This window comes from Ciconia boyciana, chromosome 25, assembly GCF_034638445.1.
Source record: "Ciconia boyciana chromosome 25, ASM3463844v1, whole genome shotgun sequence".
Lineage (NCBI taxonomy): Eukaryota > Metazoa > Chordata > Aves > Ciconiiformes > Ciconiidae > Ciconia > Ciconia boyciana.
The window spans coordinates 5,328,015-5,449,910 of NC_132958.1; the positions used below are offsets into that span (position 1 = coordinate 5,328,015).

At 57.5% G+C, this 121,896-nt stretch overlaps 6 protein-coding genes across 10 annotated transcripts; 4 read left to right on the forward strand and 2 right to left on the reverse strand.

Annotated features, from left to right (window-relative positions):
* The first annotated feature begins 35,232 nt into the window (after positions 1–35,232).
* ZNF703 (zinc finger protein 703) lies at positions 35,233–37,624 on the forward strand. Its single transcript, XM_072846307.1, is given in 3 exon segments — positions 35,233–35,314; positions 35,317–35,444; positions 35,853–37,624. Coding segments are annotated over 3 exon segments (1,590 nt in total). The 3' UTR covers positions 37,233–37,624.
* A 14,750-nt stretch (positions 37,625–52,374) lies between these two features.
* Positions 52,375–65,480, forward strand: ERLIN2 (ER lipid raft associated 2). Its single transcript, XM_072845971.1, has 11 exons — positions 52,375–52,561; positions 52,666–52,747; positions 53,165–53,211; positions 53,717–53,778; positions 54,666–54,791; positions 56,745–56,818; positions 57,242–57,300; positions 58,567–58,658; positions 59,005–59,094; positions 61,371–61,450; positions 62,544–65,480. The coding sequence occupies exons 1-11, from the start codon at positions 52,455–52,457 to the stop codon at positions 62,751–62,753; spliced, it is 1,029 nt and encodes a 342-aa protein (XP_072702072.1). The 5' UTR covers positions 52,375–52,454; the 3' UTR covers positions 62,754–65,480.
* Positions 65,481–67,122: 1,642 nt separating this feature from the next.
* Positions 67,123–72,178, forward strand: PLPBP (pyridoxal phosphate binding protein). Of its 2 annotated transcripts, XM_072845972.1 has the most exons (8): positions 67,123–67,256; positions 67,719–67,826; positions 68,055–68,090; positions 68,683–68,758; positions 68,937–69,071; positions 69,260–69,402; positions 70,056–70,154; positions 70,478–72,178. In XM_072845972.1, the coding sequence occupies exons 1-8, from the start codon at positions 67,161–67,163 to the stop codon at positions 70,613–70,615; spliced, it is 831 nt and encodes a 276-aa protein (XP_072702073.1). In that variant the 5' UTR covers positions 67,123–67,160; the 3' UTR covers positions 70,616–72,178. The 2 variants fall into 2 exon arrangements, with proteins under 2 accessions (XP_072702073.1, XP_072702074.1); XM_072845973.1 differs by lacking the exon at positions 67,719–67,826 and having other exon boundaries at positions 67,124–67,256.
* A 5,611-nt stretch (positions 72,179–77,789) lies between these two features.
* ADGRA2 (adhesion G protein-coupled receptor A2) lies at positions 77,790–101,851 on the forward strand. The gene is made up of 19 exons (XM_072846114.1): positions 77,790–78,100; positions 86,524–86,595; positions 90,913–90,984; positions 91,088–91,159; positions 91,321–91,392; positions 91,505–91,668; positions 91,745–91,958; positions 92,740–92,904; positions 93,528–93,729; positions 93,820–93,969; positions 94,096–94,257; positions 94,694–94,903; positions 94,975–95,176; positions 95,428–95,636; positions 95,777–95,904; positions 97,511–97,634; positions 97,821–97,966; positions 98,148–98,237; positions 98,552–101,851. The coding sequence occupies exons 1-19, from the start codon at positions 77,880–77,882 to the stop codon at positions 99,762–99,764; spliced, it is 3,888 nt and encodes a 1,295-aa protein (XP_072702215.1). The 5' UTR covers positions 77,790–77,879; the 3' UTR covers positions 99,765–101,851.
* Positions 101,852–102,236: 385 nt separating this feature from the next.
* On the reverse strand, positions 102,237–105,598 carry BRF2 (BRF2 general transcription factor IIIB subunit). Its single transcript, XM_072846115.1, has 4 exons — positions 105,391–105,598; positions 104,711–104,770; positions 104,037–104,358; positions 102,237–103,310 (listed from the first exon to the last, which is right to left on the reverse strand). The coding sequence occupies exons 1-4, from the start codon at positions 105,542–105,544 to the stop codon at positions 102,599–102,601; spliced, it is 1,248 nt and encodes a 415-aa protein (XP_072702216.1). The 5' UTR covers positions 105,545–105,598; the 3' UTR covers positions 102,237–102,598.
* Positions 105,599–106,400: 802 nt separating this feature from the next.
* Positions 106,401–121,655, reverse strand: RAB11FIP1 (RAB11 family interacting protein 1). Of its 4 annotated transcripts, XR_012039659.1 has the most exons (7): positions 121,216–121,655; positions 117,501–117,943; positions 116,239–117,034; positions 112,930–115,257; positions 111,632–111,737; positions 111,218–111,411; positions 109,514–109,645 (listed from the first exon to the last, which is right to left on the reverse strand). XR_012039659.1 is itself a non-coding variant. In XM_072846062.1 (6 exons), exons 1-6 carry the CDS (start codon positions 121,560–121,562, stop codon positions 109,427–109,429), a joined length of 4,236 nt encoding a protein of 1,411 aa, XP_072702163.1. In that variant the 5' UTR covers positions 121,563–121,655; the 3' UTR covers positions 106,401–109,426. The 4 variants fall into 4 exon arrangements, 3 of the variants coding, with proteins under 3 accessions (XP_072702163.1, XP_072702162.1, XP_072702164.1); XM_072846062.1 differs by lacking the exon at positions 111,218–111,411 and having other exon boundaries at positions 106,401–109,645; positions 116,239–117,031; XM_072846061.1 differs by lacking the exon at positions 111,218–111,411 and having other exon boundaries at positions 106,401–109,645.
* Between the last annotated feature and the right edge of the window lie 241 nt (positions 121,656–121,896).

Consider the following 121,896-nt stretch of genomic DNA (forward strand, 5'->3'; position numbering starts at 1 on the left):
GGGCCAAACGCCTGTGCTGGCTCCGGGCTGAGGCTGCCGCCCGCACCAGCGTCTCCCCGCCACGCGCAGGGGGGCCGTGCGCCGGCGCTGCCGGGTCACGGGGATGCCAGGCGGCTGGGGCACTTCTCTCTGCCCGCCAAACCCCGGGCGGGTCCCCGGTGGGTGCCGGCACAGCAAGGTGTCTGGGAGCGGGAGGCCTGTGCTGGCCAGCGCTGGCTTTCCCGGGGTGGCTTCGGCGCCCAGCTGAGCGACGCGAGGGGGATCTGCAGGGACGTGCTCGTTTCTTCCCGCATCTCTCCAGGTTGGCAAATGCCTCTGGTGCCTGCGCTTCCCTGCCTCCGTCCCCTGTCCGTCCTGCTCCCCTGTCCGTCCTGGTCTCAGGGGTCTTGGAAGGCAGGACAGCTTTGACCTGGATGCGAGTGAGCAAATGGGCAGCGTTTTCCACAGGCACCCCTGAGCTTTGGGGTGTGCGAAGCCCGGACAAGGCTTTCAACAACCGACTCCTGCTCCCACCTCTTCCCAGCCGAGCCCAAAGCAAGCAAGCTGCTGCCGCTGGAGCAGAGCTCCTGCCCTCTTAGCAGAGCTCCTGCCCTCTTAGCAGAGCAGCTTTTGCTGTCTCAAGGTTTTCCAGGGGCTCTCAAGGCTTTCCTTTTCTTTTTTTTTTTCTTTTGGTGTTTGAGGTTAAGAAGTATGCTACAGTATTCAATAAATCGCTTGGCATGGCGTACGACAAAACAAGAAAATGTAATTCAGATTAAAGTCACCCTCTGGCTAAAATGATAGTTTATTAAATAAACTGCAGTGCTGCCAATCAACTCTGCTGGCAAGCAATCCTTTGACATTAATCTTTTTTGATGTGATTTAGGGTACACCTGGGCCTTTGTAGAGTATCTCCCATAATTTCTTTCCCATCTCTCTGGATCAAGCTGCTGTGCTTGGCTCCGTTGACAAATTCCCCAAGTAATCCCTCAAAAGATTGGAGAAATGCTCCAAACGCTCCATTAAATTTATTTTCCGTGCTTTAAGAGCCCCAAAACTATGTCCAATAAATAAGTGTTCACTGTGATTTATTGAAATGCTGCTCTGATTTAGAGTTATAGGCGGGGGAAATATGTCACCCCTGGGAGCTGGAAGACCAGCCTCGCAAGCGAGACCAGATGTGCCGGCGTGGGGCGGGGGGAGCGCGGCCAGGCTGGAGGGGGGCTCTGCAGCCCGGGGCCTGGACCCCGCTCCCAAACCCCGGCACAAAAGGTCCCCGGTCGAGCTTTCTTGCCTGAAAAATTTATTGTGGTTGTAGTTATTGGGGGAACCATCAAAAGAGTAATTCTGGCCCTTGTTTTTGCACAGGCCTTTTGATAAATATGATACTTAGAAATATGCCTCCCACAAGACAGGAAAGCCATAGAGTTAAAATGAAGTAATCTGTCAGTAAACTTGCTGGAACCGAGGCCAAAATGAAACCTGTGAAAGCAAGAGGGGGAGAAAGGGAGCCTGTGCTCAACAACCGGGGGGCCGGCAGATGAGGGGCTGCCTTCCTGCGGGGGTTTTTGTCGTTGCAGTAGAAGTGAGGAGCTATTTTCAAAGGGGCTCTGGTCACCCCTGGCAGGGGCGCGGGGCTGCTCTGGCTGCGGCAAGGGCTCCCTGCTCCGCGCCCTGTGCCGGAGCACCGTGCCACCGGCACCCCGTCCCCCCCGGCTGCATCCGCAGGGCTCTGCACCTCTCCCCCTGCTCTGTGCACCCTCTCCTCGGGCAGCCGTAGGCAGCAACGTCTGCCTGTGCCAGCCTCCGGGACGTCCCGGCCGGGTTCCCGTGCCCACCCCATGCTCGGGGTCTGCAAACCCCACCCGAACCCTGGGGAGCAGAGAGGCAGGGGCCGGATCCTCTTCCCCTCGTGCCGGCACGGTGCATGGCTCCTGCCGGCCTGGACGCAGTTAAAAGTGAGGTGTGTTGCACCACCTGTGTTTACACTGCACGATCTGCAGTTTACTGTAATAAAATCATTTAATACAGTCATAATTTTTTTGGCAAGGGCCGTGCTGGTGGGGAGGAGCTGGCTGACAGCAGCTCGATGGACCTGATAACTCCTGAGCAGGGCTGCTCCGAGCAGGAGGCAACACGAAAATCCAGTCTGGAGCTCACGCTCCAGCGTTGCGGCGTGGCCGTGCTCGCTGAGGAGGCAGAAGGCTCCTCTGATCCGCGGCCAAGCTCTCCGGGCGGGGAGAGCGCGGGGAAGCAAGCTTCCTCCTGCAGCTCGAGTGCTCACCGGCTCCCACCAGGTAATGAACCCCCGCCAGGAAAGCCTGCGGCTGCGCTATCGAGGGCCGGGATCAGGGAAGTGGGAGCCGGCTCTCCTGGGTTTGATCCTGACGCTGCCCGGGACCGCTGGTGCGGAGCGGGGCGAGGTCTGTGCCCACCTGCAGCCCCTGGTGCTCAACGGGCTCGGCAGCACGGTGGGGTACCCGTGCCCCAAAATCGGCGTCGCACCTGGCGCGAAGGAGCTCCTGGGGAAAGCCCTGCTGTCGGTCCGCGATTCGATTAGCCAAACCAAGACGATATCCAAGGCCGGTGAGGCTGCAGATGCAGAGGGTGACCTGACCCCAGGCCGGCACCCAAAACACCTCTCTACACCCCCCGTTAGCTCCGTCTGACAAAGCAGAGGACGGGCGGGTGCTCTCGGGCAGCCCGACCTCGCAGAGCACCACAGCAAGGAGGAGAAGGATTTTTTACAGGTCTGCAAGATTGCCGCTGCCGCGCAGCTCCCGCGATGCTGCAGAGCGGGGCCGCCGGCGCGCGGGTGTCGGAGAGGGCAGGGAGAGGGATGGAGGGTTTGTGGGGGCGGTGGGACCCTCTCTGGGGTCTGGATCGGACCCTGGGGTGGGGACGGGGAAGGCAAACAGAGGGGGCGAGCAGGGGGAAGGAGGGGAAGGAAAAGAGCGAGGAGGCATGTGTGTGTGTGTGACTGTTAAGAGAAACAGGATTCATGGTAATTTCCTGCCAGATGCCTGAGCTCCTCCAGCACGCAGACGTTTCACATGCGAAATATCAAAGCGTTCCCAGTAACAAATGTACTTCCTGCAGCTCCTCAGATCTGCCTCCGTGCCAGCCGGGGAGCGCGGGGACAGCAGCAAGAGCAGCGCTCTTGCCACTGAACAGGGTCCAGACCCCGGCCCGGGGGGCTGCGGGCATCGCCCTGCTCTCGCGCCGCGACGCGGGCGCTCCCCGGCTCGCCGTGCGGGCTCTGCGGAACGTTAGCCTCGTTTTTTGGGAAGCACTGCCTGCGCCTCCCTCGGCGCTTGTACGCGTATTGGTCCTGACAGCTTGAATTAATACGTCAGGGTGTATGATCCGCGCTGGCGACGGGCCTTTGACCCTATCAGCACAGTGCTTCCCCGGCTGAACGTCTCCTGGCCTCAAATTGATTTGGAGTTTTATAAACATCCTGACGGCAGGGCTGGGAAGGGAGAAAGGGGAAAAAAAAAAACAAACCCTCACACCAAGAAGCGGCTGCGCTGCACACGAAGCGGCGATGGGACGGCGACGGGACAGCAATGGGCTCCGTCCCACCGCCACGAAGGCTCCCCCGGCCCCTCCGCATCCCAGCAAAGCTGCTCCTGGAGCCACGGATGCCGCTTGCTGGTCCCCAGCAGCCCGGCCTCAAAATGTCGTCTCTGTTCCTACTTTCTGGTTTGCTTTTTTTTTGTCCCCCCCAGAAAAGGCAGTGCATCTCACCGGGTTTCACAATTTTCTTTGCAATTCTTTTTAATGCCTTACAAAGTTGGTTCAAAAATCCCAGTATATATAAAATCCCCCCCCACCTGTGAACTTGATTCGATGCTGTTTTTCAAGCTCTTTCTAAATGCCGTGCTCGTGGGGAAGCGGTGAAGTTCATTTGATTTAACATTTTTAGCATGTTTTAAGAGCTGCAAGATGATCCCAGCGCTCTCCAAGCGGTGAGAGGGCCCTGCCAGGTACTGCTGTAACTCGTTCCTCGCACCCTTTCCAAGGCATTTTGAACCTTGCAGCAAATCTCTCTCGCTCCTATTCCCGTCTCTCGGTGCTAATGAATGCGCGAGCCTCGCGGGCGCAGAGCCGCTTTGCCTGTGAGAAACTCATGCAAAAGGCCCAAATAATCATAAATCAATATTAACTGTGCATTGCTTATTATTTTCTATTTATTGTCTATTGGCCTGAGAAGTTAATATTGACTCAGTCGGAACAAAATGTCAATAACCGCAGACCTTGAAGGTCGGGGAAGATTGATACTGATTAAAACCCCCGGGCCGGTGGGTGGGCTGGGGCAGAGCTGGCACCGCAGCGGGACGGAGGCGGCTCCCTGATGGGAGAGGGTGCAGGCGGGAGGCCCTGGTCAGGTTTTGGCCGCCGGCTGCAGCACTTGCCACGCCAGAGCCTGGGCATCCTCCTCGGCCGCGGGAAAACGCCGCTCTTGGCCCTCTTTGCCTGTTTCGAGGGAAGCAGAAGCCCTTCCCCCGGCGATGCAGCAGCATGAGCTGTTTCTGCCCCTCTCCTCCGCCAGCCCTGCGTGAAGCCACGCGGGACAAGGACGTCACCCATCGCCCCCCTCCCTGGGAGGGCGTCCCCAAGCTTGCAGCCATCCCACGGAGACCTTGGCAGGCAACGGGCCATCAAAGGGGTGGAATCGAGGGTGAAAACTTCACTTCTTCCTTCGGCACATCGACCTGCTCCTTCCCCGCTCGCCCCTCCTCGTCGCCCTGCTTTCGGTGCGTCTGTGCACCAGCACCACCCAGGCACCAATTATCCCCCTGCCAGATTTCCACCGGCTCTCGCGGTAATGGGATCACAGCAAAGCAAGGCGACTTCAAACGCGTCCCAGCCTGTTTCCTATTCAGCCCGTCACGTACAGCTCCATACGGGAGCTGGCAGGGGAGGCATCGCCGCGCTCGCCGTCGCACCCCGCTCGCCGCGATGGTTGGGGGGCAAAGCAACCCAGGGACGAGCAAACCCCCCGGGTTTTTACAGACTGCAGGGAAGGCATTGGAGCCAAATTTGGCTGCTTGGTGCTGTCCCCCCACTGTGCCTTTATTTTAGCTCTCCGGGCCAAGCTTTTCAGAGGGCTCTGCGGTACCCGGCGCTCAGCGGGGTGGAGGAGGGCTGGGTTTTGGGTAGGGATGCTCGGCAGTCCCCACCCATTTTGTGCCCCTTGGAGGTTTCTCGGGCAGGAGCCCCCAGCCGTTCGCCACCATGGGAAGCCTTGGCTTGGCTGTGGGCGGGTTTCCTGGCTTCAGCCCCAGTTCGAAGCTCTGATGAGAAAAGCAGGCGGCTCCCTGCAGGCTCGGGTCCACTGAGGCTGGACGGGGCCACGGCCCCGGTCCCCAAGCCAGTCCCGTCAGCCTGGCACAGAGCAGAGGCAGAGCAGTGGTCCCAGCAAAGCCTCGGCCAGGCGGAGGACGGAGCTGGCGCTGAGCCGCCCTGGGAAGGGGAGGACCTGTCCTCGGGGACCGCGGTGTTGCTCCTGGAGCCAGCCCACTCCCTGTCACGTCTGTCACTTCTCGTTAGCGCCCGTCAGCCGGGTAACGTGACTTGACTGATGTAATCGGGGCCGACACACCGGCAAGAAGGGATCTCCGGAAACTTTACACCACGCGGTTTCCCAGCCCGGGCTCGTGCTGGCTCTTTCCTGGAAGCTGTGTTTGGAGGCAATGCTTTGCCCGGCAGACAGGAAGACGCAGGTCGAGGCACTGTGGTGCTGCACGCTGGTCGGTGAGCCCCGGGCTCCCCTCCGAAAACGGGCGTCTCAGGCCACCCAAGAGCTTCTCAATGGGGCCAGGCTGGGCTGGACTCAGCCAAATCCCCTGCTGACTTGGAGGGAAATAAAGGTGCAGGCAGAGCCCCGGGGATGCCCGTCTGGCAACGCCAACCCTGCTGCCAGGGCGGCGGGCACCGGCAGCGCGCTGCGTGCTCTTTGAAGCGCCCGGCTGCCAGGTACCCTCCGGCCGCAGCTCACGCTGTGCGCACGCCCGCAGCTGTTTGGCCCCGGGAGCGCCTGACGCACCGTCTGCACCGCACCGTCTGCACCGCACCGTCTGCACCGCCCCGGCCCCGCGGTGGGTGCACGGGGCTGCCAGCACATCTGCCGGCGGTGCGGGCAGGGGCAGAGCCGGAGAGGCAGATGCAGGAGGAGATTTGGGGCATTTCCAGCTGCGAGCCTGGCTGGCAAAAGAGGGGGTGGCAAGGCGGGGAACGTGCCCATCCCTCGCACCCCTTCTGCAACCCCGTGCTGTGCCACAGCGCCGGGTCGGACAACTCGGAAACGTCTTCAGCAGGAGTTTGCTGGAATGAGGAATAAAGGTGCTGGGGTCTGGGCTGGGGTCGCACGTGCAGCAAAGGGAGGTGGGGGAAACCCTCTCCAGCCGTGCCGGGCGCCGTGGCCGGGGGGCTTCCCACCGCCATCGGGGAGCTCCTGGCCGGCCACGGTTGGAGCCGTGCACCGGTGCAGAGGGATGGGCTGGGGGCCGGCACAGGCTGTGGGAACGGACCTGGGGGGCAGGAGAAGAAGGAAAAAAGGGGGTTTGAGTCACCTGAGAGTTTCCGCGGCGTGGGGAACGGCGGCGCTGAGGTCTCACCACTCTCCTCCTCCCTGCCATGGGGTCTGGCAACCGCGCTCGCCTCCAGCCACAACAAACCCCAGCACATCCAATCCCACATAAACCAACATTGTCCCAGTTATTCCGAGGAAATTCCCCCCTGCGTGGGGAATCACGAGTTAAGGTCTCTTTCCCCACCCCGGCAGAGGGAGGGGGCCGGTGCTGGGGGGTGCAGGGTGGCCAGCACCCCGGACGAGGGTGGCACAGACAGGGGTGGTCCCCGCCTGCCCCCCATCACTCGGTGCAGCGGGCGCGTGAGGGCGAAGGGCCAAAAGCCCCGATAGCAGCGAGGGTGGGGTGGCGGGGACAGCACTGCCACCAGCCCCCAGCCTTCCTGGATCAATTTACGTGGCGGGTTTTGGTGGGTTTTTTGCCGAAAATACTTTCTCACTGCAAGTGTTGTACGTAACGAGCAAGCACATCCGGCACTTCGGGGAGATCAATATCTCTGCAGTTGTAAATATCCCAGGAAATCGATGTGGGATGTAAAATGTATTTTGTCCATTTTCACTTTTAATATCTCGTTGTAATAAAAATGCTATTTTAATAAATGAAAATGGGGAGATTCACTGCTGGGTCATGGGGGGTTTCTGCGGTGCTGGATTTTTGTCATCCCCACCACTGTTCCCTGAGCTCTGCGGGTGCAAACCACCCTGACGAGGCCAAACCACGTCACTTCATCCCTCTTGCACTGAGCCCAAGGGATCCCATCACCCCGTCCCCAGCCCAGCCGGAGCCCTGGGCCCCGGCCGGGAGTGCTGGCTCACCCCGCTGGCGCTGGGGCAGCTCCCGATGCGAACTCGTGGGTGCAATTCTCCCTGTGCAAAGCCTCTGCGTTACCAAACTGCCTCTTAATCCCTTGAAACTGGTACTTAACACCATGCACAGACGTGTAATTGTCGGGCCCATGGCACAGGGTGTGGTTTATTCTCTCCATGTACCCCCGGCTTTCCCTTCCCTTCCCTTCCCTTCCCTTCCCTTCCCTTCCCTTCCCTTCCCTTCCCTTCCCTTCCCTTCCCTTCCCTTCCCTTCCCTTCCCTTCCCTTCCCTTCCCTTCCCTTCCCTTCCCTTCCCTTCCCTTCCCTTCCCTTCCCTTCCCTTCCCTTCCCTTCCCTTCCCTTCCCTTCCCTTCCCTTCCCTTCCCTTCCCTTCCCTTCCCTTCCCTTCCCTTCCCTTCCCTCCTGACCCCATGGACGAGGCACCTTAGGGGGATGGCCCTACACAAACTGCTTGCCTGTGAAAAAAGCCCCTCGCTGTACCTCAGGCCGCTCTGGAAATTGAATCTCAACCTATTTGTAATTACTGTGCAATAGCCACTTGTTAATTACAACATAGAACCTCTCACCATAGGAGAGGTGGATTTATGGATGAAATCCCCTGATCAACATTCACGGCAGCACCAGGAAGAAATGTGTGGGGTAGCAGGGAATATTTTTTAATTTTTTTGGTAATTATTTGTTTTAATCTTGGCTGACCTTGGAGTATGTTAAGGAAGACTTAACGCTTGTTTCCAGAGGAGTCTTTCCCGACGGGCGCTGGCCGCAGGGACCTGCCAATTGAGACGCTGGTTGCCCACGCAGGAGCGAGCCACCAAAACTCCCTTGCAGCACCATCAAACCTCTTATTTCCCAAGCAGATGAGGCTGTGGGGGAGCAGCCGGTGCGGGGCAGCTCCGGGCTCTGGGGGCAGCACCCGGCTGCAGCCGGCGCTGCCCCGTTCCCTCTGCCAGGGAAGGAGAGCGAGGGCTCCGCTGCAGAAGCGAGGCCGGATTTCGGAGAAGAGGTCAGGATGAAATAATCCCTGGGGGGCAGCCAGCCCGCTGGCATTTGCCGCAATGGATTTTGCATCTTCCCTCGAAGCCCCGCAGGCATTTTGCTGCCGGGCTGAGGAGCGGATGCCGCCTGGTCTGAGCCGGCCTGGCAGTTCCTGCGGTCCGGCTCCTGTTTGCCCAGATAACAGTCAGTTATTGGGCAGTTTCAAATGTTTAACCTGTTATAAAACGTTTGTTAACCAGATTTATCTGGGCGGCTTGCTGTTAGCAGAGCACCAGCAAACTGCTGGTTTGGATGGGAGGAGAGGAGGGATGGAGGTCGGAGCTTCCCCACTTTGCCTGGGAAGACGGTGCTGCCGTCCGCCGGTGCCTGCAGAGCCTCGCCCTCCCCGGGACAGGGCACGGACGTGTCCGGGCAGGGTCCCAGACATTCCTGGGAGACTTGCACCTGAGTTCTGGGAGTTCCCAAGGCAATTAGCATCTCTGTGCTAACAGTGGTTTTCTCCTCTGTCTAGGCAACTCCTTCATCAAGGTGTGGATCTGCTTTTGTCTCCGCACTAGCAGTGCATCTCAGGGAGCTTAATTAGAAGCTTGGCATGGCATGCGCAGTTACAACAGAACTGCTTTTATGGGCGATCACCACCAGCTAGGTCAGTAACCCCGTGCTGCCCCAGGTGCTTCCTCCCCTGCGATAAAAGATCCCGCTCTTGGGATACCTTCAGCATGTGCGTTTTTCCCCGCTCCGGCTGCTATCGCGGCGAGGTTTCGCTGGCGTTACCGCCGCGTTCGGGGCGCTTGGTGCTGGGACAGGGTCGGCTGCAGCCCCAGGACACGCCACCTCTCCAAGCACCGTCCCAGCCCCTCTCCGGGCCCTGGCCGAGCGATGCGGCAGCTCGGTCCCTGTCACTGGCGGGCTGGTGGCAGCTGGCAGAGACCCCTTTCATGTCTCTCTGAGAGCAGAGTGGAAGTCAGCACACAGATAATTACAAGGCACTGCATCTCTGTGCCCTGTGACTAAGGCAGTATGTAGAGCAAAGGCAGGAACAAACCACCAGAAAAGCAAATAAATAAAGAAGAGAGCTTTAATAATGGGGTAATTACCTAGCTTAAGTACACAATCATCTAGCATTTTGCTAAACTTTATGACACATGATGACAAGTTAATAAATGAGATGTCTTACCAGCAGTAAAACAGCTGTTACCAGCCACCTTGTGTGTCTGGGTAGCCCAGAGCAAAAAAACCCACCAAGCCAAATGAAAAGAAACTGGTTATTTCTGTTTGTCGAAATAGCCCGGGTAATAAATCACCATTAATGATGCTGTCATTTATCAAAGGGAAAGCTCTTGTTGCAAAAGCCTTTGAAGTCATGGCACCTATAATTTCCTACCTATAAAAAGGTACCTTTGTGTATGTGTCATACCTGGAACCGGCGGCAGCCAGCAGGTACCGGGAGTTCATTGCCGCCCCACACCCCATCGCACAAGCGCGGCGCTAACGAAGCGTGGGCTGGCCTGGGCTGCAGGCTGGGCTGGACAGGCCATCACGGAGCCCTAGATCTGGCAGGGATCGATTTGTGATGGTTTAAAGGTGGTTTTCCTCTCCTCCCTATACCTAATAGCTTGTTTACCCAGGAATGTTTAGGTGGTTAATTCATGTTAATTAACAGGGATCTAACGTGGTTAAAATAATCAACTTGACATTTGCAATGGCAGGACCAGCCAGGAGCAGGACTCTGAATTACTGGCGTAGCAAAGCCCCTCTCGCTGCTACAGCTGAGCGGGCAGAGTTCGGCCCTCGCTGAGCCTCGCCAGAAGAGCCTGGGTCTCCCTGCTCTCCCGTCCTCGCTGGGCCAGCACACGCGTTACTAATGCTGATGCAATTATCGCGTTATTGCGAGAATCTTCATCTACCGTCATGTCCTGGAGAAACGCGCAGCAGCATCTGCTGGGCTCCGGCGCCGCTCTCTTTCCTGCCCCGGTCCCTTGCTGCGCATCCACAGTGCAACAGGAACAAGTCGGGGCGACGGTTACAAATGCGGGCCCTGAAGACGAGCAGCCTGGCTGTCATCGGAGATTAAGTCCTCTGTCACCAGAGAGCAGGAGGTACCAGGCACTTGAGCTAAAGGAACATCTCCTGTTAGATGTGAGAAAGCAGCAGGCTCGCGTAGCCGCTGGGGAAAGCGGTAACAGGAGACACAACCACGTGCATTAAACACACGCGCGTGCTCGGGAGCGCTGCGGAGTCGGCAGCCATGGGGACCCGATGGACAGAGCGGGGCTCTGCCCAGCCCCTGCCCGGCTCCGGGCGTGCGGAGAAGTCACGCGGAGCGGAGCAGCCCCGCTCCTTCCCGCCCCGATGGCCCTTGCAGAAGGGGATACACGTTTCAGGCGAGAGGTCTCACCCGACCTCGCAGCAGCCGTAAGCTGAGCTGGTGGGAGCCCGAGGCTGCGCTCGCCCCGGCCGTGCACGGCAGCAGAGCTTTGCAGGGCGGCGGCGCGTGCGACAGCCTCCGGCCGAGTCCCGACTCGCCTGCAGAGACCACCCAACAGAGGGTGGGATACGTCTGTATTTTTGGATGCTTCGGTGTTTTTTGGCATTGCCAAGGCCAGCCGAGCGAAGCAGGGCGAGCCCCCGGGGCGGGGAGCGGGCTCAGCGTGGCGGCTCCGGCTCTGCCTTGGCCGTAATACCCCCAGCACGTCCCCCAGACGAAGGGCTCCGCGTGCAAAGGGAGGCATCTGCTCCCCAGGGCACCCATCTGTTTAGGAGGAATGTGTTTCTTTTCTGGAGACCTAAGGAAGGTTGGTTTTTTTCCCTTCTTCTTGACTATTAAATGAGGCAGCTCCTATGTAGCTTTGTCATTTTTCTCCTGCTGAAGACACTTTTTCTTTTCTTCTCATCTGAGTGGCAGGCACCTCACCAGCCTCATAAGCATCTGCTACAAGAAGTCTTCACCTGTCACCTCTTCCCAACTGACTTGAGAAAACAGGATAGGAAAGCTATAAATAATTAAGACCCATCCAACACAGGTGCAGTGACTAAATATCAAACCTGCCTGAGCATCACCAACACTCCCTTGATAGCCAAGGGGAATCTAACCTAGTTTGGAAGGAAGATGAGAAAGAAGACAGGAAACGTGCTAAAATTGTGGCCAAACTGGTTTCAGCTCCCGTCGAGGACTCCTGACCAGGGAATAACCCACTCGCACGGGTGCAGCGTGCTGCACCCGGATGAAGGTTTGTGTCATCCCAAAAGACCTGGACGGGGCACCCCAAGAGAGTAAGAGAGTGGCCGTAGCGCCCAGGGCACGCAGCCTGCACTCACCCCCTGGTATTTCGGGGGAGAGAGGAACCTCTTGCATTTCTATTCCTTCTCCCTATTAACATGCATGATTTACTGATCAAATCCTACAGCCGTCTCGGAGCTTGTAAGAAGTTAACATCAAAGCCCTGGAAGGGAGGGAATGGCAAGTGCTGGAGAGAGATGTCACATTAGTGTCTGGCTCTCCGAGAGCTTCTGCATTTTAAACCTTGTTCGTCAAGGCTTCAACTTCAGTGCCCTGCTTCGCGGGGAGGGAAAAGATGGCACATACAAAGAACTTGCCTCCCGCTTGGGAGAGGCTTCGGCGGCCAGGGCAACCCGGGGACGGCAGGGACGGTCCCGCCCGGAGAGAGCTGCAGCCGAAGGCAGGACCACTCCGGCCGGGGCACCTGGCCGTGTCGAAGGATGTAAATCCTGCTGTCGTCAGGGCATAACGAGGCTGATGAGGGTGAGATAGAAACTTCCCCTTTGGGCACTTCTGTAATTGTTCGTAAGGGCGTCAGTTCAGCAGAGCATGATTAAATTCCCAAGGGAGCAACCAGGGAGATAATTAACTTTTGGAACAACTTACCTGTGAGACAGAGTATCCATCACTCAAGGTCTTTACGGAGCAAGCGATACCCTGCTGAAAGCTCCTGGAGGTGACCCTGCAGCCCAACTGGTGGGAAATATCCTCCTGGGATTGGAAAACGCTGATTTACCTGAATCTAAATGATCTGCAGGAATACTCCTGGCTCCAACTCGCAACAAAAGATAGGCAAGCTGCATAATGTGCTGTCAGCCTGCCTGGGCCTGGGGACGACAGGGTCACCCCAAGCCGCGTGGCCGGGTGTGCTCCGGCTCCCAGCTCGCCTTCCCGGGGCTGCCGGCTGCTGCTCCAGCATCAAGCCGCCTGGGAAGTGGCATTTCAGCTCTCCCACCGTTCAAACTTTCTGCAGCGCTTTCTCCACCCACCCACACGCACGCCTTTTTTAAAGTTCGATTTTGCCCCAGTTGGGGATGAAATAATGACCATTTTTGCAAGCCCTGTCACTGGGGCAGGGAGTGCTGGGACGAGCTGGGATGTCTCCTGCCACCTCCGAATGCCGGGAGCCTGGAGGCAGCCTGGACGGGCAGGATCTGTCTCCCCATATATGCCCAGCAAAGAACCAAAAAAGCTTTGCCCCGGGACGAGGTGCCCATGTTCACTGGTGTCTCGGCGTGAGAGGGGAGGCAGAGGGGCAGGAGGATGGCGAGCGCCCGGAAAGCGTTTCCAAGGTTTCCTGCAAACCCTGCGCCAAGGAACGAGCTCGGGGCTCTTCCCGCGCTGAGCAGAGCAAAAGCCTTCACCGGCCGCCCCGTGCTGGGCTCTGCTGGGGGGCTGGCCCCAGCCCGAACCCCCCTGCCCTTCCCGTGGGGGGCCGGGGCGGCAGGACCCTCTCTGGACACCCATTAGCCCAGGGAGCTGCTTTTATTTGGGCTCCATGGCACAGTCCCCAGGAGATTTATGGCCTGAGTGCCTTTGATGTGGGCCCCTGATAAGCATCAGGAATATTTTCGTTTCATGACAATGTCAGCCAGTGCACTCTGACTGAAGGGGGTTTATGGGCAGCGATGTTTCCTGCAGCTATTGAGCCGGCTGCCACATTCCTAGGGAAGGCCAGCCATTAAAATAAAATCGTAAAACCCTCTCTGGAAGGCTTTATAAACAGAGGGAAGCTTCTCCTTTAAGGGAGAGGATTGGGGAGTATTTCCATTTCGATCAGGGACATCTCTGGAACAAGACCACAGCCAGGGCTGCACAGAATTTGTCAGGGGATTAGCTCAGGAAAAGAGCGAGTGCAGGATTTTTTCCCCTTCGCACTCACTCGGCTGTTATTCCAAATTAGGCTGTTCGCGTTCGGCTCGGAGGAGCGTAATGAAAACCAGAAGGGAGCCACAGCCAGAGCCTGGCTGGGGGCAGGGGACGGGGACGGGGCGCTGGAGGAGTCCCGGCGTGCACAGGGCAGGCCAGGCACCCCGGTCCTCGAGCAGAGGGCGGCAGCCCCCGTGCCGGCTTGGCCCCAGCGTGCAGGGGATACACGGCGCTGCATGGTGCTTCGTGGTGCTACGTGGTCCTGCACGGCGCTGCACGGTGCTGCACAGTGCCGCACAGTGCCGCTCGGCGCTGCATGGTCCTGCATGGTCCTGCACGGTGCTGCACGGTGCTGCACGGTGCTGCACGGCACTGCATGGTCCTGCATGGTCCTGCATGGTGCTGCACGGTGCTGCACGGCACTGCATGGTCCTGCATGGTGCTGCACGGTGCTGCACGGTGCTGCATGGTCCTGCATGGTGCTGCACGGTGCTGCACGGCGCTGCATGGTCCTGCATGGTGCTGCACGGTGCTGCACGGCGCTGCATGGTCCTGCATGGTGCTGCATGGTGCTGCACGGCGCTGCATGGTCCTGCATGGTCCTGCATGGTCCTGCATGGTGCTGCACGGCGCTGCATGGTCCTGCATGGTCCTGCATGGTCCTGCATGGTGCTGCACGGCGCTGCATGGTCCTGCATGGTGCTGCACGGTGCTGCATGGTGCTGCACGGCGCTGCATGGTCCTGCATGGTCCTGCACGGTCCTGCATGGTCCTGCACGGTGCTGCACGGCGCTACATGGTGCTGCTCCTCTCCTCCCACCAGTGCTCCACTGGGAGCAAACCCGACAGCAGGAGAAACCTCCGCCTCAGGCGTATGCACCACCTCATGCAGCACAACAGGCAGGGGGTCCTGCGTTGCTCCTGCTGATGGGGGTCCCGGCTGCGGAAAAGCCGCTGTGGCCTGGCTTTCCCACCGTGGCAGCCTCTGCTCACTGTCAACTGGTTCCCGCCTGATTTATTTGAGGTTTACGCTCCGATCTGTAATGCAAAGCCACCGAGCGCATTTCTTTCTCCTTGTAATTAAAGCCCCCACCGCTGACGCGCACACCTGGTATAAACAACTATAAAAAATACACATGTGCAGCGCCAGTGCTGTTTTTAGGTGCTGGGAACGCAGCCCGGCACCGGGTGCCCGTCCAAGAGGCGGGCGAAAGCGGCTGTCCCGTTCCGAGAGCGGGGACTGGCTGGATCAGGCCTTATGCAGCCACCGAGGCCGAGTTGCAATTTTCCCAGGTTTTTTGAATGCATTTTTGGGCAGGAATAGGTGTCCCTTCCTTACCCATCCTGCCCGGATGTCCTGGGGAGCTCTTCTCCTCGAAGGGCATAACTCCAGGGCTGAGCTCCGGGCTTTAAAGACAAATGATTAATGTCCGGCAGGTTTGAACTGCCCAGTGGTTGGGAGGTTTATATAGCAATGGTTTTCCTGAACTTTACTGAAATACCATGGGCTGAAGCCAGCGTGAATACTAAAGCACGCCGTCATTTGGAGGCAGCGAGAGCCCCTCACCCAGGAGCCTCGATGGGGACGGGGGAAGCGCCCGGGGCTGGCAAAAGCCCTTCGGTCGGGTAGTCGGAGAGAAGGAGAGCAGCAGCTCCGGGGGCGGAGGTCACCCTCATTTCGGGTCCCAACTCCTCCCTGTCCTGGCTGGGAAAAGGGAAGCGGTTTCCGTGTACTGACCAAGAGCATTTATCTCTGCCAGTGAAGGCACGGGAAGCAAGACCCAAGGGCTGCTTCTGGCTTTGAGCAACGTGCCCGGCTGAAAAACAGAGCCTCTAACTCAGGCGAAATGCTGCTGGAAGAGCCGTGCCACTGCTCTTCATGGCAGATGTCCCCCCGACCGCCCCGGCCCTGGGCACAGCCTCAGCGCGGGGCTCCCGGCTCAGGGAGCAGCACCACCACGGCCCGTCCAGAAAGGGACCAGGCTCCGTCCGGGAAGCGCTGGTGGCTCCGTGCCGCTGTCCCCCTGCTCAGGAGACTCTTCCAGAACCTCACTCCCCTGATGATTTTAGGCTTTCTTCTCGTTTCCAGCCTGTCTTTTTCATGGCTAATTTATCCCCTTTGTCCTTGTGCCAACATTGTCCTTTAACTTAAACAACTCATCCCCCTGCCTGGTGTTTACCCCCCGTGTGTTTATAAAGAGCAATCATTTCCCTGCGCAGCCTCCGGGCTCACGGATAAACAAGCTGAACTCGGCTGGTTTTTAGTTGCTTTTTCCCCCGCGCTGGCAGCCGCCGTCCTGTTGCCCCGGCCCCGCTGGCCCCGGCCCCGCTGGCCAGCCTGGCGCAGGACGAGACCCCATCCCCGCGTCCCCCGGGAGCACCGGCCCCAATCCCTGCGGCTACCACAGCGAGGAGGGAGAGGTTTGGGGTGGGAAGCGTGCCTGGGGAGGGCTGCGTGCCGATTCCTACCGCACCGGAGCGAGCACCAGCGCAAAGACTGGAACGAGATGGAGATGGGACGCCCTGTGCGCAGAGCATGGGAAGTTTCCCGGCCTCCCCGGCAAGCAGCACAGCAGGACAAACAGGTTTGGTGGGTGGCATGGAAAAGAAACAGGGAAGGTCGGCCCCGGCATACCCTGCCGGCATAAGAAAGTCCCAACCCAGCGCTGCTCCTCCTGCGAAGAAGCGGGCGCTGGGGCGATCGCCAGCCCTCCCTTTGCTGTTTCCCCAGAGGGGATGTCCCCACCGACATCGCTTTCTGCGGGGTGGTTTTGCAGGGCTTCCCGTGACCCCCCAGCTGCAGGAGCAGGACGAGGCGGGGGCAGAGCTCCCAGCCCAGCCTCTCTCTGCCTCGGTCCATATTTCACAGGAGAGCAGATACCCATCGGCCGTGTCACGGCGGAAAACCAAGAACTCAAAGCAATTTTAAATGAACTTTCAAAATGATGAACAAAGAGCCCTTGTCCATGTTATACAGCAAATAAATCACACCAAAATGATAGTTGTAATTCCCAAAAGTACACAGAGAATTGATTTTCCGATGACATTTATCATGATAAACCGGTGCAGCAGCATACAGGCACATCTTAAGTTGCAGCTGGTTGACTCCCTCCCATTTATCTCCCATCCCATCTTCGCCGGCCACATTTGCACAGTTGCACAAGTGATTATTGCTACTAAGGACAACAGTCCTGGGGCTGGTTTTAGCTCAACCTGCACCAAAGCTCGGGCTGGGTTTGCCTCTCGCCCCACACTGACTCAAGCCTCAGCTGCAGCAGGCGCAGGTACAAGGCGAAGAGGCGTTTTAATGGCTCGCCAAGCGCAACGCCCGCACAGGCAGGCTCCCGAGCCATGCAAACTATTTCTGGGTGGACACGAAGTGCCTCTGGATTGCAGATCAAAAGACCGATTGAGTCTGGGTTGGTTTAAGCCGCCCTCCAGCCCTGGGCTCTGGAGAAACCTCCCAGGATGCCTGGAGCAGCTGAGCTGGACACGGGGCGAGGGGCCAGGAGGGTCCTGCTCTGCCGGGGCGAAGGAGCAGGGATGTGCCAGGTCCTTACCTGGCAGAGCCTGGCGAGCGAGGACGCTGGACTGCTTGCGTTGCAGCAGGCAGCAGGCAGGCAGGGCTCTGCCCTCCAGAAATCCCCCAGCCCGTGGCGACCGGGACCGTACCAGCATGAAACAGCCTTGATTTGGCTTTGGCTATCGCCCCGGAAACCCCCCGATTCCTGCGCTGCTGGGGCGGGACGGACGGGGAGCACCCTCAGCCATGCCGGGCCCCAGGCATCCCAAAAAAGAGCTGGAGATGCAGCTGGGCTTCTCAGCGAAAACCAAAACCCTTCCCAAAAACTAAGGACGTTCTCCCAGAAAGCGAAGCCAGCTCCATTAGGATAACATTGCTTTCAATCCCCAATCAGATTTTTAAATTATCTCTGGCTGTGCCGGTGTATATATCTCCCTTTGTCAGAGCCTCGCCAGCCTCTCCCACTCGCCTTTATTTGTCTTGCTGCTGTTGCAGCGAAAATGTATTGGCTTTGCAGTTAGTGATTACACGTCATCACATACCCAATTTATAACACCATACCCCAAAGAACAGATGTAATAAAGGCAGGCCAGGAAACAGCAATGTTATAAAACAGAGCAGTCAACTCAGAGGTCCTTGCATGTGTGCAGGAAAGAAAATATTATAGACACTGGTTTGGGGAGGGAGGGGTATGGGGAGACAGGGGACTCGTGTGCCGGGGTCGGGGCGGCGTGTCTGCGTCTCACAGGGGTGTGGACAGGGGGATCGGGGGCGTTCAGTCCCGAAGCTGCTGCCCGGGGGGCTGCAGCCTAGGCAGGAGGGTTGCAGGCGGGTTTAGGGGGGTTGCAGCACCCGGGTCTGGCTGGGGCGGCTGCTTCTGGACGGACAGAGGGGTGACACGGCTTTGCCTCCAACCACACAGGGTTTCTCCCAGAGCCAGGCGTAGAGTCAGGGTTTCCTCGGTCTTAGGCCCCTGCTGAGCCCTTGGCCCCCTTCTCTCCGAGGGGAGGAAAAGCGAGGGGGGCTGTTATCTCCAAAAAGTTTGATTCCCCCCCGCCGCCTTCCCACGAAAACCCCTAAGCCCCGAGCTATTGCGCCAGGAGACGCTCTCCAAGAAGACTTACCCAAAGCAACGATTTATCTTCTATTATTCATGGGCCAGGGAGACACGAACTCTCGCAGCGGGACCGGCTAATCGCCGGCAGAGATAGAGGCAGCCCCGTCCCGATAGCAGCGTGGCGGCAAGGGGCTGATAAACTGGCAGCGGCAGGAGCGGGTCTCCAGCGGCCGGGCTCCCACTCCGAAAGCAACAGCGCCTCATTATCGGAAAGTTTTTGTTTAATAATCCAGGGTAATAAAATGCACCTCTGGAGGGCTTTGCCCAGATAAAGGAATGTAAATCGGTGATAAAGAGTTTTGAATTTAGCTCCCACAAAGAACACGTTAAAGCCCATTGTTCCCCATTGGTCCTCTGTCGGTGACCTTGGCCATGTCTGTGCCGGTGCCGCTCCTGTGCCCCGGGGACGGCTGGAGGGAGGGATTGGCTTCCCAGTTGGAAGAACCCCAGGCTTTGCTGGGAACTGGGGGGTCCCGAGGAGCTGGGGTGCGCCACGCGGTGGCGGTGGCGGCAGGACCGCAGGCGGACATCTTCCAGGGCGATGCGGTTTTCCAGTGACAGCAGAGCCTGAGCTTTGGGAAAGGGCTGGGGCAGAGCCCCTGTGCCCTAAAGCTGGGTGCACCCAAATCCCTGAAGTGCTGGAGATCTGCCCCACTGCAGCCCAGCCGAGCAGACGGGCAGGAGCAGGGCCTCAGCCAGGGACCGAAATACAGAGCCCGGCAGCTTGCTGTAGGCTGCTGTGAAAAAAAAAGGAAAAGGAGTGAACAACAACAACAAAAGTCTGGTCCTAGATTGTATATGTAGTTTAGAAGCATGTTATGCAAATTAGTTAGCTTCAAAAGCTAATCACTTTGAAAGGTCAAAACTCACATTCATAATCGGACTAAACAAAAAGCTAATTAGAGGCCTTTTGTGTGCCTAAATGAGGCCAGAGAATTCCCCCTGCTCCCAGGGGTGAGTGATGCTCAGGAGGGCTCTTGGCAGGATTATTTCTTCCACGAGGTATTTACTAGCAAAACCCTCTTGCCAAATGAATGGAAATAATGATACAGAAATGGCACCCGACCCGAAGTGTGTATTAGTGTAGCATTAAACTGCCATTACGGACCGAAGCATAAATTCGAGAGGGGCCAGAGCTGGAGCGAGATGCTCTGAGCCAGCCCGTTCTCGGGATGCAGCTGACGCTCGCCACATCCACCCCGGGCACGGGACGGCTGCTGCCTGCAGGAAGCGTGAGGGCAGGCAGCTGCCTGCACCCGCAGGGTGACGGCGGTGCTCTGTCCCCTCGCAGATGACGCCCAGGAGCCCCCGTCCCCTCCCCAGCTGCCCATGGCTGCTCGGGGTCCGGAGAGCTCTGCGAGCAAGGGCCGGCAGCAAGCTCAGCTCCACCAGTCTGCACCCGTTGCAGGTTTGGCCCCTCGGCTCTGCCGGTGCCCGGCACGGTGCAGGGCAGCCCACGCAGCCACCACGGGCACCACGCCGGGTCCGGCGCTTCCCCGGCCGGAGCCACGGGCCCTCGAAGTGCGTTTTAATGCTTCCCCAGGAGCAGCCCCCGGGCTCACCCCGGCTGTCAGCGGCACCGTCACTCCAGCTGGTCCGGAGCGCTGGATTCCTGTTGCCAAGATATGGATTTGGTTTTAATAACAGTTAGTGCAAACATTGTAAATTTACTGCTGCTAGAGAGAGTTTTTGAAAACGTCCAAGTCTGGCTATAATTTTTCAATCGCACCAGCTGTTTGTGCTCTGCTCATACCTGACATGCTGCTTTGAAATAGCAATCACTGTATTTATAAGAAGGGAAGGACTCATAAATATGTCAGGAGTGGAATATACAACGCCATATTTCACCATTTTCTATTTTAAAATTGTGAGTTATGGCTACAGAAATGTGGTCCCATTAAAGGTGATATGATGTATTTTGTGTCTTGTTCAGGAGCCCATCCATCATTGAGACAATAAAGAAAACCGCACTTACTTTTTTTCCCTGTCGTCTGTAATTTATGATGCCCAAAAAGCTGTAACCTTTTGGCAGGCTTTGCAGAAACTGCTGCACTGTTAGCAACTAAATAACCTTTTATAAGGTTTTAAATGTGTTGCTACAGTCTCAATGCACTTGCTGTATCGATCCAGAAGATCCTGCAAAAAAGGGGAAAGGAACATGATCTATAACAGGATCGATAACAGTATATAGATTGTTGAAAGATGCTTCTAATGATTTTTGCCAGCCGTCATCTTTCAATGTGCTGCTCCCCATCTTTTAGGCTTCAGTCTTTGCTCAAATTAATTAACCTTGCTCAGCCTCTCAGTGTGCCAGTGCTCCAGACAGCGACTGGGAGCACTGCAACGTGTTTTCAGCCTGCGGGTTAATGGGAAAGGGTGGTAATAAGAGCACCGGACGGGGAGGCCCTGGCAGGGAGCAGCACCCCAAAACCCACACGCAAGCCCATGTCCAGCCTGGCACGGGCCGCCAGGAAGGATGGGAAGAAGCGGGGTGCGCAGAAGCAGCCCTCCCTTCGCCAGGCTCCCACTGCCCACCCTTGCTTTCGGGAACGGTATTACTATTTTTTTTTTTTCCACGGCAAGGCGCTGGCCCTTCAGCTGAAGCACGGGGCATCCATCCTCCTTTGGGGGTCAGGACCTGTGAAATGCACCCGAAACCTGGTGCCACCCCGGCACGCGGGGCGTGCTGGCCGCGTGCCGGCTGCCGATGCTCCAGCTGGTGGGTGCGACGGGTCCACGCCGCGGGATCTAATCATTAACCCTCGGCCCGGGTTTTAAAAGTGCTGAGTGGAGAGCAATTATAAGGCAGAAGTCTCCGTGTTCACAGGGCTATTTAATCAAAGCTCAAAGAGAAGGGAGCCGAAGCGGGGAGGTGCGTGGCTGGGCACTGAGAGCGCACTGCTCCCAGAAAGCACAGCTCCGCTCACCCTCCCCGCCCGGCTTCCTCGCTTTGTCATTTATGTTTTCCCCCCAAAGCAGCCACCAAATCATTATTAACGTTATAAATAAAATGAGAGGGCAAGTTATTAAATGTAAAATATGTGGAGTCCTCCTCGAACTCACTGCGTAGTTCATAAATATGATGGCTTAATTTCATCTGTAATCCAAACGGCTGATGAAGCATTACACAGCTCTCTGTTAATTGAAGTTGTTAACAAAGCTGAAGAGAGAGATTATTATGTATAGACTTTTATCCTTCAGGGGTATCATCATAACAGATCATAAATGGAAATGAATTCATCGCTCCCACATGCCATCGCGGGAGCCCTGCATGCAGTTTTACGCCAGCCGGGTGGCCAGCGCAGCCCCCGGGGACGGGATTCGGGACGGATCCCGGACGGGAGGGTTCCCTGTCCCACCCGCAGCCCCGGCCCCGAGCCCCGTGCCCCGGCCAGCCCGGCCTCGCCCCGCGGCTCTCCTCCCAGCACCTTCGGGATGAGCTTCCCGGAGTCCGGCTATCGGTTTGCAAAGCCCCTTGGAAGCCTTTAGCTGTGATGTGCGATCATTGCCATCATCCGGGGCACGTGATATATCAGGGAAGATGGAAAATCCATTCCCTCAGCCGATATATCCTGGCCGAAGCGCTCACGTGCGGGAGGATCCTCTGGGTTCAGGCCAGTTAATTTACTGCCGGGCATGAGGCGAGTTTCTGTGAGGGCACGCAGGGCTCGATATATTTCTCAGCTCCACAGACAAAGGGCCCTTACGATCTCAGACTGGAGTGCCTACGTTTTCAGCACGTTGCTTAAAGTAATAATTGTTTGGCTTCTAGTTAGTGACGGGCTGTTTTACGGAGAAGTGTCCGCCTGGTGTTAAAAGCTGTGTGGCAGGAGAATAGCCCTTCCCGCGGCTTTCCGTGGCCGCTCCTTACACCCTGCTTCTGCTGAGCCCCGGGAGATGCTCTCCCAGCAAGCGAGTGCCAGTGTCCACCCCAGCCCCCAAATTCGCCCTCCCCGTGGCGAGGAAAGCCAGCCCAGCCGAGGTCTGCAGCGTTGCAGCCTGTATTTCTGGGCTGCGCTGCTTCCAGGTGGAGTTATGAAAACACACAATGCCGTTTCCTTCTCCTGGATCCCATCGGCTTTTTCCATCCAGCACATTATCCAGGAAATTCTCGTCTATACCTTTGAGGAGTTACCGTGATTATCTGGAACACGTTACTTGCACACAGCAAATGCAAATTAATGTAGTCTTCACATTTCGCCATAGCAATAAAGGGGAATGTTGACATCAGCCTGAAAGTAGAATTAACTTTTGCATTATGTGGTGTGAGAGTGAGGTGTTGAAACCCGCGTCCGAGACTTTCCAAGTCACAGTAAAGAACTGTTCTGGCAGCGCTGCAAAAACACGGCAGTGTTTCCAAAAGGCAGAGGCAAGCTGAGTGGTCTCTCTGTTCCAGGCTGGATTATTGCTTCTGCTGGGCTTTCAAAACCCTGCCATTTTGTCTCGTTACCTCTAATGTGCTCCTTGGTTTATTGCAAGCTCATCTCCTTAAGAAGAGAGAGTTACAGCGCTGTCAGGGTCTGCTACTCTCCGATAAAGAGCCCGCTCCGTTCCCAGCAACATCAGCCTCCCCTCCCCGCTGTAATCCCTCCAACAACCCTCCTTTCATCGCAGCCACGGGAACCCTTTGAACCAGAGCAGACAAGGGCTGGAGGGACCAATCCTGCCTGGGCCCTGCCAGCTCCTTTGCAGCCATAACTCCGGCAGCTCGGTGTTAACACCTTGTTCGCGGCGGCACGGCGCACGTTACCGGAGCCCCTTAAATCACGCGGCGAGGCTCAATAGGAAGGGACAAGGCTAAGAGCTGTATTGATCCCTTCTGCAGCGCACGGGCATCCACCGCGCTCCCAAATCCCGCGGCGAGCACAAAACCTGGCGTGGAACGTCTGCCGTCGCCCCAGCGAGGCCGTCCCCGGGGCTTTGCACTCCCCTGGCCCCCATCCCACTCGGGGGGGTCGGTCCCACCACGGACATTTCAGGTCCCAGCGTGCGTGGGACGGGGAGCTCGGGCATGGCTGTTGGGCAATTTCCTTGTAAAAATGGGTCAGCTCCGATTTTCTGCCACCAGCCATGCTGGGGCGAGGGCCAGCGGCTGGGCGAAGGGCAGCGGGAGCTGGGGTGAGGCTGATGGGGTGAGAGCAGGGGCTACCAAGATCAGCACTGAGCGAGAGCGGCAGGCGAGAGCGAGACCCTCACAGGGACAGGCTTGCTGGGTCAAGTGGGCTTCGCTCGCCCGGCAATTACAGCCCGTCCTTCTCTCCTTGGAGATCGGAGCAGAAGGGTAAATTAGCCTGCGTGATTTGAATTAACCCCTTGTCTGTCTCCAGCCTTGGTACCTACGATGCGGGAAGCCATTTGCTCAGCAGCATCCCCCCCCAGCTGGGAGCCCCCACCTCTGCCCAGCGCCATCCTGCCCTGTCCTGGCAGAGGACGCTCTGGCAGGTCCCCCGCATTCATCCGCTCGCTGTCTCGAAAGCAAGGCTGCCTTGGGGCAAGGCCTGGCTTTATCCCTGTGCTGAGCAGCGGCTATCGCAGGCGGGGGTTTGCTCTCGGTGGCTGCCTGCACGGAGCGGGGGGACGCAAGGGAGGGGAGCGGGAAGAGTTTGGAAGAGGATCGCTGGACGTGCCTGTGTGCACGGGGCCAGATGCTGGCTGCAGGCTTGGCTTGGAAACCGCTTTCTTAATAAAGAGCGAGTTTAGTTTCATAGCCGTGAAGGGCGGCCGTGTCGTTATGCAGCATGGGGCATATGAAACAGGTCGTTCTGCCGAGACCCTCAGGAAGGAGCGGAGTGCAATAACAGGCGGCCGAAGCGGCTCAGCCGCAGGACTCAGACCACCGGGACCGGGGGTTTGCCGGCCGTGCCACGTGCACAGGCACGCAGCGAGCACCAAGACCCGCATCTGCGGAGAGCAGAGGTGAGGGGGCACCCCGAGCATGCCGCCACCTTTGCATGGGATGGGGAGATGTGGGGGCAGCTCGGGCTGCCCCGGGGGGCTCGTCGTGGCCCTTCGAGGGGGCAGCACCCCCCTGCCTGGGCAGGTAGGCGGCACTCCAGGGCAATTTGGGCTGAGAGGGCTGTAAATGAGGAAGAAGGGAAAACAAATGATGCCAGTAGCAAGTGAAGGAAGTGTAGGAGCATTATGTAAAATATTAAATTTAATGCTATTCCATTTTCCATTTCAGTAATTAAATTAACTGAGAACTATGCTTGCACTTAAAAGATTCCTGTCATATTTTATGCACACGATGATCTCAGAGTAATTCGTGCTAGAAATATGTCATGTTAAATTACAGATACCAATAAACCTTACTTAAACTCGGCATTGATCATGTGTGGGAGATAAACTCTGCGGGACCAGATCCCCCCCAGTCATGCACCCCGGCACTTCTCCCCATGCAACACGCGCCTGGGTGGGAGCAGCAGGTGACAGCAGGGATTTTCTTTCCCCCCTGCCACCAGCACCAGCATCTCCCACCGCAGGGCCAGGGCCGGGCAGAGCCAGCCGGGCACGGCGGGGACGCAGGCACGGTGCTGCTTATCTGCCGGGGCGAGCGGGTGTTGCTTGACATGCGTGGGAGAGCCGAGGGCGCCGGGCGGGTGCACCGGGCAGGGGTGAGGGGTGATGGCTATCCGCGGGAAGGCGATACCGCTTATCGGCAAAAGATTTGGCGTCGCCGTATCAAACGTGGCACGGCAAGAATCTGTCTCCTATTTGGTGTCACCTCTGCTCGCGCCGGCCCTGTCTTTCCAGCTTCCCCTTCCTCGCGCGGATGGCGTGGGCGGATGCATCGAGGCAGCAATGGACGTGGCAGCCTCGCTTTCTCCACACGCTTTGCTGGACCACATAAAACCTGCTCCTCCTCCAGTGCTGAACGTGCTACTTTTCCGAGCGCCGAGGTTGCACCCCCACACAGACACAGCCTGATCCCAGCGTGGCGAGGCTGCAGCAACCCCAAGGAGCCGGGGGCAGCGAGCACCGTTGCACTCCTGCTGCAAATGGGGAAACTGAGGTAGGGAGGTCGGCCCTTGGGATGCTGCCTCAATGGCACCGCACATGTCAGGGCAATGCTGCCCGCCGAGGAGTGCCCCCCCCCACCCCAGCCCATCTCTGTGGGGCGAGCAGCTGCCCGAGGGCTGGTGGGAAAGCGGGCAGCAGCGTGCAGGCAGGCTGTCCCCGACTGCAGCACAGTGCCTGGCCGGCCACGCTTGCTGCGGGGCTTCGTCAGCCCTCAGAGCCGGCATCCGTCCTCGGCACAGGCAGGGCAGCTCTGGCTGGCAGCTCTGCGCCATGCAAGCGAGCCAAAGCTGCATTACCAGGCGCCAGGCTCCGCGGGAGAGGGAAGATGCTAATAATAGGCCCAGGCAGACGGGATCGAGCTCCCTCCCAGCCCAGCATCCTGCTGCCGGCTGCAGGATGCGACCTCTAGTCACCAGCTGCCCAGGGGATGCTCTCCTGGTCCAGGACCCCGTGCGTGGAGCAGAGCCCTCCACCGAGGGGCGAAGAGGAAAGACCTGCCGGGCTCACGTGGGGGGGTGCAGGTCCTGTTTTGCAGATCAAGCGGAACGGCCGTGCTCGGGGCAGTTATGTGTGCTCGGTCTGGAGGGTCCTGGTGGTGCCCCTGTGCCGCCCACGGCCCCAGAGGCAGACGGACCCCGCTGGGGCTCTGCCACTGGGCCCCAGCATGTGGGGACCGCAGAGCCCTCGGTGGGACAGGGGGACCGAGAGCCTTCCCAAAACATGACGTGCAGCCTCCCTGGGGCTCGCCCCGCTCCCTGTCTTTGCTCCATCGCAGTGCCCTCATGTGATCCAAGATCTGGCTTTTCCTTTATTAAAACAGCCTCTGCCTCTGTGTGCAGGAATCACAAGCTCCGGCTGCCCCGAGGCTGCTCCCACCGCAGCACAGAGGCTTTTCAAGAAAGTTTGGCTTCTGCCTTCCCTTGAATAGAGCCGCTTGTTCTCGGGAGCCGATGGCCCCAGCCGCCTTCCACCCGCTGCTGGGCTCCAGCACCCTCCTTCCCGCCAGCCCAGCCATTTGCTCCGAAGCCCCGGTGCCAGCGACACGGTGCATCTGGGCGGACGAGGGCAGGAGCCCCACTTGCTCCTCAGTCATCTTCGCCTTGAGTGAGCTGATGGGAAAGCCCCGGTGTCCCCGGGCACCACTGCTGCTAATCCAGACCCAAACAGCACCCGAAAGCTCAGCCCGTTGGTTCCTTTTACCATGTGAGTTATCAAGGTCAATCCCTGCCGATGGTCACAGGCTTAAACACGACCTGCCCAGCACACGGCAGGGTTTGAACGCGCCCGCTAAGGACACCGCGGCTATCCACCCTCAGCGTGTGAACTTGGGGCTGTGGTGCAACCATCCCTATCGACTTCCCAGAGCCGCCGAGAGCCATCTTTGGAGCTGCTCCCATGCTGTCTCGGCAGCCAAACAGGTGCTGGCAATACCGGTCCGGCGCTGGGTGCCAAGCACCCACAAGCCGGGTGCTGAGCTCTCCGTACCACGCAGCTGAGCATCCCCGTGCCAACACAAACCAACGTTGGCCACAGCCACATGGCACCACCAAACCGCCCGCGTCGGCAGCCGTGACCTTGCAGAGCTCAGCTCCGGCGGGGACCCCAGCCCCGCGCCGGGCACCCCACAGCTGCTGGGGCCACCGGTACCCCCCGCCGCAGCCGCCCACCGCCGGGGAGTAATTGGGTGCAGCAGCACATGCTGCAGGGCTGCTTTAATCCTGCTCCAGGTGGCTGCAATCCAGTGCAGGATTTACAGTGCCCTGACCCTGAGCTGTCAAGAAGGAACAGCCAGATTAATGGGGTGGGCGGGTTCGTGCAATAATCGTTTGTTTGATGTGACAAGCCTGATAGGCGTTGATTTACTTACAGACTGATAGGCTTTTAATTGAGCACCTCCGTCCCAGTCACATCAAAGGCAGAGGTTGACAAGGGGCCCCTTTTACCAAAAGCTCCCAGTGACTGACAGATCCTGGATGCTAATTCTCCCAGGGAGGGGGTTCCCTCTTTTGCTCTTCTTGTTTTTTCTTTTTTATTTCTCAGGATCGGCCAGGCTGGCGCAGAGAAAGCCCCTGTTCTTGCTGGAGGAGGTGCCTCTCTGCCCCCTCTCCGTCATGCTTACCCAGAGCCCTCCGGCAAAGCCAAACCCTCCTGCACAACGCAGCCAGGCTTTTGTCCACCTCTGCGAGGCGTTTTGGGGTCCCCTGCCTCCTCCCCGCTGCCAGGTGTCTGTTGGCCACAACGTCCAGGATGCTGGGGGCGGGAGGGCACCCGCTTCCTCGCCGCACTGTCCCCGGCACTGTCCCCAGCACGGGGATGCTGCTGCCTTGCAGCCCATCTCATCCCTGGGGATGCCCTTCCTGGCTCTCTGTCCCCAGAACTCAGGTCTTGGGGCTACTAACCCTCCTAAAGAAGAGGAGGGATGTTGCCCTCTGGGTTGCCGCAGGCTCCTTGCCGGTGCGGTGCCACGCTCCATGCCGGCACAGACAGGCCTGGGGGTTAGGGTGCGGCCGTGGGCATCGGCATCGCACCTTACACCCGTCCCCAGAGCCAGCGGGGCGGCCCGGCGCTCTCGCCCCCATCACGGCATGCTTCGGATGGGACCGCCGCGGCGCCGACAAGAGCATCCCAGGATGGTCCCAGCGGTTAGTGAGTATCTGCCCTCCACCGCCGCGCTGGGCGTGCAGCACGCGCCCGTCACCAAACCCACCTCTGGGCCCAGCTGCGCCAGATAATGGACAAAAGGTGGTTTAAATGATCTGAAAAGTGGAAGGCAGAAGCCAATCCACAGTTGGTTTATCGGTGATTTTCTGTGTATCAGGGCGGCTGGCCTGCCGTACCCTTACAAGAGCTCGCGGGATTCAGATCCCCATCGAGAGAGATTTTGTGAATTAGCCGTGGATGGGCAAGGAGGGAGAAAGTCACGGTGAGGCGAGTGCGTGGGCACGTGCGTGTGACCGTGCACGCGGAGCACGTGTGCACCCATTGACCCACCAAACAGATCTGGAAAAGCAAAAGAAACAAACCCCAAGTGGCTCAGACATTTTGTGAAAGACTTATGGGAGATTATACTCTTAATGGGAAATTTAAGGAAGCGGGTATAAATCACAGCTCTTTTCTCTAACCTGTGGTGTAGCATTTGCCTGAGCCTTTGGGCTGGATTAGCTCTGTATATTTATGTTTTAAAGTCTGATGTGTTTTTCAGTATCTAAATATAAATTATTTTTACTGTATCAATGATTAAATATTTTTCTTTGAGATCATAGAGTCCAAAAAAATAAATGTTTCTGAAAAGGCATTCAAAAAATTTAAAAGAAGAAAAAAAATCCCTCTGAGAACCCCTTTTGTCATTTGCAACCAATAAAAATGCCTATTGTTATGAAGGGCTCATAAATAATCTGATTTTGGCATGCTTTCATACCATACAGAAAATGAATAAATTAAACTTGATTTACAGCCTTTTTCATTTTTATTAGAGCCGCTCCAAACATTTTATGTAATGTACGTGCCAGATGAGCTACACCAAATGGTTTGAGGCTCTGGTCCTGATATTATAGAAATTAAGTTGTTTTAATTTGCATAGTTTAATTAACTAATACTGGCAAAGAAAAAAAGAAAAACAGAGGTAAAAGTGATTTTTTTTTTCCGGGTGTCTGAGGACTAACGAACCCACCGAGGCAGATCCCCCAAAAGCGCTTGAGCCGGTGCCAGCGCAGGGGAACGCCCGCGTCCCCGCAGCGCTTCTGGGGGGCCGGCGCCGCCGGCAGCACCCAGCCAGCCCAGGGCCCCTTCCCACCGCCCCCATGGTGAGGGACATCGGGGCTCACCATCACCCTCCCATTTCACAGATGGGGAAACTGAGGCACGCAAGCCAGACCGCTTCGTACAGCTCCCTGAAGCCTGCAGAGGAGCATCCCTGCACTACCGTGATGTTAAGTAAGACTGGCTCATCGGCAAAAATGCCCCAAACCGGCCTTACTAACAACCCATCCTTGTAAAGACTTTGTAAATCTTACCCCAGAGTGGCAGAAAACTTAAAGACAAACAGGAGAAAAAAAACAAAACAAAACCCCCTTAAGTAAAGTCACAGTGCCCCGACGTCAGCCCCGCTGCCTGGTTTGATCCGCTGCCCATCCCTGCGAGGAGAGCAGAGCTTTCCTCCCCTCCGAAGCACTTTGGTAAGTGCGGGATGTTCTCCTCCCCCTCCTGCAATTTATCCCGGAGAATTTCACACCAGGAAACAGCTTCATTACATCAACAGGAAGACCCCACTGATTTGTCACACAGAAAAACAGCTGTTAGTCACACATCAAGGGAACAGGGGAGGAAAAAAACCCTCACCTTTTTTTGCTTTAATGTTCACGCCGTTCTTTAATGTTAATCGCTCTGCAGAGGAAAGCGAGCTACCCGGCTATTCAATAAGTAACCATCACCCAGTGGGTATCAGTTAATATCTAAGTGTCTTCCTGCTTTTCCTGCTACATGATTGCTTTGGAAAGAAAGATTAATTCCAACTTTAAAAAAGAAAACACTATTTTTATCATTGCCAGAAGTCTATATGGGTTTAAAAAAGAAAAAGCACTTGCTTGTCGTTTTACATCTTGCAATTTTGTCAGTTGTTTTAAAACATGTCTCCTGTAATAAATAAGATCATTTTTATGCACTTGTTCTGCAGCTAAAAGCGAGGCCTCAGCTTGCGCGGCGCTAGGGAGAGGTGGGACTCGGGAGACGGGAGCGGGGCAGGGAAACTGCTGACTCCGATGCTTTTGCTTCCACGGAGGCAGCTGGAGGGGCTGCGACTGCCATCGCCTCATTTACAGGGTGGCTAATGGAAGATGATTTACCTGTAAAATAGCAGGTATACAACAAGCACCGACGTGCAAATAAAAGCTCGGCTTTTAAGAAGCGTCTTGGATCCCCATCCTGCAGCGATGGCCGGAGCCGTCCTCCGACTCCCCCCCGCCGGCTCTCCTGGGCTGGGACCTTCGTGGGACCTGACCCGGGACCCGCGGGAGCCAAGGTGCTCCTCTGCCCTGTCTCTTAGCAAGGTGCCCTTACGGCCCCGTTGAGGTGGGAGATGGTGCCCGTCCGCGCGGCAGGGCCGGCGAAGCTGCTCCCCGCACACCCCGGCAGCTCCCGGGCAGACCCGCCTTTGCCAGACGAGGAGCGTTTTCCCAGTTTCCCTTTCCAGCAGCAATGGAACGGGAAAGGCGTTAGTCCAGAGTAAGAGTCCAGCAGAGAGAGAGATGCTGGAAGAGTTACAGTGATTTACACTCATGTCTTATCTTATCCCACCACAATTTTCCGTGCAGGCTGCAGCGCTCGGATGCCTCTCTCCTTCTCCACCCGCAGAGCCTGGATGTCGCTCCCTGCCCGCTCTGCACCCCCAGCTCCGCTGGGACTCGGGGTGCCCGCGCCTGGAGCCGACATCAGTCCGTGCTGCGGTAGGTAAAGCACGACGCTAAGAGCAACCTCCTGCGTATCAGCAGCACAAGAACATGATGCAAAACTGGAGAGGATTTTTCTGCTAAAGGGCAGAGCAAAAATAGAGAATAAAAGCGCCGAGGGCTAGACGACGTGTTGTCCACAGGTACGTTTCTACACTGCTACTGGCTGCCGACACAGGCAGGTAAAGGAATACACTTGACTCCCTGGGCAAAAACACTTTCTTTTGATGCAGTTTAATATTTATGTCTTTAATGCCATGGTTTGTATAACGACTGCCTCAGAAAGCAATTTCCTAGAAGTCACGATTGCTGTCCTATCCATCACGAAGGGCACGCATCCTGCGCAGGCAGCTCTGCAGGCAGGGCTGGGACCGAGGGGGTTTCCAGCAGTCCCTGCACATCACTCATTTCCTAGTTGGCTTTTTTCTCACTCTTTAAAAATACCTGGCGTATCCTGCGTGCCTTCCTCTGGAAAGCACCTTTCTGCCCCACCCAGGACCGCTGGGACAAGGCCGGAAAGGGCCCGGGGAGCGAGGGGCACCCCCGCGGTGTGTGTCACCCGAAAGCCCTGCCCGGGAGTCATCCCAAGTTGCCGAAAGATCTTAAACTTAAAGAAAACCACAACTCCCTCTTCCAGGGCCATGCTTCGCAGGTTGCAAACACGTCGGAGTCCATCAGCCCTGTTAAGGCTCTGCGCTGGGGATACGTCCTTGGAAAAATAAAACCTCTTTAATAGCAGCCCAGGTGGGGCAAGGCCTGATTAGGGAGCAAAAATATCATTAGTCATTTCTGAAAGCACTCATGGAGGCTTTTTGTCTTCTTTGGCTTTACTTTCATTCAAAATATTTTGCTTTTCATTTGGTGCCTGTGTTATTTTTATTTGGCAAGTGGTCTCGCTTATTTTATTTGAATATCCTTTGTGGCAGGCAATCTCCAAGCAGAGGGTGACTTGTGGAGCAGAACTGAACACGAAATAGGGAAGTTTTATTTTCTCTCCCTCTGGTCACTGTTCCCCTCAATGAAAATAGGACCCACACGGATTTTAGAACGAAGAATACAACCAGAGACGGTCAGGGCATCAACACTGAGCAGGATCCGTCATTACCCATGACGACCCTTTGATGAAGCTTTAATCCAGCGAACACAAGCGGAATCCAGACATGTTCTCTGGCGTGCCAGCACCGGGGCAGGCTCAGGCCTTCGAAATGACCCGAGCTTTGGGGGAAGCGATAAACCAGCCCTGGCATCGCTCTCGTGCCCTCCCTCCGTTTCAGCATCTGCCGGGGGAGCCGGCGGCGGGAGCGCTGCCGCATCGCTGCTGCTCTTACGCACTTGTCCCACCTTATTTTATGTTATTTTGTTAAGGCCGTGTTGCTGTTGGCAAACAACTCGAGTGACTTTGAGGAAAGATTTTTTTCTCTTTCCTCCTTACTTGAATGGCTCCTTTGAAAGGCAGAGCCTCTCCATTTACATCCCCGCTGTCCGGATTGAATCAATCTTGCGGTCAGCTTTGGGAGGGGGAAAAAAAAGAAAAACGCCTGACAAAGAGGGAAAATTGTCAGGTCTGACCATTGGCACGATTGATAGCGGTTGGAGGAGCGGGTGCGACGTCAGGCTGCACCGGGGCAATGCCGGCGCTTGCCGGGGAAATCCAGCAAAGCCTTTTTTCCCAGAACCCAGAGCAGACGGGCTTGGTGAGGTGTGGCCATATGAACTTAATAATAGCAACACTGTTGGAACATAAAGCATCTGTCAGGAGTTAATATGATTAATTAGAGGTGTCTGTCTCGCTCCCTCTTTCCCTTCTCCCTCTCTGGGCAGGCAGGAGGACCTGGAACCCAAACCCGCGGAGGGCAGAGGGGGGTCTGTGCTGCGGTGCTGGCAGGGTGGGCACCCAGCCCCAGCCCCAGGAAAGCTGGTTCCTCCCCACCAGCCCCGGCTCTGCCGCAAGCAATCGCTGTGCAGCCTGCTATTGGCAAATGATGTCTTCAGCCAGAGGAACATGAAGGAAAACACGAAAATGTCGAACATCCGGAGCCATAAACACGCTGGTGGCACACCACGCCAGTCAGCGGGATGGGTTACCGGGCTCTCAATAGGGAATTTGTTCCAGATAAGCCTTGACTTTAGCAGCGCGGCGATGGCATCACCCCAGTGCACTAAACACTCATTCCTCCATTTTTCGGTACCGGACCCGGCAGATGGGTTCAGCATGTGCAGCGCGGCCCACGGCTGCCTTGCGTTGCAGGTGGAGCATCCACCCAGCTCCTCGCCTTCCTTTCCCGAAGACGCCACGTCGCTTTTCTCCAGGCCAAAGGTTTCCAGTGCTCGCCCCACCCCAGCCCCACGACTTTCTCCCATGACCCCACATCCCCACCCCTTCGCACATCTCTCCCCAAGACCCCGTTCTCCCACCAGCTCCCAGCCCAGGAGAGCCAGGGGAGCAGCTCCCCGCCCCACCAGGACCCCGCAGCCGCCGCACGCTGGACGTCGCACCAGGCTGGGCGAGATGGGGTAAAGCTCCAAGATTTATCCGTGTGCCTCGGCTCCTCATAGAAAGAGCCTGGCTGATCTCCGTGGGACGGTAGTTTTCAGCCCCCCCCACCCCCCCCAACTGTGGAGCCCCAGGGGTTTGTGAATGTAATTCAAAGGCGTCTGGAAAAGGTAACTAGAAATAGGAAGTTAATTGTCAGGAAGCTTAATTAGTTATACAGCGGTCTGCACTGTCACTGGCAAAATTTTAAGACTGCAAACCAAAGAAAGGAGAAACCCCTGAAAGAAAGAAGTATTGTAGGTACGTAAGGGAATTGCCACTTTTTGTGGGACCCGCGTTAAGATCGGCCCCATTCGCTGTGTTGCAGGTGCGCTGGACTCGCACCCGATGGCTGCGTGTTTATTGACGGTGTGGAACGATCGGTGGCTGTTCGGTCACTACCGCAAGAACAGAAAATGCTCTGTGATAGCCGGCCGCTGCTGCTGTTAAAGTCATTTAAATGCTGGTGACTGCAATACATGCAAAATAAAAAAGTGCGTATGCGACCTGTGCTGGCCCTTCAGGTTTGGGTGACGCTGCTGTCCCACCAGCAACCCCAGCGCTGCCCCAGTTTGCACACGGGTCGTCTGTGGGGCCAGCAGAGCCAGCGAGCTGCCTCTGCAGGGACACGGGTGCCTCGCTCTGCCCCACGTGGGTGAGCACCCCCCGGGAAGGGTGCCGGCAGCCCTCGCCTGGTGCGGCACTGGGGCGGGATGGGGGGCAGGGCATGCATGCTGGGTGCTGGGTGCAGGGGCTGGACTGGGCGCAGGGGTCAGGCTCTGGGCGCAGGGGCTGGGGCAGGTTTGGGTGCAGGGCACACAGACTGGGCGCAGGAGCCATTGCAGCAGGGGTGCTGAGCTGTGCTGTGCAAAGCTGTGCCAGGCTGATCTTACCTAAGCCATGCCATGGCAGCCAAGCCATGCCATGCCAGCAGTGCCATGGTGTGCCAGCTGAGCCACGCCATGCCGGGCGTGCCGTGCCAGCTGAGCCATGCTGTGCCATTCTAAGCTGTGCCAACAGCGTCATGCCAGCCGAGCTGTGCCGTGCCATGCCAATCTGTGCCAGCAGTGCCATGCCATGCCAGCCAAGCCGTGCCAACGTGCGTTAGCAGCACCATGCCATGCTATGCCATGCCATCTAAGCTGTGCCACACCGTGCCAGCTGAGCTGTGCCATGCTGTGCCAGCTGAGCTGTGCCATGCTGTCCCATGCCGTGCCAAGTCATGCCAGCCATGCCATGCTCTGCCAGCTGAGCCATGCCATGCCATGCCAAGTTGTGCCAGCGGTGCCATGCCATGCCAGCTGAGCTGTACTGTGCCATGCCAAGCTGTGTCAGCCATGCCATGCCAGACAAGCCATGCCATGCCGTGCCACGGCAGCTGAGCTGCGCCATGCCGTGCCAAGTCATGCCAGCCATATCATGCTCTGTGAGCCGAGCCATGCCACACCATGCCAAGTTGTGCCAGCGGTGCCACGCCATGCCAGCCGAGCCGTGCCATGCCCATGCCAAGCTGTGCCAGCCATGCCACGCCAGCCGAGCCGTGCCACGCCAGCCGAGCCGTGCCATGCCCATGCCAAGCTGTGCCAGCCGTGCCACGCCAGCCGAGCCGTGCCATGCCGTGCCAGCTGAGCTGCGCCACGCCGTGCCAAGTCACGCCAGCCATGCCATGCTCCGCCAGCCGAGCCGTGCCGCGCTCATCCGTGGGATGCCGATCCCATCCCATCCCATCCCATCCCATCCGCGCCGCGCCGTGCCGTGCCGTGCCGTGGGCGGCTCTCCCCCACGCGGCGGCGCGGCGCGGGGCGGCGGCGGCGGCTCGCCCCCCCCACCGGCGGCTCTCCCCGCCCCGGGGGCCCGGCCGGGCGCGGATTGGTGCGCGGCGCCGGCCCCCTCGGAGCGCGGCCGCCATCGGGGCTATTTGACGTGTCGGTGGGGCCGGGGAAGGGTTTCGTCTCGCCGGGGCCGCCGCCGCCGCCGCTCCGCCGCCCGCCCGGCCCGGCCCGGCCCGGCCCCGCGGAGCCCGGCGACCCCCCCGCCGCCCGCCCCAAATGAGCGGTGCCCCCGGCGGGCCCCGGCCGAGGGCCCCGCCGAGCCGCGGAGCCCCGGGCGCCCCGGCGCCCCCGCCGCCCCCGCCGACCCGCTGGGCCAGGCCAGCCGGCTGCCCACCCGCGTCCTGAAGATGCTCAGCGCCCACGGCGGCCACCTCCTGCACCCCGAGTACCTCCAGCCGCTCTCCTCCACGCCCGTCAGCCCCATCGAGGTCAGTGCCCGCCGCCCCCGCCCGCTCCCCCGGGGTCCGCCCGGGGCTCCTCCCCCCCCGCCCCGCGCTCCCGGGATCGGCTCATCCCGGTCGGGCGCTGCCGGCTCCTCCCGGCCGGGCTCATCCCGGTCCGGCGCTCCCGGCTCTTCCCTGCCCCGCGGCTGCCGGCTCCCCCGAGCCGCTCCTTCCCCCTCCCTCCCCGCTGCAGCCCGGCTCCCCCACCCCGCCCCGGTCCTTCTCCCCGGCCGGGCGCATCCACCCCCACCCCCCCCGCGCCCTGGCTCGGCGCCGGGCCCGGCCCCGCTGGACCCAGGTTTTTGGGGGTGGGATGGGGGGGGCGAGGGGGCGCAAGGCCGGGCCGGGGGCGCCGTCGGGGTCCCCCCCTGACCGGCTCCGCTCCGCCCGCAGCTGGACGCCAAGAAGAGCCCGCTGGCGCTGCTGGCCCAGACCTGCTCGCAGATCGGCAAGCCCGACCCGCCGCCCTCCTCCAAGCTGAACGCCGTGGCCTCCGCCGGGCTGCCCGCCGCCGAGAAGGAGCCCGCCGCCCGCCCCACCGCCCTGAAGCCGCCGGGCGGCGGGGACGCGCCGCCCGAGGACAAGTCCAGCTTCAAGCCCTACTCGAAGGGCGGCGCGGAGCCGCGCAAGGAGGGCGGCCCGGACAAGGCCGGCTTTCGGGTGCCCGGCGCCGCTTGCCCGCCGTTCCCCCCGCACGCCGCCGCCTCGCCCGGCGGCTCCCGCGGCGCCTCGCCGCAGCACGCCGAGCCCAAGGGCGCCGAGGAGAAGAAGGAGCCCGAGGCGGGCAAGCCCAGCCCCGAGGGGACGGGCGGGGGGCTGGGGCGGGGGGCGGCGGAGTCCGGGGCGCACGGCGAGCCCCCCTCGGGCCGCAAGTCGGAGCCCCCCGCCCTGCCGCCCGCCGGCCATGTGGCCCCCGTCTCGCCCTACAAGCCGGGCCACTCCGTCTTCCCCCTGCCGCCCTCCAGCATCGGCTACCACGGCTCCATCGTCGGCGCCTACGCCGGCTACCCGTCCCAGTTCGTGCCCGGGCTGGACCCCACCAAGCCGGGCCTGGTGGGCAGCCAGCTGCCGGGGGCGCTGGGGCTGCCGGGCAAGCCGCCCAGCTCCAGCCCGCTCACCGGGGCCTCGCCACCCTCCTTCATGCAGGGATTATGCCGGGACCCGTATTGCCTGAGCTACCACAGCGCCTCGCACCTGGGCTCCAGCAACTGCTCCAGCTGCGTGCACGACCCCGGCAGCCTGAAGAGCGGATACCCCTTGGTGTACCCCACGCACCCCCTGCACTCGGTGCACACCACGCTCTCCTCCAGCGGCACCCCCAGCCTGCCCGGCCACCCCCTCTACACCTACGGCTTCATGCTGCAGAACGACCCCCTGCCCCACATATGCAACTGGGTGTCTGCCAGCGGACCCTGCGACAAGAGGTTTGCCACCTCGGAGGAGCTGCTCACCCACCTACGGACTCACACGGCCCTGCCGGGGGCGGAAAAACTCTTGGCAGGTTACCCTACCTCCGGGCTGGGCTCCGCAGCCTCCTGCCACCTCCACCTCCCGCCCGCCGCCCCCGGGAGCCCCAACACGTTACCCGCCTCCCTCTCCTTGAGGAGCCCACACACTTTGGGACTAAACAGGTACCACCCCTACGGCAAGAGCCATTTGCCCACAGCCGGTGCCCTGCCGGTGCCCTCCTTGCCGGCCGCCGGACCTTACTACTCTCCATACGCGCTCTACGGCCAAAGACTAACTTCAGCTTCTGCACTGGGATATCAGTAACTACGGCAGCCCCTTCCCCGGCTCCAGCCTCCTCCTCGCCCCAGGCCCCCGCTCCCTCCTTGGACTGTGTATTTATTTACTGTATGTTAGCTTAAAGCTGGGAATATAAGTGCATTAATACACCAATGAATCAATGGTATGCAAAAAGTCTGTGTCCAAAAAAAAAAAAAAGAAAAAAAGAAAAAAAAATTCTTACTTTGCAGGTGTGGGGCTTTTATTTTTTCCTTCTGTTTCTTTTGAATTTTTTTTTTCCTCCCCTTTCTTCATTTCCCCCCTGAGAAATTCTTGCATGACTCCTGACACACAAGGAGAAAAAAAAAAAAAAAAAAAGGCGTTTTCCTCCTCCCCCTCCGCGTTTATCGTTCTGGGATTCTGTTCCTCTTCGTTTGTAAAGTTAACAGATGTAATTTTTTTTTTTTTAATTTTTAATTTTTTCTTTTTTTTTTTTTTTTTTTTTTTTTTTTTTTGCCATGTCTCTGGGGGCGGCTGCGGCGGACGGGCGGGCGAAGGCCCGGCCGCGCCGACCCCCGTCCCACGCCGAGGGCTCCGCCTCCGCGAGCGCCGCTCCCCACCCGCGGCCGGGCCCCGCCGTGGGAAGCAGAACCGTGCCCCCCACCCACCCCCCACCCCCCGCACACCCCCGGGGCGGGCGGGCCCGAAGAGCGGCGGCTGCAGCGGGCAGGACCGGTGCGCCCCGGAGGGCGCCGGGCCGCCTCGGCCGGAGCAGCGGGAGGGCGGCGAGCGTGGCGGGTGGATGAGCTCCGGCTTGGTAAGTCTTATTTTGTTAATAAATGACTCTTGGTTATATCCACCCTGTGGTGTCTTCTCTCGTCCCTCCCCGCGCTGCCCGGGCCCCGCGGCCGGGGGCTCCGTGCCGGGGCCGCGGGCTCCCAGCACCATCTAGCGGCGGCGGCGGCGGCGGCGGCGGCGGCGGCGGCGGCCGGTGCCGGGCGCCCGCGGGGCTGGCGGGACCCAGCCCGGCACCGAGCGCGGCCCTGCCGCATCCCCGGGCATCGCTGCCCGCCCCGGGCCGGGCGGCGGCGGCGGCGGCGGGGGGGGCCGGGTGGAGGAGCAAAGGGGCGTCCGGGACCCCCTCGGCTCCTCTCCCTCGCGTGTTGTGTTTCCCCGGGAGGAAAGCGCCGGGTTTTCTCGCGCGTTGCCGGCGGAGGGAAGGTTCGAGAAGGCGTTTGAGCTGAAAGCGATGCGAAGAGCCCCCGGTCCCCCCGCGAGGCGCTGCGGGGAGCGGACGGCAATCCCCCCTCGTGGCTGCAGCCGCTGCGGGAATTAAGTTTTAGGATGTAAATTGCAATGTAAAGGGGGTGTGGACCCGCGTGGGCTGTGCGTGGGCAGCCGAGTCTCGTCGCCCCCTCCCCGTTTCGTGTCTTGCTGTCCGTGCGGGGAGCCGGCGGGGGTGAGCAATGGCTCTGAGATGGGCATCGCTCCATCGCTCCATCGCTCCTGGCAGGGAGCGCGAGCTGCCCTGCCACGTCTGCCTCCGCCGCGCACCGAGCCTGCGGCACCCGGGGACGGGCAGGCAGGAGGGCGGCCGGGCAGGGGGCCGCTGCCGGTGTGGGGGCCCGTGCCCACCCCACGCCCCAAGGAAGGGGCCCTCCCCAGGTTTTTAGTCCAGCGGCAGCCCAGCCTGCGCAGCGGGACCCCCGGCCGTGCCTCCGGTCCCCCTTGAAATCCCACGTGCTCCTGTTGCCCCACATCACTTTTTTTTTTTTTCTGCTGTTGAGCGCTTTACTCCTGTTGCATTTTGGGTGAGTCATGCAATTAATCCCAGTTAATTGCCTTCTCTACGTTGCCTTATGCCCTGTGTTTAAATTCCTTTGTGTCCTCTGAGCTGAAAAATAACGTGCTTAAAACAGGGACTTGTGTTGCCAATGGGATTTTTAGTTTTCTGCCTGTTCCCGCGAGCGTGGCCGGCGGGGAGGGCCCTGGCCAGGGTCTCCTGCTGGAAATGGGAGAGGCTGGTGGTGCCGGAGGCCGGTCTCCCCTCGGCTGGCAGAGGGGTGGGCAGCACCGTCCCGAGCTCCCCAAGGCTGGGGGGAGGCAGGTTTTGCAGGTCCGTGGCTACCCCTTGCTCTGCTCTGGACGTGGCTCGTGTCCGGCTCTGCCCAGGGTCTGCCCGCCGTGGTCCCGCTCCTTCGGGGCGGGATGTTGCAGGATGAGGGCCTGGGACTTGCAGGACTGAGTTCGGAGCAGAGGGGGCTTTGCTGCGGCTGGTTGCTCTGCCCGGTGGGCAGTGGCAGAGCAGGGGTGCCAGGCTCGGGCTGCTGCGACCATGCCGGTGTCTCCCGTCCCCATGTCCCAGCTGGGTGCTGAACCCTTTGGCTCTGGGTGTTGCACCAATGTCTCCCCATGGAGCAGGGCGCTGTGGGGCGGCGGGCAGAGCACCGGCGGGGCAGCTCCTGTGGTACCGTCCCCTCTGCCGCGGAGCTACGCGGTGGCGTTTGAAGGGGTGCCGGGCCCCCCTGCCCCTCGGGAGCATCGCTGCTCCCTGGATGTGGCCCCCGCTCCCACGGGTGATGCTGCTCGGTGTCAGCCTCGCTCAGGTGCCGCCAGTCCCCGGTGTAAATCACGGCTCCTCAGCTGCAGCTCCAAAATGCCGCGTCTGTCGTGGGTCCCCGCCGCAGCATTTTGTTCCACCGTGCTTCTCCCCGGCCGTAGCCAGGCGTCTCCGCTGCCAGCGCCGCTGGAGAGCCTCGTGCCGCGGGGCGAGAGGGCGATGCCGTGATGCCCGCAGATGCGCACGAGGCTCGATAGCCCGGCGCAGCTGACGCTGGGTCTCGGGGCTCCAGGGCCGCCACGGCCGCCAGTGAGAAGTTGCCACAGAGCAGCCCGGGCAGGAGGCGAGGGGCTTGCACAGCCCGCCGTCCTGCCGGAGCCCTTCTCCCAGCACAGGGCAAGCTACCGGGTGCATCCTCCCCTTACGGCAAAGATCGGTCTCCTCTCTCCCCCCAAACCCCTCCTCGCGCCAGGATGCTCCCAGCTCCAAAACCGAGCCCCTGTGCCTTCCCTCCACTGCCGGTGGGAGCTGGATGCTGCTCGGTCCTGCCATGCAGAAGGTTCCCTGAGGAATTTTTTTTTCCCTTCCCTAAAGACTGCAGCACCAGGGCCAGGCTGTGTAAACACTGCAAAGTATCATCTGATAGCAGTCGACACTCGGGAGCTTTATCTGCTAGGGAATGATTGTGTTGCCAATATATTAAATAACTCCCTATCTAATGTATGCCCAGGTTACTGCAGAATTCATTTTATAATAAGAGCACTGGGATGCACTTTATTAATCATTCTGTCTAACAACCTGCACTCCACAGTTTCGGTTTGATTTGATTTAATCCTGTCTTTCTGCAAAATATATGGCTGAGTGGGTCGGATAATGTATGGCTTAATTTAGAGCTGTATGGGTTTGAATTACCATTTTCATAATGTGCTGTGCATTAATGTGTTGCATCATTTATACAGAAAAATGTGCGAGGTTTCAAACCTCTCTGGGAGGCAAAAGTCACCTAAAGGGAACGCGGAGCGACGAAAAAAAAGGCCCTTTCAATCCCAGCTGACGGGGGCTGGTTTGGGGTGGGAGGGCGAGGGCTGGGATGACACAGGTGGGGGACGGGGACGGGGACGGCAGGTTTCGGGCTGTACCAGTGGCTCCCATCCCTATTGCACAACAGCAACTTCTCCGGCTCGCCCCGAGCTGCCGGGGACCTCCAGCACTTGACTCGCTGGTGACCCCGGTGCTGGCGCTTGCCGCAATCGCACCCGCCGTCAGTCACCCCGCGCCGCGAGGAAAAAGCTCTGATTATCCAAATACAGTCATTAAAGGGGAAATGTGTTTTTAGGACTGTCAGAGTGATTAATGAGGGTTAGCAATCCTTGCAAATGCACTTGTTTAGTCTAACTGGCAGCCTCTATTTTCCTATTGATTTATTGCGGCAGTTGCCGGGGCTGCGGTGTGTGTGGAAAGAGCCGGGACGCACCGGGACTGTGCGCTATTTAAACGGCGAGCATGCAGGGCTGCGCGGTGCGCGGCGGAGGGGCCCGGCTGAGCGGCACGGCACGCTTTGCTGTGCCGGGCTGTCGGAGGCAGCCGAACAAAGGCAACATTATACCTTGTGCTGGGGAAGGAATGACTTGGACGCACATGCAGAACAGCTCCGCCGTGCTGCGTGCCTTATAAATATCCCCGTTTGTAAAGCCCGAAGCCCATCTGACCGCAAATGATCTGTCCACCTAATAAATATGTGAATGAAAGAGCAAGGCCATATTTTTTTTTGTTGTTTTCCTTCCTCTCCTGCACGCAAATCCCCGATGGCTTTTAGGTGATGCAGAGGTGTCTGCCCGCAGACGTACAAGGCGTTTCAGAGACCAGAGCGGAGCACAAAGTCTTCGAGGGCTGGTGCGCACCCACCAAGAGGAGGTCAGGTCAGGATGCAGAGGCAAGGGCCAGAGCAGAAGCGATGGTGGGTGGATGAGAAGTTTCTCAGCTGCATAAAGCAGCTTTTCTTTCCGCGTGAGCCCTGGTGGAAGCCCCGGAGAATACGGGCTCTGTGTTTGTCCTCCCAGCCGGAGTGGTGCGGACATCTCCTGTCCCTCCGCCAGCATCCCCGCGCCCAGCCCGGCCGCTCAGCCCGGCGGTCAGGGGTTTGCTTTGGGGGATATTTTGTGCTGCGTGTGCTGAGCGCAGACCCGGAGGGACAGACCCGTGCCTGGAGACAGCCCCGGCAGCCAACGCCGCCGGCGGCAGAGCTCCTGCTGCCCGGGGCTGCGTGCCGGAGCCGGGAAAGGAGCAGCCGGTGGCAGCGACGCGGAGCGGATGGGGCAGCCTGGGGGCACCGGGGTGCAAAGCCACTCCCCTGGTTTGCAGCCACGAGCGCGGCCCCGCGCCGGAGCCCAGCGCTGCGCTGGCCTGTGGTTTGCCTCCAGCCAGTTTCAGCAGCAGGACAGCACAAATGACCGGAAGCCTTGGAGGAGGCGCGTGGAGAAGAGCAAAGACCTCGAGGGGCTCAGGGAGCCCCCCCGAGCCAGAAGAGTGTGGGCAAGCACTCAGGGCGCTACGGTGACCGGGGACGCTGCGGGTGGGAGAGGGCTTTCATATGGCTTTGAAGCCACTGCTGGCACCTCCCTGGCCATAAATCGGTGTGCGGTGCGAATCCCCCCAGTGGCACCGATGTCAGCTTGCAACAGCGATGCACCAACGTCTTCGCCACCGTACCAGGACACGGTTTTGGCTGGTCACCGGTTACCCCATGGGAAGTGCCCAGCGTGGCCATGGCTCCCCCCTTCTTCTGCAATGTCTGATCCCGGGTGGCAGTGGCAGTCCTTAGCGTGGCAGTCCAGCACGGGCACGGGGCTGCTGGCAGGCTGCAAAACACCCCGGTACTCGATCTGAGCCCAAGCCAGCGCTGGGCTGCAGCCGTTCCCTGCAGAGTGCAGTCCCGCTCGCGCAGATTTACACCGGCGCGCGTGTAAGTGATACTGTTCATTACTGTGATGCATGGTTAATAGTTATCTCTCTGTTTATTATCATGATGAATAACTGAAGAGTCGTAATTCTGTATACACAAATGTTTCAGCTAAACGCTCGCTGGAGAACGCTGGGGGAGACGCTCGGCTGACAGCTCAGTTTACAGAGTATATTCCTTTAGCTCAATTCACAATAACAAACAGATTTCCACAGACCATAATGTTTTCTAACACCGTGTTTATGGAAACCTCCCGGAGCAGCTTTACCGTGACTTCATCCCACCTTCCAGCGCGGTGCACGAGACGGGACGGGGGGATTGGGACCTCTGCAAGGACGGACCCTTTGCAAGGCACGGATGTGCCTTTGCGAGAAGAGATGGTGGGACACCGCTGCCGCGCCGGCAGAGCTGACCTCGACGGGCTGAGCGGAGCTGGGTGGCACGCTCAACACTGTGCAGGGTGCAACACGACCTCCGCCAACGCCTTGTGGTCCCGAACGCCAGGGATCATCCCTCCCAGCACCGAGAGCCAGAGCCCTCCCGGTCCGGCAAAGCCGGAGGCAGCCGAAGGTCATGCAGCGTCCCAGGCATCTGGCAGCTTTGTGGGGCTTTATAACCGCCTGTAAATCCGGCCTCCTCCAACCCAGCTTGCAGACACCCTGCCACATCAGGGAACTGAAATGGCCTTTTTGCGTCCCCTGCGTCTGCAAGAGGGCAGCTCCCCAGTGGCACACAGGGCCACGCCGGTGCCGGTGCCCACCGCAGCAGCTCACGCATCTCCGCCAGGCACCAGTGCCTCACTGGGAGAGGGAGATGCTGCTGCTCCAAAGAAAAAGGGACCGGTGGGAGCCTGGAGGTACTGGTGTGGCCTCTCCATGAGCAGCTCCTCAGGAGGGGTGGCTGGGGGGACTGTGAGAGTGGAGGACAGAGGACAGGGGGGACCGAAGCATTTAAAGATGTGCTGGATCTTTCTTGCCGAGCCCTCACCGCCTTCTCTGCGCTCCTCTCCTGCTGGGGAGGGAGGAGAGGGGAGACTGAAGCACCCAAAAGGTTTGCTGCATTTTTTCTCTCCTGGCTTGTTTGCTCGCTACCACCCAGACCCGGCCGATGCCGCGCTCCTCTCCCGCTTTCCACCCTAGCCGGGCTGGGAGCGGGGAGCAATCGACCCTTTCACCATCCCGGCTCGGGGCCAGCGCCCGCCCAAGGATGGGGCTGCCCATCGTCCCTCGGCAGCGAAGCCGGCAGCAAGCCTGGGAGTCCCGCTCTGCTGGGCAGAGCTCCTGTAGAAGTGACTGTTTCTGCTGGAGCAATGGTTACCTTCGCGGGGTTTCATTCCAGTTCCCTGCACAGGCTCGGTGACGTCCGTGGGGCTGGAGAGGGACAGTGGCCAGGCCCTCCCTCCAAGGTGGGAAGAGCCACCTTCTGTGGAAAACGTCTCTGACATGAAGCAAAGCGCGGGGAGCCGCGGATTTGTCACAGGCATGGAGCAACCCGAGGTTTGCAAGAAAATTATTGCTCAACCTGCCCCAGATAACAACCCCTTGCATGGCAGAGCTGGGAAGGGGAATTTGCCTCCCTGGCTGCTGGGAAACGGAGCCGAAAAGCCCTTCGTTCCTTCTGGGGTTTCTGCACGTCTCTCAGGCTCTGGCTGAATTTTGTGTTAGAAGCAACTGCTTGGGAAGGGCTCGCTGGGCACGCACCTCACCCGCTCCTCCAGCTGCAGAGATGTGCTCTGCCCCGATTGCCGCGTTGATAATTCCCGAACTTTTTTGACTTGTGTGCGCCGGCGCGGCACCAGCGGGAGAATCCTGCGGCACGCACCGGCGGACCCCCGCGCCCGCAGCCCCCGCGCTGGCTGTGGTCCACTGCTGGCTGATGAACCTGCCTGGCTTCTCGGGGGGTGAAAAGGCAGGAGAAGCCCTGGGGCAGGGCTCGGCGGGGGTTTCTCCCCCGGGAACACCATAAGGGGAGCACCAGGCTGTTGGCAGCTGCTTTCCAGGAGCCCCAGCCCCAGCAGCCGGGTCGCTTGCTGGTGCATCCTGGTGCGAGGCAGAGCCCGCAGCCCTCCCAGCCACAGAGGAAGCTCTCCCAGCGTTGGGGTCTATCCCGTCATTTTTGGGGTCTGGCTCACGCTGCTTGAGCACTGGGTGTTCACCTACAGCACCCGGCGTGCTCACAGATGAGTTTGGGGGGAGATGGAGGCCAGGGCAGAGCCAGCACGGGGCCGGCGGCGCTGGGGGCTTGGCAGGGGATGCTCTGTGTGGGCCAGGGCACGGGGAGAGCTCAGCACCGAGCCGCGGCGCAGCCGGAGGGTGGGCAATGGGCACAGGAGCCCCTCTGGCTCCCGGCCTTTTGTTGCTCCAGGTTGCACCCCACATTGCACGCTGACACCCATCTGCTTGCACCCCAACACGGTGCAGCGATGGGCTTTTGGCGAGAGGGGCCGGTTTTCTCCGCGGTGCGAGCACGGGGCGGAGCAGGTACCAGGGATGCTGTTGGCATCCCACATCCCGCCGCCGCCCCGGGGTGCCCCTGCTCATCCCTCTCCCCCGTGCCCCTCTCTCTGCTGCCGTGAACGGCCCTTTTATCTCTTGGGTAGGTACAAATGGAGCTGTCAGATGCGATCAGCCCTGCGATATGACAGGTTGCGAGAGCCGGGGCCCCTCGAACAGAGCAGCCTTGTCTGTCAGAGCCGCCTGACACTCCCCATAATGGCCAGATGGATGAGACTCTGAAAGTAGGGCCCGGCGCGTTTTCAACTCTATTTTGGGTGAAAACACTTCTTGAAAGATCTTGAAAGGAGCTGGCAGTTTAGTAGTTCAAATGATTAATGAGCACTGGCTCAGCCGGGTGGATTTCTCGCGCCGTGCCAGCAGCTGGGCTGCTCCAGCGGGCCAAGACACGCTGCGCTCCCCCCGCTCCCCCGCTCCCCCCGCGCCCCCCGGCTCCCCCCGAGCCCCCCTGGTTTTCCCGGAAATGACACCAACGCGACAGGCCCCGCATATGGAAAAAGTTAAATATAAATTACTGCTGAAAGAGGCCTCGCTGAGCGGAGTTAGTTAAAGATGTTTATGGATTCAGAAACACGGGCCTGCATATGTATTTAGGGATGACAAATGTGATTCAATAAGTAAGGAATTTCTCCGTGGGCTGAGGCGGGACCCGCGCGGCGCGGGCGCTGCTCTGGGCTCTCCGGCTCGGCCGCGCCAGCGCCATAAATCCTGCAGACAGGCTCCTTTTTCCTTCCCGGGCAGCTCGGGGTTTATTTTCGTTTTTTTCCCGGATCAGACCAAGTCGCTGCATCTCCTGCATTTGGGATGTGACAGCACCGTGCCATGCCTGGACCCTCTGCGTGCATCCCCTGGGGCGGCTTCGGGGGACCCGGAACCCGATGGATGCTCCGTGCGGGTCGCCGGGGACTGTGCCGTCCACGCCGCCACCGATGCCAGGCACGTGTCCGTCCCCAGGCTCTCCCGTCCCCCTGGAGAGCCGTGCTCAGCAGAGCAGCCGGACCCTTCAGGGCTGTCAGCGGATGATTAATGACCAACAACCCCGAAACTGCCCCGATTGCCAGTTTGGGTGTTGTTTGATCCGGTGCTTAATGAGTTCAGACATACTTGTGCAAGCCGCTTCACGCAGGCAGCTGGGCAGTCTCATGGAGCCCGGTGGGGCGGGGGCACGTGCGTGTCCCCCACCCAAACTGCCCTGTGCTCCACGCTGCTATTGAGCATCTCGCTTGGGGCGCACAATGTCGGCGACCGCAACAAACTGATGCAAGAAACCCCTAAACTAAACTCCAGCTGCCGTGGCGTGGGCCAGGCAGGGATGCCGGGTCCGTGGCAGGGATGCCGGGTCCCAGGGGGGATGCTGGATTTGGGGTGACAAACCCCAGCGAACCTGCAGCGATGGGCAGCGCAGGAGCCGGCCCCTCGGCTCCCCCCATCCTGCCGCCTCCGTGGGGCTCGCAGGGAAGCGCCTTTCGGGGGGTCAGCACCCGGCCGGGCTTTTGACCGACAGCCACATTCCTTTGTCCTGATTTTATTCGTTAGCAGCGTTTGGCCTGGATGCAGAGACAGCTAATGAGGGACTGAGTTTATTGCAGTTTGATTTTTCTGTTAAAACAGTACAATAAAATAAATGCACTTGGAAATCTGGTATGTGTTTGTACATAGTAGATTTATGGCTCTGGAGGCTTCCAGAGAGACACAGCCTTTCATTCCCTTCCTTATTGGAACAGATCATATTGCAGAGTTTAAAGGGCTCTGGAGTTGTGATTTATTTGAAGGGAGAAACTAGGGAAATCCAACTATCTGTTCCCTGGCTCAGATCATCCAGTAATTCCCCAGCCAAGGGGACGGATCTGCACCTCCTCCACGGATTTTTTATTTTTTTTTCCTCCTGTCGCTTACATTATCCCACTCTAAATATATCACCGAGACAGGGCTGACTCCTGACCTGGGCTTCAGCACCTCGCCGAGGCTTCCCCAGCCCTTCCCGGAATCCCACAAATAAATCACCCTCCTGGAGCCCTTTCCGAGCTCCTCCGCGCCACTCGTGGGACGGGACCCGCGCGGGGCCGGGCGCTGCCTTGATCCGGAGCAGAGATCAAGGCAGAGATCTTGTTTTTATCTCCGGAATCGGGTGATAAATCTGTGCCACCGGTCCCTGGTTCCTTTCAAGGCAGCCCTTTCCCCTCCCTCGCTGCTCTCCTGGCCTTTGCACAGTCCCCGGGCAGAGGAGAGCACAGCGGCTTGGATCCAGGTCAGGATTTGTGCCTGAAAGCCTTTTTCATGCATTTCCTAACCCGCCCCTGCCTTGTTCCTGCGGCTCGGCCGGACCCGCCGTTGGGGGGACGATGCTGCAGCTCCTGCCTCCGAGCGGGACCGTGCTCCGGGCTGGGGCTGCCGTGGCCGCTTCCCTCCCGCCCTCCTGGAGGAAAACCAGTTTTGCCCCTCTCTGAGGTTTCCTGCACCCCAGGGATGAAGCACCTCGACGGCTGTTGTGGGCACAACTGGAGTATCACCGCGATGGCTCGACACGCGGTGCTGCCCTGGTGCACCCCAGCGCCATCCCAGCAGTTCCCGCTGGCAGGAACAGGGTGAGCCTGTTCCCCCCAGCCCGAAAATGGGCTTTTTGTAAAGCATGTGGCGTTTGCAGGCAAGAACTCGCTGGGTTTTGGTGCAAAACCCCCTCCTGCTTCTCCCTGCTCCCGGGTACCTCCGGGACATTTGGGAATGACCAGTTTGGGGCCCGGCAGCAGCATTCGTCCTTCCCCGTGCCATGTCAGGAGCCCCACGGGAGGAGATTTCCTTCCTCCTCTGCCGTGACCATCGTGGCTGCAGGGCCGACGAAAGGGAAGGAGGTTTCCAGCCCGGGGGGGGACACCAGCTCTGGCAGCCACTCTCCTCCTCCTGCCCCTGCTCCATCTCAGCTTCTCCAGCCCATGTTTTTCACGGGGTTTTTTCTCTCCCTGCGCACAGGCAGGCTCTGTTTGCCATTAGCTTCCTCTCCTCTGCCCTAGGAGCTGATCCGAGTGCTAATTCTCACGCATGTTTTGGGTAAATCTACTTTCTTTCCTGGGATGAATTGTGGTTTCCAAGCGCCATTAATCATTTCCCTTTAGAAAACAGCGTCGGGGGGTTGGAAACATTGCTCCTTTATTTACTGGGAGGATGACCTGGCACGCTGGCGCCTGGTCACGGGGCTGGCGTCTGCGGGGCGACGCAGAGCGAAGCCTCGGGGTGAGCTCTCCTCTGCTGTGCCAGGACGGCAGCGTTGGCTCCCACTGGGACCGTCCCCCCAAGGACGAACCTCCCGGCCCTGATGTTAGGGGTGAGCAAGAGCCCGTGGAGCAGCTGGAGATGGAGGACGGATGGAGGACGGAGAGAAAAACGCTGCCGAAACGCCACGTGTTTTAACCCTTTCCCAAGAGCCTCTTCCCGCAGGGGTCGTTCCCCGGGGAGCTTGTTTGCACCGTGAGATGTGTCGTGGCGAGGGCAGAAATGCCAACCCTGTTCTCTGCCTGCCCCGAGTGCCCCTCAAAATGCCTGGGACATGAAATCAGGACCCTCCGCTTATCGCCCGCCGGCGGGGCTCGGGCGGGCAGGGAGTCAAAGGAAACTTCTCCTGCCCCGATTGCAGCGAGGGTAAAGAGGTGCAGCGAGCACATGTGAACGGTTTCCTCCTTTCCAGCTCAGGACTGTCAGAGGATGATTAATGGCCAACGCCGCAGAACTGCCTTGATTGCCAAGTGCTGTATTGTTAGCACTGACATGTAACGAGCCCAGACATACTTTAACACAATTCTGCACCGTAATCTGCAAATAACGTTCGATAGACTTAATTTGTTAAGTATTTCCCCCCTCACAGTCCCTCTCCCCACCTCCTTTCCCTTTCAAAGCCATGTCAGAGCGGCCAGCGGCCCAGCCGAGCACCCTGCAGCCCCCCAGCCCTGCTGCAGCCCCAGCTCTTGCCGAGGATTTCCCTTGCCGGGCTTGGCTGCTCCTTTAGGTTTCGGCTAGGGAGCAGCTTTCTCTCTTCTCCCCAGTCAAACAAAAAAAAATCAACTTTTTATGCGCATTCAACCCTGTGCAAATTCAGTCCTGCACTGCTGCCGTGCTCCGGTGTGAGCTGCAATAGTTACCGGCAATTTTGGGGTTCCACCAGATGACTTAGGGGCTCCCCAGGCCAATAAGCAGGTTACCACGCCAGCCGGCACCCGGGTGAGGGACCCCCTGCACCCAGAGCGGCTCCCGGCTCCCAGGTAGAAGCCCTGACGGAGCCGCAGTGAGTTCCAGCAGCTCCCAGCGCTCATGGAGCATGAGTCTTCCTCGAGGCCCTTCACAAACACGGTGAGACACAGTTCTTGGGCATCACGGTTAGCAAAGCGCCGGGTTTGCCGTTCAGAGCGGCTTCCCCCAGGAGTGCCAGAGCGGCCGAGCCTGGGGAGGCGAGCGGGGCCGTGCCGGAGGGTGCTGGGAGCACCAGTGGATGGGAATGGCATGGGATGGGATGGGATGGGATGGGATGGGATGGGATGGGGATGGGGATGGGGATGGGATGGGGATGGGATGGGATGGGGTGGGATGGCATGGGGATGGGGATAGGATGGGGATGGGATGGGATGGGATGGCATGGGGATAGGGATGGGATGGAGATGGGGATGGGGTTGGGATGGGATGGGGATGGGATGGGGATGGGGATGGGGATGGGATGGGGATGGGGATGGGATGGGATGGCATGGCATGGCATGGCATGGCATGGCATGGGGATGGGGATGGGATGGGATGGGGATGGGGATGGATGGCGATGGCGATGGGATGGGGATGGGGATGGGATGGGATGGGATGTGATGGGGATGGGATGGGGATGGGATGGGGATGGGATGGGATGGGGATGGGATGGGGATGGGGGTGGGATGGGGATGGGATGGGATGGGATGGGATGGGGATGGGATGGGGATGGGGATGGGGATGGGATGGGGATGGGGATGGGGATGGGGATGGGATGGGATGGGGACGGGATGGGATGGGGATGGGATGGGATGGGGATGGGGATGGGATGGGATGGGGATGGGGATGGGGATGGGATGGGGATGGGATGGGGGTGGGGATGGGGATGGGGATGGGATGGGATGGGATGGGGATGGGATGGGGATAGGGATGGGAATGGTATGGGGATGGGGATGGGAATGGTATGGGGATGGGGATGGGATGGGGATGGGGGTGGGATGGGGATGGGATGGGGATGGGGATGGGATGTGGATAGGGATGGGATGGGGATGGGGATGGGGATGGGGTTGGGATGGGATGGGATGGGGACGGGATGGGATGGGATGGGATGGGATGGGGATGGGATGGGGATGGGGATGGGGGTGGGATGGGGATGGGGATGGGGATGGGATGGGGATGGGGATGGATGGCGATGGGATGGGGATGGGGATGGAATGGGGATGGAGATGGGAATGGGGATGGGGATGGGACTGGCGAGCAAGAGCTTTCCACCCCACCGCTTCCGCTGTGCACGAAGGTAACCTTAAACGCCGAAGCAGGAACCGTGGGGACAGAGTTTTTCCACCCCTATTCACAACTGTCAGGCGGTGATTAATGGCCAACAGGCTCGAAATTGCCTTTATTGCCAGCCCGGCATTGTTACTTGTGACAGCTAATGAGGTTAGACAGACTTTTACGCAGTGTTTTATGCCGGTCCCAGCGGAGCAGCCCTGGGGGGTTCAGTGCCCCGGGCGGGGGGACCCTCCCCGCTCCCCAGCAGTGACCAAGCCCGGGCACGTCCTGGGGGCCTGCCCGCCTGCCAGCCCCGGCTCCGTCCCCGGTGGGGCTGGGGAGAGGCAGCGGGCAGGCTGGGACCGCGGCGCTAACGAGAGCGCTCAGAGACCTTCCAACTTGTCTCAATTAACGTCGCAGTAAAACCCGCGAGATATTTTTATACGGGCTCCACTGCAGCGGGGCGGGGAGGAACGGGGCAGGGATGAAAAAGTTTTCAAGTGCCGGAGAGAAGTGGGTGTAATAAACCATTTCTTCATATAAAAAAGCCCGTGCTGTTAAAAACCAGAGAGCCGCGGCACAGACACCACCGAATGTTCCTGGCCCCGGGTCCAGAAGTAATGATTTTTGGGGGCTTTTTTTTTTTTTTTTTTCAGGATTATTACAAATATTTACCTTTGTGCTAGTTCACATCTTGATGCTGTTAAACACGTGGCCGCAGCTGGTTTCCCATTCAGGGTAATGATATAGCGCCGATGTTATGAAGCAAAACCTCGCCTGCGAGCCAGAACACCCCACATTTAAAAATCTATTACTTTTCAATATTATATGAATGTATTTTGCTTCAGCTCAGAGCAATTTCCTAGTTTACCCTTATTAAACTGAGAGGGGGCTGAGCAGAGGTTCTTGATTTATGAAACACATACTGGATTCATTAAAACCTTTAAAGATTTAATACATTTTATCAAGGCCTTAAATCTGGGCAAGCGTTTTAAAAAAAAAACCAATACAGGGCGTATTTCATCTCTGGCGCCCTTTTGCGCTTATTTAAGAGCTGTAAAATTTGGATTGACAAATATCGCGGATATTTCATTCCTTATTTCTAAACGGCGCTGAATCCTCCTGACAGGTTTGTTATATACAACCCTCGGAGATCTATCAAGTGTAAAGATCAAATTATTCTCCTTTATTGACATTTTATACGTCTCTCCCATGGGTTTTAAGTCCCCTTCAACAATTACAGAGGTGGGAGATTTAATATGTTTTCGCCCGGCCTGTCGCTTTTCCCGTTACTGCCCCTCCGGCGGCCCAAACGAGGCCCAGCCGGGGAGCGGGGCTCCACCGCGGCGGGGAGCGGGGCCGTGTCGGGCCCACGGGGGCCGCGGGCGGCCGGAGGTCCGCGCCGGGCAGGGCCTTCTGCCGGCGCCTCCCGGGGCACGAGGCCCCCGCGGGGCCGGGCGGAGCACCCCGCCACGCCGCCCTCCCGCTCCCCCCCGCCCCGCTCTTTGGAGCGCGGACCCGGCAGCGCGGGGCTGCGCGGCCCCCCCCGGCCCCGCGCGGCGTGGGGCGCCGGCGCGGGCGGGCCTCGAACCCGCGGCCCCGCGGCTCCCGCGCCTCCACCGCCCCCTGGCGGGGCGCCGCCGCGGCGGAAGGGGCGGTCGCGCGGTGATGACGTCGGGGCGGCGCCGGGCCGGGGCGGCTGAGCGGGCCGCGCCGCCCGGTGGAGCCGCCGCTGCCGAGCGCCGGGCATGGCCCAGCTGGGCGCCATCGCGGCGCTCTCCCTCAGCTTCCTCGCCGCCGCCTTCCTCTCGGCCATCCACAAGATCGAGGAGGGGCACATCGGCGTCTACTACCGGTGAGGCGGGGCCCCGCGGCCTCCCCCCGCCCGGGCGGGCCGGGCCCGGAGCAGGCCGCCTCTCACGGCCCTCTGTTTTCTTCCTTCCTTCCTTCCTTCCGCAGCGGCGGGGCGTTGCTGACCTCCACCAGCGGGCCCGGCTTCCACCTCATGCTGCCCTTCATCACGTCCTACAAGTCAGTGCAGGTGCTGCTGGGCCGCTGCCCGCCCGCCCGCCCGCCGGGAACGGGGCCCTGCCGCGGGGGTGGGTCGGGCTCCGCGGGTCTCCTGCCGCCCCCGGCTCCGCCGAGGCGCGGGGCGGCGGATTGAGAGCCGCTGTGGGAAACGCCGGGGCTGGGTCGTGGTTGCCGGGGTGGCGGGGGGTCGTGGCGGCTTGTGCTTGTGCCCGGTGCCGGGGGAGAAGCGGCCCCGGGGGTGTCCTGCTGAGCCGCGCACGAGGGCCCGAGCGAGGCGGGTTCGGCTCTCGCTTTTAGTGCTTTCCCCGAGGAGGGCAAGGGGAGATGTGGGCAGAAACTTGCGGCTGTTTTATACGCTTATAAGCAGGTAGGATTTGTGCAGGGAGAAGCCGGTCTCTTAAGCCTCTTCTCTTAAATCTCTCTTCAGACCACGCTGCAGACGGATGAGGTGAAAAATGTCCCGTGTGGTACCAGGTGAGATGTCCAGCTGTTACCCCCCGCAGTCCTTCATTTTTGCTAGAAACCTTTCGATCCTTTCCCTTTTTTCCCCGCCGCTTGCTCCAGCGTGCTTTAAAACGTGTAGATTTGTTTTCATGGGCTGGATTTCCCCCCACCACCCCAACCGAAATCGGTGGAAGGCTCTGCAATGGTCACGCATCGCCCCAGGTGATGAGCCCTGCGGGGGTGGTTTACGTGCAGCCATCCTCAGGGTCTGCACTGAGTTTTCCAAGCCTGGGACCACATTTCATGATCTAATTTCTGAAGATGCCTGTCTGGAGACACCAGGAGCCTGGTGCAAGGAGTGGGGTGTTGGGGGGTTGCCGGAATGCCGCAGCCGTGCTGGGTGCGGATGCCGTGCTCGGCCCGCTAGAGGGGAGTGTCCCCTGCTCAGAAGCTGCCCAGCTGCACAGGCAGAGCGCTTGGCCTCCAGCAAACTTAATTTCTTTTTTTTTTTTTTTCCTTTGTCTTTCTTTTGCAGTGGAGGAGTGATGATTTATTTTGACAGAATCGAGGTGGTGAATTTCCTCATCCAGAGTGCAGGTGAGTTATTCCCCCGTGACCCTGCAAATCCTGCAATCCAAAGTTCTTTGTGCTCCCTGCTAGTGTGAGATGAGGCGGAGGGGTTGTGCGTGGTTGTGTGCTTTGATTTGGAGCTAGGGCGTACCATGGATATTCTCCTGCGTACCTTGTAAAGCCCCGTACTTCCTGGGCGGAAACTTTAAACCAGCTCTTCCAGACATTTTGTGTGTTTATTATTTCTTGCACATACTTGTTCTGTGCTGCTAGTTGCTTCACCAATACCTGAATACCATCCATCACTTTTATTATTTGTATTATTATGGCCCCACTGGGCTTTATGCTTCAGTGAAGAACTTCTGATTTGAATAACGAGGTGTGCAGGAGGTAGGGGAGACAAGGTGTCTGTGAGCAGAAGGCTGGCTTTGAGGCCCAAGGAGAATGACCTGTGCAGCCTTTTTTCCCAAATTCTTTCATTTTTAATATCCTGTTGGTTGCAGCTGCCTGGCTTATCGGTGGCCTGCTTTGAGACCTCTGTTTTATGCCAGCTGCAGGATGCCCTTCCCTCATTGTGCGCAGACCACGCAGTCTCTGTGTTTTGCAGCTCAGACACAAGCCATGCGTATTTGCAGATAGTGTAGAGAGGGCTGCTGGTAGCGAGGGGTCCTTCTGTTCACAAAGCACGGGACAGAATATTGGTTAGGGTGTTGTATACTAGCAATAAATAAAACTCCCCTGAGCAAAGTATTTGTTTGTGGTGCAGGCTTCTCTTGTGGGTGGATTCCTCATTTCACATTGGCGCTGTGACTCGTGCTGCTGTGACTGAGCCGTAAGGTTTTCAGTGCAAGTGCTCGGCCCAAGCCGAGACATGCCTCCGTCCCAGCTGTTAACACCCGTTTCTTCTTTTGTAGTATACGACATAGTGAAGAACTACACCGCTGACTATGACAAAGCTCTCATCTTCAACAAGATTCACCATGAGCTGAACCAGTTCTGCAGTGTCCACACGCTGCAGGAGGTCTACATTGAGCTGTTCGGTGAGCTGCCCCTCTGACCTTTCCCTGTTGGATTGACGGCTCCTTGAGTGATGTTTCTGATGGCTATTTGCATGGGCTGTTGGTGCAGAAGTCACTACCCCTGACTGATGGGCTTTTTACCTATTAATCCAGTGTCTGCTCTGTTTGGAATCAGGATTGTTAACCAGCTACCGTCATTTACTCCTTGTTATCTTTTGGTGCTGAGTGCTTCAGTATGTTGTAACAAAAAAAAATCCAAATCCACACTTGCCAGTAGGAGCGGAAGGGTTTTAGGGAAGAAGGGAGTGGTAATTCTGCGGTGTTCTTTGTGTGTTTAGCAAATGTGATTTGTTGAATCAGTCGCAGGGTTTGCTAGTCCAGATGGAAAAGCCAGTCTTCTGCTCTTTGCTGTTACAAAAAGTATGAGTGAGCGCTCCCTGGCCTGTGGGTTTGATTAGCTTTGTGTCATGCACGTTGCTGCAATGCCTGGGCACTGCGAGTGAGTGCTGGAAAACAGGACTGCTTGGCAAGGGCCTGCTGACCTTCCCTCCCTCGCTTCAGGCCACTGGGAAATCAGGCAGCACAGACGCTGGGAGAACACATTGCAAGAGACCGTCTGAAGAAAAGTTGTGGTTTCTTGGTAGAAATAGACCAGTCACTGCCAGCGCTGAGTGTTTTGTTTATGGCTTTGGACAGACAAGAAATCCTTTCCAGCGTTTCAGCCCTACAGCAGCGCTGACTGCAGGCAAAGTGTTGCTATGAGTGGTTTTGGACCCCAAATGGACAGAATTTGTGCCTGAAAGAACACAGGGTGTTTGCAGACTCCTGTTCTCTGTTCAAACTGGGCTTTCCAAGAAGCCTGGCTATCCGCTTTGACAGGCCCCTGCACAAGGTGCAGAACTGGGGCTCGGTTCCCCTCCAGTTCCTTTATGGGACTGCTGGCGGGTGTACTGGTTCTTTGCTGATGGAGTCTCCAGATGTCGGCAGCTGCTGATGACAACTGCTGGAAATGGACTCAAAGCCACTGATTTGCACAGAAGGAACTTGTATAAACTCCCGTGTAACTCTTTGTTTGAGCTGAATGTTTTCTGGCTCAGGAGTTCTGAAATGGGGCACAGCCCATTTCGAGCAGACCTATGTCATTCTCTGCCCCCACAGCTGCGAGCAGGTGCAGGAAACTGATAACAGCTGTTTCCTAAACTCCTGGCTGAACTTCATTATGAGCCTGAGTTCCAGATAGCTAAACTGGGACCAAAGCAAATAATCAAGGAGTGCGATGTGATCGCTTTCAAGGCCATTACATTTTTATTTTCCCTTTGCACTTCTCAGCAGGCCCCAACTGGAAACACTGCTATCCTTAGAGCTTTTCATTGAAGCAGGGTTTTGGTTTGTATTTCCTTTTGAAATTTCTGAGCTACGCTGGAGTTAACCGTTATCCATCGAGCCAAACAGACGTTACCGATGATTTTTTTGCAGCCTATTAAAATAACTGATGCAGCCATTTCACGTTTCTGCCTTTCCATTTTCTTTGTCTCTTGCTGGCACAGGTGCAGTTCCTAATCAGTCACGATTTAGCTGGACCACGTTACTTCAGGATCTAGTTGGGAAGATATCAATGGGGAAGTGCATTAGAGCACAGGTTCTTTATCGTAAAGATGCTGCTTCTGGCTCGGAAAGATTCCAAACTGCAGGTTATGGGAAACTGGAAAGAGTTTCATTTTATCCCTGACATGTTCCTTTAGTCTGTCCCAAGTGTTTGCCACTGGTCAATGCTGCTTGACTTGCTGAGAGAGATGGGAACTGCCTTGGGGTCAGGGATGGTTTTGCTCAGGCCAGCACTTCTACGTCAAACTTACATTTGTACTTACTTTCCAGGAATAAGAAATCTGAGCCATTCCAGCTAATTCTGTACGTGTTGACAACAAGCTGCCTTGCGGGGTTTTTAGTTACTTTTTTTTTTTTCCCCCCAATCAGATCAGATTGATGAAAACCTTAAACTGGCCTTGCAGCAAGACCTAACTACAATGGCCCCTGGATTAATTATACAGGTAATCAGGATTCCACTTTGAGATGTCTAAGGTGCAGATCATAAGGAGGGATAAGGACTAAAAGGAAATAGGAAGCTGTGAAACTTTTTTAGAAAATTGCTTTATAGTACAGACTTTGTTTAACTTGAGGAATGAGAACAGTATCCTTTCCACCCCCTCTTAGCTTTGATGTGTTGGGTTTCTTTTGGTGTTATTCTGGGTACTGGCTTACCCAGGTTTTAATCTCCTGTCATGTCAGGAGATCATTCAGTCCTAATTTGCTCTGCGGAGTTTGGAGCTGGTCACAGTTTCTGCAGCATGTAAAAGCTTTGTGTGGCAGAGCATGCCCTAAGTGTTAGCTCCCCCATCCTCTGCAGCCTCAGGGGCCGTTTGGCTTTTGATTGTTGGCTGCTTGCCTATGTTTTCTTTGGTCTCTCTTTCCAGGCAGTTCGAGTTACAAAGCCAAACATCCCTGAAACAATCCGGAGGAATTATGAGCTCATGTAAGTGCCTGAGACTTGCACCTTTGTGTTACCAAAAAGAATCGGTCATCCAGATTAATGTGTTTTCACAGCATGCAGTGATCGGAGTGCCCTCTGCCAGGCCTGCTCTCAGCCTCGTGCTGCCATTCAGAAAGGGTCTGGGGAGGCTGCACCAGATGAGCACGTGTCTGTCACTGTAAGTGCCTGGCAGGTCACTGCTGAGTGAGAAGGTATTTCTCCACTTTGAACACTAGAGCACAGAAATTATTTGCCCAGGGGCTCCTTCCTCTTGACACTGGCCCTATTTTAAAGAGGCCTCCCAAGAGTGTGTGAGTGAGTGGCAGGTGGAGAGATTCCACCACTAATCCTGTTGTTTGACTGGGATGGAGAAACTGTTGATTCAACAAGCTGAAGACTTGCAAAGCTTTGAAATAACTTTCTTTAATAGCACTTGACATACTGATCCCTTTTCAATGCTCTGAGCCAGCTGCCTTCTCTTGCACTTGATCATTCTCTGAGCGCTCTGCCAACAGAGTCTGTGTAGGCCAGAATAAGATCCCTCTCGTCCATTTTGCTTCCCTAGCATTTCGTATGACCTTTTGGTATCGTGGTAAGTCATGTGCGGCATGTTCATGATGGGCAGAATCCCAAATCAACCTGTTATCTGTTGCCATAAATACAGCAGGATATGTGTTGAGAGAGACTTGTTCTTGACCGTAATCTCTCTTCCCTGATTGGGAGCCAGAGCAGAGTATTTTATTTATATACACACTTTTAAAACTTCTTAGTGTATGTACAGACAGTAAGATAGAAAAGGCTTTGGCAGGTAAAACGCACAGAGCCATTTGATTGAATGAAGGGTGATTTCAAAGCTGTATACTTCAAAATGAAGAGGAATAACCATCTGTGAGGGCAAGGCTTTTACAGGATTTTAATTTCTTTCTTTGTTTAAATAATTTCCTCATTAACAGTAGCCCAAAAAACGTAGATGTGTATGGTCTGTGACCTGCCTCTTGTAGAAGGCGTTATGGCAGCCTGCAGAGAGTAGCAGGGAGCGTTTCAGGCGGATTTGACTGAAAAGCCTGCCTGCTAGGGAGGGGAGGAAAAGATGCTTTGGATTAGAAAAAAAGCTCTGTGTGTGCAGGCACATGCCCTCACTTTCCTGATTGCTGCCTGCCCTAAACACGTGCTCAAAGGAGGACTGAGCCAACAGCTCATCCTGGAGATGTGGTAGGCCTCCGCACCAGTAAGCTCACGTTTTGTAACCAGCTTCTTCTGGCTCACTAGGGAGAGTGAGAAGACAAAGCTGCTGATTGCAGCACAGAAGCAGAAGGTGGTGGAGAAGGAAGCGGAGACAGAAAGGAAGAAAGCCCTCATCGGTCTGTATATCTTTGCTTGAAGGCAGTAACTGTAGAGGGGTGTGGTGGGGTAGGCAGCAAAAAGAACCCAGACACTGGGGAGGGATGGACCTGGTTCACTTTTGGGTGATCTCTCTGCTGCATCTGTTTGCTGCTGATCTGAACCTCTTCCAGAGAAACTCGAGAGTTTTTGAGGTGGGTTCCAGCTTTGCCCACAAACATAGACTGATGCCTTCTGAGGGCTGAAAGTTCTTCCCACAATTTATTTCCACCAGAAGGGGGTGGTGAGGACTTCCATGGGTGAAGTTGCTTCTGGCATTAGGAAAACTGGGTGACAACAATGTGGATATGTTCTTTTTCATTTCAGAGGCAGAAAAAATTGCACAAGTTGCTGAAATAACTTATGGGCAGAAAGTGATGGAAAAGGAAACGGAGAAGCGAATTTCAGAGATTGAAGGTGAGTGGTGAGCTTTCCAATAAGTAAATGTGCTGCAGTGAATTTTATCTAAAGATCCTGAAGCGGTTCACCATGGAGTTAAGTAGTTCTTGAAGTGTGTGTATTGACTGTGTTCTTCAATTCAAGCTGACATTCACAGGGGTGAAGTTACTGGTCTGAAGTCTTTCATTTTAGCCCATGTATGTGGTGCACTGCAGTTCTGAATAAACGTGTCTGAACACTCAGATTCTCCCAACATTTTCACTGCCTATTTTGCAGTGGAGTTTTCAGGGGGGCAGATCAGTCAGAATAGTAGAAGGCATTCAGGATACTTGGGCAGTGACAAAGTTAGTGAAGCTTGACTCCAGATTCTTAGGTGATTCTTCATGTCATGTAAGTGCAGGAAGTATAGTTGTCACAAGTACGGAGGAAGGGAATGGCAGGCTGGTGTCTTCCTAAAAGAAGTCGTGCCAGGTTTCGGATAACGGCTGCAGACTCTCACAGAGAAGTGGAAGCATTCTAAAATATTACTGTGCAATCCTGTGGGGGCAGCCACATCCCTTGATTATCTGCAGTAGGGTAGGGCTGTGGAAGCTTTCTATCCTTTTCTTGCTTAGTATTCTTGTAGAACCTGTCTCTTACTTGGAAGGAAGAAGAGGTATGCAAATTTAGCTTTAGTTTTTTGTGTAGTGTGAAATATTTAGAAAACGAAGTCTGGCTATTACACACCCTGCAACAGCAGGGGTCTGTTATGTATCTTCCAACTCCTAAAGGTTGAGGGAAGGGGAGGGGGAGCTGCTTCTTTTGAAAATGCAGTATTTTGCGTTAACCAATAAATCTGTAATATCTGTTTAGTTTGCATTTTTGCTTTTTCATCCTCCTTTTAGTTTTGCAGCTAACTACTTTTAGGAACTCAGATTAACCAGAGGCAGGAGTAGGAATGTTTCTTTGCAGGCTCTGCTTCTTGAAACTCTCTTTCTCAAGGTGATCTTTCTAGGAGGTTGTACTGTGAAGTTAAGATGTCCCCCGCCCATCTGATACAATGCTTTGTCAAGGAAATTCCGGGACATGAAAAGGGGTCTGCATTTCCAGCTCAGAGTGGCAAGGCCTTATTTCCAATTACATTCATTATAGGCCCTGTCAAGCTTTGCAGAAGGCCGCTGAGGAGCCAATTAAGAGTTTTACAGATCAGCAGCTTCTCATTAAGAAGTTCTTCGCAGAAATACAAGGGTTTTTATTTCTTATAAATGTGTGTCACCGGGTGTCAGGCCTTCAATTCAACTCTGTGCTGGCAGAGAATTCCTGTCTCCCTCATTCTTTCTAGTGTCTCTGACTGGGACCACTCTTTTTAGCCAAAAGAGAGGAAGTTGTGAGCCAAACCATCCAATTGCTTATATGATTTTTAAGTGTAGCAGCTTACAGGACTCCCTGCTAGTATAGGTAAACAAATGGTTTATCCAGCTGTGCAAGGCTCAAATCCAGACTGGCATGTATTACAATCATGTGGCTCCCTATCGTAGAAGGAATGTCAAGAGATCACATCGAAGCAGCCAGATGACGCTCATCTTAGCCTTAACGTGGTGGCCTGTATCACATCGTTATCATTGGATAGATAGAAATTCAGAAGGAAAAAAGTAGCGCAGTACAGAAAGGGGAAGTGTTTCTTTCCTTAAATGTCTTTGCTAGGAGTCAGGGAATTGCAGTATCCTGCAGGATTAGACCCTTAACGCAATTGTTGATATTACAGAGAAACAGCTCTCCAACATCTGTCCAAGGGGCAGAGCCTGTAAAGGTTAAAATTGCCTGCCTCTACGTGCCAGAATCTTAACCTCAATATCCCAGACAAAATCCCATCTGGGGAATTGCTTTCAGTCACAGACTTCGTCTGTAGAGCAATCTGCTGTGCTGTTCTTGGAGTCCTGTGCAAATGTCGTGGGTAAATACCACTTTTGCAATGGAACAGTTGCTGCGTTTTCAGCACGAGAGTTAGTGGCTGGCTAGAGAAGAAAGAGTGTTCTCAGCCCGCGTGACAGGGGTAGTAATAAAAACCTTATGTTTATAAAATGCTTTGAGGTCTTCAGTTGCAGATGCAATTTACTTAATGCTATCATCCTGCAGCGTTTTAGATGTAAATTGAGAATCCATTTCTGGGTTTCCCATTTTGTTCCTTCTTCCCCTTGTTGTATCCCGTACAGTTTAGATGTGGTACTGGCCACTTTTAAAAGTTTCCAGCTGCAAATGGTGCCAAGATGGCTGGAAATAAAAATCTGAATATGAGAGCATGTGTTTTCTTCCAGATGCTGCATTTCTTGCAAGAGAGAAGGCAAGAGCTGATGCTGAATGCTACACTGCTATGAAAGTAGCCGAGGCTAACAAGGTATTGTTATTTCCTTACGCTGTGCCTTGAAGCAGGGCTCCGTACATTAGGCTGTATAGAAATACTCAGCAAAAGAGGAGTCTGTGTTTATTGTTTGCTTGTTGCGTCTCATTGTTTAAGTCAAATAGCAAAACAAAGCCATCTCCTCTCAGAAAAGTTTTCATCGAAACTGAAGCAATTAGATCTTTATTTGCAAATTCATTTTCCTCTCTGGACAGATAAATTTATGTCAGGATACATGAAATATCTGGTCATCTCTGGAGACAGCTCTGCTAGATGCTAATGGGGCCATGGCTCCCTCTGTAGATAGAATATCAGTTTCAGCGTTGCCCTTTCACGCTGTTGTAATCAGAAATGTCGATTCGTTCCAATCTGCAAGCTGGCAAGCAGTCAAAGCGGGGAGATCTCTAGAGTGACAGGCAGGCTTAGAGTAAACAAGTGTTCAGGTAAAGAACAAATGGAGCTGATCTTACACACCAGACTAACTAGCCTGGCAAAGCCTTGGTCCCGCAAAAGGAAAAAAAAAAAAAAAATGGAAACAGAGAAATTCTATGGATGGAGCTGCCAGGCTTGTTATTGCCAGCACGTTCCCAGGACATCCCAGCAGGAAGACTTTCTGTTTTGTAAGGGTCAGTGAGAATGGACAGAGGTCTGGGATGTTTGTGCACAAGTTTTGTCCCAGTTATTCTATCCTCTCTGTTATAATGTCATTATCCTGAACGAATGAGCTCTGCTCTCCGAAACAGACTCGTCAATCTACTCTCTGGAAAAAAGCCAGTTGTATTTTTCTTTCCAGTAGCTTGCCTTGCAAGGGCTTTCAGTGAGTTATGTGCTTTCGAGCATCTCCATCTCTGGTACATTTGGATTGAACATTTCCCCAGCTGCTTCCATCACTTTCTCATTTTGCCATTTAGTCACCGGGATTTAGAGCTTCACTTAGACGTACTGAAAGAGAGCACTCTGTCTTTTCAGCTGAAGAGAGGATGAGCATGCCTGCTAGTGTTGTGGAAAAGTGGATGTCTTGTATGCTCATGACAGAAATTTGCTTTTGACTGAATCTGAGCTGTTGGTGATATGTTTTCTTTTTGTGCAGCTGAAGTTAACTCCTGAGTACTTGCAGCTGATGAAATACAAGGCTATCGCAGCAAACAGCAAGATATATTTTGGCAAAGATATTCCCAACATGTTCATGGACTATGGGGGAAGCCAGACCAAATTTGCGGAGGGACTGGCAGAAGGAATCCAAGAAGAGGATGGGGCAGGAACTAGCGAGGACACAAAACTACTTCATAACGTCAACTGAAAAGAAAGATTTCTATTCGTTTTATATCAAAAGAAACATGAACTGGGAAGTTCTTTTTCATTTTCCCCCTTTCTGTGCTGAAAGAGACGAATCAGACTTAATCCTATCAATCTTTTGTATGAAAATTAGACACAAAGACTCTGATATTTATGGGGTGGTTTTTCTGGTAACTTCTAAGCAGCCAGCTCCAGGTACGTCCTCTAGATGCACCTCTCCCTGCTCTTGGGCATACAGACCAAATTATTCTGGAGAGGCTAGCTAGACTATCTGTTCCGCAGCCAGCTTAGATGGGTACTTAATTTTGGATTGAGGTGGCTTGTAGCAGTTGGAAGTAAAGAAATTTTGAGGCTTTGGAGGGAGGGGAATTGCTGCTACAACTTGGTTTTTTTTTTTTTCTTGTTGGAAACTTCAAGTACTTTATTTCAAACCCCTTTTAAAAAAAGGTGCTAGACTTTTGTACACTACGCGTGGCTGCTTGAAGGCCTGGACCTTGTCCAGATGGCAGGTTACTGCCAGTAGTGTGGGGCGCTGGGACGATCTAACAGCCCGTGTCTATGCTCTGGGTCCGTCCTGAGAGCAGGGTGTAGCAAAAGCACAAAACCACCTTTGACGGAGGTCTGAGCCCGTGTGTTTTGCCTTGGTAGGGCAGCTGAGACCACGTGCAGAGTGAGTGACAGAAGTTCAGCTGCAGTCCTGCAGGTTACCTGGTTACCGTGGGGGGATCTAAGCCTTAGACCATGTGTCACGCAGGTAGTGGCCCAAACTGTTCCTTTTCTGCATCTTAACACTGGTTTGTTTTCCATTTGTCATATTTGGGGAGGGCAAAGGGGAGTCTGTGTTTTGAGGCTTTTGCCAACAGTTTAGCTGCTGGGTGAGGGGCGTAGGCATGCTGATGGAGGCAGTGTCCTGCCAGCGCGTAATTGGACTTGATTTTCAGTGAAACCAGACTGCAAGCATGGTATTTGTCACAGTCGTCATAGTTAGAAAAACTAGGGAAAAAAGAATTTTTGTCTCAGGGACCCTGACTTTGCAAAAAGCCTTGCTGGCAAGTAACTGCTTGAATGACTAGTCCCGTAGTCATTACAGTACATTATCTGCCTCTGCAAGACCAACTGGATATCAGTGTTTACAGTGTCTTATTAGAAAGAGGACATTCAGGTAAACTGAAATGAATGGAACTGAGTTACTGTTGGTTTTGCGTTTTTTTTTTTTTCTGAATAGACCTTGTGAAAGGAAGATTTACTAGTAGCAAAGGACACAAAACATCATACTGAAAAGTCGCAGGGCAAAGAACCTCTTCTCTCTGAGCTGTCCAAAGATAAATTTTCCTTTTTCGCTCAGAACAATGCTATATAACGTACCTTTCACTTCAGAAAACTGATCAATTCTTCACATATCGGATGCAAAGACATAATAGGGTTTTGTTTTACACACATACAAAACTTGAGGGGGTGTTAAAGACAAAAGTTCAGGCCTAGAGAGAACTTTTTTTTTTTCCTCTCCCTAATCCATCTGCCGCTTGGCAGGAGAGCCTGTTTATTAATTGCTGTTACAATTTGCGGCCAACATACTAATATGAGATGATGCAAGTGTAAGTGATAACTTACTTGTCAGAGACCAGCCTATTGCATTTACAATCTTGTGCCCCAAACGCTTGCTACCTGCTACACTTGGTTTCACTCTTCAGTGTTTTAAATATGCATTAGCCTTTTTAATAAGGCAGTCACACTAAGATAGAAATCTGATGAATTTCAGCTGCTGGTTCCAGTATTTTTACTTCAGTTTTCTTTTCCCTGTTAGGAGAGTGACTATTGATACTTGAAAATGCAAAATAAAAGATAAGCATCGGTTTCTGTTGGAGAAAAGTCCCATCTCCTCTCTGTCGTCTTTGTATTTGTTGGAAAATACGAGCTAAGGGAAGTTGAATCTCCAGACCTGTGTGCTACATTAGGCAACACAGCAGTCAAAAAATTGCATCAATAGGTAGGCTGTAATATTATTGACTTTTATAACTAGGTCTCTGCAGGAAGATTATGAAAAGGGAATAGGAGAAATGTAGGAATGAGGTAATAGTACCTAAACCTTTGAGGATGATCTCATTTGGGATTGCTCTACATTCATGTTTGAGATTTCCACTAGTAACTAAACCCTACTTTTTACGCGAGTATTTTTCACTAACAAAAAGACCCAAATAAGCCAAAGTGGTATTATAAAGTATGTTTTTGTATGACTTCATGGTAAGACAATAGTTTGGAATAAATAGATCTTAATGATTTTTTTAATTGAAAACATCACTACTGAAGTATTCTTGTAATTTAGTTAAATTATAATAAGAGGAAAAAAAGCAAAAACAAAGGTGAAATTGTACCAGTCTTCACATGCTAAAATCCATTGTTGTGTCTTCATTCAGGTTTCTTCATTATATGTATAATTTTCTTAATTTTCCAGAGTAGATCTGTCACTACATGTAAATCTTTATTCTGTCTATCTCTAACTGGCATTTTGTCCTAATTTCTGTAATCTGAAATCTTGAAATGAAGATCTGAATTCTAAAACCACTCTGTATAGTGAAGAAAATACAGGTTTGTGGCACTGCTGATACCTGAGAATTGCTGGCGGGAGCATGGTAATGCTTTACCAATACAGTCTTTGATCTTCTTATGTCTTGAATTAAAAGCCTTTTTATTTTGGTATTTGCTATGACAATAAAATGGCCTTCAATTTTAATGTCAGTCTTTTTATTTTTTTTAAGTAATAATCTTTAACACAATGTGTAGATATACTTGCAGGGGAAGATTTAGCAGGGCTAACATCAAGGCTGCTGCTGCTCCAGTGGGAGAGTGCGGAGCCCTGGGGTGCTGCGGATCGGTGCTGTGCTGGCAGACGCACGTCTGTGCCGCTGCACGGTGCCAGTTCTCCCTTTCCAGTGAGCAGGAGAGAGGAAAGCGGAGCTCCGGCAGAAGAAGAGCGGCAGAGGTGTCCGTGTCAGCTCAGCAGCCAGCCGAGGAATGCCGTAAACGTCTTTTGGCCCCACTTTGCTAAGCAGATTGGTGAAAAATACGGTAACAAGACTTCAGTGGGAAGTATCTAGGATTTGGTAAAGTTTGCAGAAAATCATTGTCATGTTTTAGCAGACAAAGGGCAGGAACCTTCTGGGTATTTTTAAACAGCTGTGTAAATACTGTCATTGCTCAGAATATGGGGAGGGAGAGCAAGTTCTGCACATTAAGGCAAATATTTTAGTTAATGGGTTCCAGCTGGCAGTTTCCCATTCTTTCCATCTGACTTGCCGCGATAAAGGCTGGCATTGTCCGCGGCGCCGGGGCCTCCCGCGCCCCGTGGCTGCTCCGGCTGCGTGGCTGCCATGGGTGGCTGCGCTCCAAGCGCTCCCCGCCGCCCGTCCCGGCCTTCGCAGTCGCTTGCTCAAACAGGGCGCGCAGAACAAGTGGTGTCGCCTGCCCTGGTTTTGCGACCTTTCTTCTGAAAGAATTGAGATTTGCACCCTAGGGAGACCGCTCTTCGCGCAGGCGGGAAGAACATCGTTTTTTGGGGGTGGGTTGTGGGCTTTTTTGTTTTGGGGGTGTTTTTTTCTTGGAGTAGGCAAGCTGTGGGGGTCAGAATGAGTTCGGCGGTGTCATCGCGACGGGCAGTACTTGCCCACTGAACAAACGAGGCTGCTGGTGCCAGAGTTTCTTTCCAATGGTGAGGGCCAAGGGTTTCTGCAGATGCCTTCCTCGTAGCCGAGCCACGGCTCCTGCCCAGACACCTTCTATCTACCTGGCAAAAGCTGCAGCTGGTGGAAACCTCCTCCTCTCCCCGCTCCCCTGGCAGAGGGGAGGCTGGGGGGCCGGGGCAGGGTTATGAGGTGCTGACACCGCTCTTGTTCGTTGCAGCCGGGACCCCCAGCTCTCCTCGCTGCCCCTCGCAGCGGCATCGGGCCTGCGCCTCCATCCCAGCCGTCGCATGGGCAGGTAGGCGGGTTTGGGTAGCGCCGGGCAGGAGGGAGGCAGGGTCGGTCCCGTTACCCGCGGCACGGGTGGGTGCCTGGATTTGTCACCGCCAAAATCTGTGACAGGTGCAAGGGGAGGGAGGGCACGGCAGCGTGCGCGCTGCAGGCAGCCCCAGCCAGGCCCTGCGGCCCAGCCTTTCCCCTCAGGAGCCCCTGGGGGCTGGCGGCCGGCCCCAAGGGGCTCGGGGAGCGGGGGCCGCCCCGGGCCGCCCCCGCGGCCGGGCCTTGCCCTGCCCGCCGTGCCGGCCGCCATGGCGCCCGCCGACCTTCCCAACATGGCGCCCCCGCCCCGCCTCTGCCATTGGTCGGCGGTGCGCGGCGGAGCGATCCCATTGGCCGCGGGGCCGGGGGAGGAGCTGCGCGTGTTGTGTGGCGGAAGGCGGCGGGGCCGGCCGGGGATGTGGAGAGCGGGCATGGCCGCCGGGGACGGGCTGGGCCCGGCGCTGCGGGCCGTCACCGAGCAGGTGCAGCAGGCGGCAGCGCGGAGGCCGCAGGTGAGGGGCCTGGGGCGCGGAGGGGGCCGGGGTGGCGGAGGGGAGCCCTGACCCCGCCGGGGTAGGCCGCTCGCCATGGCGGTAGGTCCTCCGTCACCATAGAGTGGGGCCCCGCATCGTGAGGGCAGCTCCTCCGTCACCATGGAAACAGCCCCCGTCACTACAGAGACGGGCCCACCATGGAGGCGGCGGTCTGTTCCCCCCAGCGAAGGAGACTGGACCCCGTCGTCGTCCTTAGAGTTAGGCCTCCCCCTGCTAGAGCCAGGCCCAGCACCCTACAGAGGGACGCGTCCCCCATCTCCGTGGAGGCCGCCCTGACCCCCTCCCATGGCGGCCCCAGGCTGTGGGGTGATCTGAGCTGGGGCTGGGGGGCCTGGCTGGGCTCTGCAGGACACTGGGGAGAGTGTGGAGCAGGTTGGAGCCTCCCCTGCGCGTCCCCCTCACCCTCGGGTGCTTCTGCAGGGGCTCCCGGCCGTGCAGCCGCGGCTGGTGGCTGTCAGCAAGACGAAGCCGGCAGAGATGGTGATCGACGCCTACAGCCACGGGCAGCGCAGCTTCGGGGAGAACTACGTGAGTTGGCTGGGCCCCACGGGTCTGTGAGTGGGCCCCCACGCTGAAGGCAGGTGCCGGGCAGCCCAGCGTGCGTGGGGAGCTGGGCTTGGTTATAGCATCAGGCCCCTGGCCTTGTATTTATGAGGTGCACGTTGGTCCCAGGAACATCCATTCCAGAGAGACCGTTCTTACGGTGCAGGCACATCTGGCGTGGTTTTAACGAGAGAATGTCTTGAATTCTCCTAGGTCCAAGAGTTGCTAGAAAAGGCATCAGACTCCAGAGTAAGTACACAGTTCCTTATATAGTCTCTCTCCTTGTATAGCTGTGTCCTGAGAGCTGTTCAGCAAAAGTCCTGTTTTTTGTTAGGGATTTGGCGATGGAGGCTGTTTGATCCTTGTCTTTTCACATAAATGGTGGGGTTATTCTTAGCTCTTTGCCTCTGCCCCGTTCCCCCTCCTTGCCTTGCTGGCTCCGGAGGATTCTGTGAATATGTGCGCCTTAGTCATAAAGTATTTGTCTGAACAGTGCTTTACCTTTTGTGCTTTCTGCTTTAGGAGATGCATAGTCCTCATTTAGAAAAATAGTAACGCTCAGTTTGGGGAAAAGACATAATTTTATGATTGTTCAGTTACAAAAGAGCTTTGCTTTCTCCATTCACCTTGTAATGCTCTGCAGCCGCAGCCCTGTTCCTCTCCAGACTGTGAAGCAATCTCAGCATGCACCGCAAGAGCTGCCTGAGCTCTGTCTCTCAGGGTAAACAAAAGGAGAAGATTGGGTGTCTGGTATTTTGTTTGTGGGCAAACTAAGACTTAAGTATTGTGTAGGGGAAGAGGGAATTATCATTCAAACCTAACTGTTCCCCTCTGCTTTCAGATTCTGTCATCTTGTCCAGAGATTAAGTGGCATTTTATTGGCCATCTGCAGAAAAACAATGTCAACAAGTTAATCGGTAAACCCTATTTAATTTTATGTACCATGCCCCTGTGGGTAATAGTCTTCCAATGTCGAAATAACAACAACCTCATGTACATTAACTCACCAGTGCCTGTCTCTGTGAGCGAGCTGAGTTGTAGGTACAGAAAATTCTGTGCCAGCAGAATTGCCCTCAGCCTGTGTTTTCTCCCCAGCTGTCCCTAACCTGTTCATGTTGGAAACGGTGGATTCTGTGAAACTGGCAGACAGAGTCAACAGCTCATGGCAGAAAAAAGGGTCGTCTCAGAAGCTGAAGGTCATGGTGCAAGTTAACACGAGTGGAGAAGACAGTAAGTGGCTTTTTCTGATGATATGCGCATTTGTCCTCCTGACTTGATAGAAACAACCTGAATGGGATGGGCTCTTAAAGTGTTTCTCTAAGCTAAGATGGAACATGATCATCTGTTGGCTTCTGCCTGGCTGTGGGGAGGGGAGCTCTCTGGCAGAGCTTGGCACAAATCTCCCCGCTTTTTGCCAGGTAAGCATGGCCTTCCTCCCGGAGACACCACGGCTGCTGTGGAGCACGTCATCAACAAGTGTCCGAGCCTGGAGTTTGTGGGGCTGATGACGATCGGCAGCATCGGGCATGACCTTAGTAAGGGGCCAAATCCCGACTTCCAGGTAAGATCATCTAGAAGGAAACGCAAACTGTTGACTGGCCTCCCATTACAGTCTGTTGTCTGTCCCAGCCAAACCAGTACGCAGTCAAGCTGTAATCTGACTGTAGATTGTCAATAGAAACACCTTGTTCAGAGTAGAACAGACCTCTGAAGTGTCAGTATTAACGCAGGTGGCGTTAATTAGGTAATTAGGCTTGTTTCTGCAGAGGCCAGGTGCCCATATGTATTTGGTTCTCTGAAGCTGTAGCCAGGATGTGGGCAGGGCACCTTGTGCAGCAGTTATTGTCCTGGATCCTCTGGTGCTTTCAGATGAGGTTTCAGTCAGCCTTCCTTTGCACGCTGTGTGCACAAGGCTGCATCAGGCAGAGGAACTGGGTCTGTGTTCCTCCTCTGTCATGCTGGTGTGATAATTGGATGTCTTCAGATGTGTAGACTTGTAAGTACGTGTGTTGTCAGTAACGTAGCCTGTAATGGGAAATCTCCAGGCGCTGTTACGATGCTGCAGAGCAAGCTTCAGTGGGAAGCGTGGGAATTGCACATTCTGTGTGAAGGAGACTTCAAAGAAAGGCAGAAATTGTGATCTGTGAAACCCTGAAACTGAGCTGGTGTGGCTGTCAAGTGTGTGATCCTCTCTTCTTCCCTCCTCCCTTCTAGATGCTGCTGTCTTTGCGGCAAGAAGTGTGTGAAAAGCTGAACCTCCCCATTGAGAAGGTGGAGCTGAGCATGGGCATGTCCACAGACTTCCAGCACGCAGTAAGTCTGGTTTCCTTTTGCCACCCCTACTCTCGGGAACCAAACGTACCAGCACCAGCAGTAGGCACCCCAAAGTCCAGCCCAGGCGTCATCCAGACGGGCCTCTTAGGCCTCCCCTTGGATGGAGAGACTGATGGTGCTGTTCCGTGAAAAACAGCTCTCCTGGTCCTGGCGTAGAGTTCTGGGGATCAAAACAGACCCTAGCTGTAGCTGTGGATGGGGAGTACGTGGGGAATCGTCCTTCTGTGACATGGCGAGTGGACTGTCCTGGCAGGTGTGGGTGGCAGCCCTGCCCTGAACTCCTCCTTTCTGTCTCTTCGTAGATAGAGGTTGGATCCACAAACGTCAGGATTGGAAGCACTATTTTTGGAGAGCGAGATTATTCCAACAAAGCAGTCGGTGGCAAGGCCCCTGCTGAAACTAAAGGCAAAACGGAGACCTTGACAGTGCAGGGTCATTAGATGGGAAAAAAAAAAAAGTGGCCTCAACAGAGGACAGATGATGGAAGACCTCACTATGCATTCTTACCTCCCTCCGTGTTGGCACCCAATCGTGATGGTGAGAGGGAATTCCTCATAACAGAATAGAGGCCAGGACTGCCTCATAGTTTATTGTGATTATAGAGTACCCATAGAAACTGGAAATTTTTATAACCAACAAATGATAAGAAAATTTATGGTTGAAAGTGATTGTGGTAACTTGGCTCCTTCAGGGTCATTAAGAACAGTGACTTTTGGATAACTAGGTTGAACAAACTAAATATTGGTCAGGATGGAGCTGCTAATGAGCAAGGTGTATCTGCAGCAGTGTCGGTGATTATGTTTTCACTGAGGACTAAATTCTTCATTAAACAAGTTATAATCTTGCCAGAGACCTATAAATGTTTCCCCAAATAAAAGTTTTGCACGTGGTCACAACTGAGGGATGCTGACATAGAAACTGTGATAGTCGTACTGTGACACTGGAGAGACTGTATCCATTTAAACAGAGGACAAATAACAAGCACACGAGGACGGATGAGGAGCGCAGTTGCCAGCATGAGTTCATGGCATAATGTTTTGGATGCAGATCCCAAGTGCGGGAGTGTCTTCTCGGCTGAAGCTTATGTTTGTTCTTTTCAGGCTGACACTGCTAACTTTTCCCACTGGTTCCATGTTTGCTCAGATCTTCTGGGATGCTCTCAACCTTCCCCTTCCCCTCTTGTGAAGTGTTGTTGGGAGTTATTTTCATCCTGCGTAGTACTTCTTGACACTGTAAGTTCTTTTTGGTCAGAATGGGGCTTTTCTGCGAGGTCCCTGGTCTACCATCAGCTTGCTGTTGCTTTCCAAGGCAAGTCACTTAACCGTTTGGTGCCTCCACCATCCCATCTATATCTGTATGAGGATAATAACGCTTGGCTTGTCTCACAGGGCAACAGTGAGGTTTGCTAGCGGCCCTTCAGGAAAAGTACTTCAGAAAGTAAGGTATTATTATTCCACTGTGTTCTAAGTTCCTGGAAAAAAAAATCCAGTTGCCCCTGACAGAGCTTCTAGGGTGATGTCTTAAGATATTAAGTGCTGGTCTAGCCTTCACTTCTGGAAGAGGGAAACGACTCTCTCACTGCAGTAACTATTTCATTCAGACGTGAGCAGAAGCTCCTGCATTGTCTCGTGCTATTTGGCCAACGGTAGGTACGGCAAGTCTCTCCTGTAACCTGGGTTACAACTACATTTTTGGGCTTTTTTGTGCTGCTAAGAGGAGGAGACATCGGTTACCAGCAGAAACATCCTTCCCAGGCTTTTCTCTGTGTGCGTGTGGTTAAATCTAGCTGTTGGTTTTACTCTCTGACTATAAATGCTGAATGTAAATGAAAAGAGTCAACTCTAACGCCAGCCTGTCATAGCTACATGGTTTAGAAGCAACATGCAGTCTGAGCTGCCCTCCTCGGCACTGCACCATGTGTTGTTTCATAGTCTATTAATAAAAAGTGGTGAATTTTAATGCCATCTGTGCCAACTATAAAGCTATTAAAGATGTTATTTTTATGTGCCAGCGTTGTGAATAAATGCCCTGAGTTGTCGTCGAAGCTATTTCCCTAACCTGGAGCCGCTGTTGAGCGAGACTTGCTTGTCTGGGGATGGAGGGAGGAGGGCGGTTTGAAAGACAGCTGAAACAGAGCTGGCATGAAAGTGAAGCTCGCTTTGATCAGAAAGGAGGAAAAAAAAAATAGCTGCTGAGCTGGGCGAGATGTCAGATGGCGTGAGGTATTTCTGGAGAAGCCCTCTGGGTGGCACTGCTCCCCAGGACCGGGCCCGGGCTCCTGCTCCACCGGAGGAGGGACACGGGCTGCTGGCGGGCAGGTACGGATCAGTGCCGAGGCTCAGAAATAACCGTATTGTCCACCTGATGGTTGGAGGGAATCCCTTCCTCTTCCACCTCTTTCTTCCCAGAATTTCGGCACCACGCACTGACCGCAGATCCTCCCCTTTGCAAGTTCGACAACGTTAAAAGCCTTCCCTTGATCTTACAGAGCAAACTCAGGACCCCCCTTCTCCTCTGAATTGGATTCAAATGTGTGAAGGCTGCCGCTGTCTCTGCGGTGTTTGTTTGCTACTTGTAAAATGTTGTCTAGAGCTCTCCATAGCAAACAAGGAACAAAAGTGACCTGCTAGCTGAGCTTACAGAGCTAGCCCGGCCCCGGAGCAGGCGCTCCTGCGCCTGAGGGGGTGATTGGGGACCCCCTGCTCTGCTCGCCCCTCGCTGATGGCCCTCTCCCACCAGCCTGCGGCTCCAAAACCGGCTGTTCGAGCGCGGAGCAGCGGGCTGGCTTTACATTGAGAATTGTCTTGCGTTATGGCTCACGTACCCTCTTGCTTTTCCTCTCTCAGGCATTTTGTGCTTATTTCCTGCGTTGAAACTGGACGCTGGCCAAGCTTAATGAAGTAGTAAATGGTGTAAACTGGGCGGTGAGTGTGCACGGGTGGCTGTGGGGCCGGGCAAGGCTTGTCCTGGCTTCCGTACCCTGGAGCTCTGACTCGGCGCAGCGGCCTTTAAGGAGCAGACTCCCTCACGAAAGCGTGTGGTCTTCTGGTTTTCTGCTCTGCCTGCACGCCGTCTGCTAAAACATTTAGGGCTCCGTCAGCTTTGGGGGTGGCCTCCTGCGTGAGACCGTGACAGAGCTGTGTGCGTCTCGGTGGCTCCGGAGAGCCGTGGTGCTGGAGATGCTGTGGGACACCTCTCCCCTCCAGCCGGGCTGTGTCGGGGCCGCGCAGGTGGCCTGCGGGGAGCAGCGTGGGTGCTGTGCCTGAACAGCAGTGCTGGCTGCAGCTGCGCTGGCCGCTGTTGGGCTGTGACAAGGCGCTGGAGAGGAGCGGAGAGCAGGGTGAGCTTCTGCTCCCTTCCTCTGCAGCTGTTTCTCTCACCCGTCCCGCTTCCAACAGGCTTTTTTCTTCTGACTGCATCGTGCCCGAGAGCTTTGCTCTGCTCCTCCTGCGGCCGAGCCTCCCTGAAGCCGGCGCAGCAGGCAGTACCCGCCGGCACCTTCTGTTCCTCCTCGAGGCACCCACCTCCAGCCGAGCCGGGAGGGTGCGGAGCCGCGGTGTCGGTGATGCCGGACACCTGTCCGGGGGAGCGGGGCGCAGACCACCCACTCCTTCCGCGGAGGTCACCCGGCAGATGGAAACTGTTGGTCACTGGAGTGGAGCCAAGGAGCCGCAGATGAAAGGCTCCCTGGCCTCTTAATGAACCACTCCCCGCTCAGGCACCTCGGCCCCCTGCAACACAAGCTTTATTTACATCTATTAAAAGCACTTGGCCGGTTTATTGAAGCAGCAGCGCTCTCGCTCCCCGCTCCTCGGGGCCATGTCACTGTCAATATTTGCCTTGGAGGAACGTGTCCAGCAGACGAAGGCTTGTTTTGCGGCCAGAGGGACGACTCTTCCCTCGTGACTTACAGCCCTTGCTGCTGGCCGATGGCACAGGTACCGTCACCTCCCGGAGCACAGGCACAGCCCCGGGTTTCCCAGGCCCTGGAGGTGACACTCATTTCTACGCTGTCCCTTGGACGGGGGGCTGGCTAGGCTGATCCCGCCGGAGCCGTGCCGGTGCACGGAGCAGGACTTCACATGCAGTATGGAGAAAAACTCTTCCTGGGGGGATTGGGGAGTATCTGTGGGTAGAATTCAAAAGGAATAAAACTGTCCATTATGCTGGACAGGGTGATGCGCTGCTGCTTCTTTTGCGGCTCCTGGGGAGATGGGCCGGCCGCCTGAGGCCATCCTCATCCTCGGGGAAGCGTCAGTGCTGGAGCAGCAGCCTCTGAAGTTGCTGAGCTCTGCAGGCTCCGGTTACCCGTTAGGTGAGAGTCCAGGCATCGTTCACTCCCCTTCCTCCACAAAGCCAGGCTTGATTTATTTTTTATCAGATAATATCCTTTGTGTTGCAAAGTGTCTGGAGCCGAGCTCGGCCTCCCTGCCAAATCGCAGCGCAAGCTGGGTGTGCGATGCACGCAGCAGATGTGCAGGGAGGCGGCGGGTGCCGAGCCCGGCTCCGCGAGACACGAAAGCATCCGCTCCCCGATGCGTGGCACTCGGTGCCATAGCCAGGCTTGGTCCCGGTGCCTGTGGACAGGCACAGGGTGCTTGGCTTCCATGAGAAAATCAAGAGATTTGGGTCAGTTCCCTGCTCTGCCTCAGGCTCCTGCTGCGGCCGGGGATGCTGCAGGCAGGTGAGAGCCCGGGGGCGGCCGGCAGCAGCTCGGCCCGAGGCAGATCCCGCTGCAGCCCTTCAAAGTGGAAAGTGTGTTTATTTCTGGGATATCGGGTTTCCGGCAGGAAGGCCGGCAACTGCCAAGGTTTTTATTGGATCCCAGTGAAAGGAATCCTGTGCTTGTTGTCTTTCCCTCTGCCTGCAGTGGTTAAGGAGCATTTTTACCTTTGAATGGGAGCGAGGGGCACGGGGATTTGGCGTCCGGCACCGGCACGTCTGTGGTGATGGAGTTTCAAACAGGTTGCCTTGTTGTCTCCCAGGCAGGAGGCATCAAGAGGGATCAGGGCTGGAGAGCACGGAGAGGGGCTTGGAAGTAGTTGAAAGAACCTGAACTCCGTCAGGCTCGAAGCATGTGGGAAGTGTTGCTTGAGCTCCTCTCTTCATAGCGGGGCTGGGGCCGGGTATTTCACATTTGTTACTAGTTTGGACAAGGTTTTGACTGTTCTTGGAGGTAATTTTATAGGAGATTGAAGTTCTGAAGACCACGTACAGTGGCTTGATTGCTTCAATGTGTCATGGAGACAACTCCAGAGCTCTGATTGCCCTTGGATGCTGCCAGCACTGACCAACATTCTCCAGGGCCTGAGATCCACGCCAAGTCCCATTCCTGTCCACGCAAGGGGAGCTCTTTGCTTAATGGTGGGCTTTCCCAGGGCCCCTTCTAGCCCGGCTGTAGAGCTGCTGCCCTGAGGAAGGGGAAGAAGAGGGGCCACGGCTGCGGTTTGGATCAGGGTCAGAGCTGCACTCGGTAGGAACACGAGTGCGAGCAGCTCCCGGCTCTCCCTGCGGAGGAGAAATGAAACGGGCCATTAAGGCAAGGCAGGGTAGCCCGGGGGCGAGTGCTCTGGAGCAGCAGGGCCACCCACGCGAGGTGCGAGCCCGGGCTCTGCTCGAGTTCCCTCCAGCCACTTGGCACCGAAGCGTTGGGCCAATCCCTCAGGAACGAGGTGCTGAAATCTTGTGTCTTGTTCCCAGCTCTTGTGCTGATGGGCACAGAGGTGAGCGGTGCTGCACAGGGGCTCCTAAGGTCCTTGCAAGTGCTGGAGTTCTTGGAGACAAGGATTTAATTTAGGGCTTGATCCAGCAAAAGAAGGCGGCTGAGCCCTGTGCACCGCAGCGTTTCGGGATCGCGTCCCTGTTTGATGCTAGGTTTGGTGTGCTGTGAGTGCCTGTTGTCTAAATCAGATGCCAGACACGCAGTCTCTTCTCCATGTTGGTGGGGACACCCGGGGAGAGCAGCAGGCTCCAGCCTGCAGGCTCATCTTCTCCAGAAGAAGGAGGGAAAACCACTCTTGCTTTCGGCAAAGTTTAAAGTGGGAGCACAGCTCACCATTTTGGTTCTTGGGAGGGGTTTCACACTGTGCAGATGCTCACAGGATCTGTGAGCGGATACTGGACACAAGTGGTTTCCTGTTGCTCTTCCAGCTTCAGCTGCAGGATCTGGGACCGGCATCCTGCAGCGCTGAGCACGGGAGGGTAATGCCTGCAGGGGAAAGTTTGCTCAGTGGAAAAAAGGGGGGGAAAAAAAAGGAAAAAAAAAAAAAAAGAGGGGAAGATGTGGGTACACTGTTTATTATCAGTTTTTCACTAACAAGATGACGCCGGTCTCCAGGCCTCTGGGGTCCTACAGCCGACCCCCGGGGCCAGGGGGTGGGAGGTCTGCGGGGGCGCGACTGGCCACGGAGGAGCCCTTGGGGCCCTGGTCCTTGCCCCCGCCTGGCAGGAGGAGGCGAGTGCCCGGGCAGGGCTGAGCACGGGGAGGGAAGAGCTGGAGAAACGAGGCAAGTGCTGGTTAAGCGGCTAACGGGCTGTGCGGGACCCTGGGCTGCGTACGCTCCCAAACGAAAGCGCGTGTGGAAGCAGCTTGGGCGTGCGTGCTGATGAGTATCTCCTCTTTCCGACGCCCACCGCCACAGCAAGATGTATTTATTTGGAGAAAGGAGTAAATTTCTTTTCCCCTCCAGGAGCTATTGGTCCTGGAGAGAAACCGCATTCCCAGAGCTGTCTCTTGTCGTCCTTCCATGACCTTCTTCCTCCGCTCCCTGGCGCGGGGTCCTGGAGACTTCATTGCCTGCTTTTGATCCCTTTTGATTTGAAGCTGCAGTGAGCCGTGGCCTTGGAGAAGCCGGGCCCCGGGGGGAGAGAGGGCCGGGGACAGCGCAAGAAGCAGCGGGGACGTGGGAGGGGGGAGCAGGAAGGAAAATATTGAACTTAGCGTGAAAACCAGTGAAGCAAACAGGGAAGGCAAGAAGGGAAGAGTGTTAACTGCGGAGCGGGGGCCAGGAGGGCACGGAGCAGCGCGCCCATGAAGTGAAGTGTGTGAGTTTGTGCAGGGGGTTCCTCCGTGGCGCGGGGTCCCGGCGGGCGGCGGGAGCCCACAGAGCCCCCACGTGCGGGAGGGCTGGTGGGGCCGTGTGCGTGCCACCGCCCTGGACGCAGCACCCTGTGCTCGTCGCAGCTGGGGTGCTGCAGCGGGGCCTGCACGCACCACGTGTGCCCGGGGCCGTGCAGGGCTCCGGCCCTCCCCGCTGATGCCCGGGGCTGCAGCTCGGGGCCAGGCGGGGCTGGAGCTTCTCGCCCTCTGGGAGGATGCTCCGGTCCCCGGGGGCTGCGGCTCCCGGTCCCGTGGGACCCCACGGAGCCCCAGCCCCCGTCCTCGGGGGCTCCAGCTCTGCACCGTGCGGGACCCCAGCTCTCTCCCACGCAGGCTCCAGCTTTCCGGGACCGCTCCGAGCCCCGGCCCACGGGGGTTCCACCTCTCTCGCACGCAGGCTCCCGCCCCGGGGGGGAGGCGAGCCGGTGCCCTCGGCGGGGCCGGGGCCGGGGCGGGGCGGGGCGGGGCGGGGGAGGCGCCAGGCCCGGCGGCGGAGCGCGGCGAGCGGGGGAGGCGGCGCCGCCGGAGCCGCCCCGGGGAGCGGGGCGGCGGCGGGCGCGGAGCCGGAGCCCGGAGCCCGGAGCCCGGAGCCCGGGGCCGGGGCCATGCGGCGGGCGGCGGCGCTGGTGCTGCTGCTGGCGGCGGCGCTGGGCGGCGGGGCCGCGGCGCGGAGCTGCCCCGCGCAGAGCCTGGGCTGCAAGTGTGCGGCCGAGCGGGCCAAGGCGCCCGGCGGCCCCGCCGCGCCCCGGCGGCGGGTGGTCTGCAGCGGCGGGGGGCTCCCGGCGCCGCCCGAGCCGCGCCTGCTGCCCGACGGCACCGCCACGCTGTGAGTACCGCGTCGCCCCGGGCTGCCCCGGCCGGGCGTCTGCGGCGCCGGGCCGCCGTGAGAGGGACGGGAGCCCACGCGTGGGTCGCGCTGAGCCCGCTCCGTTGCCCGCTCGCTGGCCCCCGGGGGGGAGGGGGGGGGGGGGCCGGAGCAGCGCGCGGCGGGGAGACCCCGGCACCGGGGCCGGGGCCGCTCCCGGAGCCCCCCCCCCCCCCGGGGCTGCGCTCCCACGGGCGGGCAGGTGCCGGGGGGGACGGGGGGCAAAGTCCCGCGGGGTCGGGGAGCGCAGCGCGAACGGTTACTTTTCTCACTCATTTTTTGACGTAGTCAGTGAATGCGCACCAACGGCAGCATCGCTCGGTTCCGCAGAACTTCGTTTAAATTGCGTCAAAGCGGGGGGTTGCGGCTGCAGACCGAGGGCAGGACCCCGCTCTCCCCACGGCGCGGCGGCAGCACGAGTTTAAAGTGTGGACGTGAGCTGGAAATGCAGGAAACGGGCTCCTTCTCCACGCTTCCCTCCGCAGCGTTTGCTGTCGGAGCGCTGGGGGAGGATGTTTTTGTTTGAAAGCTCTTAGTGGAAATATTTGCTGAAAAGAGACCGGGAGCAGTCAGTGGGCTTCAGGTTTGTGCGAAGGGTCTAAAGCTGCCGCTTGCTTCCTGAAGCTTCCTCGTGCCCCCGGTGCCGGGGAGGGTTGGGGTTTCGGCCGGCGCTGGCAGCCGGCGCGCCTGCTCGCTGCAGCAGCGGATTGCAGGGTTTATTTATAACTCCGGAGGAGACGTTTGAATTAAAATCTGGTTTGGAGGGCAGGGCCGGCAGCGCCGTTGCTGGAGGGAACGTCGCTTTCGCCCGAAGTGTCGTCCCGCGAGGGTGGCCGTGTCTGCCTGCCCGCGTGAGCGTGCCCACGGCCTCGGCTCTCCACCGTCTGCTCCTCGGGTGGGTTTTGTTGGACGCTGCGGAGGACTGGGGCTGCGCGGGGCTGGACTGGGGGCTGCGGTGCTCCTGGTCCCGTCTGCTCTCACGTGCTTGAACCCGCTTGGCCGCGTGTCTGCTGGCGCGCTGGAGTTGGGCTACTTCTAAAGCATCTCTCGGTTCCTGTGTGCCGTGTCGCTGGCTGCAAAGGGGCTGCGTTTTGGGGTGGTGATGTCCGCGTTGTGAAAATGGGGTGGCTGTGAAGGGGACCCAGCCGGTGCCAGCCTCCTGCCCGGCCATCACGCACGCGGAGCACGCGGTGATACACGCCTGTGCTGAGTGGGCACCATGAGCAGGGTTGAAGTGCAGCGGTCGTAATAAAAGCATAAATCATCCTGGAGCAGCAGCACTGAGTTTGTCCTGAGCTTCCCTTTGGGGGGATGCTGGGGGGCTGCCGGGCAGGTGGAGGCTGGGCTCTCCGGTCGCACTCTCCCTCGGGCGGGCTTTGCTCTTCATTTCTCTCCTCCCACAGCCCTTTCTTATATGTCAGCCCCTTGCAAATACCCGCGGGGACGTTTGAGTCCTTTGTCAATCTGTATTGGGAAAAGCATCCGACGAGTTGCCTGCTCTGGTGCGTTCTCCAGCGTGAGCGAGTGTAACTGCGATGCTGAGCACGGGTCGAGCCCCACTGCAGCCCCAGGCCGGCGGAGTGGCCGAGGTGGGCGATGCCCGGTGGGACAGGGGGGTTTGGAGCCGGCTGTGCCGGGGCCGGCTGCCTCGGAGGGGCCAGGATGCCCGTGCAGAAGCATTAGGGCATTACATGATCCCACTAAAACGTGACATGAAACCTACAGGCGTAGGCAGAAACCTACAAATATGCGGTGACCCTGGGCTCTGCTCTCGCGCAGTAAACATGATTTATTTTAAACCCTTTCCAGATGGAACAATCAAAACCAGAGGCTCTGGCTTCGGGAGCGTCTCCTGGAGCTGCTGGGGTGCGGGCAGGGAGTGGAGGAGGCAGCAGGGCCCGGGCATGTGGCAAGGGTTGCACGTGCCTTGGGGGACGCCCTGCTGGGGACAGCCAAATTTTGGGCCCTGCAGGTGAGTGGGGTCCGAGCAGGGCTCCTACGCATGCCCCCAGGATGCTCAGGTCCTGTCCGTGCCCCAGGGGTGCTCAGCATCAGTGTTGCCCCAGTCGCAGGAAACGCATGGTGTGTTTTGTGCGGAATAACCCCTAAAAGCAGAGCCCTGTTCTAGTCCTCGTCCGGCCTGGCCTGGAAGCAGGCATGCGTTAGCGCTAACGAGCAGCGCTGATGCTGCGCGTGGGGGAGGCTGCCGGCGCGGGATTGCTGCTGTCCTGGCCGCAGCTCCGGCCGCCCGGGCGATGGCTGGGGACGCGCGGGCGGCCGGAGGAGCTTGGGCGGCCAGAGGAGGTCTGCCGCCCTGCGGGTCTCTCACCCCGGCTCTAATTTGGCTTTTTCCCACACTCTCGGTTTACTTCTTTATTTATCTTTAATTATTAGGCCTGCGCTGAGGAATCCAAGGCTGTCTCCGTGGCAGCTGCTGCTTATTTACCCCCTGCGCCTGAGAAACGCTCGCTGGCATCACAGCCTGCGGATGGGCAGAGCAGGGGACGAGGGACAAAGGATGCCCATGGCCCCGGGGACCTGCCCTGCAGCCAGCGCTGGGCTCGGCCGCGGCGTTCCGGGGGACGTGGCGGTTTCTCACGGGGAGCCGTCTGCCGAGCGGAGCCACGGCTCCTTTTCTCTTCCCTCGGCCCCTTGCGGGGATCGCTGAGAGAGCAAACCAGAGCCGAGGCAGTGCCCGCAGATGTGGAGCTGCAGAAATTAACTCCATGTGAGGAAGCCACGGTGGCAGGGAACAGACCCGGTGCGGACGGGGGTGCTGGGAACCGGCGGCCCTGTGCCGTCCTGGTGGCGGGTGCGATGGCTGGGGCACTGGAGCCCCTCGAGCTGTGGGATGACAGGGGGACAGGGATGTGTGGATATTGCCTAAATATCCACAGCCGTCCCGGCCGTGTCCCGTCGGTCTTCGGTCCTACCTGAGAAACTCATGCCGTGGGGACACCTGCGGCAGGCGGGTATGAGCGGCCTGCCGGGACCGGTGCAGGCAGAAGCGCTGCCTTCATCAGGGAGCAGGCGCAGGGAGCCGGCACGGGGACGTGTGGGGTCCAGCGAGCGGGATGATGCTCACAGGAGCGCAATATCCTCGTGCAACCCCAGCAGACGTTACAAGGCATGTGCTCTCTGACACCCGCCACGTTTTATACCTAGAGGTTAATTCTTGCCCCCAGCTCTTCGCGGGGAGGAGGGAGGGACGCCAGCCCTAACAGATTGGCTTGTCACCCCTTTTTGACTCGTAGCCCTGCGGAGCTCTCCCGGCTGCGGCTGTCTCGGCAGAGCTTGCACCGATGCAGCCTGGGGCACAGCGCTTCCCCCAGCCCCTCCGTCGTGGTCCAGCCTCCCGGGACTGTGGGCTTCCCGTGGTTCGGGGCCAGGGGGTTTGGCACCTCTCGGGGACGTCCCTCCGGCACGGCTGGGAGGTGCCGGGGCTCTGCAGACGGGTATTAACAAGGCTTTAATTCCCTCCCCCTCCAGCTGACCCCTGTGCTAATCGCCTAATGGAAAAAGCACTGTATCCCTAACGAGACCCAGATAGCCGCGCCGGCCGTGGCCAGCCCCGCTGTCACACGGGCGGGAGCCCAAACCTCTTCCAGATGTGGAATCCCAGCACAGGCCTCATTTATGTGCACAGCTTGATTGCACTGAAATTACAGATTGTCTGCAGGGAATAGAGGGCTTTGACTTATGACCAATTTCCAGTTCTACTTGAACTCCTCTCTCCAAGGCCGGTTTATCCTGGGCCCTGCAGATGGTTTCTTTCTCAAACCTTTTCCAGCTTTTTATTTGTTATTTATTGGGCCGCAGCTTCGGCAGGTTTGGTTTTTCGGGGGGCCGTGGGTCGCGGTGCTGCCTGGGGCATCGGAGCATCCCGGCCCTGCCGCCCTGCGCCAGCTCTGGAGGTTTCACCCTCTCTCTGGGGCTTATTTTTCCTGTGCTAACAAAAGCCGAGGGTTGAAACAATAATTTTCACCATCCGAAATAGCCCGGCGTGACGCGAGGCTGGAGGCTACGCCCTGGGCTTGTCGCAGGGAGGGGAAGAGCCCCCGAGCACCCAAACAAAGTGGGGAGGGGGCGGCCCCAGCCCCGTCGGGGGTCTCCAGCCCCGTTGGGTAGGGAGCTGCGGGGTCCCCCCTGGGACGCTGCCGCTTCCAGAGCCCTTCCCGGTGCCGGAGCCCTCGGCACCTCTCGCCAGTCCCGGGGCCCCTCTTTTCCCTTCCTAAAATCCCTCTGCAAGCCGGTGAGCTCTGCTCGGGGCGCAGCCTGCGCCATATCTGCTGCGAGCATATGCTTTGAATTAATGCACTTGGAGAGCAAAGCATAGCCGGCCTCCCCGCCCCCGCCGCGGCCCCCCCTTATTAACCTCCGTGCCGCTGCCTCTGCCTTTCCCCTGCCTGCCTGGGCCGGGGAGCCACCGTCTCCCCGCGTCCTTTTTTGGTTGGGTCCAGAGGAAGTTTATTGTTTCAGCAGCCCAGTTTCTGGAGCCGTTATTTATCCAAGTGGATTCCAGCACGCTTGAAAAAACAATCTTGTTTTTTTCACTTTTGGCTCCTCTTTTTGAGATGAAAAAAAGAAGAGGAAGGGATCTCTATCTCTCCGCCTGCAGCCTCGTGGGGTCCGAGCCCTGAGAGCCCTGGCGCGGGTGGGTTGGACCGAGGATGCCGAGCCCCCTCCGAGGCTGAATCCCCCTGGGACAGGAGGATGCTCCTCGGGGAGCTCCCTCCCTCCGCCCAGCCGCCCCCATCCCCGCCTGCCGCTGCGCATCCCCCCGTTGTTTCCGTTTGACTCGACGCTCCGGTCCTTAATCCCCGCATTGTCCGGAGAGACTTTTCCAGCCATCGCTCAATTAGCCAATTATCGTCGCGGTGGCGGGGCTGTCCCCGGCGGGCGACGGGAGCCCACCGGCAGGCGACGGGAGCCCACCCGCCCGCGCGCTGCGGTGCTGGAGGGCCTTGGGGCGGCCGGGCGGGCTGAAGACGCTGTTTCGGGCGGGAGGATGCTGGAGCGGCGCAAGGGCGGTCGGGTGTCGAGGGCTGGGGGCGTGCAGGGGGTCCCCAGCCCTTCCCACCGTGCGGGGGGTACCTCTTGCCGCGGCGTTTGCCGGCACTGCCGAGGTGAGGAGTTCCAGCCTGGGCCGGAGCCAAGGCACAGCCCAGTGACGGCTCCTGCGGAGCACAGCTGTGCTTTCATGGCCGGCCAAGCCCCGTGGACGGCTGGGACGTGGGGGCACCGCGTCCCCTCTGCACCCCCGGCCCCGCACGGACCTCGGTGAGCATCCAGGGAGCCGCCGCGACCCCCGCCCGGCACGCTGCCCAGCCCACCACCAGCAACAGCCGCCTTGGCCATGCGGGACTGGGGGGCCGCGGGGTTTGCTTCCAGCCTCCCATCCGCTTCCCTCCCCGGCCGATCCCTCCTCCCGGCCGGGCGCGAGAGCAGGGGCAGCTCTTGGGGTTTGAAATCTGGCCGAGGGGTTCAGGTCCGGCCCCGGTCCCTCGTGCCGAGGGCTGGATCCCAGTGCGGGGTCCCACTGCCCCGGTGCGGCTTGGGGGCTTCTTGCCCGTGACTTCCATGTGCTGGGTCGGGGTGGCCTCGTGGGCACGCTTATTCCATCATATTTTGGGGTTTCTCAGTTACCCTCCTGTAAGGGGATAGTTCTGGGGACCCGCACGCCGCTCTGCCGTCTGTGGACACGTGGGGCCGGAAAGTCCCATGGAGCTTGATGGGGAACTTCCTGGGAAAAAAAAAGAAAACGTTTTGGAACATAATATCCATAAAAACAGCAACAACAAAATAAAAGTGTGTTTGAGGATGTGAGTTGTAACAGGGGAGCGTGACCCCGCTGGCTTCTACAGGATGGGGAAAAGAAGAATCAGGATCACTACCGGGAAAAAGTTTTATCAGGAAGAAAAGTTACTGTCAGTGCAATTTTCGTGTGCCAAACGCTCATTTTGGTCGAGGACCTCTTTTCCTTAAGGAAGGGCAGACCAGGTGCCGAGCAGCAGGGCATCGCACGGGCAGGCAGTGACCGTGACTCGGGGTGCCCCCCGCGCTGTGCTGGGGTCCCGGCCGTTCCCGCGCTCCCCGAGGGGCCGATGGCTCCGGGGGTGGCTTCGCCCCCGGCCGAAGCACACCACAGGGAAGGCGTCCCGCGGCTGCTTTCCCGGCCGTCGGCGGGCGGGTTGCTGGCCCGGCCGCCTGGCTGCGGATCACAGGGGAGGCCGATCCCGTCGGGGCCGCGGGAGCGTTGCCTTTTAAGGCGGGGATTTCTGTTTTTATGGCAGAGGCGCGGATGGTCCCAGGGGTCCCCGAACAAAGCAAGCATCCCCGGCACCGGGGCTCAGCCCTGGGGGCGGCCGGGGGCTGCGTTGCCAGATGGGCGCAGCTCTCCAGCGCACTGGCCCCCCGGTGCAGGCAGCTGGCTGCCTGCGCTCTGCCTGCCGCGCTGGTGGCACGTCCGTGGTTGTAACCCCCTGCAAAGCCCGTGCCCTGGGAGCCTCTGGCACGGTCGGGTCCGGCTTGCCCAGGGTGCCCGGCTCCCCCTTGCCCAAAGGCTCCGCATGTCCTTGGCTGTGCTGGGGACCCCCCTGCCCCTCCAGGCCAAATACGGGACCAAATACGGGAGTTCTGAGACCGGAGTCTCGTGCACTCGTCCGGTTTCTGCATTTGCAGCTCACATGGCCCCAAAGGGCTGTTTCAGCAGGGTCCAGCGCGCACCCCGGCTCAGCCCCTGAGACGGGGGGTTTCTGCTCACCCCTGCTTTAGCGGGGAGCCCCCGAGGTCCCCTCCAGGCACGCGCAGCCTGCGGAGGCTCTGCTGGGTTGTGGAATCTGCTGCCGCTGGAATTAAAACCTTCTGGAGCTGTTGGGGCCGGCACAGCCTTGAGCGACAGCCTGTGCCGACGGGGAATCGAGGCCGTGGGGCTGTGCCGTGGGGCTGCCGTGCGCTGGAGCCGGGGCTGCTCCGGGAGCGATGCTGCTCCGGGAGCACCCCTGCTGCCCTCTGCTCTGGGCAGGGTCCCGGGGCTGAGCCTGCCACCGGCCAGCACCGGTGCTCGCCGCTGCTGTGCTGGGGTGAGCTGAGCCCCGCAAAAGCGGGGTCCCTGCAGGGAGGAAAGGGCAAGACGTGGCCCTGGCCGGGGCGGCTCTGGCCGCCAGCGTGTGGAAGCAATTTGCAGGCTGGTGGGGCTGCCGGCCGCTTCCGCTCCCCGCTGCTGGCCGGGTCGCGGGGCCCTGCGGACACGGTGGTGCCCGGTGGCGGTTCCTCATTAGCACAGGATGCGGCCCATGGCGGGGGGCTGCACCGCCTGCCCCTTTCCCTTCCCTCCCCACCACCCTTCGGGGGTTTGGCAGCCGCCCCTGCTGCAGCGCAGCCCTCTGAGCCACGTCCTGCTCCTGCCCGCTCCCTGGGCAGCCCTGGCATCGGAGCCCGGCCAGGGAGAACCGAGCGTGGCCGGCGGCGGCAGGGACGGAGCTCTGCAGCACACAGACACCATTCAGCCTGGCTGCAGAGCCCGCCCGTGTGTAAACAGCCCCAGCTCCGGCCCTCAATGAGCCCTTTTTTCCCCGCGCCTCTCCCCCGGCCGGGGCTCCAGGGTGCCCTCCAGGCCCCCGCTGGCGGCTGCCCCCCCTCTGTTTTTGGATCACGTTTGCCGGTGGGAGCATCGCCAGTGCCCGCGCAGATGCCCGGGAGCGCTGGGGAAGCGCCTCTGGTCCCCGAGAGCCGGCTCCTGTCCCCAGGCCGAGGTCTGGCTCTGCTAATTGCCACTGGCGCGCTTTAATGAGCTCCTGGCTGAATTGTTGGGTTCTTGTGCCCTCCCTCCCTCTCCTGTCACCCCGCAAGGGCCCCTTTGGCCAGCAAAGCTGTTTACTTTGGGATAAAATCTCAGCGCTGGGAGGTTCGTGGGATGGCCGTGATGCTGTGACCAGAGGGTGGTCAGGCTGGTGGGGGGAAAGAGCCGGGGGTGCCGTGGGGTCCCCTCCTGGCTGCGGGTCCTCAGGGTGCCCTCTTGGTGCAGGTGCTGGGATGGGGCTCTCGTCGCCCACCCGCCCGTGCAGCTCCTTGGGACAGGAGCAACGCCCCAAGAGCCTGGCACGGCCCCGGGCACTTCCAGCCCAGTGCTGCCATGCATGTGGACCATGGCACAGCATCCCAACACGGCCGTTGCATCCCATATCCCCACCCGGCCGTGAAAGCCCGTCCCTGAGACTTCACCCATCGCCACCACCCCGGTGGCACAGCCGGGGCTGCCGCTTCTCGTGGCGGGTCTGGCCGTCCCCGCTCCCCCTCCAGCCCCGCAGGTCACCGGGGCATGGATGGGGCTGCCCGGCAGGACGAGTAACGGGGCTGCCCCTCTCCCTCTGCTCTTCCCACAGGCTGCTGAGTAACAACAAGATCACGGTGCTGGAGAACGGCTCCTTCTTCGGGCTGCGGGCTCTGGAGAAGCTGTGAGTGCCCGGCGGGCGGCTGGGGGTCGGGACAGGGGGGGCAGGCAGCAACGGGCAATGGAGCGCAGGCAGGGCTTCCATGGGGTGTGAGCGGGGTGGGTGCCGGCACCGCTCCCGACGTTGCTCCCGGGTGCTGCGGTGGGGCCGGCACTGGGGCGCAGCGTTTGCTGCTGGCACCCACGGGCATCCCAGGGACCCCAGGGCAGGAGAAACCGGGGGGGCCACGCTCCGTGGGGGCCGGTATGAAAAGCGACATTGTGCCCCCGAACAAAGTCAACTTTCTTATCTCTCCATGAAAGGCATCTCTATGGAGGGAGCTGTAATAAGGGGAGATTTATGGCCCCCATATGGGTTTGATCTGTAGGTATGCAGGAGCAGGGACCAGCGCACTGAGGGCGTTTTGTTCCCCACCGCGGCCCCGCGAGGGTCTCGCGCATTCCTGCGCCGAGCGGGGCCGGGCGGGCTGCCGCTGCAGGACGCTCACCCGGTGTGGCAGCGGCCTGGCTGCCGGCGTCACGGGCATCGTGCACCGCAGCCCACCTCTGCCCTGGGCATCCTCTGCGGCATGTGGCTGCAGTTGTGGGGTCCCCTTCCCTTGGGCAGCGGGTCCCTGCCCTGCTTCCCGCAGGGCATCGCTCTGGGTGCAGACGGGCAGGGGGCGGGTGGCCGGGGCAGCAGGGAGGGCACAGGCAGGGGCAGGCAGCGTGCCCGCGGCGCAGGGACCCACCGGTCCAGGCGCTGCCCGTGCCGCTCTGCAGCCGCACCGGTGCGCTCGGCCGGCGGTGGGCCTGGGGAGGGTGACGGCCCTGCCGAGGGGGGCTTGCGGGGGGCAGAGAGGGCTCCCCAGGGGCAGGGGGACCCGCACCGCCTGCGATTCATTAGCCCGAACAGGGAAGCGTTTATTCACGCGGATCTTCTTGGAGTTACAGGGCGTGCACCTGCCCCGGCCCGCAGCGGAGCCCGGCTGCTCTGGCAGGCACGGGGGCTGCGTGGCCACGCCGCGGGGCCCGGGGCGCACGGTGCCTGCTCGTGGCATTGCACTGGGACGTGCAGCCTGCAGTGGGTGCCGGCCCCTGGCAGCGCTGTGCGTGGGGTGCGCGGTGTCGGGTGGGGCGCGGGCACCCCATGGTGCACGGTGCCCGGTGCCCGGCACCGCGGTTGGGGTGCACGGTGCTGGGATGGGGAGCAGGCGTGACAGAGCACGCGGTGCCTGGTGCACAGCCTTGGGGCTGGTTTGGGATTTGAAAGCCATGGAAATCCCTGCAGGACTGTTCCAGGGGCGAGCGGGAAGCAGTCACCGTGGGGGCCCTGTGTCCCTGCGGTCCCATGTGGCCGAGTCCTCCCCAGCGCGGTGCCAGGCGTGGGGTCACCTCCTCCTGCCTCCCGGCGCCGAGCTCTCATCAGCAGGAGGGATTAACGCCCGTGCAGGCAGGGAGCAGCCCGGGCCGCCGTGGGCACTGCGCTCGCCGGGAAGGGCCGTGGCAGAGCTGGGGGGTGGCACCCCGGGGGGACCGCGGCTCTGCAGCCCCCGGGGTGCCCGGGGTCCCCCTAAAAGTCTCTGTGCTCTGGGAGAGCAGCTGCCCCACGTCACCTCCCGCTCGTCTCTGCTGTGCCAGGTCGGAGGGAGAGCACCGGCTCGTCCGGGGGGGCCGTGGGCAGCGCTCCCCCATCCCAGGCCGGCATCGCGCCGCACCGCGCCTGATTGCTCTCGACAGCAGCCGTAATTGTTTTCATCGGGTCGGTTCGGGGCCGCGGTGCAGACGTGCCCCATGGAGGGACCATGCTGGCACGGCAGGGATGCGGCGGGGGTTCTGGAGACCCCCCCACTTCTCGTCCTGGGGCTCGTGGGGCCCCTGCCCACATTGTCTGCCCGCCGCGGGTGCTTTGGTGTCCCAATATGATGGGGGGAAACCTGTTCCCAGGGTCTCAGCAGCATGCAGGGTGCCCCCATTGACCGCCGCCCCTCCGGGCTCGCAGCTTGGCATCTCTGGTGATTTGTAGCGGCGTAATGAGATTAATGAGTCTGAGTGGGGCCGGTATGCGGCCGGGGCGGCCGCGCTCATTAGCGCAGCCCCGCTTGGGAACGTCCTGCCCTCTGCCAGGGCCAGTGCTTCCCCCCTTGGGGCTTCGGGCTGCGACGGGGCTCGTCTGGGCGACAGCAGTGACGGGGATGGAGTCTGTCCGTCTGTCCGCCTACACTGGGCTGCGACGGGTGCTGCTGTGCACAGGGAGCCGCTTGTGCGGCTGCGGGCTCAGCCCTGGGGTGCTGGGCTCCTTGCGGCTGCACCAGGCTGGGTCAGGCCCTCTGCGCCAGGGCTTGCTGTGTGCATCGGGGCTCGCTGCCGTGGGGCAGGAGGCAGTTGCTTTGCGGGGTCCCCACGAGTGCGTGGTGGCAGGGGGGTCCCCGTGTACACGTGGCGATGGGGGATCCCCCTGCGCACGTGGCGCCGTGCCGCTGCCCGCTCTGGTGCCTGCAGCGCATCGCCCCGCTGGGGCAGGGGGAGGAGGGGGCTCGGGACCGGCGGAAATGCGAAGGCAAACAACCGCGGTGCGGAGAGAAGAGCCTCGTCGTAAATCAGCAGCAGCAGCCCCGGGCCCCCGGCCAGCGGGGAGGAAGTGGCTGAGCGAGGAAGGCTCCCCGCCAGGCCGTGTGCTGGGCTGGCCGTGAGCCCCCGGGGGCTCCCACATGGTCCCCGGTGGGTCCCATCCCTGGCCGGTGGTCCCCTGCAGCCCCCAGCCCCCGACCGCACACCGGCCAGAGCCGGCACGCCGAGTTTTGACCGCAGGCGCGTTTTGGCTGCTGCGTCCCCGACCGCTGCAGGCCGTGCTGGTGGTGTGTGCTGGGTGGGTGTCGGGGGCGCGAGGGTCCTCGGGGGCCTCCGGCTGGCCCCCGGTGGGGAGCGGGGCTGGCGCGGATGGCCTCCCTTGGCGCGTGTGGGCGGCTGTTGGCAGGGCGGGTGTTTGCAGGATGGGTGTTTGTTAGCAGGGCGGCTGTCGGCAGGGTGGGTGTTGGTGCAGCGGTGCTGCGGTGTTGGTGCAGGTGAGCGAGCTGTTCCCTCAGCACCGCCACTCACCTGGCCCCTGTGCACACCTGCCTGCACACCTGCCTGCACACCTGCCTGCACATCTGCCTGCACACCTGCCTGCACATCTGCCTGCACATCTGCCTGCACACCCGGCCGGGCACCCGGCCATCGGAGCTGCCAGGACGTGCTTTTGCCCGTCAGGGGAGGCCAGGGAAGGCGGGTGTGGGCAGAGTTGTGTCGGCCGAGCGGGGCCGGGACGATGCTGGCCGGGAAGTCGTCACACCGCCTTTCCCTTCCCTGGGGTCTGCACCGTGGGGCCGTGCACCCCCTGCACCGAGCTCTGCCCGTCTGGGGTCAGCTGGGGACCCGCAGAAGCCACTTGGGTGAGTTTTAGCCCGGAAGGAAAGCACGTCCGTGCGTCTGCAGCGTGCAGGCAGCATCACCCGTGTTCACGCTCCCTGCGTGGCCCCTCACATCTCGCCGGTGGGACCCCCGCACCCACCTGCACCCCCAGGTCTGCTGGAAGGGTTTGCACCGCTCCCCCGTCCTGGGCTCCAGCTTGTGGCCTTGAAACGGGGGCTGTGGTTCCCGGGGTGTCCCCAGGGCTGCACGTGGAGCAGCGGGCGACCCAGCCATGAGCACCGTGGAGTCCGCTATAAATAAACATGGCGTTGCCATGTGGTTCCCATTTCCTCTCCCAGCCAGCGCCGGTGCTCAGCAGGAGCCGCCTTCCCAGTCCCTGGGGCTGGACGAGGCGGCCGAAGCCACCGGCGCTCCCCGGCTCCGCGCCGGGCCAGCAGCCGCCCCTGCCGGCACACGCCTCTGATGAGATACGTGCCTCCAATCAGGCTAATAAACCAAACGAGCTTCCTCCGGGCCGCAGAGCCCTTTTGGGGCCACGCTGGCAACTGCAGCGTGCTCTTATCCCGCGTGCGGGAGGTGATAACCTGCCGGGATACGGCTGCTCCGAAACAACCGCGCAGGAGGGGCCGGCGGCCGCCGGTGCTCTGCGGTGGGTGCGCACTCGGAACGTGCAGAGGGGCTGGCGTCCCCCCCACGAGCAACGGGGAGCCTCGCGCCTTCCCTGCACCCTTTGGAGAGATAACGAGAGGGAAACGGGACGGAAAGCTGCTAATGAGGCTCCCGCACGAGGTTTCGCAGCGCCTGGGGCTGCCGAGGAACCCGCGCGTGGGAGATGGGGGCTGGGGGGATCGGGGCCCCGCTGCGCTGTGTCTCCTGTGGACGGGGCTCCCTGCTGCACACCCTGAGGTCTGCGTCTGTCTCCTCGCAGGGACCTGAAGAACAACCTGATCAGCACAGTCCAGCCGGGCGCCTTCCGCGGCCTCCCCGAGCTGAAGCGTCTGTAAGTGCTGGCGCAGCCCCCCGGGGAGCACCGGGGCCGGCCCGGGGGCAGCGGGGACAGGGGGGCCTCCCCAGCCCTGACGGCCCCTCCGCTTGCCTTGCAGGGACCTCTCCAACAACCGCATCGGCTGCCTGAGCGCCAGCGTCTTCCAGGGGCTCCGCAACCTCCTCAGGCTGTAAGTACCCCCTGGAGACGCCCCGGCCAGCCCCGTCCCCCGCCTCCCAGCAGAAGCCCCCACCCGCTGTCCTGGGGCGTTGCTGGCGGTATTGCACCCCGGGGCCGTCCCCGTGCCGCATCCCGAGGCCATCCACGCCGCCTTTCTCCCCCCTCCCGCAGGAACATGTCCGGGAATATTTTCTCCAGCCTCCCGCCCGGCGTCTTCGACGAGCTCCCCTCCCTCAAAGTTGTGTGAGTTTGGGCCCCGGGATTTCGGCACCCACAGGGTTCCCTGCCGGAGGGTCTCGGGGCTGGTGGCGTTGCCCCGGTCCCTCTGGGCGCCCCGTGACACCGGCCCTTGCAGGGACTTCGCCACCGAGTACCTGACGTGCGACTGCAACCTGCGCTGGGTGCTGCCCTGGGCTCGCAACCGCTCGGCGCAGATCTCGGAGCGGACGGCGTGCGTCTACCCCCGGCACCTCCACGCCTTCCCCCTGCGCAGCGCGCGGGAGAGCCAGCTCCGCTGCGGTGAGCCAGGGCCGGGGCGGGGGCGGCAGCGGCGGGCGGGGGCGCGGGCTCACCCGGCCGGCTGTGTCCCCCGCAGCGGGCGCCCCGGAGCTGCACACCCACCACCTCATCCCGTCGCTGCGCCAGGTGGTTTTCCAGGGCGACCGGCTGCCCTTCCAGTGCACCGCCACCTACCTGGACAACAGCACCCAGATCCGATGGTACCACAACCGCGAGCCGGTGGAGGAGGACGAGCGGACAGGGGTCATCGTGGAGGAAAGCCTCATCCACGACTGCACCTTCATCACCAGGTCAGGGATGGGGATGGGAACGGTGATGGAGGTGGGATCGAGGTGGGGATGGAGATGGGATGGGGACAGTCATAGAGATGGAGATGGGCACAGTGAAAGAGATGGGATGGGGACGGGGATGGAGATGGGGTGGGAACAGGGATGGAGATGGGATGGGGACAGGGATGGAGATGAGATGGGGACAGGAATGGAGATGAGGCGGGGATGGGAATGGGGATGGGATGGGGATGGGGATGGGGATGGGAATGGGGATGGAGATGGGACAGGAACAGGGATGGAGATGGGATGGGGATAGGGATGGAGATGAGATGGGGACAGGGACGGAGATGAAATGGGGACGATGATGGAGATGAAATGGGAATGGGGAGAGAGATGAGATGGGGAAGGGGATGGAGATGAGATGGGGAAGGGGATGGAGACGGGATGGGGACAGGGACGGAGATAAAATGGGGACGATGATGGAGATGAAATGGGGATGGGGAGGGAGATGAGATGGGGAAGGGGATGGAGATGAGATGGGGACAGGGATGGAGACAGGATGGGGATGGCAATGGAGACAAGATGGGGATGAGGACAGGGACGGAGATGGGGACAGGGATGGACACTCGTGGCTGCAGGGATTGCTGGTTTGCAGGTACCAAGTGCCACGGGTGGGATGCCAACTGTGGGCACCTCCTGTGCTTCATGGTGTGTGTCCCCATGCCCCCAAGACTGGGGGACCGCTGCTGCGGGTTCGCTGTGGGGCAGACCCGCCGTGCCAGCCCGTCCCCTCTGCCCGCAGTGAGCTCATCCTCTCCAACATCCACATCTCCGCCAACGGCGAGTGGGAGTGTGCCGTCTCCACCTCCCAGGGCAACGTCAGCAAGAAGGTGGAGATCGTGGTGCTGGAGACCTCCGCGTCCTACTGCCCTGCCGAGCGGGTCACCAACAACCGCGGGGACTTCAGGTAGGGACCGGCGGTGATGTGGCCGTGGGGCGAGTGCCGCGGTGGGACGGGGGACGCACGTGGTGAATGCCACATATAGCATGAGCGGTGCGTGCCAGTGCGGGGGGCTCGCTGCAGGTGACCGGGCGTCTGGTAGCGATTAGCGGCTGCGGGGAGCGCGAGCGCCTTTGAAGGGCTTCCCGTGCCGGCGGCGCAGCCCAGCTCCAGCAGCAGAGGTGTTGGAATTTCTCTGGCACGAGACGAAAGGCTCCGGGCGCCCGCCGTAACCCCGGTGGGGCTGTTACAGAATATAAATTACTGGCACAGTCAATGTGGCTTAAATTAGCGGTGCCCCCCCGGCCTGCTGCTACCCTCTGCGCTGTGCTGAGCTGAGCGGGATACGGGGCTAGGGGGGGGTGCGGGGGGCAGCTTTCTGGGGAGCATCACCCTCAGCCCCCCCGGAGCCAAGGGGAAGCAGGGGCTTGTTGGGGGGATTCGAGGGCTGCGGTGCCCGTGGGCTGTGGCGTGGTGCGGGGCAGGGTCCGTGCGGGGGGGAGCAGGCCGGGGGGGTGGGTGCTCATCGGCAGCAGGAGGGGGCTGTTGGTGGCGAGTGCCCCGCGGTCACCGTGCGTCTGTGCCCGCAGGTGGCCCCGCACCCTGGCAGGCATCACCGCCTACCAGCCCTGCCTGCAGTACCCCTTCGCCACGGGGCCGGCCGGCGGGGGCTCGGCAGCCGAGAAGCAGGCATGGCGGCGCTGCGACCGCGCCGGGCGCTGGGAGGAGGGCGACTACTCCCACTGCCTCTACACCAACGACATCACCCGCGTCCTCTACACCTTCGTGCTGGTGAGCCGGGAGGCCGGGGGGGGCTCGGCCGTGCCGGGGGTGGCCGGGCGCAGCCGGTGACCGTCCCCCCGTGGCCGTGCCGCTCTGCAGATGCCCATCAACGCCTCCAACGCCCTGACCCTGGCTCACCAGCTCCGTGTCTACACGGCTGAGGCGGCCAACTTCTCGGACATGGTTGATGTCCTCTACGTGGCCCAGATGATAGAGAAGTTTATCGGCTACGTGGACCAGATCAAGCAGGTAATGAGCGCTTCTGTCCCCTGCTTGTCCCAGCCCTGCCAGTTATTTTTGGGGTGGAAAAGCATGAATTGGGGCGTTTGCCGCTGGAGATGGACAGCTTTGCGGAGCCGCTTGCTGTCCTCACAGCTGACGGACGTGATTGTGGAGATGGCCAGCAACATCATGCTGGTGGACGACCACATCCTGTGGATGTCGCAGAAGGAGGAGAAGGCTTGCACCAGCATCGTCCGCTCCCTGGAGAAGATCGCTGCCCACACGCTCAGCAGCAACTCCCAGCACATGGCAGTGGTGAGTGGGGGGCAAGGGGGGGCTGCCTGGAGACGGGGGGCTGAGGGGGGAGGAGGAGGTGGTTGGGCTGCTGGTGCAGGGTCTCTGCCCATGCTGGGGGTCTCTGCCCGTGCCGGGGGTCTCTCTGACGATGCCTGGGCTCTCTGTCCGTGCCAGGGGGTCTCTCTGCCCGTGCTGGGGGGTCTCTGCCTGTGCCCCGGGGTCTCTGCCTGTGCCGGGGGTCTCTCTGGCCATGCCTGGGGTCTCTGTCCGTGCCAAGGGGTCTCTGCCCATGCCAGGGGTCTCTCCAGCCGTGCCTGGGCCCTCTGTCCATGCCAGGGGGTCTCTCTGCCCGTGCTGGGGGGTCTCTGCCCGTGCTAGGGGGCCTCTGGCCATGCCAGGGGGGTCTCTGGCCGTTCTGGGGCTGATGGCCGCCCTGCGGCACTGTGCCTGGCAGAACTCACGCAACATCGCCTTCGAGGCGTACGTGGTGAAGCCTGAGAGCTACGTGGGGCTGAGCTGCGTGGCTTTCCAGCGGCGGGACGGGGGTCCAGCCGGGCGTGCCCCCCCAGCCGAGCGGGGGGCCGAGCCCATGCCCGACCAGCAGCTGAGGCTGCGCTGCACCACGGGACGGCCCAACGTCTCCCTGACCAGCTTCCACATCAAGGTACGGGTAAGGCGGGGGCCGGGGGGTGCCGGGGAGGCAGCCCCTGCTCACCGGTGACCGTGCACCCGCAGAACAGCATCGCCCTGGCCTCCATCCAGCTGCCGCCCAGCCTCTTCGCCAGCCCCGTCCCAGCTGCGCCGCTGGCCAACTGCAAGCTCCAGCTGCTGGTCTTCCGCAACGGCAAGCTCTTCTGCAGCACGGGCAACTCCTCCCGCCTGGCCGACGACGGCAAGCGCCGCAGCGTGGCCACGCCGGTCATCTACGCCGGGACCTGTAAGGGCTGCCTGTTGACAGGGGGCTTGGGGTGCCCTATGTGGGGCTTTTCGTGGGGGATGGAGCTCCGTGGGGCTCCTTGGGGTGTGCCCTGGTCCTCCTGCAGAGCAAAGCCGTCCCTGGGGTCCTCATGGGGAGGTGGCAACGCGCCTATGGGATGCAGTGGGGGGTCCCCCATGCCCAGCCTCTTTTCAGGGTGCAGGCAGAGGGGTGTCTCTCGCCCCGCTCACTGCCTGTCTCTGTTGCCGCAGATGGCTGCGGAGTGGGAAACCTGTCGGAGCCAGTGGCCGTGTCGCTGCGGCACCCCGGGGAGGGCGCGGACCCGGTGGCCGCGTACTGGAACTTCGAGGTGCTGGGGGGCATGGGGGGCTGGAGCGCCGAGGGCTGCCAGCTGGCCGCCCGGGAGCCCAACGTCACCTCCCTGCACTGCCGGCACCTCAGCAACGTGGCTGTGCTCATGGTAGGTGGAGGGCGAGCAATGGGGCTGGGAGCCTTGCTCGGGGGGTGCGGAGCCTGAGGGCTGCCGGGGGGGTGGTGGGGTGGGACGGGGGGATGGGGACGGGTGGCACGGGGTCTGACGGGCCGTGCTGTGCGGCGCAGGAGCTGAGCGGTTTCCCCAGGGAGACGCGAGGCGCCGTGGAGGTGCTGCACCCGGCCATGTACACCTGCACGGCCGTGCTGCTGCTCTGCCTCTTCACCACCATCATCACCTACATCGTCAACCACGGGTGAGTGTGAGCGTCTGGGCGCTGGCCTTGGCCGTGGTGATGGTTGGAGGGGCTGTGCTTGGGTGGATGGCTCTGGGCAGCTGGAGGAGCTCCCCAGGCACTGCCAGCGGCCGGGGGGAAGGTGGGCAGGGGATGGCCGTCCAGGAGATGACCATCCAGGGGCTGACCACCCAGGGGATGGCCCTTCAGGAAATGGCCCTCCAGGACATGGGCTTTCAGGAGATAGCCCTCCAGGAAAGTGCTGCCAGGCAAGTGGTGCTGCCACAGGAGCCCATCTTGGGGCAATGGCTGGATGTGTCCTGCCTTTATGGCGATGGGGGCTTGGGCTGGTTGGCTGTGTCATGTCCTGCAACGTGGGGCATGGAGGAGGTGAGTGGGACTCTGAGGGTGGGTGTGAAGACCCCCTGAGACCTCGTTGGGTCAGAAATGGTGAGCAGCTGGGGCTCAGGGATGGGGCCCCCCATTCCACCCCCCTGGTGGAAGAACCCAACAAGAACGGTTACATCTAACACTTAACAAGCACTTAATGAGATACAGATAAGGCCAAACTACTCCTCTTACTATAAGTGAAACAAAGACTAATAACGTCAAGCAACGTTGTTAGCTAAATCTATTATCTGTTTCTCAGGAAGAACCCAATAATAAGCATTATATCTAACAAGTACTTAATGAGATAAATATAAGGCCAAACCGTTCCTCTTACTGTAAGTGAAACAAACACTAACAAGTCCAGCAGCATTATGAGCCCACATCTATTATCTGTTTCTCAGAAATAACCCAATAATAAGTGTTCTCTCTAACACTTAACAAGCACTTAATGAGATGCACATACATAAGGCCAAACCATTCCCCTTACCATGGGTAAAACAAACACTAACAAAAGTCAAGCAGCACTATCAGTCCACATCTAGCTATCACCTATTTGGAAGCACCCAACAGTAATGAATATATCAAATACTTAACGAGATACGTGTAAGGCCAAGCCATTCAATTTATGATAAGTGAAACCAGTATTAACAGTTAAAGCCAAGCAACACTATCAGTCCACATCTAACTACTACCCAGTTGGAAGAACCCAATAATAATTATTATTTTATCTAACATTGAACAAATACTTATTTAGATAAATACAAGGCCAAGCCATTCCTCTTGCTATAAGAGAAGCAAACACCAGCAAAGCCGGGCAGCGCTATCAGCCCACATCTCGCGATGGAAACGTGACTGCTGCCCAGCCAAAGCCAGGAAGAACCCAGAGCCAGGGGCAGCAGAAGAGCGTCCCTTACCCCCAGCCCGGCTCCTCCCATCCCCTTCTCCGTGTCCCAGCACCGGGGGCTCCCAGCTGACAGCCCCGTGATGGACACGTTGCCAGCAGCTATGAGAAGTCCTTCGCCCACATGCACGCGCTTATGTGCGTGGCTTCTTCATCAGCTGCGCTCCGTGGCCTGGCCAGGGGCAGGCTGCGCGGAGCATCCCTCCAGAGCAGCGGAGCAGGATTTGTGCGGGCGGGAGCTGTGCTGCAGGAAAGGGCTCGCTCACGTGCTGCAGGTAACTGTCCCGCTTGGGGCTGGGCAGGAGCTCACGGGCGCCCGTCGTGCCTCTCTTCCAGCACCATTCTCATCCCGCGGAAGGGCTGGCACATGCTGCTTAACCTCTGCTTCCACATTGCCATGACGGCCGCCGTCTTTGCGGGAGGCATCACCCTCACCGGCTACCTGATCGTCTGCCAAGCGGTAGGTACGGGGGGGAGAGGGGACGGCCACCGCGCTGCCCCTGCCCGGGGCTGCTCTGCAAACAGCAAGCCTGGGCGGCCCAGCACGGCGAGGTTTCGCCCTGCCGGGACCCGCAGGACGGTGACCAGCGGGGACGCAGCCGTGTCTGCAGCACCCCCGTTCCCGACCATCGCCTCTCTCCCACAGGTCGGCATCATCTTGCACTACTCCTCCCTCTCCACCCTGCTGTGGATGGCGGTGAAAGCCAGAGTGCTCTACAAGGAGGTGACCTGGAAGGCACCGCGGCAGCCGGACGGGGACACGTCCCAGCCGGCCCCCAGACCCATGCTACGGTATGAACACCCCTGCCCCTCGCCCCGGCCCCACGGGGAGCCAGGGCAGCTTTCCCTGCCCCACGTCCAGAGGCCGGGGCAGGACTTGCTCTGCCGTACGAGCCCATCCCACCCGCAGCCATGCCGTGCTGTCCCGAGGGCTTGCTCTGGGCGTGCGGTGACACCGTGTCCCGCCGTGCAGGTTCTACCTGATCGCCGGCGGGATCCCCCTCATCATCTGCGGGATCACGGCAGCCGTCAACATCCACAACTACCACGACAACAACCCCTAGTAAGTGTCCCTGCTCGCCCATGTCCTCCTCCCCAAAGGGGCTGCCTCCCTCCGCCTGGGCAAGGGGAACCAGCAGTGCCAGGAATCCAGGCAAGCTTGGTAAAGGCTGGTGAGATCTTTCCCAAGAGCTGTCCCTATATTGGGAAAACAGCAGCCAGGCTGCCACCAAGCCCGTCCCGTCCCATTGGGGCAGGGATGCCGAGCACCACGGTACCACACCGCGTGGCTGCCGGCTGCGCAGGCGCCGCAGGCACCCAGTTCTGCTCATCAAAGCACCCAGTTCTGCTCATCAAAGCCCCTTTCCTCCCCTACAGCTGCTGGCTGGTGTGGCGGCCCAGCCTGGGGGCTTTCTACGTCCCCGTGGCTTTTGTCTTGCTCGTCACCTGGATTTACTTCCTCTGCGCCGGGCTCAGCCTCCAGTGCCGACCGTCGCGCCAGAAAGATGTCCCCGAGCCGCTGGAGCCGCCGCCGCGGCTGGGGGGTGCCGGCGACCTCCTGACGGACTCCGGGTCCATCTCGGTCACGCTGCACTCGGGGCCGCCCTGCCCCGAGGCGGACGGCGTCTACTCTCTGCAGGTGCAATTCTGGGCGCTGGTGACCACCCACGCCTTGTACATCGCCCTGTGGACATTCGGCGCCATGGCCGTGTCCCAGCACTGGTACCTGAACATCGTCTTCAGCTGCCTCTACGGCATCACCGCCGTGGTGCTGGGACTCTTCATCTTCATCCACCACTGCGTCCGGCGCCGGGATGTCCTCAACTCCTGGTTCTCCTGCTGCCCCTCCTACAGGAACGCGCTGCCCATGCAGGCGTATGTCCACCCCGGGCTGGCGCCGGAGGATGGCTCGCAGGTCTTCATCGGCTGTGACCCAGAGGCGGCTCGCTCCGGCGCCTCCTCCTCCTCCTCACCCAGCAGCGCCAGCTCTGCTGGGGGCCGCTGCAAGCTCACCAACCTGCAGGTCGCCCAGAGCCAGGCGGACGCCCGCCCGGCCGCCTGCCTGGAGCCAGACCCCACCGATAGCAAGACCAGCAGTGCCGGCAGGCACGCCAGCAACCTCCACGGCCGCAGGAACCACCGGGGCAGAACTAAGCAGTGCCGGGATGGGAAGCACCACCGCTTGAAAATGCTGCGGGGCCCCTCCTCGGAGCATCCCTCCAGTGAGAGCGGCAGCCTCCACAACAGCCACTCCGAGAGCTACCACAGCGGCAGGAACAGCCCCGTCAGCAGCGGCCGCGCGGGGCCACGGGCCCCCCAGGATGGGGAGACGGCGCCCAGCCACTCCGAAGGCAGCGACGGCGGTCGGCGAGTGCCCGACTTCACCGAGGCTCGCCGGAGGAGCGCCAGCAGGGACAACCTGCGGCAAGCCGGTGCCGCCGAGAAGGAGGCAAAGCGCCGGTCCTACCCGCTCAACGTGGCCAGCCACAACGGTGGCCTCAAGGGCAGCAAGTACGACATCAACCTGGCCAGCGCCGACAGCATGGCTGGGATGAAGACCGGCCTCTGGAAGAGCGAAACCACCGTGTAAAGGTGGGGAAGGACTGGACGGCCGCAGTGCCGCAGCATTTTCCTCCGGGAGCCGCAGCCGGAGCCGCTCGGGGCATCTGCAAGGAGGTGATGCTGTGGGAATTGCCACATGCACTAGTGGGGACGGGCGGCACGGCCGGGGGCTCCGGCTCACCCTGGTGGAGGGCAATGCCGAGCCCCACCCGTCCCCCCGAGGAGGCTCAAAGCTTCCCGCGGCGGCACCGGGGTCTTGAGTGAAAGGCAATCCTTGCTCTTCAGCAGCCTGAATTGCAGCCGTACTTTAATCACTCCTGCATGTCACTTAAGACTGATCCTAAATGCTATTTTATAATATACAGAGGAAACAAATGTCTATTTTTCAAAGCTATATTATTGAATGTATATATGTATAGACAGATCAGTAAGTGATGCGAGTGCCTCGTTACCGACCAGTGTTCTCCGGGAGCGGGCAAGCCCCCGGGCGCTTTGGCAATAGCCTGCTTGTGCCGCGACTGCAATATTCCCGCCGAGGGAACCACACCGGGCACCCTTCATGTACAGGCACTGGAGCACCGATGCCTGTGCAACCCCAGCCTGAGCAAGCTGCTTTTGAGAGCGTCAGAGAGCAGCTTCTCAGTCTGAAATGTTTTTTTTTACATGCAAAAGTTTTTATCCGCGTGTGTTAGATGCCAGCGTTTAGCCCTGTGGGTTACGTGGCTGCCGAAGTAAAAGCCATATTGCAAAGCAAGCACAAGGTGAGAGGAGCCTCAGCTCCAAGGCGAGGCACTTGTCTGCACTGTTGTAATGTCAGACACTAAAATCATGGCCAGAAAAGGCTCCCAAGCCCTCGGAGGCGTAAGCTATGCAATGGGGTGGGCTGGCGGAGCCACGCCGCTGCCAGAGCTGAGGCTGACCCTCTCCGCCAAAGCACCAAAGAGCCAAGCCGTGGGCAGAGACCCAAAGCAGGGCCTCAGCCTTCACCCAGGGGTGCACGCTCAGAAGATACTTGGGTTTGCTCTTAAGAAGGCAGAGAAAGCCCCCGGCTACTGACCTCGCACTCGTGTAAGATGGGAGGAAGGTGCTGGGGAGCAGAGGCCGTTCCTGGGAAAGTGGGAGAATGATGCCAATTAATTAGGGACCTTCCTCGGACAGGTCACATGATGCATTCAAAGGGCTGGAACTTGGATAAGCACTTATTTTTCCCGTTTAAAAACAAGTCCCCCCCTTTTTTCTAGCATGCAAATAAAAAAGCCACACTGCAGGCAGCAGCAGGCTCTGGGAGCCTTCCCCTGCCAGGTCGTGAAGGTTTCCAAAAATGAGAGGAGGGTGCTTACCTCACAGCCGGGCAAGGAGCACCCCGTCCCCATGCTGGTACAGTACAGTGCTGCCTGCTGCCTGCCCCTGCCCACGCCGGACCGGGGCTGTATTTCACCCCTTGTCCGGTGTCGAGGCCGGCTTGATGCCGACCGCAGCCGTAAGAGTGACGCAGAGGAGGTGCGATGGGAGCCTGGTGCCTTCTCCGCCCTTTCCAGCCTCCCCCTGCCTCCGTTTTCTCGTGCGTACAACTGGGTTTCGTTAATTAGCTACCTCCCAAGGGGCTGCGAGGACGCAGGCAGGGGCCGGCGGCGAGGGGCAGCCACAAGGCAGTGGAGGGACGAGCACTTCGTGGTGGATTTGTCTCGCCTTCAGAAACCCTCGGGGAACCCTCACCCCGCAGGGCCGGGGCACCCCTGGGCTTAACGCGGTTCTGCCGCTCCCCGCCTGCCTCGACTTCTCTGCCCAACCGATGGCTGAAGCCACGCCTGGTATTTAATACAATTTAACTCCTTATTGTCAATACCGCAGCCTACACGGTCTTGCTGACGCTGAGTTGTTATATATGCTTGCTGCACTGTGACAGTATTATATAAAAAGCTTTGTATTATTAATTACACTTTTTTTTTGTCTGTTTACATTACAAGCAAATGACATATCAACAGAGAGCTTCTTGCAATATACGTGGGGGTGGGAGGGGAAAGTATGCCAAAGAAATGTCTTTAAAGGGGTCTTTTTGCATTTTTATATGAATAGAATGTTTCTAGCAGATATGTTTTGTTTAATATATTAAAGATTTGCCAATCTGCCAACATCTACTGTTATTTCTCACAGACTTTGCGTTCAAATACAGCAGACCGCCAGGCAGAGAAGGCACTGTTTTATGGCGTGAGCAGCACGCTGCCATCAACAGCCAGCAGCACTAAGCACGCACAATCCAAAGCTGTGCCTTTGCCACACATTTCCAGCAGCTCCGCATCCCTTATTTAACCAAGGATGGGGTCGTTTTCTCTCAGCAAGTTCAGGTGTCTCCTTGACCCTCACGAACCCGTTCTGTCAAAGGAGGTGAAGCACGAGAAGGTGAAACCTTCCCGGAAAAGCCAGAGCAGCGCTACAGAAAACCAGCACCAGTGAAGGTGCTGGAGACCTTCCCCTGGGCATCACCCCCGTTGTAAGTCCGCGGGCTCACCAGACTCGCTCGTGACGCCACCCCGCAGGACTGGGACTCACCAAAACCCCTTTTACCAGAGGCTGCAAAGAGAGAGAATCCAGAAACCAGTCCTGGCACCTGCACTTTGATTTATTGCTAACAGAAATGTAACGCAACCCAAAGCAGTCACTCCATAAAAAGCTCCATTTTGGTCCAGAACATGAAAAAGGACATCGCCCATTCCTTCCCCACAACCCCGCTCCCTTGGGCGGCCGTCCCTGCAGCATGCGATGGCTCTGTCACCATCGGGTTTCATGCCTTTGGTCCCACAGTCCCTGCTGCCCTGGTGTCTGGCAGCACCATCCTCTGGACCATGCTGGAGATGACCACCTTCATGGCCAGGCCTTGGCCTTCCTGAAGGCCCGGATCTCCTCTGGGCTTCGCAGGTACTGCTCGATTTCGCTGTCAGAGATGGCCTCGTCGCCGGTGATGGCAGAGTCCGAAGCGCTCGGGGCTGCTGTCCGCAGTCTCTTCCTCGGATTGATAAGGCAGGGCGGCAGCAAGGGCCGCGGGCTGCCCTCACGCTGGCGTTTCCCTTCAGAGGGACAGCCCTCCTCCTGCGCTGCCCCTCCTGCTGCCGGAGGAGAGCCAGGGCAGCCCTTGTCCAGGGCCACCGCACGCTGTTCCTCCCCGTCCTCCAGGCAGAAGGCGTTTTTCAGCAGGAAAATTCGGTGTTGCAGCAGGTCCCCAATGTGCTTGACCACAGTTTTCTTGTCCATGTTAAACACCCTCAGCCAAGTGAGCTGGGAGGCCATTCTCAGGAGGATCTCAAGAAGCTCCTTCAGCCTCAGGTGCGCCGGCGGTGGCAGATCAACACCCGCCAGCTTGCAGAACCGCGCCAAAGTGCAGGTGAGGCGGGCGGCAGGCTGCAGCGACTGCCACGACAGGAAGGCCGCGGCCGTGACAATGGGAATAGGGTGACGGCCGGTGACCAGCCACGTCTCGCTGGCCAGCTCCACGATCTGCATCGTTCGGGCGACCATCTTCTCCTTGTCCTCCACAAACGGGGCAGGGATGTCGGCCGCGTGCTGGAATACCCGAAAACTGCAAGAGCGAAGAGCCCATCGTTAGCACCAGGGCACAGGGAAGCCTCACCACAGCGCCTCAGTAATCCAGCTCAACGTGGGAGCTGGCTGCAGTAAGGGCCTTTAGGACAAACACACCCTCCTCCCGCGATGGGCTTCTGCTCATCTTACCCAGCTAAGTGCTGCACTGCCCACTCTCCAAACTGAGGAGAAAGGGGCAGGAAGGGAAGAATCACAGCCCAGATTGTGACAAGGGAGGCAAAAAAGCCATCCCAGTCTGTAAAAACCCCAGCACACGCACGGGCCATCACCCTCAGCCCATCAGCAAACACCAGTCCTGCTCCTTCGGCTGCTCACGTCCACCTCCGGGCTACTCTGTTGTACTACGATCGCTGGCTGGAGCAAGAACTCGATGAAGTTTGTCATTCAAGGGACAACACAGGACAACACAACTCCCAGATCATGAGTTTTAGATGCTGCTGCACCAGTAGTGCCACCCAGCCTAACGGGCTCTCGGTAAATATGCCCCCTCTTAGCACGCAGGGCTGCGAACTGTCCGAGGGAATACTTTTCCAGATGATCCGGTTTTGCCTTAGAGCACTCAGCAACAACACGCCTGTGTAATAGCACAGGTCGCCCTGCGTCTGCTTGTGGACTTCTGTCCCGGCCACGGCTGCGTTTCAGAAGCTTTTCCACCCACGGTGTCAAATGCACGACTCTGAAATGGCTGAAAGGGCCCTGTTACCTGTTCAGGTGCGTCTTCACCAGATCCCCCAGGCTCAGGGCCGGCACAGAGAGCCCGAGCTCTTTCTGAAGGCTCAGGTAGACGCTGGCAAACAGCTCCTGCTTCGCGTAAAGCAGGGAGCAGATCGTCCCCATCGTCAGGGGCCAGTTGTGCTGTCGACAAGTCACGAAGACGCAGCAGCCCCCCAGGAGCTCCTTCTTCTCCAGACTGACCAGGTGGAAGGAGGGGTGCTGCAGAGCTCTCTGGAAGTACGACACCGCCGTCTCCTCGAACACTGTCGGGAGCTGGAGGACTTTACAGAGATCCTGGACCCGCCTGATCCCTGTGAGAAGACACGGCCCTTAAAGATCAGCTCAAGCAGCTTCTGATACACACCTCTCCTCAACATGACACCGCAGCCAGCAATCACCCAGCCCCGGCAAAGGCACGAGAGCAGCCCAGTTCCTGCAGCCCTGCAGACAGCGGGAAAAGATCTCCCAAGTCCCTTAGTGCAGCTGAGGCAGTTCGCTGAAGGCAGGCACTGGCTGGACGCAGAACTAACTGCCTTCCTCATGCTTTACTGCCACCTCCGAAGGCTTTTACCTTTTCAGAGAGCATTAGAAACATGTTAAACAAACTAGAGTAGCAGCAAGAGAGAACTGGGGTGCGAAGGAAACCGAACGGCACGCTCTTACCTCGCTGCAGGCAGCGGCTCAGCTGCTCTTTCTGGCCAGTGCTCTGGGAATACGCCACCTCTGAAAGAGAGTCAGTGTTAGGCCAGATAATCTAAATGGTGTCATTTAGATTTTGGGCAACCAGATGCCCATGGTACTGGCTTTCAATTATCAGAATTGACAGATCTCGCTAAACAAGAGCTGGCAGCACAGGTTAAGTAATAGTGAAGTGCAGGGTCCCCTTCAAGCCATCGCTTCTCTACAAACAGAACCAGCAAACGGCCTCGGGGCTACTGCACAAGGCTTGTAAGAGATTTGAATGCCAAAAAGCAGCACACCACCGGTTCCAAGCCTAAAACCAGGCAGAGAAGCGCTGTTGGTCTGACCCTATAACGGAAAAAACGTGCTGGTCTTGTGCTTAGGAGGGAGGGGGGAAGCGGCTGGTCAGTCCTGGCAGCACCCAGCCCTGCCCTCCGCACCGAGGCCCTTCTGACAGCGCGAAGCCTGCAGGGGTGCGGAGCGTGGAAGGACAACGGCCCCTGGGCTGACTGAAACGGCCGCTCGGGGAGTGCTTCGTTGCTCAGACCGGCTCAAAACAAGCTTCCCACAGAGAGTTTTGCACCAGGCCGAATGCAAACGCTCCCGGGCCGCTCGCCCCGCGCCCAGCCGTGCCGGTGACCCGGGCCCGGGCCCGGCCGCACCTCGCAGGTGCTCCTCCTCGGCGTAGGTGGTGGTGAGGAGCCCCTCGGCGAGGACGCAGCCGCAGGCGGCGCAGACCAGCTGCTGCTGCGCGTAGTGCGCGTCCTCCACCAGCGCGGCCGAGCCGCAGCCGGGGCAGCGGCCCCGCGCCGCCATCGCCGCCGCCGCCCCGGGGGAGCGCTGGGGCGGGCGCACCGCCGCCCACCAATAGCGGCGCCGCCCGCGGTCCGTCCCGCCGCCCCGCCCGGTCGAGGCGCCGCCCCCGCACGCCGCGTTCCGGGCTCCCGCGAGTTCCGCCCGGGCCGACCCAGCGTCCCCGGGCAGGAGGAGGCGGCGGCGGCTGCCGGGCACCGGCGGAGGGGAGGGGAGAGGGAGCGGGGGGACAACGCGCTCCGTCGCTCAGCGGGGAACCGCGAAATCATCAAAACCTTCCCCTCGGGAGACTCGTCAGCCACAGGTCCTCATCATCCCCGTCCTCCCCAGAGCTGTCAGTGCCCAGCCGCGTCCCTCCCATGTGCTGGGGGGCTCTGGGTGGCCCCCATCCGCCTCTCATTACCAGCAGAGGATGAGGGCCACGACAGCACTCAGGGCTCCTGCAGCGCTGATGGGTTTCAGGCTAAATGGCCCCGAGACAGCGGGAGGCTGATTTCCTCTCTCTTCATGGCTGCCCACCATTTGAGGGCCATTACAATTAGGGGCCCGGACCCGCGCTGTGACTGGGGTGATTTAACTGGCTCCTAGCCAACGACCTTTCACACATTTTTTTTCTCGCTTTACAGAAACTCTCGATTCTCGTGATGCGGAGGAGCTCGTCCGAGGAGCTCGTCCGTCAGGTTTCCCCACCCTGCGAGGTGTTTACCGTGAACTTCCTGCACGGATAGCTTGCAGGGATGGAACTAGCCCAAAAATACCTTGAGGATGAGGAGTTTCGGGCAGCGGAGCTGGTCACGAGGAGGGGATGAGGCCCTTTTGAAACTGCTCTTTCAGAAAAAAGACAAAGTGATCGGAATACTGGATTTAAGGTATTTTTATTTTAGTGTTCCATGAAACCAAAAGGCATTTAAAAACAAGTAAGTACCCAGGCTAAAAGCAGACAGTATAAACAGGGAAAAATACATTCAGATCCTTCAATAATAAAACAAGACATTTGATTCTTAAGGCCCTTAAAGTCAAGGTGAAGCACCTTGCTGGACATAAAATGCCAATCCCCTTACGCCAAAGAAAGGCTTTAACTAGTATCGCCAATAAAAGACTGAGGTACAAGGTTTGTGCGATGCTTTCACGGCCGTGGAAGTTGAAGCGTGGCTGGCGCAGGACCGTGACCCCGCAGCAGCGCCCGTGCTGCTCTGGCAGGAGGCTCGACACCTGCAGCCACCGGAGAGAACAACCCCAGGGGCAAAAGCCAGGCACAGCCTGGGGTCCGGCTCAACGGACACGGCTGTAACAGGCAAAAAAGGCTGCCAGGAGAGGATATTACAAGTTTTAAGGCTTCATTACCGCTTTGTTTCTGTGTATGTAACTTCAAGATGCGCATTCTTGCCAACAGGAATGCGCATGATCCAAACTTCATAAAATCCATACTCCAAAAGCATCGCACGCAGCACCGCGGTGCCTCCGGCAGCCAGCGACTCAGTAGTACCCATATTGTTTTAAAATGAGGCCAGCAAAAAGCAAGAGGCCAGTCTTGCTTCCCATGTGTCCAGTTACGACTACCGAAAATACCATTGTTCATTTTTGAACCGTTAAGTCACCGTTCAAAGGCACAAGAGGTTTTTCTGACTCTCTGACCTAGAACATCAGAAAGCTGTGGAATAAAGTCTAGAAGACAAGTTTATTGGTGAGGTATAGGCAACCGTTTCTTTCCGGAGATCCGCTGAGGCACAAGGAGGAAACAAATTAATCCTTCATCTTCCTCACTATTTCAAGGCACGGGAAGCAGCAGCAGTTTTCAGTAAGGCCAACCAGTACCACTCAAAATTAAAACCACCAGCCAAGAGCTGAAGATGCCACTAAGACCTTCTGCGTTTCAGACCCTTCGTGCACAGAAGAGAGTACAGCAGAAAAGAAATAACCCCCTTCACTGAAGACATCTGCTCAAATAAAAATAAAATTAGAAAAAAGTACCTGAAGTCTTAAAAGACTCTTAACGCTTCAGGCTTGTTTCAACTCAAGCTTCCCAGGAAGGAGAGCTCTGTCAGAAAAGCTCCAGACTTTGGTAGTTAGTCAGTTTACAGTAATAAAAATGTAATTAACAGCATTTTTTGAATTTTCCAATAAATGTATACATCTCTAGGCAAATATATTAAACTACTCTTCACTACAAAAATACAGTATTTGAGAAGTCTCCAGTGGTTTTCAGTGTTTTATGAAAATAGTAAGCAGACTACTAACAGGTTGATAGTCGATCCAGCTAGTCTAGTCCCTCAATAAAGTGCTTTGCTGTAGAAAAATTGAGTAAGAAACTCGCCCCTTTCGAGCTAAGCCAGGAGTGACCCAATAGACCCTTTCAACTTCCGAAGGTAGGAGCGTTTGCTTTGGTCCTCTGCTACCCACTCTTGCGGTATTTCAACTTTCTTCTAAGCCTTTTATGGACTCTCGCAACCCTGATAAATCCCAGAGATGCAGAGAGGCATCTGATTTTTTTGATCTTTGACAAGAGCTCGCCAAAACAAAGCCACATTTAGTTTTTCAGTGGAGGACACCTGTTGTGGTGGCTGCTCGATAGTGCTATGCTGTTATTTGCTGTCCGATGGGATGGGGAGAACATACCTGTCTCTATCGAGCTGCAAAGCAGCCACACATCAAGGAAGCAGACTGAGAGGTATCGATTGTCTAGCAAAACCAGCACGCCTTCTCAGCTACATAAAATTCTCATTCCATTCTGAGCAGCAAGCCACAAAGAAAACCAAATCAGATTCGAGCACTAGCGTTGTGACTGCTCCCATCCCCAGGGGAGGGCGACTTGGTTCCTCTCCCGGCTGTATAAGGAACGCACAAAAGAAAGCGTTGTAAGACCGATCGCTTTTGAAGGCCGTTCCAAGGTAAGCCCCAGCTCCAAAATCCAAGGTATTTAAATGTAATAAACTGCAATGGTGTAAAAGAAAAATCGTCACAGAACTCCCACACAGCAAGAGACACAGGCCACGCACGTGTCCTGTGAAACCCACACCTATTTAAGACTACAGAACAGAAGCCAGGCGTACCTTTGCCTCCCTCGTTTGAATGACCTTCAAGTCAGGAATTTGAAGGCTGTAAGAGAACAGCTTCTGATTTAAAATGCACCTGCGGCCCAAGTTCATTACTACCATTCCTAGGTAGACAAACGTACCATGACATCTCAATGTTTCCTATACCAAAAAACCCTGTAAACCTTCCCCTTGGAGAACTGCTTTGAAACAATATGTACTTTATAAGATTAACTAAGCTTTGCTTCTTCCTTTCCAATCTAAGGTTTAACTTGCATTCAACTTTTAGGGCATTAATCACTTTTAAAACACAGACCAGACAGCCCTGGTCTGAAGCACACATCTTTGGACTTCTCTAGTGTAGTTGTTAATTATTTTTTTTTTTTTAAAACAATCAAATCCTCAAGCTTTACTGTACAAGATTTTATATTGCACTACAACTTAAGATATGGAAAGAAGAGTAACTGATCTATCAAAGCTGCTACAAAACAAAACCATTAAAAAAAAGTCTTCATAAAGGATCATCAGTGCCTTGCTGGCAAGCAAAACACATCAAAAACCCTTCATCCTTCCTCTCGCAATCAGCCTTTGGATTAGACGCCTGAACAAGTCTTCCCAAATAATGGAAAGAAACCAAGAAATAAATATGATAAGTTGACTCCACTTCTGGACTCCACATACAAGGCCTGATGTAACTACTAATCAAACTGAGAGTTGCTCAAGGCGGAAACAGGAAAGAGGTCGTGTTCTGTGGGCAGCACAACTGGTACCACCTACTTCACATCGTCTCCTTATTAATCAGACTCCGCTGGCGGGAACTCAGTCCTTTGTTCAACCAACATCCCGAGCGCTTTTACATCTTCCCAGCTTTTTTGTTTCCAGACATGGAAACACGAAGAATGTTTGGGGTTTCTTCCATGACTCTGACAAGCAAGTTATCGATGTAGTCTTCAAGCTCACGCACCTGGAGATCTTTCTTGGTAATTGTATCCTTCTGCTTCAAGACCAGCTGGATCAGCTCATCGTGTGTTAGCTGAGCATACGCATAGGCAGGATCTGAAGGGTCATATTTCTTCGAGAGAGAAGAAAGGCAGGGTCATTACAGACATACGGGCATTTCAGAATAGCAACAATGATATCCGGTAGCTGGCTTGCGGGGTTTAAAGCACCAATGAACAACTTTACAGACAGCTTTTGCAGAACCACAGCTGCTCTTCAAAAGTATTACTGTGCTTCCTATCTTTTTAAAAATAAGTTCCATCCAAACGACATTTCGGAACATCAGCCATTAGCACTTTACGATCAAGGAGAGCAGGCTGCCCAGGGCCAAGCTGCGCAACGGCCAAGGCACTAACAACGACAGGGAGAGGCGGGCAGGCCAGGCAAGCTTTCTGCTACAAAGCACCTTTTGGGCCATTAGCAAACCTAGCCTGGGAAAATTCATACAAACCACTCTCTATTCACGTACTTCCAGAACGCAGAATAGCTTTTTGAAAGTATTTGGAGGAAAAAAGATTAACCGTGTGCTACTTATGGCAGAGCAATGCAATTTGTAGAGCTTAGGCAGTCTTCTCCAGAACAGAAGGCAGGCTCAGAGCGAGACAGATGTTATGGACGGTAACCAGGCTTTTAGCACAAAATCTTTGCATAATGTCAGTTCTGTAATTCAACTCTTCTCCAGTTTACACTGAAAGAATGTCGACTCCAGAGAGCAGCCCATCCAGCTTAGCAAAGATGCATGGAAGTTACAGCCATGCACCATCAACTACCATCGTTTATAGACGAGCACTGGGACAGCTATTGTTTAAGACACGCCAAAGACTAGGAAAGCCAAATTCAGGTTAAACAGCAAGAAACACCCACCCAGGCCTTTGCCATTTCCCTCTTGTTAGCGCTGTGAAAACACATCACAACACAGCTTCTCCAAGAAGTCTGCTTTTAACCCTTAAGCAAACTGGACAGGTACTTAGCAGCTTCTGCCAGTTCCTCCCGCCACCTTCTCAGACGCTAAACCAGAACGCCAGCCCAGGCTTTTCTTTCACAGGCAGTATGCATACAACAGGCTCGCGTGACTACATCAAGCATAATTTCTTATGTGGAATCAGAGCACCATGCCAGAATACTAATTACAAGTTTTCAACTCATTCAAAATAGCAACGTGTCAGTTTGAATATTTAACTCGCATTTTCTTCTTTTCCACTTACACCAGAAGGAGGCACTACAGTTATTCTGGTACCAACCTTTCGTTTTCCCCAAAAGACCCTTACAGACAATAACGGTACCCAGGGTTTTTCCCTGCTGACCCAGAGACGCTTCTTGCCATTCTTATCAACAAAACTTTTAAGCTACGCCTCAAGCTTGGAGGTCTCTTTTGAGGCCAAGATTATGCAAAAAACTCCTTTTAAATCTAAGTGATTATGCAAGCTGCACAGCTAGGCTTTTAGGAAGCGGCTGTGCTTTAATGGCAGGTGCCCGGTCTCTCAATCTGCACGGGATATTAATGCAACACATTACAAGGCAGCAGCCACCCTGAGGTTACTTTCCCCACCTTCTCGACTTCAAGAGCCACGTACTTATTTCAGGGTGAAAACGAGCTTTGGGGACTAATCACGTCTGACAATAAACAGTGCCTAATTTGTCCAACCTTCTGTGCAGATCCCACACAGCTCCCACACGTCACCAACGGGACTATCTTCCAGGGGTAGGACCACCCGCGAGTCACCCGTCGTTCCTGTCACAGCCGTCTCAGGGCTCGCACACATCCCGCTCACCTCTGGGGAGTCAGACCCTGCACTCCTCTCCACTGAGCATCCCCTCCGCAAACAAGAGGCACCAATTCTATTATAGATCAGTTTGCAAGAAAAAAAAATATTTAAAGACTGTCCCCACCTTTGTGGACTGACAAAAAGAAAGTTCATGCCCCCCACAGCCTAATAACCCCTGTTCTTTCTCTGCTCAGGATATACGAGACATGAGCCTAGGCAAACTATCTCAAATACACAGACTCTGTTCCATTTACTGCTTAAGCTTTGGTTTGAAGTGCCACTTTCCTCCATACCTTCACGTTCATCTCGAGCAGCTTCTCATTCACAGTGCTGATGACATCCAGGTTTTTACTTTGAGACTTGTTTGCTGTGGCATTCATTGGCTTCACAGGATGAAGTCTGCAACATTAGAAAAGGTTTATGTTATTTAGGCAGTACATATAACACCAGCACTACACAGATCTTCAGACTAAAAACAAATATGGCAAGAAATTGGGAAAAATTCCTTCTCTATCTCCAGACAGATAAGAGATTCAGCTTCGGGAAGACAAGGCATTTCTGTCTAAGCTATAGGCTTTTTCTAAGTACACTCCAGTTCTCTTTCTACTATCTTTATTGACTTAAGGCATTGGAGTTAAAGAAGCAGTAACAAGGGAAATACATCCTGAATGGTATGTCACAAAAGAAAAGCTAAGTCGGTCTACACGAGAAGGCAGTACACAGCAGCAGTTACGCTGATCTCTCACGCACTAGTATTTGAGCCTGACTTTCCTAACAAGAACATATTTGCAGTTCTTGCAACATATCAAATACTTCTACTATCCTGGGACAAACATGTATTACGCCTTTTCCAATCTGAACTTACGCCATAAGCTGCCAAAAAGTGCTATCTTCATTTGCTCGAGCAGGATTTATATTGCCAGTTTTAATACAGGAAGAAAATTTTGCTTGTATCTCAGCAAATGCCAGCCCAGAAGCGTCCTAGACCCTAGACAGAGTTCTGCAGATAAAGTACTGAGGGCTGACAGGTCAGCGGGAGAACAGCACCCCAGCAGGCAGGAGGAGCTGCAGACAGCTCCAGAGAGCAGCCACGCATTCCTGGGAGAGAGAGGCTTTAGCTGCATCGCTTGCTGCGATTCACTTCAAGGCTCAGGAGCCCAGTTCAGCCAGGAAAGGAAGCAGCCCAGTTTAGCAGGCTTCCTGTGACCATTCTCCCACTTCTGAAAAATGGATGTATTGCAGTCCATTTCCCCAGTTTGATGAAATAACCCTATTCCTTAAACTGTCACCAAATTTCCTAACAGTTTTCCTAAGAGGTAGCACTGTGAAGAACAGCAGGTCCTCTCAAGCGCTCTGGGCATCCTTAATAGCTATACAGATTCATCTGGTGCCAGCAATGATCCTACGCTGGCACGACAGGACCCAGGCCCAGAAAAATCCACGGGCTGGAGGAAGTTAAGGCTGTACAATGCCACGTCACTGCAAAGCACAATTCCTGCAGCTGGAGAGACAGATCTGCGCTCACAGGAAGAAAAAGCAAGGCTCACATCAGCACTGAGATACTTTCTGTGCATTTCCCATATTCTCTCACCTGTGCTTAGGAGACACGGTTTCACCACTCTGCTGAGTTTGGTTAGGATATGTTTCAGAGGGTGAAACCCATGCCTGAAGAAGCTTCTTCTTGCCAGAATTTCCTGCTTTATCTGCGAAGCCCTCGGCTGTTGGCTTTTTCGGAGACTCTGCTCTACGATTTGGGGTGTCAGAGGGGAGAGAATGAGAGGAAGAGTAGGGCTGGGAAGGACTTGACAGGGAGGAAGAGGAAACAGAAGGCTCAAAGAAGTCACACTCTGCACACTCCTCAACACCTGCACTTATTTTCAGTTCTTGTTTCTCAAAATGACTATTATGCTCCCCGGAATGAGACGTCATACCTGAGCCTGAGTCAGCTACCTGGTTATTGACACTGTGAACATCTACTCTGGCAGGCAGCATGGATGGTTTGCTTGGCTTACAAGCACCAGGAGCACTTCCTCCTCCTCCTCCTCCTCCTGGAGCGGCCGGGGTTACTTGGGCTGCAGCAGAGCTATCAGAGTGCTCTTTCAGTTCTTCATGCAAAGACATTAAATCTAGGGACTGCCTTCCAGTCTCTGAAACGTTTTTATCACCTGCAGCAACACCACGGTTCTCCTGACAGTCACCCAGCAGCTCGTCATCGGAGCCTCCCTCCGGAATAACCGGAAGACCGGCCAGTTTCGAACCACGGTCTCCGGTAAGGGGAATGGCAGACTTTAAATTTGTAAGACAGTCAAATAAATCATCACCACCTTCATTTTTTAAATGCCTATTACTGCTGTCATCTCTCAGCGTCACTGGTGGAGTGATGGTCTCTAATGAGCCACTTTGGGGGAGGCACCCACAAGCATCTGAGGCTTTATCATTTTTTACACCATCGCCTGAAGAAGGCACATCACCACTTAACTCATCAGCCTGAGAAACCGGTGGGCACTTTTTCAGCGTTGAAGACAGCCGTGGTGCTGGCTTCGGAGTAACTAACACCTCGCTGCCAGCCCTCCCTACATCGGCTTCCCAAAGGGACAGTGTGCAAGCTCCCAAGGTTGGTTTGGCAGATCCTGCCTGAGAAAATGAGTCATTTTTATCAAGCGGAGTTGCTTGGGGCTGTATCGTCGGTGCACATTCTTCTCGTCTCTTCTCACCAAAGGCCTCCTGCTTCTCATTCAGCTCACTCTTGGGGGAAGGTGGCTGTTCAGCACCGATCTCTGGCAAGAGGCTACTACTACACTTTGAGAGAGATGCAAAGGGTTTGCCGTCCTTTGCGCAGGGTTCGGTATTTACACCACCTACTTCCACACCACCCCGAACAGCATAGGTCTCATCCCTGTTTCGGATGAGACCTATGCTGTCACTAGAGAGTTCTGACGACGGGTAGCACCCTGCTCCCCGTTCGCGAGCAAACCCTGCTCGCTCTCCTGTTGCATCTGAACCTGTCGATAACATTCCACTGAAATCAGAGCACTGCTTTTCACGTGCTTGCCCACCCAAATCCTCATCACCTGATGTAACACCCTCCGATCCCGCACGGATAAAGGACACAGATTTCCTGTTGCCTAGCTTACTTCTTTTCAAAGAAGTCTCAACCTGAAGCTGGGGAGAATCACACTGCTTCTTTGGAGCCAGACCAGGGTTGTCAGAAAGGGTGCCGAGAGGGCTGGATACAGCTTTGACATTACTAGTTAAAGCCACACACGAAGAGCTCCCTAAAGCATCGCGACCAGAGTGTTTCAGCTCAACAGGGTGTTCTGTTGAGGAACAGTCTTCATCACAAGGAAGGCAGAAAGGGGAAGAACTAGCAACAGCTTCGAAACCTGGCGCATGGGGTTCCCACCCAAGCTTGGATACAAAGGGATTATTGTCATTAAAGTGACAATCAGAGGGGAGAGAAGGTGCGAGTGGGCGAGAGAGACCCCGGGAAGCCCGTGTATCAGAGCTTTCAGGACTGTGGCCCCATGAGCTCTGCCCCCATTCAGAAGCAAAAGGATTGTTACCGCTACCAGAGACCTGCCCAGGAAGAGGCATTTTGGGAACAGAGGCTGCAAGATGATGGGATGAAGGGAAACGGGCAACGCCTTCAGGATCCAGGGCTGCCGATGCCCTGCCCCACTCGGGAGTAAAGGGGTTCTTGCCATTCAAAAGCTCTGCAGCAAAAGGAGGAGGAGAAGTAATAGATGCAGAGGAACTAGTAATGTTTTCAGAGTCTGGCACTTTGACTTTTTGTCCTGTTTTAGAAATAAAAGGATTATTGTCACTACTGATACGGTGTACAGAAAGAAAAGCAGGAAGGGAATCAGGTGCAAGAGTAGGAAGCGTGGCTTTGGTTTCCTCCTCTGAAGACACGCCCAGTCTGCAAAAAGGGACAAAAAACTCGCATGTCACTTGCAGATGCAACACGAGGCAGGAACAGACAAGCTTTAGCACCAGACTCCATCAACTCCTAACACTGGAGATGAATTATACTTACAAGACACCTCAGAGCCTGTCTGATAGACTTTACATACTTAAACGCGTCTTTACAAAGCACTCAATTTATGTCAGAACACTTCTGCTGTAGCGTTTGCACAGGTTACTGCGGTAGCTGCTTTTAAGCACGATCTCATCTTTTGCACCCCAAGCAATTTTATTAGTTTGTAAGACACTTCATATGCAAGACATTTAAACACGAGAAGCACTGAAAATAAGGAGTTAGAGACAGACACAAAACATAGCCTCATTAGTAGGACACACCCATATATATATAACACACACACATGCAGTTTTTTACATATATATATTTATATAAAAAGGATAAAGGAGCAGAATTTCCGAAAAAGCCTTGTGTACTAATTCGCACAAACGTCCTTCATGTTGCTGTGACCAGTACAAAAAGCAGACGGGCTCCAAGATTAACGCTTTTGAAGACCACAGCCAAATACAGAAGAGAAAAGTAGAGATGTTAGAACTGGTACTTCAGCCCCTGGGTATGTTCAAGCCACACAGCTCAGAAGAATGTTAGTTTTTGCAAAAGATCCAGCAAGAAGAATCACCCCTACAGTACCTGCAAAGATGCCTGCACTCAGAGAACCACTATTTTTGCATCACTTACAAGGAACACCCCTATATCAATCTCTTTTTCATACTGAGAGAGAACTTGGAATTATTATTTGTTATCAAAGGGCCCAACGGCCAGCTTAAAACCACCAGATAGCCTGCAGAGCAACAGGCTTCTGCTGCACACAGGATGCCAAGTTGAGAAGCGCGCTCTGTGGCAGGAAGCAGCCGCGTTACAGCCTGCCGCCACCGCTGCGCATCGCTATTTACGTCAGCGTCTGAAGCGAACACGACTGACCTGGGCTTGACAGCTTTGGTCTTCGCCGGCACAGCTGCTTTTTCAGGTTTCCGTTCTTCCTCGAAAGGGTTGAGCGGCTGCTTATTTGCAAAGACGTCTTCTGCGCGGTGGCTGTCTTCTGAAGGATTCCCTCTACTTAAATCTGCCGGAAGTTCAAGACGTTTGGCCTCTTGTTCGTTCTTCTCTTCTGGAACTTTGTTCTCCTCATCCTGCGGGGTCCTGCCGGGAATATTCTCAGCATCACTGGTCTTCACTGCTTCCTTCTTCCCTGTGACCAGAGAGAGCAAGGCAGACTTTTTGTGGTCCGGTTTTTTGGTCTCTTTAACGACCTCAACAGTTGGAGGAACGCTGGTTTCCAGGTATTCTTCACTGCTAAGCAATTTGTATGACGGCAAAGTCATAGATTTAAAGGTCTCCAAGGATGCAGACCCAGAGAAAGCATGACTAGGAGACATTCTTCCCGTCTCCTCAGGTCCTTTAGTAGATCTGGAAGACAGGTTCTCTTCTGAAGCAAAGAGCTGCTTCCTCCTGAAGTTGTGAGGAGAGGGGGAAGAGGCTGGAGTGTTGTCTTTCGTCGTGCTCTCTTCCATATAAACGTGACTGCCATTGATACACAGACTAGACTTGGAAACAGGATCGGTTTTGGATTTAAGGCCACTGAATAAAGAGAGCCCTTCTTTCTTGGTGTGGCTAGTGGTTACTTGGTTTAGTTGCCTGCTGTCCAAAGCTGCTGTTTTACGAGATTTAAAGACAGGAGAAGGGGAGGACTTCTCTTCCAGGGCATTTCCGAAGGCTTCTGGAAAAAATAAATGGTGAGAAATTCAAGATGCAAGAACATCCTTTCCTCTGGCCCTCACTACTGACAAACTCAGTGCTTCACAGCAACAGAAACATCGCAAGTGTGACTATATCAGCCACTTCCAAACCTTCTGGGTCCCTACCACTGCCAGCCCTCAGCATACCGGATCACACGTGCTGCTCAATGACCTGAAACCACCACAGATCACTTCCTGTGAAGCTGCACCGCCAACACATGCAGACACTGCTCGGACAGCCCTGCAGTTTCTATGCTATCCCAAGGTAGGCTTAGCCGTGAGTGTCTAACGTCCTACGAGCATACACGCCACCGTGGACAGAAGTGACTTTCTATGGATTCGTTCAGTAAGAAGAATTTAACTAGTGCTCTAAAAGGTGTGAAAAGTGCAAGCAAACCTTTGGAGAAAGGCTCGTGCTTCATCACTGCGGTGACTGCCAATACTCACTTTCTGAGGTGGGAGAGGTCTCGGACTCCTCCTCATCCCATTGTGACTGGAAGTCGCTGGGCCGAAGCCGAACCCTCTCGGTGACGGGCTGCTGCGTCGGTAGGACTGACATGGACTGGGAGAGGGAAGTCTTCTGCAGGCCAGGTTTGGAAAACAAGGTTTTGAGCTTCGATTTCTTCTTTTCCTTCTCGACTGACTCATCTTCGCTGTCAGCAGGGGAGTGAGTCGTGCTGGGAATGATCGCCGACGCCGTGTCGGAAAGGCCACTGCTCCTCTTCCCCTTGAGCTTGTCTTTGAGCTTGCCAAAGGGAGAGCGGGACTTGTCTTTCATGGACAGATCAAACATACTGGCTGTCATGTTGCTCCTCATAAACTGGATATCCACTTCGATCTCCCCTCTCTCCTTTTCCTTTTTCCCTGGTTTGGAGCGAAGCTTGTACCACCTGCAGACACAAGGAGATGTCTTTTACAAACAAGTTCTTGAGAGGCACGGGTAATTTAGAACGACAGAGGGTGTTTATGTTTTAAAAACCAAATAAGCCTACGGGGGGGGGGGGAAGAAAAGCCTTTAATCTTACAATGACGTCATAATCATATGGCCCCAGGTGCCAAGGAAAACATTTCTTATCATAAATAGAAAGTTATTAGTAAAATTTGTTTTAAAAGCCAGACCAGGAAGGATTAAAAAAAAGAAGAAAAAAGAAACACAACATGGAATTTCTTATTTCAGCTCAGCCACTCTCTCCTGTGCTTTTATCTGGCTTCCCGAAAGAAATCTGCAGAGGCTAGGACTTTGAAGTGGGTGCGAAAAGAGCAGCCTCAGAGAGCTGAAACTGGTACCAGAGAGCTTACACACACGCCCCACGCCCTCATACCTTTCATTCCAGCTGCTTTTCAGTTGCTCTCTTAACGCCTCTCAAGCTAAGGAACCCCTAATCAACACGAGAACCCAACCAAGCCTTACAAACCGTCTGGGGATTTCCACTCACCTCTACCAGCTCGTGACTGGAGCGCACCAGGAAGGACCTTCGTTACAGACAGGACCTCATCCTTGTCTGAAATGCAGCTCCAGAATATTAAGTAAGCGCTCAGGGTATCCTAAACTGCAAAAACACCACCTGCATGCCGCTATCACACGTGCTCAGTTACCACTCGATGACATTCAAACCACATTAGGGCCGGCAAAGAAAATTATCAGCACTGCGCACCAATACTTTGTCTATTGCTGGAGCCGCAGACTCCCCGACTCCACAGAACCGATAGCAAAGGCCGCCTGGAAAAGGCCGGCTTCTTCCTCCTCACCAGCTGGTACACGACAATAAACGAAGCGAGCGGAGCATGCAAATCTGCCCCTCCATCAAACCTGCCCTTCATTTCTTTGAAGGTGCACTGGAAGCAATGAAAGAGAATGGGAAAAGGCAATTTGCTTCAGAGAAAATTCAAAACTAAAGCGCATTAACGGAAGGAGATGAATTCAGAAATTGCTACAGAGAAGCACATCAGAGGGAAACGAATGCTTAAGCACCACGCTACAGTTCGATCTTCAGACCTGAAGCGACAAGGCAGCAGCACCAGGGACGGGATTTTATAAGGAGATGTTAGGTTTTATCAGGTCCCTAAAGCTGCAGCAGCAAGGGAAGGCTTTGCCTTTAACGCAAGCCAGCACCGGGCACTTTTGTTCTAAACCGCGCGATTTCTAGGAGCATCCTGCGTTCGTACAGTGCCACAACAATTCACTCTGCGCGCTCTCTGCCCCGGGGAAAGAGCAGGCCCTGTTTGAATGGCATCCGAAATACAAACTACGTGTTCAGCAAAAGGCAGCTTAGCACTGAAACGCGGCCATCGCTTTGAGAAGCACGCCGCTACGTCCGCCTCAGAGCGGCGGAAAGGAAATAACATACTGACAGCCTCCCCCCGCAAACTACAAAATATAAAATCTTATTAATTTGTTTGATTATGTTAGTGTGCACCTGTCAATCTACATGCATTTATTTTCCAAATAAAACCAGCCCTTTACAGGTATACATCACCACAGCAGCTAAGGGATGACAAAAGAAACAGGCTTCAAACCGAAAATCAAGGGCCGGGGGAACGACGCTAACAATTGGAAGTGTCAGAAGTTTTCCCAGGAGCACCAAAGTTGGGGTTTTTTCTTTCCCTCCCTCTATTTTCCTTTGGCCCAGGCACAAAGAAACCGACCCGCGGTGCTCGCCTGGCAGGGCTGACTCCCCGAACTCTGCTGACGGGAGGCACATCACGCTCCGCAGTGTAAACACGCTGGCGCTTGACACAACCTTAATGACAGCCACGTTATAATTAAGGCCTCACAAGCGGCGACGGCTTTGTCAAGAAACACGACGCGGATCTCGGCTTTGGCCGAGCCGGTGTTAATACCTGGATCTGCTCGGGTGAGCGAGAAGAGGAAGGTGACTCACCAGCCACCTCAAGCCACATTACAAGGCTGCTGACTCCCAGTAAAACCCTCCCAGTAACCACCTCTGGGATTGCAGCGCACCGGCCCAGTGTTTTATGTTCAAAGGAGCAAGCACGATACAGAGCCGGCGCTCAGCAGAAGGAAAAGTCTCCCAGCTCGGTGTCCTGCTGACGAGCGCGAAGCCAGCCCATATAACACTGAATTATCTCCTCTTAAACATGCTTAGGCTCTGCTAAGTAATTATTAAGAAAAACACATAAACAACCGGCTGCAGCCTGCGCTCGTTCTCTGTCGGAAGGAGAGGGCATTTCAAACAAATTAAGTTTCTGGGTCACCCTGGCTGTTCCCAGCGTACGCTGTTAGCGCTCACGTGTAAATATTTAAAAATCAAACCCAAGCGGGAGGCAGGACCGGCTGAGAAAGCACCGGCCGCGTCTCCCCAGGCCGGCCTGGCAGCCGCAGGTGCCAGGACCCCCCGGCCTCTGCCAGGGGACAGCTATGGGGGGCTGACCCACATCAGGAGGGACCCTGCCCCGAGGAGTCACCCCATGGGCCCTCACGGGGCTTGAGGGGACCCCGTGGGGCACAGGGGTGCCTCACCAGATCCCCCCCACCCCTGTGGGGCACAGGGCCCCCCCCACCAGGACCCCACTCCTCTGTGGGGCACACAGGTCCCCATGGGGCACAGGGGCACCCCACCAGAACCCCAGTCCCCTGGGGGGCATGGGGGCCCCCCACCAGATCCCTCCCATGCCTGTGGGACACAGGGTCCCCCCACCAGAACCCCAGTCCCCCGTGGGGCACTGGGGCCCCCCACCAGAACCCCCCCACCCCTGTGGGGCACAGGGGCCCCCACCAGATCCCCAGTCCCCCGTGGGGCACAGGGGCCCCCCATCACAACCCCAGTCCCCTGTGGGCACAGGCCCCCACCAGATCCCCCCACCCCTGTGGGGCACAGGGGCCCCCCATCACAACCCCAGTCCCCTGTGGGGCACAGGGCCCCCACCAGATCCCCAGTCCCCGTGGGGCACAGGGGCCCCCACCAGATCCCCAGTCCCCCGTGGGGCACGGGTGCCCCCACCACAACCCCAGTCCCCCGTGGGGCAGGGGGATCCCGCACCACAACCCCAGTCCCCGTGGGACACAGGGTCCCCCCACCAGAACCCCAGTCCCCGTGGGCCCCCACCAGATCCCCTCCCCTGCCCCTGCCCCTGCCCCCGCGGGGCACAGACCCCGCGCCCCCAGCGCTCCCCTCGCGGCCCGGCTCCCCGGAGGCCCCACCCGCTGTGCCGCCGGCCGCCGGCCGCCCGCAGGGCCGCCAGGTCCACTTCGGCGCGTCCCAGGAACTTGTCGAGGCCGACGAGGGCGCGGTGCAGCACGGTGAGGCGCAGGGCGGCGGGCCGCGGCGGCGGCGGCAGCTCGAAGGTGGCCTCCTCCCGCCACAGCGGCTGCCCCTGGCACCGCTCCGCCACCGAGGTGGAGAACTTGTCGCGGCCCAGCGCCATCACGGTGTAGGCGTCGCTGCCGCCGCCGCCCGCCGCCGCCTTGGCCCGCAGCCCCCGCGCCCGCAGCACCGTCACCTGCACGTGGGTGGGCACCCAGGCCGGGGCCGGGCCCGGGCCTGACATGGCGGCGGAGCGGGAGCGGAGCGGGAGCGGAGCGGAGCGGAGCCGAGCGGAGCCGAGCGGCGCGGCCCGGCCCGGTGCGCAGCCCGGTGCGCTCCCGCCCCGCCCCTCTCGCGAGAGCACGGGGCGGGGCCGGGGCGGGGTGGGCGGGGCCGGGGCCGTACAGGTGTGGACGGGGGGGGGGGGGTGTGCAGGGGTGTACAGATGTGTGTGTATACGGGGGTGTGTACGTGTACAGGGGTGTAGGGGTGTACAGATGTGTGTGTATACGGGGGTGTGTACGTGTACAGGGGTGCAGGGGTGTGTGTGTATACGGGGTTGTGTACGTGTACAGGGG

Bases quoted from the DNA above. Each gene is read 5' to 3' on its own strand.
- ADGRA2 (XM_072846114.1), top strand. From the start codon at position 77,880: ATGCGGCGGGCGGCGGCGCTGGTGCTGCTGCTGGCGGCGGCGCTGGGC. The intron at 86,596-90,912 runs GTGAGTGCCCGG...GTCTCCTCGCAG, and splicing joins CTGCGGGCTCTGGAGAAGCT to GGACCTGAAGAACAACCTGA. The intron at 93,730-93,819 runs GTGAGCCGGGAG...GCCGCTCTGCAG, and splicing joins TCCTCTACACCTTCGTGCTG to ATGCCCATCAACGCCTCCAA.
- RAB11FIP1 (XM_072846061.1), bottom strand. From the start codon at position 121,562: ATGTCAGGCCCGGGCCCGGCCCCGGCCTGGGTGCCCACCCACGTGCAG. The intron at 115,258-116,238 runs GTCAGTCGTGTT...CCCTTTTTGCAG, and splicing joins ACCAAAGCTGTCAAGCCCAG to ACTGGGCGTGTCTTCAGAGG. The intron at 111,738-112,929 runs GTGAGAGAATAT...CTAATGTTGCAG, and splicing joins ACCGTGTCTCCTAAGCACAG to ACTTCATCCTGTGAAGCCAA.
- PLPBP (XM_072845972.1), top strand. From the start codon at position 67,161: ATGTGGAGAGCGGGCATGGCCGCCGGGGACGGGCTGGGCCCGGCGCTG. The intron at 67,257-67,718 runs GTGAGGGGCCTG...GTGCTTCTGCAG, and splicing joins CGGCAGCGCGGAGGCCGCAG to GGGCTCCCGGCCGTGCAGCC. The intron at 69,072-69,259 runs GTAAGTGGCTTT...GCTTTTTGCCAG, and splicing joins TAACACGAGTGGAGAAGACA to GTAAGCATGGCCTTCCTCCC.
- ERLIN2 (XM_072845971.1), top strand. From the start codon at position 52,455: ATGGCCCAGCTGGGCGCCATCGCGGCGCTCTCCCTCAGCTTCCTCGCC. The intron at 58,659-59,004 runs GTCTGTATATCT...TTTTCATTTCAG, and splicing joins AAGGAAGAAAGCCCTCATCG to AGGCAGAAAAAATTGCACAA. The intron at 59,095-61,370 runs GTGAGTGGTGAG...GTTTTCTTCCAG, and splicing joins GCGAATTTCAGAGATTGAAG to ATGCTGCATTTCTTGCAAGA.
- BRF2 (XM_072846115.1), bottom strand. From the start codon at position 105,544: ATGGCGGCGCGGGGCCGCTGCCCCGGCTGCGGCTCGGCCGCGCTGGTG. The intron at 104,771-105,390 runs GTGCGGCCGGGC...ACTCTCTTTCAG, and splicing joins CGAGGAGGAGCACCTGCGAG to AGGTGGCGTATTCCCAGAGC. The intron at 103,311-104,036 runs GTAACAGGGCCC...TCGCTCTTGCAG, and splicing joins GTGAAGACGCACCTGAACAG to TTTTCGGGTATTCCAGCACG.